At 57.2% G+C, this 136,396-nt stretch overlaps 10 protein-coding genes across 18 annotated transcripts in view; 6 read left to right on the forward strand and 4 right to left on the reverse strand.

The window, feature by feature from the left end:
• Positions 1-1,696: 1,696 nt before the first annotated feature.
• CD276 (CD276 molecule) lies at positions 1,697-14,431 on the forward strand. 3 transcript variants are annotated; one of them, XM_036389881.1, is made up of 8 exons: positions 1,697-1,730; positions 6,108-6,225; positions 7,288-7,638; positions 8,753-9,049; positions 10,532-10,672; positions 11,939-11,980; positions 12,807-12,842; positions 13,474-14,431. In XM_036389881.1, the coding sequence occupies exons 2-8, from the start codon at positions 6,177-6,179 to the stop codon at positions 13,494-13,496; spliced, it is 939 nt and encodes a 312-aa protein (XP_036245774.1). In that variant the 5' UTR covers positions 1,697-1,730; positions 6,108-6,176; the 3' UTR covers positions 13,497-14,431. The 3 variants fall into 3 exon arrangements, 1 of the variants encoding a protein (XP_036245774.1); XR_008508605.1 differs by lacking the exon at positions 1,697-1,730 and having other exon boundaries at positions 5,709-6,225; positions 13,474-13,559; positions 13,594-14,431; XR_004980912.2 differs by lacking the exon at positions 1,697-1,730 and having other exon boundaries at positions 5,711-6,225; positions 10,537-10,672.
• A 2,151-nt stretch (positions 14,432-16,582) lies between these two features.
• Positions 16,583-23,967, reverse strand: INSYN1 (inhibitory synaptic factor 1). Its single transcript, XM_036389882.2, has 4 exons — positions 23,854-23,967; positions 22,310-22,483; positions 21,392-21,891; positions 16,583-17,336 (listed from the first exon to the last, which is right to left on the reverse strand). Exons 3-4 carry the CDS (start codon positions 21,602-21,604, stop codon positions 16,701-16,703), a joined length of 849 nt encoding a protein of 282 aa, XP_036245775.1. The 5' UTR covers positions 21,605-21,891; positions 22,310-22,483; positions 23,854-23,967; the 3' UTR covers positions 16,583-16,700.
• Positions 23,968-28,184: 4,217 nt separating this feature from the next.
• Positions 28,185-40,996, forward strand: LOXL1 (lysyl oxidase like 1). Of its 2 annotated transcripts, none has more exons than XM_054516284.1 (7): positions 28,185-29,082; positions 29,257-29,679; positions 34,115-34,223; positions 36,115-36,252; positions 37,209-37,365; positions 38,393-38,488; positions 39,879-39,998. In XM_054516284.1, the coding sequence occupies exons 1-7, from the start codon at positions 28,542-28,544 to the stop codon at positions 39,996-39,998; spliced, it is 1,584 nt and encodes a 527-aa protein (XP_054372259.1). In that variant the 5' UTR covers positions 28,185-28,541. The 2 variants fall into 2 exon arrangements, with proteins under 2 accessions (XP_054372259.1, XP_036245670.2); XM_036389777.2 differs by lacking the exon at positions 28,185-29,082 and adding an exon at positions 40,873-40,996 and having other exon boundaries at positions 29,337-29,679; positions 39,879-39,994.
• A 1-nt stretch (position 40,997) lies between these two features.
• LOC118690741 (zona pellucida sperm-binding protein 3-like) lies at positions 40,998-48,772 on the reverse strand. Its single transcript, XM_036389680.2, has 9 exons — positions 47,888-48,772; positions 46,287-46,405; positions 44,884-44,987; positions 44,165-44,342; positions 43,013-43,133; positions 42,818-42,909; positions 42,589-42,704; positions 42,181-42,264; positions 40,998-42,024 (listed from the first exon to the last, which is right to left on the reverse strand). The coding sequence occupies exons 1-9, from the start codon at positions 48,272-48,274 to the stop codon at positions 41,915-41,917; spliced, it is 1,311 nt and encodes a 436-aa protein (XP_036245573.1). The 5' UTR covers positions 48,275-48,772; the 3' UTR covers positions 40,998-41,914.
• Positions 48,773-52,334: 3,562 nt separating this feature from the next.
• On the forward strand, positions 52,335-58,793 carry PML (PML nuclear body scaffold). 6 transcript variants are annotated; one of them, XM_036389875.2, is made up of 7 exons: positions 52,335-52,367; positions 53,799-54,376; positions 55,804-56,381; positions 56,874-56,911; positions 57,172-57,264; positions 57,415-57,607; positions 58,235-58,793. In XM_036389875.2, exons 2-7 carry the CDS (start codon positions 53,799-53,801, stop codon positions 58,321-58,323), a joined length of 1,569 nt encoding a protein of 522 aa, XP_036245768.1. In that variant the 5' UTR covers positions 52,335-52,367; the 3' UTR covers positions 58,324-58,793. The 6 variants fall into 6 exon arrangements, 5 of the variants coding, with proteins under 5 accessions (XP_036245768.1, XP_036245766.1, XP_036245770.1 ...); XM_036389873.2 differs by lacking the exon at positions 52,335-52,367 and adding an exon at positions 52,705-53,240; XM_036389877.2 differs by lacking the exon at positions 52,335-52,367 and adding an exon at positions 52,705-53,240 and having other exon boundaries at positions 57,518-57,607.
• A 2,472-nt stretch (positions 58,794-61,265) lies between these two features.
• ISLR2 (immunoglobulin superfamily containing leucine rich repeat 2) lies at positions 61,266-65,310 on the forward strand. The gene is made up of 2 exons (XM_036389556.2): positions 61,266-61,445; positions 62,094-65,310. Exon 2 carries the CDS (start codon positions 62,100-62,102, stop codon positions 64,194-64,196), a length of 2,097 nt encoding a protein of 698 aa, XP_036245449.1. The 5' UTR covers positions 61,266-61,445; positions 62,094-62,099; the 3' UTR covers positions 64,197-65,310.
• A 2,799-nt stretch (positions 65,311-68,109) lies between these two features.
• Positions 68,110-71,691, forward strand: LOC118690681 (immunoglobulin superfamily containing leucine-rich repeat protein). The gene is made up of 2 exons (XM_036389554.2): positions 68,110-68,551; positions 69,463-71,691. Exons 1-2 carry the CDS (start codon positions 68,396-68,398, stop codon positions 70,714-70,716), a joined length of 1,410 nt encoding a protein of 469 aa, XP_036245447.2. The 5' UTR covers positions 68,110-68,395; the 3' UTR covers positions 70,717-71,691.
• Positions 71,692-73,162: 1,471 nt separating this feature from the next.
• Positions 73,163-104,953, reverse strand: STRA6 (signaling receptor and transporter of retinol STRA6). Its single transcript, XM_036389717.1, has 18 exons — positions 104,809-104,953; positions 89,077-89,227; positions 88,256-88,334; positions 87,239-87,324; positions 86,570-86,724; positions 85,965-86,131; positions 84,902-85,024; positions 84,056-84,123; positions 83,882-83,958; positions 83,208-83,269; positions 82,031-82,211; positions 80,029-80,104; positions 78,946-79,079; positions 78,067-78,184; positions 77,344-77,445; positions 76,166-76,329; positions 75,327-75,464; positions 73,163-73,927 (listed from the first exon to the last, which is right to left on the reverse strand). Exons 2-18 carry the CDS (start codon positions 89,196-89,198, stop codon positions 73,749-73,751), a joined length of 2,031 nt encoding a protein of 676 aa, XP_036245610.1. The 5' UTR covers positions 89,199-89,227; positions 104,809-104,953; the 3' UTR covers positions 73,163-73,748.
• Positions 104,954-129,009: 24,056 nt separating this feature from the next.
• Positions 129,010-135,128, forward strand: CCDC33 (coiled-coil domain containing 33). The gene is made up of 7 exons (XM_054516285.1): positions 129,010-129,194; positions 129,524-129,612; positions 129,697-130,004; positions 130,346-130,416; positions 130,707-130,790; positions 131,425-131,508; positions 134,979-135,128. The coding sequence occupies exons 1-3, from the start codon at positions 129,038-129,040 to the stop codon at positions 129,835-129,837; spliced, it is 387 nt and encodes a 128-aa protein (XP_054372260.1). The 5' UTR covers positions 129,010-129,037; the 3' UTR covers positions 129,838-130,004; positions 130,346-130,416; positions 130,707-130,790; positions 131,425-131,508; positions 134,979-135,128.
• Positions 132,456-136,396, reverse strand: part of LOC118691008 (cholesterol side-chain cleavage enzyme, mitochondrial) — a 9,119-nt gene continuing 5,178 nt past the window's right edge. Inside the window, exons 5-9 of the mRNA XM_036390046.1 lie at positions 135,968-136,128; positions 135,130-135,296; positions 134,922-135,000; positions 133,692-133,883; positions 132,456-132,578 (exon numbers count right to left, since the gene is read on the reverse strand). Coding sequence (XP_036245939.1) covers positions 132,456-132,578; positions 133,692-133,883; positions 134,922-135,000; positions 135,130-135,296; positions 135,968-136,128 — 722 coding nt within the window. The remainder of the gene's footprint in view (positions 132,579-133,691; positions 133,884-134,921; positions 135,001-135,129; positions 135,297-135,967; positions 136,129-136,396) is intronic.

Consider the following 136,396-nt stretch of genomic DNA (forward strand, 5'->3'; position numbering starts at 1 on the left):
TGCCTGGTTCCATGCAGCTCATCCTGAATCTGAGATCCCCAAAGTCCTGAATTTTAGATCCCCAAAATCCTGAATTTTAGATCTCCAAAATCCCAAATTTGAGATTTCAAAAAGCCCTGGTTCCGTACACCACATCTTGACTTTGAGTTCTCCAAAGTCCTGCATCTCATCCTGAATTTCAGATCTCCAGAATCCCTGGTTCTGTGCACCTCATCCCAAATCTGAGCTCTCCAAAATCCCTGGTTCCGTGCACCTCATCCTGACTTTGAGATTTCCAAAATCCTGAATCTGAGCTCTCCAAAATCCCTGGTTCCATGTATCTCATCCCAAACCTGAGATCTCCAAAATCCCGAATCTGAGATCTCCAAAATCCCCGGTTCCGTGTATCTCATCCCAAATCTGAGATCACCAAAATCCCTCATTCCGTGCAGCCCATCCTGACTTTGAGATCTCCTCATCCCGAATCTGAGATCTCCAAAATCTTGACTTTGAGATCTCCAAAATCTCTGGTTCCATGCACCTCATCCTGAATCTGAGATCACCAAAATCCCCATTCCATGCACCTCATCATGAATCTGGGATCTCTAAAATCCCGAATTTGAGATCTCCAAAATCTCTGGTTGTGTGCACCTCATCCTGACTTTTAGATTTCCAAAATCCCTGGTTCTGTGTATCTCATCCCAAATTTCAGATCCCCAAAATCCCCAGTTCCATGTACCTCATCCTGACTTTGAGATCTCAAAATCCCAGGCACCCCAATCCCCAGCTCACTGCTCCCCAATCCCCATTCCCGACTCCCCATTCCCCTGGCTCCGTGTCCCTCACCCGGCTCCCCAATCCCCTGGCTCCCCAGTCCCCATTCCCAGCTCCCCAATCCCCATTCCCGGCTCCCCAATCCCCTGGCTCCCCAATCCCCTGGCTCCCCAATCCCCATTCCCGGCTCCCCAATCCCCTGGCTCTGTGTCCCATTCCCGGCTCCCCAATCCCCTGGCTCTGTGTCCCATTCCCGGCTCCCCAATCCCCTGGCTCTGTGTCCCATTCCCGGCTCCCCAATCCCCTGGCTCCGTGTCCCATTCCCGGCTCCCTAATCCCCATTCCTGGCTCCCCAATCCCCTGGCTCCGTGTCCTGCTCCAGGCTCCCCATTCCCCTGGCTCCGTGTCCCGCTCCAGGCTCCCCAATCCCCATTCCCGGCTCCCCAATCCCCTGGCTCCGTGTCCCATTCCCGGCTCCCCATTCCCCTGGCTCCGTGTCCCTCTCCCGGCTCCCCAATCCCCATTCCCGGCTCCCCATTCCCCTGGCTCCGTGTCCCATTCCCGGCTCCCCATTCCCCTGGCTCCGTGTCCCATTCCCGGCTCCCCATTCCCCTGGCTCCGTGTCCCGCTCCAGGCTCCCCAATCCCCATTCCCGGCTCCCCAATCCCCTGGCTCCGTGTCCCATTCCCGGCTCCCCATTCCCCTGGCTCCGTGTCCCTCTCCCGGCTCCCCAATCCCCATTCCCGGCTCCCCATTCCCCTGGCTCCGTGTCCCATTCCCGGCTCCCCATTCCCCTGGCTCCGTGTCCCATTCCCGGCTCCCCATTCCCCTGGCTCCGTGTCCCATTCCCGGCTCCCCATTCCCCTGGCTCCGTGTCCCGCTCCAGGCTCCTCCCGCCCGTTCCCGGCAGGAAGCGCTCCCAGCCAATCGTGCCGGGGCCGCCGCCCGCCGCCCGCGCTGCCTCCGCCGCGGGCCCGGTGAGTGCGGGGGCTCCGGGGGGCTCGGGGGCTCCGGGTGCGGCCGCAGCGGGGCCGGCCCAGCCCGGGGGAGCTGCGGGGCCGCCCCGCTCCGCTGCCCCTCCCGCGGGCCGCGCTCCGCTCGGGCGGGGTTCCGGGCGGGCGGGGGGAGAAAGGAGGGAGGGAAGGAGGGAGGGAGGAATGAATGGGGCTCCCCCGGGGGGTTCGGGGAGCCCCGCGGGGGTTGGGGGGCTGCGGGGGTCCCCCCGGTCCCCGGGGCGCAGGCAGGGGTGGGTGGCACCCCGGGATGCTCGGGAATCCCACTGGAAGCGCCCTATTGGGTACGCGGGGCTGAAGGCGGCCCGCGGTGCCGGGAGGAAGCGCTGGTTCCCTTTTTCCCCGCCGAGACAAGGGAGAGCCCGCCCAGCCTTCCTCCGGCCCACTGGGGCATCCCGACTCGCAATCCCTTCCTCCCGGCCAGGATCACCCCGAGTCCCTGTCCCTTCCTCCCGGCCAGGATCACCCCGAATCCCTGTCCCTTCCTCCCGGCCAGGATCACCCCGAGTCCCTGTCCCTTCCTCCCGGCCAGGATCACCCCGAGTCCCTGTCCCTTCCTCCCGGCCAGGATCACCCCGAATCCCTGTCCCTTCCTCCCGGCCAGGATCACCCCGAGTCCCTGTCCCTTCCTTCTGCCAAGTATCGCACCCAAAATCTTCATCTCTTCCTCCTTCCCAGTATCACCCCAAATCCCTTCCTCCTTCCCAGTATTGCACCCCAAATCCGTGTCCCTTCCTTCTGTCAAGTATTGCACCCCAAATTCTCATCCCTTCCTCCTCCCAGTATCACCCCAAATCCCTTCCTCCTTCCCAGTATTGTACCCCAAATCTTTGTCCCTTCCTTCTGTCACATATTGCACCCCAAATCCTCATCTCTTTCTCCTTCCCAGTATTGCACCCCAAATCCCTTCTACCTCCCAGTATCACCCCAAATCCTCATCCCTTCCTCCTGCCAGGTGTCACCCTGAATCCTCGTCCCTTCCTAGCCCCAAACACCCCACCCTGAACCCCTGATGGGATTTGGGAGCTGTGTCCCATCTTTCCACACCCCATCCCCACAGAGTCCCACGTGAGGCGTTGCTGCTGCACGCCCACAACTTGAGCAGGACCTAAAAATAGTCCTGAGCAGAGCCTAGCTCTTGGCTCGAGGAGAGGGACAGAGGGGGGGCTGACCCAGGCACCCCAAAAATTACATTTTTATTTAGTTTATTACTTCTAAAATGATCTTTCTTTAGTTCACTTAAGGAGAGAAGTCTTTCTTGTTGATGTTATGGAGAATTTTTTTGTGAGTTCTCTCATGGTTCTTTTACAAATAGCATCTGCCTGGGGAAATTTATTACCTGAAAATTTATTATTTGTTATCCTGAAGCCCCTATTATTTCCTACAAGCCTTCCCACATCTTGTTTATGGGTTGTGCTCACTTATGGGGTATTGTTTTAAAGATGAGCTGTTTAAAGGTAAAAGTTCTCATTATCTATCTCTAAAATGATCTTCATCTCTGGGAACAGAGATCTGTTTCTTTTCCTTCCTGGGGGCACAGGGTCTCATCACTCTTTTCTTTTTCTCTGTTTAAACTTCTGCTTACTTTAATTTGGAGGCCTTTTCTCAATATTAATTTGAACCCTTCATCTCCCTATAGTTTCATGTGTTATAGGGAAAAAGAGTATTTTTCCATAGCTTACAAGAGGATTTTAACCCTTAAATTAAGGCATCTCCTCATTCCTCCCATCTGGGACTTCTTTTTCATCCATGTCTTCAAGTTGTTCTTTTACATCTTGTTCCTTTCTCTCACTCGAGTGAGGATTGAAGCACTGAAAGGGTTAACAGCTTCCTTGGGGCTTGCAAATGGTCAGTGGGAGGCAAGGACTTTTCCCTGGACCCGGGGGATAATTTGGGATTACAAAAAACCAGGGAACGGGTGAGGTGTGGTTCTGGGGGATTGAATTATCCCTGGGCTTTCTGGAGGGAAGTTTTGTGGGATTCCTTCTATCCCCACTTGAGGTCTTGGGGGTCCCACACCAGGCTTGGGGAAACTGAGTCACAGCACGGTGGTGGCAGCAGGAGGGTTGGGGACACGGGTGTCACCTTCCTGTGACCCCCTGAGCCAGCCTGGCAGAACTGTAGGGAAGAGAGGATTTGTTCAATGTCCCCAGGAAAAGGGAAGGGTTCCAAGGGGGATGAGTTGGGGTTTCCCTCTCCCCCCATCGCCTTTTCCCTCCTTCCTGGCTCCCTGGGATGGGTTTGGTTGGGAAAAGTTTGGGACAGGGGGTGGGAAAAATCCTGAATTGTTCGTTTTGCCTCATGCTCAGGAGGGAAGGAGAGGGGAAGCATTCTTAGGGCTCTTGGTGTAGAAATGGGCCTCAGTTTCCCCTTGTGCCTCAGTTCCCCTCCTTTTACCTCAGTTTCCTTATTCCCTGTGCCTCAGTTTCCCCCATTCCCTGTGCACCAGTTTCCCCTTGAGCCTCAGTTTCCTCTTTTGTCTCAGTTTCTTCCATTCCCTGTGCCTCAATTTCCTCCATTCCCCGTGTCTGTTTCCCCCCTTGTGCCTCAGTTTCCCCCATTCCCTGTGCCCCACTTTTCCCCTTGTGCCTCAGTTTCCCCCATTCCCTATGCCCCAGTTTCCCCCTGTGCCCGTTTCCCACTTGTGTGTCAGTTTCCCCATTCCCTGTGCCTCAGTTTCCCCCATACCTCAGTTTCCTCTTTGTGCCCCAGTTTCCCCCATTCCCTGGACCTTTTTCCCCTCTTTCTGCCTCAGTTTCTCCGTGGGAGCCACAGGGGTGGCAGTGCCATGACCCCACGGAGGGGGGGGGGGGGGTGCCAATGCCAGGGGCTCTGGGCAGGGACCCTGGAATGGGCTGGGACAGGGAGGGGACATGGAGGGGACACAAAGAGACCATGGGATGGGACAGAGAGGGGATGGAGTGGGACCCTGGGATGGGATGGCACAGGGAGGGGACAGGGACAGGACGCAGCGGGGACGCTGGGATGGGCTGGTACAGGGACAGGGTACAGGGGGACCCTGGGATGGGATGGCACAGGGAGGGGACAGGGACAGGACGCAGCAGGGACACTGGGATGTGCTGGGACAGGGAACAGGATACAGGGGGACTCTGGGATGGGATGGGACAGGGAGGAGACACAGCGGGACCCTGGGATGAGCTGGCACAGGGAGGGACAGTGCCGTGACCCTACAGATGTGACAGTGCCGTGACCCTACAGATGTGGCAGTGCCGTGACCCCACAGGCACAGGACCCTACAGATCCCAGCGGGACCCTGGGATGGGCTGGCATGGCCCAGGGAGGGGACACAGTGGGACCCGGGGAGGGGACACAGTGGGACCCGGCAGGGGACAGGGAGGGCCCTGCAGTGGCGCCGCTGCCTGGAGCTGATTCGGGTCACGCTGCGGCTCCTCGGGAATCCAGCGGGGCCGGGCACTCTGCCCTCACCTTCCGTGCATCCAGCTCCGCTTTAACTCCCCTGCTCCGGGCACACATCCCGGAGCTTCTCCTGCCTCCCTTTGGGCAGGGATGAGCCTCGCTGCTGCCCCGGAGCTGCCGGGAATCCGCAGCCCTGTCCCTTGGAGCTGCTCCCGTTGGGCTTGGAGCGAAATCCCGGCCCCTGGGAGCTCCTCTTGGAGCACAGGGCTGGAGCGGCTGGCAATGCTGGGAAAGATGGGAAGGGAAGGGAAGGGAAGGGAAGGGAAGGGAAGGGAAGGGAAGGGAAGGGAAGGGAAGGGAAGGGAAGGGAAGGGAAGGGAAGGGAAGGGAAGGGAAGGGAAGGGAAGGGAAGGGAAGGGAAGGGGCTCACATGGCTTCCCTGGGGCACAGCTGGCTCCGTCAGTGCCAGGAATGCAGCAATGCCTCTGGCTGTGCCAGGCTGAAGCTGAACCCCTTCCTGGGGGTGGTGTCTGATGGGGTGGTGCTCCCCAGGAATGGCTGGTGTGGGATCCCCAGGATCCCTGGGAATGGCTGCAGTGCGATCCCTGGGAATGGCTGCCCTGTGATCCTGGGGAAGGGCTGCAGTGGGATCCCTGGGAATGCCGTGGGATCCCTGGGAATGGCTGGTGTGGGATCCCTGGGAATACCATGGGATCTCTGGGAATGCCATGAGATCCCTGGGAATGGCTGGTGTGGGATCCCTGGGAATACCATGGGATCCCTGGGAATACCATGGGATCCCTGGGAATGGCTGGTGTGGGATCCCTGGGAATACCATGGGATCCCTGGGAATGGCTGGTGTAGGATCCCTGGGAATGCCCTGGGATCCCCAGCCTGTTCCCTTCCCTTGCTCTGTCCCTCCATCCCAGCACCATCCCAGCCTTTCCTTGTGTTTTCCCTCAGCTCTGGGTTCCCAGAGAGGATCCTCCCCACCAGGATTCGCGCTCCTGCTTTCTCATCCTGGCCTTTCCCATGCCAAGAATGCCCTTCCCGCTGCTCATCCTGGCACTCGGCCTGGCAGGTGAGTGGGGCTGGTGGCACCACCCCGCAGGAGATGTCCCCAGTGCCCCCCATGTCCCGACAGAGCCGTGCCCTGAGCTGGCATCTCCCACTGGGTGTTTCTCCTGGATTTGTGCTCCATGGGGTGACAGCCTTGGGTGGCACCTCCTGGCAGGGGACAGCTCCTGGCAGGGGACAGCTCCTTCCCACCGGGGTCACTCAGTCCTGGCGGATCCCCCTTCCCAGGAGAGCAGTTGGCAGTGCCACCTCAGTTCCAGCCAGGCTGGCTCCTGGTGTTCATTGTTATCCCTTCCCTTGCCTTGTTATTGGGATGAGCTGGAATCCTGCCAGGGCACTGGGATGAGCTGGAATCGTGCTGTGCCACCCCAGCTGGCACCATGCTGGAGCACTGGTGCCACCTAGCGCTGCCAGCCTGGCCAGGGCTGGCTCCTCCTGGGGACTTGTGTCCCCAGCACTGCCACCAGCCGTCCCGTCCCTGTGGGGACAACCTGGGCTCTGTGCCCTTGAGCAGGTTTGGGTGCCCGTGGCTGCTCCTGGCTGCTCCTGGCAGCTGAAGGTGCCTCTGGTTTGTCTGGGATTATCCCCCTTCCACATCAGGGTGGTGTGGCCAGAGACAATCTTGAGATGCCACTTGTCCATGTGTCCCTCCCATGGGCATTGCTTGGGTGTTATCCATGTTTGGGTGCTCCTGGCAGCTGTAGGTGCCCCAATTTGATGCTGGATATGGGACTGTCCCTCTTCTAGCAAGGTGGCATAGCTGGGGACAGTCCTGAGATGCCACCTGCCCATGTGTCCCTCCCATGGGCATTGCTTGGATGTTATCCATGTTTTGGTGCTCCTGGCTTCTCCTGGCAGCTGTAGGTGCCCCAATTTGGTGCTGGATGTGGGACTGTCCCCCTTCCAGCAGGGTGGCATAGCTGGGGACAGTCCTGGGGACAGCCACCAGCCCACATGTCCCTCCCACGGGCAACCGTCAATTTTCTCAGCCACCATCCAGGTGCAGAATCCCACATCAGGAAGTTCTCCTGCAGCTGTCACAGCTTGTCCCCATCCCCTCCCGCAGGCGCCATGGAGATCCAGGTGCCGGAGGAGCCCGTGGTGGCCCTGTTTGGCCACGACGCCACCCTGCTGTGCTCCTTCTCTCCCGAGGCCAACTTCAGCGTGGCCGAGCTGAGCCTCATCTGGCAGCTGACGGACACCAAGCGCGTGGTGCACGAATTCTCCGGCGGCCAGGACCGGCTGCAGGACCAGGGCCGCGGCTACGCCAACCGCACGGCGCTCTTCTACGACCAGCTGCAGCGGGGCAACGTGTCCCTGCTGCTGCGCCGCGTGCGCATCGCCGACGAGGGCAGCTTCACCTGCTTCGTGCGCGTGCGCGACTACGACAGCGCCGCCGTCGCGCTGCAGGTGGCAGGTGAGAGCCCCTGGAGATGGGGAGTGGTGGCTGTGCTGCCCCAAAATGTTCCCTGGGCAGCGCAATCCGTGCCCTGCTGAGGCTCCTGGCTGCAGGACCACCTTGGCCAGCAGTGACCCTCAGCTGAGGATGGGTTTGGCAGCTGGAAGATCCCAATCCTGGCTGGTCCAGCTCCCCATCCCAATCCTCACTCTGGTGCCCCCTTGTCCCCAAAATGTTCCCTGGGCAGTGTGATCCGTGCCCTGCTGAGGCTCCTGGCTGAGGGGCTGCCTCAGCTGGCAGTGACCCTCAGCTGAGGATGGGTTTGGCAGCTGGAAGATCTCAATCCTGGCAGCTGCAAGATCCCATCCCAATCCTGGCTGGTCCAGCTCCCCATCCCAATCCTTACACCAGTCCCCCCCTTGTCCCCAAAATGTTCCCTGGGCAGTGTGATCCATGCCCTGCTGAGGCTCCTGGCTGAGGGGCTGCCTCAGCTGGCAGTGACCCTCAGCTGAGGATGGGTTTAGCCCCATCTCAGGGCTGGCCCAGCTCCCCATCCCAATCCTCTCTCCAATTCCTTCTTGTCCCCCACAGGTCCTCCCCAAAATGTTTCTGGGGGAGTGACAGAGAGGGGCCATTTTGGCCAGCCATCAGTGACCCTCAGCTGAGGATGGGTTTAGCAGCTGGAAGAGCCCATCCTGATGGGGCTGGCCAAGCTCCCCATCCCAATCCTCACTTCAGTCCCTCCTTGTCCCCAAAATATTCCCTGGGCAGTGTGATCTGTGCCCTGCTGAACTCCTCAGCTGAGGATGGCTTTGGCAGCTGGAAGATCCCAATCCTGACAGCCCCAAGTTCCCATCCCAATCCTGGTTGGGTAGGGATCCCCATCCCAATCCCTACTCTGGTCCCTGCCTGGCCCCCACAGCACCTCCCCAAAATGTTCCCTGGGCAGTGTGATCCATGCCCTGCCGAGGTTCCTGGCTGAAGGGCCACCTTGGCCAGCAGTGACCCTCAGCTGAGGATGGATTTGGCAGCTGGAAGATCCCAATCCTGGCAGCTGCAAATTCCCATCCCAATCCTGGCTGGCCCCACTCCTGTTCCCAGCCCTCACTGCTGTCCCCCCCTGTCCCCACAGCTCCCTACTCCAAGCCCAGCGTGCACCTGGAGCCCAGCAAGGACCTGAAGCCGGGCGACGTGGCGGAGGTGACGTGCCACGCGTCCCGCGGCTACCCCGAGGCCAGCGTGCTGTGGCAGGACAGCCGGGGTGCCAACCTGACTGCCAACGTCACCACGTGGCAGGTGGCCAACGAGGAGGGGCTCTTCGAGGTGCGCAGCGTCCTGCGCGTGCTGGTGGAGCCCAGCGTCACCTACTCGTGCCTGGTGCTCAACGCCGCGCTGCGCCAGCAGGGCCACGCCTCTGTCACCATCACGGGTGAGCCCGGGCTGGGGAGGGGACACTGCCACCCAGAGCCTGCCAGGAGGGGCTGACAAGGTGACCATAGTGGCACTGCCACACAGAGACAGCCAGGAGAGGTGGCATTGGCAGCCAAAGCCACCCAGGAGGGCTGGGGAGGTAGCACTGCCACCCAGAGCCAGCTAGGAGGGCCTGAGGAGGGGACACTGCCACCCAGAGCCAACCAGGAGAGGTGGCACTGCCACCCAAAGCCAGCCAGAAGGGGCTGGGGGAGGTGGCAGTGGCAGCCAAAGCCAGCCAGGAGGGGTGGGAGATGTGGCACTGCCACCCAGAGTCTGCCAGGAGGTCTGGGGGAGGTGGCACTGCCACCCAGAGCCAGCTTGGAGGGGCTGGGGGAGGTGGCACTGCCACCCAGAGCCACCCAGGAGGGCTGGGGGAGGTGACAGTGGTAGCCAAAGCCAGCTGAGAGAGTTGGGGGAGGTGGCAGTGCCATGCAAAGCCAGCTAGGAGGGGCTGGAGAGGTGACCATGGTGGCACTGCTGTGCAGAGCCTGCCAGGAGGAGCTGGGGGAGGTGGCAGTGGCACCCAGAGCTGCTGGAGGAGGTGGCACTGTCACCCAGAGCCAGCCAGGAAGCACTGGGGGAGGTGACACTGGCAGCCAGAGCCACTGGAGGAGGTGGCACTGTCACCCAGAGCCAGCCAGGAAGCACTGGGGGAGGTGACACTGGCACCCAAAGCCACTCAGGGGACAATGGGGCAGGTGGCCGTGGTGACAGTGTCACCCATAGGCACCCAGGAAGGCTGGGGGAGGTGACCATGGGGGCACCCAGCACGGCTGGGGAAGGTGACCGGGGGCCACCCAGGAGGGCTGGGTGAGGTGGCACTGCCACCCAAAGCCACCCAGAGCTTGGGAAGGGATTCCTGGCTGGGCTGGCATTCCCAGAGCACTGTGGCTGTCCCTGGATCCCAGGCCAGGTGGGACAGGGCTTGGAGCAGCCTGGGACAGTGGGAGGTGGCACTGCCATGGCAGGGGGTGGCAGCAGGTGACACTTAAGTCTTCCACGGGGACATTCCATGCCCCCAGGAAGCAGTTCCTGGGGCTGGGTTGTGATCCAGCCTGGATATGGGGTCACCCTGGATCATCCTGGATGTGGGATCACCCTCAAAGTTGGATCATCCTGGGTTTTGGGGCATCCTGGGTGTTGGATCACCCCAGATACGGGGTCATCCTGGATATGGGATCACCCCGGATGAGGGATCACCCTGGGTGTGGGATGATCCTGGATATGGGATCACCCTGGATACGGGATCACCCTGGATATGGGGTCACCCCAGATTGGGGATCACCCCGGGGGTGGGATCATCCTGGTTGTGGGATCACCCCGGATATGGGATCACCCCTGATGTGGGATCACCCCGGATGTGGGGTCACCCTGGGTATGGGGTCCCGCTGCCATTCCCGGGTGCTGATCCAGGCCCTTTTCCGTCCCTCCCCGCAAGGCCAGCCCCTGGCATTCCCGGCGGTGGCCCTGTGGGTGACAGTGGCCCTGGCCGTGTGCGTGGTGGCCCTGCTGGGTGTCCTGGCCTTCGTGTGCCACCAGAAGATCCGGGAGAGCTGCCGGGAGGACGAGGAGCGCGCAGGTGAATCCCGGGAAAGGCCGGGAGGGGACGGATGGCACCGGAGGGACACCAGGGGGTGGCACTGCCACGCGTGTCCCCTTTTCCCATGGCTGGGACACCTCTGATGCCTTCTCCCATTTCGGGTCATATTCCACAGTTTTATGGGGTGGTGTTTGCACCACAGGGGATTTGTTCCCAAAAAGCTCCCAGAATGGCTCTGCCACCCTCAGGAATGACCTTTTATCCATGGGTTTTGTCCATGGATTTTTTTTTTCCAGTTTCTATTGGGAATTGCCTTTTTTCCATGGTTTTTTTCCTATGAATTTTGCTCCCAGTTTCCCTCAGGAATTGCCTTTTCCCATGGTTTTTTCCATGGTTTTTGCTCCCTGTTTCTCTTGGGAATGATCTTTTCCCCATGTCTTTTTATCATGGATTTTGCTCCCAGTTTCTATTGGGAATGACCTTTTTTCCATGGGTTTGCCCCCAGTTTCCCTCAAGAATGACCTTTTTTCCATGGATTTTTTCTCCCTGTTTCTCTTGGGAATGCCTTTTTTCAATGTTTTTTTTTTAATGGATTTTGGAAAAAAATGCTCCAAGTTTCTATTAGGAATTACCTTTTTTCCATGGATTTGCTCCCAGTTTCTCTTGGAAATGACCTTTTTTCCATATTTTTTTTCCATGGATTTTGCTCCCAGTTTCCCTTGGGAATGCCTTTTTTTCATGGATTTTGCTCCCACTTTCTCTTGGGAATTACCTTTTTTCCATGTTTTTTTCCCATGGATTTTGCTCCCAGTTTCTCTTGGAAATGACATTTTTATCATGGATTTTTTCCATGGATTTGCTCCCCGTTTCTCTTGGGAAGACCTTTTTTCCATGGATTTTTTCATGGATTTACTCCCAGTTTCCCTTGGGAATGACCTTTTTCCCATGTTTTTTCCCCATGGGTTTTGCTCCCAGTTTCTCTTGGGAATTTCCTTTTTCCATGGGATTTTTCCACGGATTTTGCTCCCAGGAACAGCAGCAGGGGGTGGGAACTTCCTGGGGTCCTGGTGGGTGCTGGAGGGAGGGAAGAGCCTCCCAGTCTGGGGTATCCCAAATTTTGGGGGATCCAGGGATCCCTCTCCAGGTGGTTTTTAGCTGTGCCAAACCCATGGCTGTCCCTTGGAGCTGGGGCTTTTCCCGTTGGGATTTTTGGGAATGTGGTGGCCTGGAAAGGCCAGGATGCTCCAAGGGGCACCCCCAGAATCCCGGGAATGGGGTTCCCACCTCGGGATCCTTGTTTTCCAGGGCCAGAGGAGCGGGATGAGGAGGGGGAGGAGCCCAAGACAGGTGGGTGCCCCATCCTGGTTCGGGGTGGCCCCTTCCCTATTGATTTTCTGACACTCCTGATCCTGGATAAACCTCCCCATTCCCAAATAAAACCTCCCTATTCCTTAATAAACCTCCTCATTCCATAATAAAACCTTCCCATTCCTTAATAAACTTCCCAATACTTTAATAAAATCTCCCAACTCCCAAATCAAACCTCCCAATTCCTTAATAAAATGACAGAATTCCATAATAAAATCTCCCAGTTCCTTAATAAACCTCCCAACTCCTTAATAAAATCTCCCAATACCCAAATAAAACCTCTCCATTCCTTAAAAAAACCTTCAAAATCCCAAATAAAGCCTCTAAATTCCCAAATAAAACCTCCCAATTCCTTAATAAAATCTCCCCATTCCTTAATAAAATCTCCCAATTCCTGAATAAAATCTCCCATTTCCTTAATGAAAGGACAGAATTCTGTAATAAAACCTCCCAATTCCTTAATAAAATCTCACAATTCCCAAATAAAACCTCCCATTCTTTAATTAATGACAGAATTCCTTAATAAAATGTCAGAATTCCCAAATCAAACTTTCCAATTCCTTAATAAAATGTCAGAATTCCCAAATCAAACCTCCCAATTCCATAATTGCCCAGCATCCAGCAGCTCCATGATGTTCCTGGGGATTCCCTTTATCCATGGGCACAGGACCAAACCCTGGGAATTCTGTAGGGAAATTGGGAATGGGGTCGCTTTTGGGGTTTATCCCCCAAAAATGGGATTTTGGGGCCGTTTCCTTTAGGAATGGGATAGGATTGATAACAAGATGTTTTTCTCTTTTTCCAGCTCTGCAGCTGCTGGAAAACACTGAGAGCAGAGAGGGTGAGTGGATATTTCTGGCAAATCCGGGATAATTCCTATTTTCTCCCTAAAATCTGCATGGGAAACATTTGTCAGGTTTCAAGGGGTATTTCCCCCCCCCCCCTATTTTCGTTTTCTCATGGGTTTTCTATCAGCTTTTCCCAGATTATGGTTTTCCATTTCCCCATTTCCCAGTTTTTCATGGTTTTCCCCAGTTTTTCCCATTTTCTCCTGGCATCCAGTGGCTCCTGCATCCCTTCTTTTCCTGGGCACTCTGGATGGGGAAAAGCCTCCCCACACCCAACCCTGGAAGGAATTTGGGGGTTTTTTGGGGTTTCCATGGATTTTCTGGCATGATGGGAATTGCTGGGGTTGGAAAAGGATCCAGAGTTTTCCAAGCTGCGGCCCCAATAATCCATTAATCCATTAATGTATTAATTTATCAATTTATTTATTCATTTATCAATTCATTTATTTGTTGATTTATTGATTTGATAATCCATTAATCCATTAATCCATTATTTCATTACTCTATTGATTTATTAATTCATTAGTTCATTAATCTGTTGATTTATCAATCCCATCCCGGCAGTTCCCTTCCCCGTGCCGGCAGTTCCATGTTTTCCCTCTCAATTCCCTTTCCCCCGCCCAGGTCGGGAGCAGGAGATCGATTGACGGCAGCCCCGGCCCCGCCCGCCTGTCCCCGAGCCAGCGGCGACACCCCCGGGGCGGTGACACCTCCAGGCCGGTGACACCCCCGGGGCAGTGACACCCTCGGGCCGGTGACACCCCCGGGACAGCAACACCCCTGGGTCGGTGACACCCCCTCTGGGCAGTGACACCCCCGAGGTGGTGACACCTCCGAGCCAGCGACAACCCTGGGGTGGTGACACCCCCGGGGCAGTGACACCTCCAGGCCGGTGACACCCCTGGGCGGTGACACCCCCGAGGTGGTGACACTTCTGGGCGGTGACACCCCCGGGGTGTCCTGGAGGGTGGACCCGAAGCTGCCGCCTGCCCCACCCCATTCCCGTTCCCCGCCTCCCGTCCTTCCCGGGAAAGGCGGGGTGAGGATCTGCCCAGTGTCCCCGTGTCCCTCTGCGTGTCCATCCCAGGGGGACATTCCCCGTTCCCTACTCTGGTGCTGCCCCGGGCGCCTTTCCCTGCCCTTTACAAGCCCGGAGCCTCGGGAATGGTGGCTGGGGCGCGGGGGGCTCCAGGAGCCCCTTCCCCGCGCTCCTTTTCCCGCTCCCCGAGTCCCTCCGGACTCGTCCTGGCCTTAACCGCTGGATCCCGGAGGGGTTTGTCCCACCAGGAATGATCCCGGGGCGTTTTTGGGAAGGGGGCACCCGCTGGCCGGGTGAGGTCCTGCTGTGGGGACGCCTCTGGGGACATCCTGAGCTCGTCATTCCCGTGGGACTGGGGGCTCCGGGTGCGTCCCAGGGTCCCCCCAGCACTGTTGGGGACGTGGGGACACCCTGAGTGCTGCTGTCCCGGAGCACGGGAAGTCCCTGAGGGCTCCTTGGGTGGAGTCCTTTAAAATCCGGGATCTGGAGGGTTTCTCGTGCCTTGACAAATAAATTTGGGACCGTGTTGGTCGATCCCTCCCAGCTCCGTGTGCTCTACGGGGTTTGGCTGGGAACGGTGTAAGGGTTGGGATTCCCAGAGGAAAAAATTTCCAGGGCCTGTTGGAGCCCCATCATGAGGAGGAAAATCCCACAGGGATGCCTGAGCTGGCTCCTAAATTAAATCCCGCTGGCAAGATGGGGTGGGAATTCCTGGGGAATCCTTCCCCATAGTCTGGGAATTCCCAGGGGATCCTTCCCAAAGCCCTTCCTGAATCCCCTGTGGGGGATGGTTTTTGGTTGTCCTTCCCTGAGCTCAGCATCCTGATGGGAGAACATTCCCAAAATCCAGCCCGGGAGAAGCGTGCCGGCCTCAGGCTGGGATGGAGAGGGATAGATGGTGGCTCCATCCTGGGATTTGATATCCGGCCTGAATGAAAAGTGGCTCCGCCCCTTACAGCCACACCCATGTGGCCACGCCCTCAGATCCCCTCTTTGCCCACTCCTGGTGATCCCTGGAGCCCAGGAGCTTCCAAGGGCTGTGGGAAGCCCCCACAGGGCCATTGTGGCCAGCCGTGGGGCCATTGTGGCCAGCCGTGGGGCCATTGGGACCAGCTGTGGGGCCACTGGGACCAGCCGTGGGGCCATCGGGACCAGCTGTGGGGCCATTGGGACCAGCTGTGGGGCCAATGGGTCTGGCCTTGGGGACATCAGGGCCAGTGGGGTGGGGCTATCTTGGCTGGCCACAGGGCCATTGGGGACAACTGCGGTGCCATCAGGGCCAGCTGTGGGGCCATCGTGGCCAGCCATGGGGACATCGAGGCCAGCTGTGGGGCCATTGGGGACAGCCACCCTCCCGTAGACAACAGTGGCCCGCAAGGCTCTCCCGGCCGTGTCCTCGTCATGGTCCCTGTTCCCAGATCCTGCTGGTAGCTGGGGATGTGCCAAGCCCGGTCCCTGCCAGGACAGCGCTCCAGGCTCTGCCCACCCATGCCTGGTGTCCTGGAGGTGGCCGGGATAACAGAGCTCCCTGGGAGCACCGCGTCCATCCCCAGCATCGGGACAGAGTGTGGGATATTCCTGTGGGAACGCAGGATGGTCCCAGGCTGCTCCTCCCCAGCAGTCCCGAAAAATAAAATGTCAGATCCAGCAGCATTTGGGGGAAAAGCTCGTTTCACCCTGCTTGGACTGGGGTTGGATTGAGAGGCATTCTGCATATCCTGCAGTCCTGGCTCTGGGATGACACTGGGATGGATGATGGATGGATGGTCAGTCCCAGCTGCTCCCCTTGGATTTCTGCATTGATTTCCCACCCCAAAGCTGCTCGGCAATGCAGCTCTTCCCACCTGGATTGACCATCAGGAGCTGCGGTGGTGTTTTTGGCTCAAAAAAATCTTGGAAAAGCCTCGTGCCAGGAATGCTCTGGGATGGAAACGTGTCCCTGCGGGATGAGGCGCTGGCGGGAAGGACACGGGAACATTGTCCTGGGAACAGCTGCTGCTCCGACCCCTTTGGATACCTCGGAAAAACGCCCAGGGTGGATTTGGAGCTCTAGATTCCTTCGTTTCCAAGCAGGACCTGATTTCTTTCCCTGAAAAATCAGCATTTGGATGTGGAAAAGCAGAATTAGGGAGCTCAGGAAAAGCGGGACTTTTTTCAGACAGATGCAGGACTCGAGGTCAGGGATATTTCTGCCGGAAAAGTTGGGAATTCAGGGGGAAGGAGTTCCCAAAGACAGGTCCTCATTCCTGGGGGTTTTGGTGACCCCCTTGTTGTTCCTCTTGGAGTTGGGAATGATATTCCACTGAAATTCCAGTGACATCCTGGAGCCCTCCCAAATCCCCTCAGCCAGAAATGTCCGACCCCGCTGATTTTCCCTAAACCAAACAGGGATAACACATCCCAGAGAAGGGAAATTCCCCCTCCCTGATCCTGCCACCCCTCCAGCATTCCCACATTCCAATCTGTGCCCCATTCCTGCCCTCCAGAATGGAGGCTGGCCCCTCCTGGCACATCCGTGTCATGGTTGGAATTTCTCTGTGCTGGATGATTTATTGAGCTCCTTCGATCCAGTAAAAAAAAAATCATTTAAAATTCCCTGAGCCTGGAAAACCGTCAGGATATTGGAATATCAGGATATTGAGATACTGGGATACGGCGATATTGGGATATTTGTTGCCACCTTCTCACTCGGCGTTTATGAGGAGTACGGATTTATTGAAATATATATTTATATTTATATATAGATCTTTTCCAGCCCCTTTCCCAGGGATTTTCCCCCTCCCCCAAACCCTTTCCAAACCCGGATCCGGGCTCAGTTTTTGTTGGGAATTCTCTGCCTGGCTGGGACGTACGGCAGCAACGTCTGCGTGCTCTTATCGGCCACGGTCTGGGTGCTGCTGTTCCTCGTGGCCCTGCGGATCGGGATCACGCCTGGGTTCCTCGGAAGCTGCTCCCGAGGCCCCTTCCTGGCGGGATCGTCGGGAATGTCGGCACCGTCATCGGCGTCACCGTCGTCGTCGCAGCACAGGGCGTGGTAGAGCACCTTGTCACTGAAGCGGACGCGTTCCCGCGTCCCCGCCGGCCGCTGGGCCGGGATTTTGGGAACAGTGGCACTCCCAAAACATTCCTCGCTGGAGGAATCCGGGGTCCCCCCACCCCCACGGGGGCCATTGGCCACGGGGACCCCCCCGTTCATCAGCCGGGCCGGCGGCGGCCGCGGGGGCTCCGGGCAGTCGCCGGGGTCGGAGGGCGTGGAGGCGTCCAGGAAGGAGCAGAATTCCCAGCTGTCCGAGAGGACGTCGGAGGCGGCGAAGTCCAGCGGGCCCAGCTCAAGGCTGGCGCCGCCCCGGTCGCTGCTGGACGTGCTGCTGGCCGTGGCCGGAGTCCAAGCGTCCGGCTCCAGGTCCAGAGCGAAGTCCGACGTCAGGCGGTCAATCTGGGACACGACCTGCGGAGAGAGAGATGGACACGGGATGGATGGATGGATGGATGGATGGATGGATGGATGGATGGATGGATGGATGGATGGATGATGGATGGATGGATGGATCCATGGATGGATCCATGGATGGATCCATGGATGGATCCATGGATGGATCCATGGATGGATGAAGGATGGATGGATGATGGATGATGGATGGATCCATGGATGGATGAAGGATGGATGGATGGATGGATGGATGGATGGATGGATGGATGGATGGATGGATGGATGATGGATCCATGGATGGATGATGGATGGATGGATGGATGGATGGATGATGGATGGATGATGGATGGATGGATGGATGGATGGATGGATGGATGGATGGATGGATGGATGGATGATGGATGGATGATGGATGGATGGATGGATGGATGGATGGATGGATGGATGGATGGATGATGGATGGATGGATGGATGGATGGATGGATGGATGGATGGATGGATGGATGGATGGATGATGGATGGATGGATGATGGATGGATGGATGGATGGATGGATGGATGGATGGATGGATGGATGGATGGATGGATGGATGATGGATGATGGGTGGATGGATGGATGGATGATGGATGGATGGATGGATGGATGGATGGATGGATGGATGGATGGATGGATGGATGGATGGTCCCAACTCCTCCCCTTGGATTTCTGTGTTGTTTTCCCACCCCAAAACTTCCAGAGATAGTGGGATCCCTCCATCACTCAAGCTTTGGCTTTGAAGCTTGTTGGGAATATCCCCAGGGATGCCTGGAAATCAGGAAAACTCCTTTTTCCCTTTCCAGACCCCTTTCCCTTTTATTTTTTCTTCTTTTCTGGGAGAGGAAGGGCTAAACTTGCGAAAGAGAGTAAAAAAAGGTATTTTCTGACCTCTTTATTTTTGGGACAAGGAAAAATTGGGAAGGAGGCTGGGAATCTTTGGGAATATCCCGTTACCAAATGGTTCTGCTGGAACAGGATCCCCTCTGTTCCCAACAGGAATTTCAGCTCTGGGACAGGGCCAGCGTGTCCCTGTCACCTGAGGTCCCTTTCCAGTCTCACCGAAGGGACCGGGATCAAGCAGGGACAGCAGGAAGTGTATCCCAATCCCAATCCCAATCCAAATCAGCCATTATTGGTGCCACTCATGGCCATTGCCTTCCCAGTCCCGTCCCCATCCCGAGACTGGTGTGTCACTTGTCACTGTCCCCATCCCAACCCTGTCCCCATCCCAGTCCTGTCCCCATCCCAATCTTAATACCAGCCCCATCCCAGGACTGGTGTCACGGCTGTCCCCATTCCAGACACATCCCAATCCTGTCCCCATCCTGGGATTGATGTCAGTCACAGCTGTCCCCATCCCAATCCCAGTCCCGTCCCCATCCCAGGATTGGTGTCACTTTTGGCTGTCCCCATCACAGGATTAGTGTCACTCCGGGCTATTTTTAGGATCATTCCCTATTTTAAGCCAGGGGTTAAATCCCCCAGTGACACTCGGCTCCCGCGGGGGATTAACACGGAAAGAAGGATTTGGGATTTGCTCCCCCTCTTTTCCTCCCTCACCAAGGCTGGCAGAGCTTTTCCAGCTTGGAGGGGGAAAAATTCCCCCGATTTCCCAGGAATATCCCCAGGGATTCACCCCAAATGTCCTCCCCTGTTCATAGGGGGGAAAATCCTCTCCCAGTTCCCTGGGAACATCCCCAGGGATTCATCCTAAACCCAGTTTCCTACTTGTAGGGGACAAATTCCCAGGAAACCGGGAAGGATTCGTCCTCCACAAGCAGGGGAGGAGGTTTGGGATGAGGGATTTTGGGGGGAATTTTTCCCTTCAAGCACATGAGGGTGTTTGGGATGAATCCCTGGAGATATTCCCAGGGAATTGGTGGGATTTATCCCCCATGGAATCGCAGGGGATTTTTCCCCACATAAACAGGGGAGGAGGTTTGGGTTGAATCCCTGGGGATGTTCCCAAGGAACTGGGGGGAATTCCCAGGAGCTTCCCAATTCAATCCCATCTGGATGTTCCCACCCAGCTCAGGCAGATGTGGGACAGCTGGAGCCCCATCCTTGTTTTTATGGGATTTTGGGAATTTTGGCTGTAGGCCAAGCTGGGAGTTGGGATTGGTGGCTCCAGATCCTGGATTTTGGGCTGGGATCAGAAGGGTGGGATCCGGTGGGATCCAAGGGATGGGATCTGATGGGGTCAGAAGGTTGAGATATTGGGATCAAAGGGATGGGATCTGATGGGATCAAAGGGTTGGGATGTTGGGATCTGATGGGATTCAAGGGATGGGATCCAATGGGATCAAAAGAAGGGATCTGATGGGATCCTAGGGATGGGATCTGATAGGATCAATGGTTTGAGATCCAGTGAGATCAAACTATGGGATTTGGTGGGATCCAATGGGATCAAAGGGATGGGATCTGATGGGATCAAGGGTTTGAATTCCAATGGGATCAAAGGATGGGATCTGATGGCCCCTCCATCACCACAGGGATTTGGGAAGAGGATTTGGAAGTCAATCCAAGGCCAGGATGGAGAGATCCAGGCCTGGATCCCACCAAAACTGTGCCCAAAATCCCCCCAAAACTTCTCCCAAAATCTCCCCAAAACTGCTCCTAAAATCCCACAAACCCAGCTCCCAAATCCCCCAAAACACTGCTCCCCAAAATCCCCAAAGCTATTTCCAAAATCCCCCAAATCCAGCTCCCAAAATTCCCCAAAACACTGCTCCTAAATAATTCCCAACCCTCTCCCCAAGCCGTTATTTTTGGGATAACAATCCCTGGACCTTCCAGAGCATTCCCAGTTAATCCCCTATTGATCTCAGCATTATTAGGGGATTTATTCCCAAGGAGAATCACCATCAGGATTTTTCCAGGGAAAAGGCTGGGAGGGAACCCCTTTGATCCCATTCCTGAGATTCCAGACGGGATGGGCCCTTCCCATGGGAATTTTTGGGGGATTTGAACTGGATTTTTCCATCCAAGGATTTTAATCATCGTTTTCCCCAGCACAGAACGCCCGGGAATGATTCTGGATGCAAAGGGATGGGAAGGAAGGAGGGAGACTGGGAAAATCAGGATGTCACAAGTTCAGGACATTTTGGTGGCCCTGAGTGGGCCCAATCCATGATCCCACCTTGGCTCAGAGCCACCAGCCAGGGACATTCCAAAGGTTCCATGGTGGCTCCATGGGGACACCCCAATGCCACAACTGCCAGGACACTTTGGTGGCCCTGAGCAGAGATGGACACTGGGATGGACATTCCCAAATCCTCCATGGGGACACCCCAATGTCACAAATCCAGGACACTTTGGTGGCCCTGAGGGGACCTCAATCCGCCTCACCTTGTAGCCACCAATGAGGAACGCCTGAAATTCCTCCTCTCTTTTGGAAATTCACCTCAGGGACATCCACATTTCCTCTTCTCTGACACTCAAATTTCCTCCTCTCTTCTGGAAATCCAGCCCAGGGAGATCCGAATTTCCTCCTTTTTTTTGGAAATTCTCCTCAGGAACTCCCGAATTTCCTCCTCTCTGACACAAATTTCCTCCTCTCTTATGGGAATTCAGCCCAGGGAGATACGAATTTCTTCCTTTTTATGGAAATTCACTTCAGGAGCTCCCAAATTTCCTCCCTCTTTTTGGAAATCCACCTCAGGGTCTCCAAATTTCCTCCTCTCTTTTGGAAATCCAGCTCAGGGACACCCAAATTTCCTCCTCTTTTTTGGAAAGCCAGCCTAGAGACACCTGAATTTCCTCCTCCCTTTTGAAAATGCATCTCAGGGACTTCCAAATTTCCTCCTCTCTTTTGGAAATCCAGCTCAGGGAGATCCGAATTTCCTCCTGTCTTTTGGAGAGGGACACCCGAATTTCCTCCTGTCTTTTGGAGAGGGACTCCCGAATTTCCTTCTTTTTTTTGGAAATCCACCTCAGGGAAATCCCCCCCGCCGCTGCCCCATCCCGAGCCAGGAACGGCCAAACACGCTCCAACCCCTTCCCTTTTCATGCTCAGCGTTATCCCGGGATTTCCCCACCTCGCGGAGCTCCTTGGCCACCTCCTTGAGCTCCCGCAGGATGCCCTCGAGCTGCCCGATCACCATCCTCATGCGGCCGCGGATGCGCTCCCGCTCTCCCTCGCCCTCGCTAGGGCCGCTGCCGGTGCCGGTGCCGGTGTTGGCGCTGCCGGTGCCGGTGCCGGGGCCGGGCCGCTCCGTGCGCTGCGCATCCCGGCGGCTCCGCGAGTCCATCGTTCCCTAGGCGGCCGGGCCGGTGTCCATGCCGCTGCTCCCCGCCCGGCCCGGCCCGGGCAGCTCTCACCATCTTAACGCCGCCGCTCACGGCTGCACCATGCGGGGACACTCCGCTGGTGGCCCTGCGGTGACACCGCCGGTGGCAGCCGGAGCAGGAGGAGGAGGAGGAGGAGGAGAGGATGGGGTTTGCCGGGAAGCGGAATTCCAGCGGGAAAGGGAGGTGCGGTGTCGCCGACGAGGGGTGGCGGGTCCGGTGTTGGCTGCGGGGGTGTCCGGCTGTCCTCCTGCGGGGACAGAGGGACAAGGGCCGGGAAGATCCTTGGGAAGGGCTCTGGCCGCTCCTTCCCCCAGTTTATGGGGGGAAGGATGGGGCCTGGGAATGTTGCTGGGAATGTCGCTGGAATGTCACCCCCCCTGTGGCCTCCCTCAGCGTCCCCCAGGCTGAGCCTGGGCACGGTGGGGCCTCCCGGGGATGGACACCCAGAGGGACAGGGGGACACGGACAGGGACAGGCAGGGGGACAGAGGGACACGCACAGGGAGAGGGGGACACACACAGGGAGAGGGGGACACCCGGAGGGACAGAGGGACACCTACAGGGACAGAGGGACACACAGGGACACCCACAGGGACAGAGGGACACGTAGGGACAGAGGGACACGGACAGGACACCCCGGGGGACACGGGGACGCTCCGCACTCACCGGCGCGCTCCGGCCGCTCCCGGGCTCCGCTCCGAGCTCTTCCCGCTCCTGTTTTCCCCTGGCTCCTTCCCTCGCTTCCTCCCCCTCCTCCTCCTCCTCCTCCTCCTCCTCGCCGCCGGCTCCCGCCTCCCTCAGGGCTTTTCCGCGGGGGCCGGGGCCGCTCTGCTCCGCTCGCTGTCGCGGGGGGGACACGTTACCGGCGGGGACAGCCCCACAGGGGGGTTGCAGCGGCCCCGGGGCCCCTCCCGGAGCCCTTCCCGCCGCCATCCCCCCCGTCCGGATCCCGGCCCCGCCCCGGCCGCGGCGGGGGGAGAACGCGCCGTGCCCCCGAGAGCCCCCCGGGAACCGGGAACGGCGCGGGGGGAGCGGGGCGGGGCGGGGGGAGCCGGTTCGGGGTGCGCACGGGGAGGGGGGAGCCGGTAGGGCCGCGTTTCCCTCGCCGGTACCGGCATCTCCCATCCTCGGTACCGGCATCTCCCATCCCCGGTACCGGCATCCCTTATTCCCTGCACCGGCATTCCCATTCCCGGTACCGGCATCCCTTATTCTCTGTACCGGCATCCCTTATTCTCTGTACCGGCACCCCCCATCCCCGGTACCGGCACCCCCAGCCCCGGTCCCCGCGTCCTCCGGGGCTCCGGGGATGGAGGGTGCCGGTATCCGCAGCTGCCAGCCCCGCTCTCCGAATCCTCCAGCCCCGGTTCCCGAATTCTCAATTCCCGGTTCCCGAATTCTCAATTCCCAGTTCCCAAATCCTCCAGCCCCGGTTCCTGAATTCTCCATTCCCGAATCCTCCATCCCCTATTCCCGAATCCTCCAGCCCCGCCGCTCTCATCCTCCATCCCCTCTTCCCGGATTCCCCATTCCCGCTCCCCACATCCCCTTGCGTCTGTCCCCGCCGCTCTCATCCTCCATTCCCCGAGCCTCCATCCCCAGTTCCTCCATCCCCGGAGCCTTCATTCCCTATTCCCGAATCCTCCGTCCCCGGAGCCTACATTCCCTATTCCCGGTTCCTCCATCCCCGGTTCCTCCATCCCCGGTTCCTCCATTCCCTATTCCCGAATCCTCCATCCCCGGTTCCTCCATCCCGGGAGCCTTCATTTCCTATTCCCGCCACCCTCCATCCCCGGTTCCTCCATCCCCGGTTCCTCCATCCCCTGTTCCCACATCTTCCATCCCCTATTCCTGAATCCTCCGTTCCTGGTTCCTCCATCCCCGGTTCCCGAATCCTCCGTCCCCGGTTCCTCCATCCCCGGTTCTCCATTCCCGGTTCCCGCTCCCTGCATCCTCCATCCCCAGATCCCGCATTCCCATTCCCCAATTCCCGAATCCCCTCTCCACGGTTCCCCTCTCCGGGACCCTCGGGACGCCCCGGCGGCGCTGCGGGCTCGGCAGGGCCGGGCTGTCCCCGTGCTCGGGGCGGGCGGAGCCTCCCCCGGTGCCCCCATCCCCGCTCCCGCTCCCCCGGGACGCACCGGAGCCTCCCCGCGGTCCCGCACGCCCGGACCCCCCGTGCCCCTCTCCCGGGGCTCCCCCGGACGCACCGGCGGCGCTGCGGGCTCAGGGCCGGGCTCTCCCCGGGCTCCGGGCGGGCGGAGCGGGCCCCGGGCAGGGCCATGAGCGGCGGAGGGCCCGGCCCGGCCCCGCTCCGGCCGCAGCCTCGCCGCGCTCCGCCCGGCCCCGCGCCGGCGCTGCTGTGTCACCGGAGGGGCCGGGCCTGCGCCGGGAAAACGGGAATTAAAGGCACCGGGAGCGGGAACGGAGCGGGAACGGGGCGGGAACGGAGAGAGGATGGAGAGGGGATGGAGAGGGGATGGAGAGAGGATGGAGTGGGGATGGAGCGGGGATGGAGAGGGAATGGAGCGGGGATGGAGAGGGGATGGAGTGGGAATAGGATCTCGGGAAACTGAGGCAGCACTGGGGACGTTCCTTTGGGATGTGTCTCCCTTTTCCTGCTTTTTCCTCCTTTCTTCGAAGATGCTCCCCCTGCCTCCTCTCTACGGGGATTTGGGGATGATGGTTTTTGTGGAATTCAGGAAAAACCCAGCTGGGATGGGGGAGAGCAATCCTAAGAAAGAGAAACATCCATGGATGGATGGATGGATGGATGGATGGATGATGGATGATGGATGGATGGATGGATGGATGGATGGATGGATGGATGGATGGATGATGGATGGATGGATGGATGATGGATGGATGGATGGATGGATGGATGATGGATGGATGGATGATGGATGGATGGATGGATGATGGATGGATGGATGATGGATGGATGGATGGATGGATGGATGGATGGATGGATGGATGGATGGATGGATGAATGGATGGATGATGGATGGATGGATGGATGGATGGATGGATGGATGGATGATGGATGGATGGATGATGGATGGATGGATGGATGGATGGATCCATGGATGGATGAAGGATGGATGGATGGATGGATGGATGGATGGATGGATGGATGATGGATGATGGATGGATGGATGGATGGATGGATGGATGGATGGATGGATGGATGATGGATGGATGGATGGATGGATGGATGGATGGATGGATGGATGAATGGATGGATGGATGGATGGATGGATGGATGGATGATGGATGGATGGATGGATCAATGGATGGATGAAGGATGGATGGATGGATGGATGGATGGATGGATGGATGGATGGAGTGGGATCCCAGCCTGGGAAGGATTCACTCCGAACCCAGAATCCATCTGGGAATATCCATCCAGGTCACAATAGGGCTCTGTCCCGGGACTTCAGGGATTTATAGGAATGGCCTTTCCCAAGGTGATGTCAGGCCTGGGAAGGGTTGGAATTCCCAGTGGGACTCTCCTTCTGTAATTCCCACCTTGTGACAATGGGGACATCCTAGGAAGTGAATTCCATGTTCTCATCCCAAAAACCCACAGGGATACCAGGACAGGGATTTGGGGGAATACCAGGACAGGGATTTATGGGAAGAACGGAAATGCAGATCCAGGGATAAAATCCATGGAATGGTTTTGGGAAGAGGAGATACCCCAGTGGGGGATCCAAAGGAATTCCGGCTGCTCCCAGATCCTGCTTTTTCCATCTCCCATCCCAAGGTGAATCCAGGGAATTTCAGTTCGGCCTCAGGGATAAAAATCCCTAAAAAATGGTTGGAGTGGGAGCACATCCCAAAAAATCCTTCCGGGGTCCAGGGAGAAAATCTGGCAAAAGCTCATCCTTGGAGAATCCAAGGATTCCTGTCTGGGTGGAGCTTTTCCCATGGGAATTCCATGGAAGACAATGGGAAGATGGGGATGATTCTATTCCCATTCCCTGATTTCCCTCCCTCACCCTCCTGCCTCGGTTTTTATTGTAATTCCTTGGAATTTTCCAAGGAAAAACTGGAAATTTGATCCCCAGAATAAATTCCTGCAGGGAATTTTCCTCCACATTTTTCCAGGCTCATCCAGGATTTACTGGGATCCCCCCCAGCTCTAATTCCCAAACCAATCCTGATTTTTCTCATTTTTTCCCATTCCCCTTCCTATTTTGATGGGAAGGTCAGTTCAGTTTCCCACCTTTTTCCCATTCCTGCTTTTCCTGGGATTTTAAATCTGGAATTACTTGGACCTGACTCTGCAGCTTCAGAAAATCCAGAGCTGCTCCTGATTTCCTCTGTCTGGGGTTGGGAATTCTGGGATGCTCTGGAATTCAGGATTTGGGAGCTTTGGGATGGGGCTCCAAAAAAAAAATCCCATCCTGGATCATTTTCCCACCCAATTTCCCAATTTTGGGGGGAAAATTCCATGGATTTGGAGTCCCTCTAAGCCCCGATTCCATCAGGAGGGAATTCCAGTCTTCCCAGAATATCCCGGTTTGGGAATGTCCCAGGAATTCATTCCCATTACCTGTGGGGGGAAAGGATGGGAATTCCCATGGGATCGGGATCTTCTGGAGCCCCTGGACAATGGGATTTGTTCTGTGCAGATGTTGGGCTGGACTCGGGGATTTGGGGTTTGAGATTTGGGGATGTGGAATTGGGGATCTGGAATTGGGGATTTGAGGATTTGGGATTTGGGGATTTGAGATTTGGATTTGGGATTTCAGACTGGGAATCTGGGATTGGGGATTTGGGGATTTGGGATTGGGGATTCAGGAAGTTGGGATTTGGGGTTTGGGGTTTGGGATTTCAGATTGGGGATTTAAGGATTTGAGGATTTGGGGATTTGGGATTTCAGATTTGGATTGGGGATTTGGGGTTTAGGGATTTGACACTGGGGATTTGGGAATCCTCTCCACCCCCTGGATCTGGGAATTTCTCCTGCCCCGGTGCTGGGATCAGAACCTTCCGGAGCCCCAGAACCTTCTGGAACGTGTGGAATTCCCGCTGGGAATGTCGGGACGGAGGCGATTCCCCAATTCCAGCCGGGAGTTTGGGATTCCCCGGTCCCGCTATCCCGAGAAATCCCGATCCCAAAAATTCCCGGGTTTTCCCGGGATTGGCTGCTCCAGCGCGGGCTGCTGGCGCCCCCTGGCGGCGGCGACACCGCCCGTGACACTGGAGGGATTTGGGATTTGGGATCCGGGATTTGGGATCCAGCGCTCGGAATATGGGATTTGGGATTTGGGGATTTGGGATCCGGGATTTGGGATCCAAGGTTCGGGGTTTGGGATTGGGGATCCAGGATTTGGGATACAAGATTTGGGGTTTGGGATCTGGAATCCAGGATTTGGGATCGGGGATTTTGGATCTGAGATTTGGGATCTGGGGTTTGGGATCCGGGATTTGGGGTTTGGGATCCAGGATTTGGGATACAAGATTTGGAGTTTGGGATTTGGGGTTTAGGATCTGGAATCCAGGATTTGGGATCAGGGGTTTGGGGATTGGGATTTGAGAATTGGGTATTTGGGATCCGGGATTTTGGGTTTGGGATTTGGGAATTGTCCCGGAGTTCCATCCCGCCCTGCTCCATCAACTCCAGGATTCCTAGAGGAGAAAAACCCTGGAATTTTTTGGGGATCCAGAGGGGATTGGGGTCCCACCAACCACGGGGTTTGGGGATTCCCTCCTCGAATCCCATTTTTTATTCAACATCCCCCAAAAAATAAGAATGAGTTTCCAGCCAAATTCCTGTTTAATTCCAGGCGTTCTCTGCCATAATTCAGGATTTAATATCCAGGGAGAAAACTCCAAGTGGCCCCGAAGAGGCAAAATTTGGGAGAAAATCCCATTTTTGGGCAGGGTTATCCTTTGGGAAGGGGCTTTTCCCGGGAAAATCGGGAAGTGGTGGGAATTGGGCAGGAAAAGGGATCCTTGAAGGGTTCAAAAAGCGGGGAAAAGGGAAATTCCACTTTTTTAATCCCAGCTGGATGCAATTCCCGCCCTCTCCCGGAGGGTAGGACCCGCTCTGGAGGCGCTTCCCGGGACTGAATCCCGAGGAATTCCACCCAAAATTCACTCCGGGAATCACTCCGCGGTTCAAAAAGTGGGGAAAAGTGAAAATTCCAAGTTTTTTTTTCCGCCTGGATGCACTTCCGGAGTGCGGGAACCGCTCTGGGAGCGAAGCCTTGGAGCGAATCCCGCGAATTCCAGCAGAATTCCTCCTGGAGGAGGAGGAGGGAGAGGGAGAGGGAGAGGGAGGAAGGCTCGGAAAAGGGGGGGAAGGAAAAAGAGGAGGAAAAGGGAGAGGAGGAGGACGAGGACGAGGACGAGGAAGGCTTGGGAAAAGAGGAGAAGGAGGAGAAGGAAAAAGAGGAGGGAGACGAGGGAGAGGGAGGAAGGTTTGGAAAAGGAGAAGGAGGAGGAGGGACAGGAGGAGGGGGAAAAAGAGGAGGAGGAGGCGGGGTCGGAGGAGGAGGAGAAGGGAGGAAGGCTTGGAAAAGGAGGAGAAGGAAAAGGAGGAGAAGGAGGAGGAGGAGGAAAAAGAGGAGGAGGAGAAGGAAAAGGAGGAGAAGGAGGAGGAGAGGAGAAGGAAGTGGAGGGAGGAAGGCTTGCAAAAGGAGGAGAAGGAAAAAGAGGAGAAAGAGAAGGAGAAGGAGAAGGAAGAAAAGGAGGAGGAAAAAAAGGAAAAAGAGGAGGAGAAGGAAAAAGAGGAGGAGGGAGAGGAGGAGGAGGAGGAGGAGGAGGCGCTGCCGGCCCCGCGCTCCCGGCGCGCTCCGAGCGGGACGGGCCCGAGCGGCGCTGCCCGGCCGGCGGTGCCAGCGGCGGTGCCAGCGGCGGTGCAGCCGCACGGGGCCATCCGGCGGCGATGGCGGCGGGGCTGTGGCGGCGCGGGGCGCTCTGGGCCGCGCTGCTGCTGCTGGCGGCGGCGCAGGAGCCGTGGCGGCAGCTGATCCAGTGGGAGAACAACGGGCGGCTCTACAGCCTGCTCAACAGCGGCGCCGAGTTCGTGCCCGCCGGGCAGGAGCGGCCCCCGGGCAGCCGCCTGTGGCTGGCGGGCACGGCGGGGACAGCGGGGACAGCGGGGACGGCCGGCAGCGTCCGCCGCCAGGCGCCCGCCTCGGGGACAGTGCGGGGACAAGCGCGACATCCCTTCGGGTTCGGCCAGGTGCCGCCCAACTGGCGGGACGGAGCGCTGGGCGACGGCGGCGCGGCGGGACAGCGGCGACAAGCGGCGCGCGGGCGGCAGGCGACAGCCTCGGGGGTGGCCGTGTCGTCGTTCGCCTTCGCCTCGGCGGGACAGCCGCCCTTTGTCGCCGCGGGGGTGGCGGGACAGCCGCCCTTTGTCGCCGCGGGGGTGGCACCGCACGGGGAGCGCCCCGAGGGTGTCCCCGCGTCGCGGAGCGCGGTGGCGGCGGGGACAGGGATGGGGACAGGGATGGGAACGGGGATGGGGACACCTATGGGGACAGGGATGGGAACCCCTATGGGGACAGGGATGGGGACAGGGATAGGGACAGGGATGGGGACCCCTATGGGGACAGGGATGGGAACCCCTATGGGGACGCCTATGGGGACAGGGATGGGGACAGGGATAGGGACAGGGATGGGGACAGGGATGGGAACGGGGATGGGAACAGGGATAGGGACAGGGATGGGGACAGGGACGGGGGCGGCGTTCCCGCTGCAGCCCCGCGCGCTTCCCGAGGATTTCGGGGAGGAGCCGCAGCCCTACGGAGCGGCGGGAGTGCCGCTGGATCGCCGCTACTCCCACAGCCTTTACCACGACGGCGGCCCCGAGGCGCAAACCGGGATGGGATCCATGGAAAATCTGGGATTTGGGGCGCAGTTCCCGCCCCACGAGGCGCAGCCGCCCTTCCGGGCGCCCGAATCCTTTGGGGTCGCTCATCCCGAGCCCTTCATTCCCGAAATTCCTCAGGCCGTGCCCGACAGCCAAGCCCGGCTCAGCGTGGGCAGCGTCTACAGGCCCAGCTTTGGGGCCAGAGGTGAGTTTGGGGTTTCCTTGGGGTTCCCTTGGGATGGGCGGACTTCCCGGGACTCGCCACAGGGAGTTTGGGAATGATGGGAACGGGGAGGGCAAGAGCAGGGCCCGCTCGGGGGGCTGGCCCGTATCCAGGCTCATCCCATAATTTTGGGATGAGGTTGTGTCCCAGGGCACCCCAAATTTGAGGGATGAGGTTGGGCTGTGTTCCAGGTAATCCCAAATTTGTGGGATGGGGCTGTGCCATTTTCCTGGTCATCCCATAATTTTGGGATAAGGCTGTGCTGTGTCCCAGGGCATCCCAAATTTGTGGGATGGGGTTGTGCTGTGTCCTAGGGCATTCCTGGGGCCTGTCCCAGGTAACTCCGTGCTGGATCCCATTTTTCCATGGGACATTTGGGATAGGACAGGGCTGGATCCTGGTTATCCCTGGGATGTTTGGGATGGGATGGGGCTGGATCCCGGTTATCCATGGGGTGTTTATCCCAGTTATCCATGGGATATTTGGGTTTTCCATGGGATGGGAAGGTCTGGATCCTGTGGATCCCATGGTTATCCCTGGGGTATTTGGAATGGGACAAGGCTGGATCCTGGTTATCCATGGGGTGTTTATCCCATTTTTCCATGGGATATTTGGGATGAGACAGGGCTGGATCCTGGTTATCCCAGCCAGGACACGCTCCATTCCCAGATTTTTGGGAATGACAGACAGATCCGTGCTCCTGTCACTCCAGGGTCACTCAGGGGTCACTCTCTCCCCATCCCGATAAAATCCCATGGATTTGGGCTGAGCTTTCCAAGAGTTTTCGAGCCCTCGGAGCCACTCCCAACCCATCCCTCGGGAATCCCATCCCAGCCTGACCCCGTGCCCTGCCCAGTCCCATCCCAGTTTTCTGGGAAAAGCCATCCCAGAGGATTTGGGGTGGTGGGAAGGGCCCAGCCCTGCCCTATACAAACAGAGGGGGGAATGCTGCAGGAAAAACTCGGGAATGGGGATTTTTGAGATTGCAGAGAAGCTGGGAATGGGGCACGAGGGGTGGATGATGGGAGGGATTTGGGAACACATTCAGGGAATGCCAGAATTCCCAAGGCTCTGGAGGGACACTCAAGGACAGCTGCCCTGCTGATGACCTGGCAAAAATTCCAGCCAAATTCCCTGGGAAGGATTCCAGCCAAATTCCCCGTTGGCAGCGTCCATGTCCTTCCAGGATCCTGCGAGTGGCTCCGCCAGGGAATTCTGGACACCCAAATTCCCGGAGCTTCCCCCTTTTCTTGGAGAAATTTCACGGGAATCCAGCTGATCCCCTCAAATTCCGGGTCACTCGTGGTGTTTTGGGAATGTTGTCACCTCCCTGTCACCTCCCGGGGATCCTAATTGGAGCAAACGATGGCTGGCGCCGGATCCGGTGTTAATTGTTAATTATTAATTATTAATGATTAATTCCACGGCCAAAGCTCCTCGGGAGCCTCCTAATCCCGGCCGGATCCGCCAGGAATGTTCGGCATTGCCGGCCCCCGGCCGGGGTTAATGAAGGAAGAATCCGATCCCGCTGGTTCCAGCGGGGAATTCTCGGGGTTCCTGGGGGACTGGGGGCCTGGGGAAATCTGGGAACAGGGGCTGGGAAAATTCCAGGCCTGATCCAGAGGTGGGAGGGACGGGAGCAGCTCCAGGGGGTGGGGAAGGGAAAGGGATCCAGACTCCAAAAGTTTTCCCCACCCAGATCCCAAACCCGATTCCATTTCCAGGGGGTTTCTTCATCCTGATCCCATCTCCAGGGATTCCTCATCCTGATCCCAACCCTGACCCCATCTCCAAAATCTTCCTGACCCCAATCCCAACACAGATCCCATCTCCAGGGGTTTCCTCATCCCAATCCCCACCTGGATCCCCTCTCCGGGAGCTTCCTGATCTCCAGTCCCATCTCCGGGGGGGTTCTCTCACCCTGATCCCAACCCAAATCCCATCTCCAAAATTTCCTGGCCCCAATCCCCACCCAAATCCCACTTCCTGGAGTTCCACACCCCAATCCTGATCCTGATCCCATCTCCAGGGGGTCCTCATCCCGATTCCAACCCTGATCCCATCCCCAGTGCTTTCCCAACCCCAATCCCATCTCCAGGAGGGTTTTTCCCCCTGACCCCATGGATTGGGTCCCCAGGGTTGGATTTGGAAGGAAAGAGGGATTTGGGAATTCCATGGGATGCTGCAGATTTGGGTTCCACCAAGTGGGAGTTTGGTGTCAGCCCCGGATGGGCCGGGAAGTGTCAGAATTCCCAGGAAAGTCTCCCTTTGGTGGGGTCAGATTTGGGATTGGGGTGGTTCTGGGGGCTGGGAATCGCAGGATTCTGTGGGGATGGAGGAGGGATTGGGATTGGGATTGGGATTGATAGAATTGGGATGGGATGGGATGAGATTGGAATTGAGATTGGGATTGCTGGGATGGGATTGGGACTGTGAATGGAATTGGAATTAGGATTGAGAATGGTATTGGGATGGGATTGATGGGATGGGAAGCTGGAATCCCCTTGGTCTCTCCGGCCATCCCCATTTCGACTCCTCCACTCCCAGCCTCCCCTGCTCCCACTTTTCCATGGGATTCTCCCTGTGGGATTTTCCCGCTGATCCCGTACACCTGCACAAACAGGGCCCATGATCCCGATTTTCCCCAGGAATGGACGGAATTCTCCTCTGGCAGCTCCCGGGATTGCTGAGGGGCCGGGTGGGAAAACCGAAAACCTTTTCCCAATGGGATTGTCCCGATCTGGGGGCCGATTTTCCTGGATTTTTGGGAAGCCTCAGCAAAAGCCCCCGGAATTTGGGGTGGGATGGGGACAATTCCAGAGGTGGGGATCCCGATATCCCATGAATTCCAGAGGTTTGACCCCAAGAAGGAGGAGTGAGATCCTATAAAAACAACGGGGCCATCGCAGGGCAGAATCCAGCGGGAAAGGGGAAAATCCAAATCCCATAAAACTCCCCGTTGGTCCCGGAGTCGGATTTCTCTCCAGAGCTTCCAAGAATTCCTTGGAATAAACAACAGCAGGGAGAGAAAAAAATTCTGAAAGGATGGAAAACTTTTCCTTGGCCGGCCCAGGGTGGTTTTCCATGGAGTTTTTTTGTTAGGAATTTTTTTAAGGGATGGGGGAGAAGTTTTTTCCGAGCTCTCCCCGTTGTTTTTGGGTCCCCCCGGGAATTACATCAGCGGGAATGGGGCAGGAAATGAGCTCCAAAGGAATGACGTGATCCCTCCTGGGAAGGCAGGCCCAGAAACAAGGAGGCATTGTTCTCCTTTCCAGGGAAAAACAGGGAAAAATGGGTGAAATGGGGAAAAATGGGGAAAACTGGGGAAAAACAGAGAAAAGTGGGGGGAAAACTGGGGAAAATGGGTGAAAATGGGGAAAAATGTGGAAAAAAATGGGGGGAAATGGGGAAAACTGGGGAAAACAGGGAAAATGGGGGAAAGAGGGAAAAAGGGGAAAACCAGGGCAAAATGGGGAAAACCAGAGGAAAATGGGGAAAAATGGGGATAAAAGGGGGAAAACAGTGATAAAATAGGGAGAAACAGAGAATAACAGGGAAAAAGGGGAAAAATGGGGTAAAAGAGGAAAAAAAACAGGAAAATGGGGGAAAAATGAGAGAGAACGGGAAAAAACAAGGAAAAATGGGGAAAACTGGGGGAAAAATGGGGGAAAATTGGGGGAAATGGGGAAAACCAGGGAAAAACATGACCCCAGTCCCTGTCCACAGGGATGTCCCCATGGTCATTCCCAGATCCCCAATGTGCCCAGGCCTTGCAGTGCTGTGTCCCCAATCCCAGGGGATGTCCCTGTGGTTCCTCAGGTCCCCCAGATCTGATCCTGGGTGTCCCCAATCCCTGTCCCCAATGATGAACCCATTTTCCCAGCAGGTGTCCCGGATCTGATCCCAGATCCCAAATGTCAGGGCCTCCAGGAGCTGCATCCCCTGGGGATGTCACCAGTCCCTGTCCCCCAGTTCCTGTTCCCAATCCTTGTCCTCAGTCCTTGATCCCAATCCCAATCCCGTTTTCCGGCAGATCTCCCAGACCTGGTCCTGGATTTCCCCCATCCCTGTTCCCAAAACCATTCCCATTTCCCAGCAGGTCTCCCTGATCTGATCCTGAATGTCCCCAATCCCTGTCCCCAGTCCCTGTTCCCAATCCTGATCTTGTTTTCCAGCATGTCTCAGATCTGATCCCAGATTTCCCCAATCCCTGTTCCCAATCCCAATCCTGTTTCCCGTCAGGTCTCAGATCTGATCCCAGATTTCCCCAATCCCAGATTTCCCCAGTCTTGATCCTGTTTCCCGACAGGTCTCCCGGACCTGGTCCCAGATGTCCCCAGTCCCTGTCCCCAGTCCCTGTTCCCCAATCACTGTCCCCAATCCCAGATTTCCCTGATCCCGATCCCGTTTCCCGCAGGTCTCCCGGACCTGGTCCCGGACCCCAATTACGTTCAGGCCTCCACGTATGTGCAGAGAGCTCACCTGTACTCGCTGCGCTGCGCCGCCGAGGAGCGCTGCCTGGCCAGGTGCGACACACGGACACACGGACACACGGACACACCGACACACGGACACAGGGACACACCGACACACCACACCGACACACCGACACACGGACACACGGACACACGGACACAGGGACACAGGGACACACCGACACACGGACACATGGACACACGGACACACGGACACAGGGACACAGGGACACACCGACACACGGACACATGGACACACGGACACATGGACACACGGACACACGGACACACGGACACACCAACACACCGACACACGGACACACCAACACACCGACACACTGACACACGGACACAGGGACACAGGGACACACGGACACACGGACACACGGACACACGGACACACCAACACACCGACACACGGACACACGGACACACGGACACGTGGACACACGGACACACGAACACACGGACACACGGACACATGGACACATGGACACATGGACAAACCGGCACACGGACATGCGGACACACCGACACACCGACACACGGACACACGGACACACCGACACACGGACACACGGACACCGGACACACAGACACTGGGGACACAGGACGTGGGAAACGGGAATACAGGGGGGATGGGAATATGGGATATGGGACATGGGGTATGGGATACGGGATATGGGACCTGGGATATAGGATGCGGGATATGGGATATGGGATATGGAACATGGGATACGGAATATGGGTACGGGACACAGGGGGAGACAGGAGAGACAGGATACGGGACATGGGATACGGGATATGTGATACGGGATATGGGATATGGGATACACGATACAGGATACGGGACACGGGATATGAGATATGGGATATGGGATACAGGATATGGCACATGGGATACGGGATATGGGATATGGGATACACGATACAGGATATGGGACACAGGATACGGGATATGGGATATGGGATACAGGATATGGGACATGGGATATGGGAATGGGAGGGATGGGATCCCGGGAATGCGGGATGGGATTCTGAGAATGGGAGAGAAAGGATTCCCGAGAATGCCAGAAAGGATTCTGGGAATGGCAGAGGGAGGATTCCCAGGAATGGGAGAGAAAGGATTCCTGGGAATGGGAGCGCTCTGGGGTTGGGGGATATGGGGAGAAAAGGGGGGAAGGAGGGGGGTGAAGGGGGGCTGGGGTGAGCGGGAAATGGGGAAACTTTGGGAAGGAAGGGATGGGGCGAGATGGGGGTGAAGGGAGGGGAGAGAGGGTCCTGGGATGAGGGAGAGATTGGGGACAGAGGGAATCCCTGGATGAGGGGGAGAGGGGGATGGAGGGGGAATCCCGGGATGAGGGGGAGAGGGAGATACCCCGGGGGAGAGAGGGTGAGGCTGGGGGTGGAGAAGGGGGAGGTGCTGATGAGGGAGAGGGAGGAGGAGGGACGGGGAAAATGGGAAAAAGGGGAAAAAGGGAAGAGGGAAGTGAAGGGTGGAGGGGAGGGAAGGGGAAAAGAAAAAGGGGAAAAAAGGGGTAAGAAAAAAGGGGGGAAAGGGAAAAAAAGGGGAAGAAAAAGGGGAAAAACGGAAGGGAAAATGGGAATGGAAAAGGGAAAAGAGAAAAGGGAAAAGGGAGAAAGGAAGGGAAGAGAAGGCAAAGGAAAGGAAAAGATGGAAAAGGAAAAGGAAAAGGAAAAGGAAAAGGAAAAGGAAAAGGAAAAGGAAAAGGAAAAGGAAAAGGAAAAGGAAAAGGAAAAGGAAAAGGAAAAGGAAAAGGAAAAGGAAAAGGAAAAGGCCCTGGGAAGAAGCCCAGAATTTCCTCCCTTTATCCCTTCCTTTCCACGGGAGGGCATTCCCTGCAGAAAGGGGAATTCCCCCTGAAGGGAGGGGCCAGGGCAGTGCCAGCAGTGCCACCACTGTCCCTGTCCCCGTCCCCAGCACGGCGTACGCGGCCGAGGCCACCGACTACGACGTGCGGGTGCTGCTGCGCTTCCCGCAGCGCGTCAAGAACCAGGGCACGGCCGACTTCCTGCCCAGCCAGCCCCGCCACCGCTGGCAGTGGCACAGCTGCCACCAGTGAGTGTCCCCAGCTGTCCCCAGCACCAGCACCCAGCACAGTGGCAGCTCCAAGGCCTTTGGTGGCGTTTCCCCATTGGGTGGCTTCGTTTTGGGGTCTCCCTTCAGCTCTTTGTCCCCAGTGCCACCATTCATGATGGTGGCAGTGGCACAGCTGCCACCACAGAGTGTCCCCAGGGCTCCCCAGCCTGTCCCCACGGTGTCCCCCTGGTGTCCCCAGGCACTACCACAGCACAGTGGAGTTCAGCCACTACGACCCTGGATGTCACCTGGTTGTCCCCTGCTGTCCCCCTATTATCCCCTGAGTGTCCCCTCACTGTCCCCTTGATTATTTCATTGCTTGTCCCCTGACTGTCCCCTGATTGTCCCAATTGTCCTCTTAATGTCCCCAACCTGTCCCCATGGTGTCCCCACGTCCCCAGGCACTACCACAGCATGGCGGAGTTCAGCCACTATGACCTGCTGGATGTCCCCTGATTGTCCCCTGATTGTCCCCAGATATTCCTTTGGTTGTCCCTGCCTCTCCCCATGACTGTCCCCTCCCTGTCCCCATGATTGCCCCATTGCCCTGATTGTCCTCTGAATGTCCCCACAGTGTCCCCCTGGTGTCCCCAGGCACTACCACAGCATGGCAGAGTTCAGCCACTATGACCTGCTGGATGTCCCCTGACTGTCCCCAGAGTGTCCCTTGATTATTCCTCTGAATGTCCCCTGGGTGCCCCCACTGTCCCCTGAGTGTCCCCTTGAATGTCCCCTGAATGTCCCCCCCCGATTTATCCCATAGCTTGTCCCCTGACTGTCCCCTGACTGTCTCCTGATTGTCCCCCTAGGTGTCCCCACTGTCCCCTGACTGTCCCCAGAGCGTCCCCAAAGTGTCCCCTGAGTGTCCGCAGCCTGTTCCCATGGTGTCCCCACGGTGCCCCCACAGTGTCCCCACGGTGTCCCCATGTCCCCAGGCACTACCACAGCATGGCGGAGTTCAGCCACTATGACCTGCTGGATGTCACCTCGGGCCGCCGGGTGGCCGAGGGACACAAGGCCAGCTTCTGCCTGGAGGACACCACCTGCGACTTCGGCCACCTCAAGCGCTACGCCTGCACCGCCCACACCCAGGTGACACCAGGGGACGATGGCCTTTGGCACCTCTGTCACTTTCGGTCCCTTTTCGTCCCTTTCATCTCCCGGTTTTCTCCCTTTTTTGGCCCTTTTGTCCCTTTCGGTCCCTTTTGTCCCCATTTGTGGCACTGTGCCTGCACTGCCCACACCCAGGTGACACCACGGGGACAGCACCCTTTGTCACTTCTGTCACTTTTTGCCCCTTTTGTCCCTTTTTTGTCCCATTTTCTCCATTTTTTTGTCCCTTTTGGTCCCTTTTGTCCCCATTTGTGGCACTGTGCCTGCACCGCCCAGACCCAGGTGAGAGGACAAAGGGGTTCCCTTCTCCCCCATTTTTCCCCATTTTTCCCCTTTTTTCCCCATTTTTAACCTTTATTCTCCTTTTTTTTTCCATTCTCCCCCCTTTTTTCCCATTTTTCCCCCTTTTTCCCCATTTTTCCCAATTTCCCCATTTCTCACCCCATTTCCCCCTGTGCAGGGGCTCAGCCCAGGCTGTTACAACACCCAAGGGTTCCCTTTTCTCCCTCATTTTTCCCCATTTCCCCCCATTTTTCATCTTTTTTCTCCCTTTTTTTCATTTTCCCATTTTTCTCCCTTTTCCCCCATTTTTGCCCAATTTCCCCATTTCTCACCCCGTTTCCCCCCCAGGGGCTCAGCCCAGACTGTTACAATACCTACAGGGTCCCTTTCCCACCCATTTTTCCCCTCCATTTCCTAATTTTTTCAACAGTTTTCTCCCTTTTTACATTTTTTCCTAATTTTTCCCTTTTTCCCCATTTCTCCCCATTTTTTGCCCAATTTCTTTATTTCTCACCCCATTTTCCCCCTGCAGGGGCTCAGCCTGGGCTGTTACGACACCCGAGGGTTCCCTTTTCTCCCTCATTTTTCCCCATTTTTTCCCCATTTTTTCCCCCATTTTTTCACCTTTTTTCTCCCTTTTTTTTTCATTTTTCCCATTTTTTCTCCCTTTTCCCCCCCATTTTTGCCCAATTTCCCCATTTCTCACCCCATTTTCTCCCTGCAGGGGCTCAGCCCAGGCTGTTACGACACCTACAACGCCGACATCGACTGCCAGTGGATCGACATCACCGACGTCCCTCCGGGGAACTACATCCTCAAGGTTGGGGACATCTGGGGACATCTGGGGACATTTCGGGCTGGAAAATCCCAATTCCAGCCCGGATCGGGTTTTTCCCACTCCTGGCAGTTTTTTCTAGGGTGATTTTCCTGCCTTTTTCCCTTTCCCTCTTGATTTTTTTGGGGATTTTTTGTTTATTTTTGCCCCCCCCCCCCCCCCCCCCCCCGATTTTCCTTTTCATTTTTGGGGATATTTTCTTTATTTTCTGATGGTTTTTTCCCTGATTTCCCCTTCCCTATTGATTTTTTGGGGTTTTTTTCACCCTGATTTTCCCATTTCCCTCTCTTTTTTCCCCTCTGTTTATTTTGCCTGTTCCTGGGTTATATTTTGAGTTTTCCCCCCCAAATTTCCCATTTCCTTATTGATTTTTTGGGGATTTTTTGGTTTGGTTTGGTTTGGTTTTTTTGGGTTTGTTTGTTTGTTTGTTTGTTTGTTTTGCCCTGATTTTCCCATTTCCTTCTTGATTTTGGGGAATTTTTTTTTTTTTTTTGGGGGGTTCCCCCCTCTGATTTTCCCTTTTCCCTTTTCATTTTTGGGATTTTTTGTTTATTTTCTGAGGGGGTTTTCCCCCTGATTTCCCTTTCCCTCTCGATTTTTTTGGGATTTTTCCCTTCTCTTTTCCCTCTTTTTGGATTTTTCCCTGTGATTTCCCCTTTTCCCTTTTCATTTTTGTGATTTTTTTTTTGTTTATTTTTTATGGGTTTTTCCCCCCTTATTTTACCTTTTCCCTGTTTATTCTTTGGATTTTTCTCCCTGATTTTTCCATTTCCCTGTTGGTTTTTGATATTTTTTCCCTTCTTTTTTTCCTGTTTATTTTTTGGTTTTTTTTCCTCTGATTTTCCCATTTCCCTGGTTATTTTGGGGATTTTTTCCTTTCTTTTTTCCTGTTTATTTTTTGGTTTTTTTTTCCCTTATTTTCCCATTTCCTTGGTTATTTTTAGGATTCCCTTCCCCTTGATTTTCCCATTTCTCTGGTTATTTTGGGATTTCCCCCCCTGTTTATTTTTCCTGTTTATTTTTTGGGATTTTCCCCCTATTTTCCCATTTCCCTGGTACTTTGGGGGATTTTCCCCCCTTCCCTTTTTCCTGGTTATATTTGGGATATTTTCTCCCCTGATTTTCCCATTTCCCTGGTTATTGTGGGGATTTTTTTCTTTCCTTTTCTCTGTTTTGGGATTTTTTTTTTAGTTTCCTTTTCCCTGTTATTTTTGGGATTTTTTCCCCTTCCCTTTCCCTATTTTGGGATATCCCCTAATTCTCCTTTTCCCTTTTGGGATTTCTTTCCCTTTCCCCCATTCCCGCTCGATTTTCCCTGTTTTTTTTTCCCTGCTGATTTCTGGGATCCTTTTCCCGGATTTTTTCCCCATCCCAGGTCCAGGTCAATCCCAAATATTTGGTGCTGGAGTCGGATTTCACCAACAACGTCGTGCGCTGCCACATCCACTACACCGGGCGCTTCGTGTCCGCCTCCAACTGCCGCATTTCCCAGTAAGGAATTCCTGAGCCCAAATAAAAACCATCCCAAAAAAAACCCCAAAAAGCCGAGCCCAAAAAAACCCAAATCAAAAAAACCCCGATCGCAAAAAATGCCCATCCCAAAAAGCCCCAATCCCAAAAAAAAAACCAATTCAAAAAAACCCCGTCCTGAAAAAAAACCCAATTTCAAAAACAACTCCATCCCAAAAAACCCCATCCCAAAAATCCCCACCCAAAAAACCCTCATCCAAAAAAACCCATCCCAAAAAATCCTCATCCCAAAAAAAATTCCCAATTCCAAAAAAACCCCATTGCAAAACAAAAAAAATCCCAAAAGCCCCCTGAGCCAAATAAAGCCCCATCCCAAAAAACTCCATCCCAAAAAAAACCCCAATCCCAAAAAACACCGATCCCAAAAAAAATCCATCCCAAAAAACACTGATCTCAAAAAAACCCTGACCCCAGAAAACCCTGATCCCAAAAATCCTCCATCCCAAACAAACCCAAATCACCAAAAAACTCCTATCCAAAAAAAATCCCAATCCCAAAAAATTCCATTCCCAAAAAAATCCCCATTTTTGGGGGATGGGGATTTTTTTTTTCCTTGGGGATCTTTTGGGATGGGTTTTTTTTTGGAATTGGGATTTTGCTCCTTTTCTTTGGAATTTGGGGTTTCAATTGGGAATTTCCTACTTTCCCATGGAATTTTATGGGATTTGCCCATTTGGGGTTGTTTTTTTCCCCCTTTCCCATGGAATTTTCTGGGATTTGGGGTAGGAATTAGGATTTTCCTCCTCCCCCATGGAATTTTATGGGATTTGCCCATTTGGGGTCGGGTTTTTTCCTACTTCCCCATGGAATTTTCTGGGATTTTCCCATTTTCCCTGCAGATCCTGACAGCAGCAGAACCCCAGGAGCATCACCCGTCCCCTTTCCTGGGAAGTTCCCGAGGTGGCTCCGCTGCGTTCCCAAAGTTCCCCCTTTTCCCAATAAAAAGCGGGGAAGCCACAAGAACTCTTGGGAATCGTTTTTATCCCGAATTTTCCCGGCATTCCCAGGGGAATTCAAGGCTGGAATCAAAGCAGGGACCCCCAAAATGCTCCATAAAATCCTCGTGATCCTACAAATCCTTGGGAATTTCTGGGAATGTCCCCAAGTGGGGGAAAGAAAGAGTTCTGGGAATTTTGGGGAGGGAAATCCCATAAATTTTTTTAGGGATTTTTTTCTCTTTTCCTGCTGGAGAGAGCAGAAGTTGGGATTTGGGAATTTTGGGCTGGGAATGGGGTTGGGAATGGAGACAGTGGGAATGGGAATGGGGACACTTGGATTGGGGACATTGGGATTGGGGACACTGGGAATGGGATTGGGGACATTGGGAGTGGGGACACTGGATTGAGGACATTGGGATGGGAATGGGGACTTTGGGAATGGGGACAGTGGGAATGGGATGGGGACATTGGGAATGGGAATGGGGACATTGGGAATGGGGACAGTGAGATTGAATGGGGACATTGGAAAGAGGGACACTGGGACTGGGGACAACCAGGATTGGGGACACTGGAATTGAGAACAATGGGATTTGGGACACTGGGACTGGGGACACTGGGATGGAAATGGGGACATTGGAATGGGAATGGGGACATTGGAATGGGAATGGGGACCCTGGGACAGAACTGGTCACTCTCCCCACCCCATTCCCGGGATTCCCTCCCAGAGTGACCCCTCGGACACCGCGGGTTGTGGGATTTATCGGGATTTCCATCAGTCCTTGTGGGATTTATTGGGAATTCTGTTGGTCCTTGTGGGATTTATCAAGACTTCCATCAGTCCTTGTGGGATTGCTTGGGATTTCCATCGGTCCTTGTGGGATTTATCGGGATTTCCATCGGTCCTTGTGGGATTTATCGGGATTTCCGTCGGTCATTCCGGGGTTCATGGGGAATTCCGGCGCCTGAGGCCGATGGCCAGCGCGGCTCCAGCCACGGCCACGCCGGCCACCGCACAGGCCAGCGCTGTCCCCAGGGCCAGCGGTGCCACCGCGCCTGCCAAGGGACACCGAGTGACACGGAGGGCAGCGGGGATTGTCACCGGGTGCCACCCGGTGTTACCGGTGTCACCCAGTGTCACCCAGTGTCATTGGTGTCACCTGGTGCACCCAGTGTAACCCGGTGTCACCCAGTGTCACCTCAGGGACTCACCCTGGTGGCCCTCAGGGCTCTGGCCATGCTGGGCACTCGAGAGCAGCACGGGACCGATGACAACGTCAGCTTCGGAGGTGGCACCTGGGGACAAGGGACAGTGAGGGACAGTGAGGGACAGTGAGAAGGGATCATCCCCTCTCCACAGTCCCCATGTCCCCCTGTCCCCATGTCCCGCTGCCCCCCTGTCTCCATGTCCCTCTGTCCCCATGTCCCACTGTCCCCCCGTCCCACTGTCCCCATGTCCCGCTGCCCCCCTGTCTCCATGTCCCTCTGTCCCCAAGTACCCATGTCCCCATGTCCCACTGTCCCCATGTCCCCCTGTCCCCATGCCCCCATGTCCCTGGTATCCCCAGTGTTCCCATGTCCCCACGCTGTCCCCACGCTGTCCCCACGCTGTCCCCTCACCGTCCCCGTCGTGTCTCCGGTAGCGGTGGCCGTTCCAGGGCTCCGCCGGCCTCCGGCCGCAGTTGCCCAGCTCACAGCAGCTGCAGATGTCCCTTGTCCCCTCCACGGGCGCCCAGCTGCGACAGGGAGGTGACACCGTCAGCCGATGCCACCATGGAGGCGCCACCAGGGAGGTGCCACCAGGGAGGTGCCACCAGGGAGGTGACACTAGAGAGGTGACACTACTCACGTGTTGCGCGCCTTGCTGAAGGAGCAGGCCTTGTTCAGCGCGTCCGGGCTCTGCTCGGCCGGTGTCACCTTCAGGTGACACGTGATGTAGATCTGTGCCAGAGGACACTGCTGGGGACACCGCGCGGCCACCGGGGTGGCGCTGGGGACAGCGGGGTGTCCCCGGGGTGTCCCCAGGGTGTCCCCAGGGCCTTACCAGGCTGCGGGGGTCGCCGGCGAAGCGGAAGGCGTCGATCTGGAAGCGCAGCACGTCCTGCCGCGGCCGGGGGGTGACAAAGGCCGAGCTGGTGGCATCGGAGCGCCCGTCCACCAGGCAGCTGTGGGGACAGCGGGGTCACACCCTGGGGACAGCGGGGACACAGCCATGGGGACAGCGGGGACACAGCCATGGGGACAGCGGGGTCACACCATGGGGACAGCGGGGGTCACACTCTGGGGACAGCGGGGACATAGCCGCAGGGACAGTGGGGTCACAGTCATGGGGACAGCGGGGTCACAGCCCTGGCTGGCACTGCAGCGTCCCCAAGTGTCCCCAGATCGGCTGGGGAAATGACGAGTGCTCAGCACCTCCTAGAGCTGAAAATGTCCCCAAAATGTCCCCAGCTCTCTCATTGAAGTCACCACCCCTTGTGTGTCCCCCAGACCCCAAATTGTCCCCAAAAGTCCCCAAACTCACCCATTGAAGGAGATGATGGAGCAGTGGGGAGGGACGAGGTGTCACTACCCCTGACTGTGTCCCTGACCCCAAAGTGTCCCCAGCTGTTCCCAACCCACCCATTGAAGTCAGTGATGGTGCAGTGAGGTGTCACCACCCCCGACCCTGTCCCTCACCCCAAATTGTCCCCAAATGTCCCCAAATTATCCCCGAACATCCCCAGACGTCCCCAAATGTCCCCAGCGCACTCATTGAAGTCGATGATGGCGTAGTGGGACGAGGAGAGCTCACCACGCCCCTGGGTGTCCCCCAGACCCCAAAGTGGCCCCAAATGTCCCCAAACATCCCCAGATGTCCTGAAACCATCCCCAGATGTCCTGAGACCATCCCCAGATGTCCCCAGGTGTCCCTGGCACACCCGTTGAAGTCGATGATGGCGTAGCAGGGCAGGATGAGCTGCCACCTTCCCCATAACCCCTAAGCGTCCCCTGATGTCCCCAAACCATCCCCAAATGTCCCCAGCTGTCCCCAGACGTCATCAAATGTCCCCAGCGCACCTGTTGAAGTTGATGATGGTGCAGTGGGACAAGGAGAGCTCATCACCCCCTGAGTGTCCCCCAGACCCCAAAGTGTCCCCAGACGCCCCCAAATGTCCCCAAACCATCCCCAGGTGTCCCCGGCAGCCCGGCGCACCCGTTGAAGTCGATGATGGCGTAGTGGGGCTCGGTGCCCGCGCCGGGGCCCAGCGTGGCCACGCAGGAGTCGATGAAGAGCCGCAGGGGGACGTGGCTGTGGGCGCCCACCTCGGCCTGGATGTTCAGCACGTCCCCCAGGCGGAACGCCGAGAGATCCCGCTCCGAGCTCCAGTCCTCTGGAAAACCCCACGGGATCAACCCCAAACTGAGCCCAAAATGAGAAATGGGATGGGAAAGGGGGAGTCCCGGGAGATCCTGCTCGGAGCACCAGTCCTATGGAGAACCCCATGGGAAAAGGGATGGGAAAGGGGGAATCCCAGGAAATCCTGTTTAGAGCTCCAGTCCTCTGGAAAACCCAATGGGATCAACCCCAAAGCGATCCCAAAGTGGGAAAGGGGTGGAAAAGGGGGAATCCCGAGAAATCCCACTTGGAGCTCCAGTCCTCTGGAAAACCCAATGGGAAAAGGGATGGGAAAGGGGGAACCCCGAGAAATCCTGCTCCGAGCTCCAGTCCTCTGGAAAACCCAACGGGATCAACCCCAAAAGGGGAAAAGGGGTGGGAAAGGGATGGAAAAGGGGGAAAAGGGGATGGAGAAATGGGGAAATGGGATGGAGAAATGGGGGAAAGGTTGGGAAAAGTGGGGATGGAGAAGGGAGAAAAGAGATGGAAAAGGGATGAGAAAGGAGGGGAAGTGTGGGAAGGCCCCGATCCCGCACCGTTCATGAGGCGCAGGGAGAACAGGAGCTTCTCCTGGGAGGCCAGAGCGGAGTTGAAGGGAGACCAGGTGGGACGGATGGAGCCGCTGGAGACGTTATCCCGCCTGGAAAAGGGAGTTGGAAATGGGAATGGGATCAGGAATGGGATCGGGAATGGGAATGGGGCCATTGGGAATGGGGAGCTCCTGGAGACGTTATCCCGCCTGGAAAAGGGAATGGGGTCAGGAATGGGATCAGGATGGGGACACTGGGATGGAATGGGGACACTGGGAATGGGGACGCTGGAGACGCTACCCCGCCTGGAAAAGGGAATGGGATCGGGAATGGGGTCACTGGGATGGAACGGGGACACTGGGAATTGGGAAACTGGGAAAGGACACTGGGACAAGAATGGGGAAATCGGGAAGGAAATGGAGAAATTGGAAATGGGGACACTGGGAATGAGGAGCCATGGGTGACGTTATCCCACCTGGAAAAGGGAATGGGATCAGGATGGGGACACTGGGATGGGAATGAAGCAGTGGCAATGGGAATGGGGATGCTGGGAATGGGGAAATTGGGAATGGGGACACTGGGAATGGGGAGCCGCTGGTGACGTTATCCCACCTGGAAAAGGGAATTGGAATTGTGATAAGGGAATGGGACATTGGAAATGGGGACAGTGGGTGGGAATAGGGACCCCAGAATGGGAATGGGAATGCCAGGAATGCAGGATGGGATCTGGGAGTCCCAGGAATGTGGGATGGGATGCTGGGGACACTGGGAACGGAGCTTGGACACCAGGATGGGAATGGGGACAATGGGAATGGGAATGGGGACGCTGGGACAGGAATGGGGACACTGGGAATGGGGAGCCATGACGTTATCCCACCTGGAAAAGGGAATTGGAAATGGGAATGGGGACACTGGGAATGGGACACTGGGAATCTGGGATGGGATCCCTGGATGGGAATGGTATTCCTGGGAATGCCGGGATGGGATCCCAGAATGGGAATGGGATTCCTAGGAATGCCAGGAAGGGATTCCAGGATGGGAATGGGATTCCTGGGAATGCCGGGAATCTGTGATGGGATCTGGGATGGGAATGGGATTCCCAGGAATGCTGGGATGGGATCCCAGGATGGGAATGGGAATCCTGGGAATGCTGGAAAGGGATTCCAGGATGTGAATGGGATTCCTGGGAATGCTGGTAAGGTGGGATGGGATCCAGGATGGGAATGGGATTCCTGGGAATGTCAGGAACACAGGATGGGATCCCAGGATGGGAATGGGATTGCTGGGAATGTCGGGAACATGGGATGGGATCCCAGGATGGGATTCCTGGGAATGCTGGGAAGGGATCCCAGGATGGGAATGGGATTCCCGGGAATGCCGGGAGCGCGGGAGGGAATGGGGACGGGCACCTGGGGTAGTGGCACTCGATGGGGATGACGGCCGGGTCGCTGCGCACGATGGCCGGGTTGCTGCCGGGGCTGGGATCGTAGCTCAGGAGCGTCCGGTAAATCAGGGAATCCGGAGTGACCTGGGAATGAACACCGGGAATTCCAGGGGGAAAGGGTTCCTCAATCCCGAGTGAGCAGGGAGTGGAAGGAATGAGGGAATCTGGGAATAAACACTGGGAATTCTGTGGGAAAAGTGTTCCTCAATCCAGAGTGAATGGGAAGTGGAAGAAATCAGGGAATCTGGGGTGATCTGGGAATGAAAACCAGGAATTCAGTGGGAAAAGGGAAGGCAGAAAATGCAGGAATTGAAAGAAATGAGGGAATCCAGAGTGATCTGGTAATAAAAACTGGGAATTTGGGGAAAAAGGGGTTCCTCAATCCTGAGTGAGCGGGAATTGGAAGGAATGAGGAAATCTGGGGTGACCTGGGAATGAAAACCGGGAATTCTGTGGGAAAAGGGAACCCAGAAAATGAGGGAATTGAAAGAAATGAGGGAATCTGGGAATAAAACCCAGGAATCCCATGGGTCTCCAATCAGGGGTGTCAGCAGGGTGAGTGGGAATTCCAAGGAATTGGGGAATTCGGGGTGATTTGAGAATAAAAGTGGGGAATTCTGTGGGAGAGGCCGCTCCTCATCCCAGCAGCACCACTGGGCTGACTGGGAATGCTGGGAGAATTCATGGAAATGGTGGAAAAGGGATGGAAAAGGGGGGAAATGGGGTGGAAGAGAGGGAAAAGGGATGGGAAACCACAGTTTCCACGGAGTTGAATTAAACCTGAGGGAAAAGAGACTTTTCCCAGAGGAATGGGAAAAGCTGCGGGAAAACCGCTCAAATTCCCAGGAAATCGCGGCTCCTCCTTCCCCTGGAATGATCCCGGATCCAGCCCCTGGATCTCCGTGAAACCGGGAACAGGCGCGGCCCCGGAGCCGCTCCCGGTGGGAATCCCGGGATGGGAACGGGACTCACCTGGATCTCCCCCGACACCTCCGGATCTCCTGGAGCCTCTCCCGGGTGGAATCCCAGGATCGGGGCGGGATCCCGGGATCGGGACAAGGACTCGGGAATCCGCACGATCCCGGGAGCCGCTCCCGGTGGGAATTCCGGGATCCCGACAGGACTCACCCGGATCTCTCCCGACACCGCGGGAGCCGCTCCAGGTGGGAATCCCGGGATACGAGCAGAATCCCGGGATGGGAACGGGACTCACCTGGATCCTCCCTAAATCTGGGATTTGCACGGACCCGGGAGCTACTCCCGGTGGGAATCCCGGGATGGGAACGGGACTCACCTGGATCTCCCCGACACCCCGGGATCTCCTGGAGCCTCTCCCGGGCGCGATCCCGGGATCGGGACAGGACTTACCTGGATCTCCCTAAAAACCTGGGATCCGGACAACCCCGGGAGCCGCTCCCGGTGGGAATCCCGGGATAGGAGCGGAATCCCGGGATGGGAACGGGACTCACCTGGATTTCCCTTAAATCTGGGATCCGGACAACCCCGGGAGCCGCTCCCGGTGGGAATATTCCGGTTGGGAGTGCCGGGATGAGAGGTGGGACTCACCTGGACGGTGCTGCCGCACTCGTGCAGGCCGGCGCTGAATGTGACGGTTTTCTGGGATGGATCCAGGCGGGAATGTTTGCAGGCGGCGGGGCCCAGGCTGAGCTCGGCGGCGCTGACCAAGCGGCCGTTCCCGAACAGGTCCCGGTGCACGATCACCACCAGCTGCGCCTCCTGGCACTGCACTTCCACCGGCACCTGCGCCCGGGAGCCCCACCGGGAATGGGAACCGGAATGGGAATGGGAATGGGGCTGCTCGTCCCCCCAGCCCCAGGCATTGGGATTGGGGTTGGGATTGGGATCGCTCCATGCCGGCTGCCAGGGCGGAGGCGCCGAGGCCGCGGGGGCCGCGCAGAGCAGCGCCAGGAGGAGGCGGATTTGGGAGCGCATCCCGGAAAATGCCCGCGATTCCCGGCGCGGAGCCCCAGCCCGGGTTTATATCCCGCTGGGAACGAGCCCAGCTCCCCCCCTTTGGAATTCCAAGGGCGCCCCTGAGCGCGCCCCCGTCATTTCCGAGGTGCGAGGGGTCGGGATGAGCGTTCCCGGAGGATTTTTGGGAATTGTTTATCCCGGCAGGAGCCGCGGAGCCGCGGGCACAGGGAATTGTTTGGGCTCCGCGCTGATAAGGAGCGAGCAGAGGCTCCGCTTTTCCCGGGATCCCGAATTCCAGGGATAACCCCAGAACTCCCGGAGCGCTGCTCTCCCCTCGGATGAGGAATTTGGGGATGGGGGGGGGGTGTTATCCCAAAAAAATGAGGCTCCGACCTCGCTCCCGGAGCTGGAATTTTGGGGTGTCCGGTGATCCAGACCCCTCTGGATGCACAAATCCCGAGGTTTTTTGGGATACAGCCTGGTTTATCCCCCTTTTCCCAAAAATCCTCACCCAAGGCTCCGGGATCCCAAATTCCAGTGAAAATCCCTCGTTCTATCCCCCCCCCCCCCCGCCAAAATTATGGGATTTGAGTTTGGATCATGGGGAATCACCAAGACCCCCAAAAATTCCTTCATTTTCCTCCCTCCCGACTCTTCCCATTCCATTGCATCCAAGGAAAGGAGAAAAACAGGGAAAACTCCCTGGAATAAATCCCATGGATTTTCCAGGCTCATTCCAAATTTTCCTTTTTTTTTTTTTTTTTTTTTTTTTTTTTTGGTGGGGTCATTTCATGCCCTTTATTATTCCAATCCCGGATTTTAATGGATTTTTTAATGGAATTCTTTTTTTTTTTTTTTCTTAACGGAATTTTTAATGGAATTTCTTTTAATGGAATTTTTAATGGAACTTTTTAATGGATTTTTTAAAACGGCGTTTTAATGGAATTTCTGTCCCTCCTCACCACTCCCCCCCCACCTCCCCTTTCCCAGTTTTCCATCAGCTCCATTCTTCCCAAAACCCAAAATCCCTCTCCCCCTTTTTCCTGGAAAAATCTCAGATTTGGGATTTCCTTTTTTTTCCAAAATCGGCCCCAAAGAGGAATTCCTGGCATTGATCCCAAAAGAATTCCAGGGGTTTTGGAGCTGGAACTGGCTCAGCATTCCCAAGAAATTTTCTGGATCAGCATCAACCCCTCAGCTGCTTCCAGGGGTTTTCTGCTCATCCCAAAATCCCCCAGTCCTGGGGATTTTTAGGAGTTTTGTTTTTTTTTATCCCTGTGTTTAAAATACTGCGGAAATTCCCGGAATTCCAGAGGCTGAGCTCCTGCGTCAGGGAGATATCGGGAATTCTGGGGCTGAGGGGGGAAAATCCTTGGATTCAAGGCTTCTCCTCACCCCAGGAAATTCCGGGATCCCTTTGGGATTTGGGGAAAAATCCCTCGGGATGGAGCCAGAGGGAGAAAAATCTGGGAATGGGGGTGGGTTCCATAGGGAAAAGGGGATTTCTGATTTCCTGGGAAAAAATGTGAGAAGGAGTTTTTGGGAATTCTCAAGAATCAAATCCAGGTTTTTTTCCCCATCCCATTTTCCCTAAAAACTGAGTTTTAATCCCAGGAATTCTGGGAGTTCTGGGAATTCCAAGGGTTTTCCCTCATCCCAGATTTCTTTGGGGTTTTCCCAGATTTTCCTGAGGTTTTCCCTCATTCCCAGCTCCAGGGTTGGGATTTGGGCTCTTCCCGAGTTTTTAGGATCAAAATCTCTCTGGATCCCAGGAAAACTGAGGGAAGATCAAAAAAAAAACCCAACCAAAAACCCCCAAGGAATGATCCCAAAAAACCCCCTGGATTGGGAAGGAATCCATGAGGATTTGGGGCCAGGAATTCTTTCCCAAATCCAAGGATTTGAATCACCCCAAATCCCAAATCTCCCTCAGAATTTCATCCCAAGGAATTCCAGCTGAGGTTGTCCCAGAATTCCCAGTTTTCCATGGCCAGGAATCCCAAATCCAAGGGGAGCAAATCCCGGCTCTTTCCTTTCCCACAAATCCCCAAATCCATGAAAAAACCCAAAATTCCCTCCAGAATTCCCAAATTTTTCCTTTCCCAGCCCCACAGAATCCCGGGATTCAGGGATGGCAGTGGGAAAACCCAAAAATCCCATTAAAAAAGAGGGGGAAAAAGCAGGAAAAGGGAATTTCAGAGCCGCTTTTGGGATTGGGGGAGGGAATTCTGAGCGCAGGAATTCCAAGGATTGTTTATCCTGGTGGGATCCAAGAATTCCAAACAATCCTTGGAGCAGGGATCGGAATTCCGGGGTTTGGAATTCCTGGGGGTGAAATTCCTGCCTCTCTCTCATCCCAAACTGGGATTTTAACCCAAAAAAAACGACCCCAGATTTGTTCCCATTCCCGGATTTTCCAGAATGTAAAAAATCCATGGAAAAATGGGGATTTGGGAAAAGCTTTTCCCCTTTTCCCAGAGGTTTTTCCTGGGAAAAATCCCTGCTGGGGAAGGAGGGGATCTGATTCCAGAGGGATTCCTGAGATTTTTGGGATCAGGGAGCTCCAAAGGTGGAAAAAATCAGGAAAAATCCCATCCCAGATCCCAAATTCCCTCCTGGAAAAAGGCTGATCCCAAATCCCAATGGGAATTCCAAGCTCTTCCCCCTTTTCCAAGGGCCAAAAATCCGGGAAAATTTGGAGTATTGGGATTTGGAATCCCAGAATTCGGATTTGGAATTCCAGGATTTTTCTGGAAAAAACTCGGGGATTTTGGGGATTTGGGATCTCAAAATTCCCATTTTTCCCAATTCCAAAGTGGGATTTGGGATCCTGGCATTCCCAATCCCAAAGTGGGATTTGGGATCCTAGCATTCCCATTTTTTCCCCAATGCCAAACTGGGATTCGGGATCCCAGAATTCCCATTTTTTTCCCAATCCCAAAGTGGGATTTGGGATCCCGGAATTCCCATTTTTCCCAATCCCAGATTTCCTTCTCCAGCCCCTCCAAATCCTTGGGAATTCCTTTGGGGTGGATTTCCTGGAATCTCCTGGGATTTCCTGGGAGTTTTTGGGCGTCCCTTTGGGATATTTGGGAATATTTGGGAATTCCCCCTGGAGCGAGGATTTCCCGCTCTGGATTGGGGTTTCCATGGAAATTCCCAGCTGGGAACAGGAGGATCCCATGGGATTTCCAGGAATTTTTGGGGTTGGGAATATGACACCAAATGGGGCAAATCCCAGGGAATTCCAGGATCCCAATCCCGACCCTTATGGGGTTTGGGGTCACCGGGGTCGGGGGGACACTCGAGGGTTTGGGGTCCCCTGGGGACAGAGTTTGGGGTGACCTGGGGCTGGTGACACTTGGGGGACGCCACAAAAGGGTTTGGGGTCACCGGGGGTGGTGGCACTCGAGGATTTGGGGTTCCCCGGGACTGGGGACGCTCCAGGGACACCAGGGCAGGATTTGGGGTCACTGGGGTCAGGGTGACACTTGAGGATTTGGGGTCACTTGGGTTGGGGACATTGAGGGGCACCGTGGAAGGGTTTGGGGTCACCCGAGGTGGTGGCACTGGAGGATTTGAGGTCACCTGGGGACAGAGTTTGGGGTCACCTGTGGTTGGTGGCACTTTAGGGACACCAGGGCAGGATGTGGGGTCACCGAGGATCAGGGTGGCACCCAAGGATTTGGGGTCACTTGGGTTGGTGACACTTTGGGACACCACAGAAGGGTTTGGGGTCACCTGGGTCGGTGACACTCGAGGATTTGGGGTGACCTGGGGACAAAGTTTGGGGTCACCTGGGCTTGGTGACATTCCAGGGACACCCGGACGGGCTTTGGGGTCAGCCGGGCTGAGGACTGATAAAATCTTCTGGGGTTTTATCGCCGCCACCTCGGGTGACAAATCCGAGCGGTGCCATCGCGGGGACAATGCCCCGGAGCTCCGGGATCCTCCCGCGCTCCCGGCCCCGCTCTGGCGACACTGGCGACACTCGGCGAGGTGGCGTTGTCGCCAGCGCGGGCTTGGGGACAGGAAAGAGGAGCGGCGGCGCTTCCTGGTGGCTCCGTCATGTGACGGCGCCGGGGCGGATCCGATCCCAAATCCCGGCCCGGTGAGCGCATCCCGTTCCGGGAACGCGGCGATTTGGGATCGGGGCGCCCCAGCCATAAAAGGGGGTGGCATTTTGTCCCCAAAATCCCCGCCCCGGCCTTGTGGCGGTGCCACCCCCTCCGTGTCGCGGGGTGGGAAGGGAAGGGTGGGGCGGGAATGGGGCCGGGAATGGGGCCGGGAACGGGGCCGGGAACGGGGTCGGGAACGGGGTCGGGAATGTCCCTCCCGGCCCGGCCCCACGCGCGGGACAATGGGAACGGAGCGGGCCCGGAGCGGCGGGGGCGGGGCTCGGTCACCGGAACGGCCCCCACGGCACCGGCAGCGCCTGCCCGGGGCCGGGATCCACATCCCGCTCCCTGAATCCCGCTCCCTGAATCCCGCTCCCTGAATTCCCATCCCGGTCCCTGAATCCCGCTCCCTGAATCCCCATCCCGGTCCCTAAATCCCGGTCCCACATCCCCATCCCGGTCCCATATCTCACATCCCCCATCCCGGTCCCACATCCCAATCTCTTTCCCAGAATCCCCATCCCAATCCCAAAACCCCCATTCCAGAATCCCTGTCCCAATCCCGCATCCCCCCCGGTCCCCGCACGCCCGGATTCCCCCGGCACCGCCCCACAGCTCCCGGTCTGCCTTCCGTCCCTCCCTCCGTCCCTCCGTCCGTCCCTCCCTCCGTCCCTCCGTCCGTCCCTCCGTCCGTCCCTCCCTCCCTCTCCCCGCCCTCTTCCCGCTCCTCCTCCCGCCGCTCCCGGCCCCGCCGCGACCCCGCAGGTACCGGGGGGGACACGGGGACAAACCGGGGGGGGACACGGGGACCAACCGGAGCCCCCCGAGGCACCAGCGGGCGGTTCCTGCCCGGGGAGAGGGCGCGGGTGCGTTTTTAGGGCGGGGTGGGAAGGGGGTCCCGGCTTTTTCTGGCCCCCCCAAATATTTACTGGGGGGACGGGGGGCGGGGTTTGTCCGCGCTGCCGAGCTGGGGGTGAGGAGTGGCGAGGGGACACCTCTGGGGACACATCTGGGGACACCTCTGGGGACACCTCTGGGGACAGGGCTGGTGCTGGGGACAGAGTTGCTGGGGTGTTTTGGGGTCGCTGCCGGAGAGGTTTTGGGGTCGTTGCCAAGAGGGTTTTGGGGTCACTGCCAAGAGGGTTTTGGGGTCGTTGCCAAGAGGGTTTTGGGGTCGTTGCCAGGGTGTTCCCGCTTTCCCTCTGTCCAAGCAGGAAGGATTGGTGGCCGCGGCGTCACCAAAACTGTTTTGCTTTCGTTTCCACTGGCGCTTGGGAAATCCCAAATTCCAGGAAGGCCGAGAGCTCGGGGAGGGTGGGGAGGAACCTGCGAGGGGCGGGAACAGCAGAACCCCGAGCGGGATTTACGGGGCCGAGCCCCAACTTCCTCCATCCCACGGGAGAATCCCGCATCTCCCTCCGCAGATGGAGACGGAACCGGAGCCAGAAGCGGAACCGGAGCCTCACGCAGAGCCGGGCCCCGCCGCGCCGGCCTCCCCTCCGTGCCAGGCGGCGGAGGGCGAGAACGAGGATGAGGAGGAAGAGGAAGATTTCCAGTTCCTTGGGTGCGACGGCTGCGGGCAGGACTCGGCGCAGCCGCGGCTGCTGCGCTGCCTGCACACGCTGTGCCCGGGCTGCCTGAGCGACACCAAGCAGTGCCCGCGCTGCCAGGCGGCCACGGGCGCTCCGGCCGTGGACAATCTGCTCTTCTGCAACCTGCGGAGCCGCCTGCAGCTCTGGCGGCAGATCCGCAGCTCGGGCGGGCCCGGCTGCAGCCGCTGCCGCGCCGAGGCGGCGCTGGTGTGGTGCTCGGACTGCGAGGAGTTCTTCTGCGCGCGGTGCCTGGAGGAGCACCAGTGGTGGCACAAGAAGAAGGCGCACAGGGTGCGCAGGGTGGAGGAGCTGCGGGCGGGCTCGGCGCGGCAGTTCCTGGAGGACACGCGCGGCTCCTGCAGCCTCTTCTGCTCCAGCGCCAGCCACCCCGAGGAGAGCCGCGTGTGCAGGTGGGAGCGCCCCCGAACCTCGGCCCGGCCACACCTGGGGCCGTGGGGCCAAATCGTGTCCCGGCCCCAAATCTTGTCCTGGCCCCAAACCTCGTCCTGTCCCCAAACCTCACACTGTCCTCACACCTTGGCCTGTCCCCAAGCATTGCCATGGCCCCAAATCTCATCCCATCCCCAAATCACATCCCATCCTCAAATTTCATCCCATCCCCAAATCTCATCCTGTGCCCAAATCTCACTGCATTCCCAAATGTCCCCCATCCCCAAATCTCATGATGTCCCCAAACCTCATCCCCTGCCCAAAAGTGTCATCCTTTCCCCAAAACTCATTCTGTCCCCAAATTCATTCTGTCCCCAAATCTCATCCTGTCCCCAAATCTCCTGTCCCCAAAGCTCTGCCATTGGGGTTTTATCCCCCATGTCTGGGGACTGATGGCAGTGACCCCACAGAGACCCCGGCTGTGCCAGGGGAGGTCCCGCGGGGATTTGGGGAAAGGCTCCAGAGGGGGCTGGACACGGTCTGGGCTGCCCTGGAATGGGCACTGACCACTGACCATCACCGACCATCACTGACCATCCCTGATCATCACTGACCATCACTGACCATCACTGACCACCACTGACCATCACCGACCATCACTGACCACCACTGACCACCACTGACCATCACTGACCATCACTGACCATCACCGACCATCACCGACCATCACTGACCATCACCGACCATCACTGACCACCACTGACCACCACTGACCATCACCGACCACCACTGACCATCCCTGACCATCACTGACCATCACTGACCACCACTGACCATCACCGACCATCACTGACCATCCCTGATCATCACTGACCACCACTGACCACCACTGACCACCACTGACCATCACCGACCACCACTGACCATGACTGACCATCACTGACCACCACTGATCATAACTGACCACCACTGACCATCACTGACCATCCCTGATCATCACTGACCATCACTGACCACCACTGACCATCCCTGATGATCCCTGGCCCCTGTCCATCCCTGCCCTCTGACCATCACTGACCACTGACCATCACTGACCATGGCTGACTGGTTTCCATCCCTGACCCCTGTCTATCCCTGACCCCTGACTGCTGACCATCATTGTCCATCCCGACCAGTGTCCATCCCTGACCCCTGTCCATCGCTGACCCCTGTCCATCACTGACCTGTGTCCATCGCTGACCCCTGTCCGTCGCTGACCCCTGTCCCTCCCTGACCCCTGTCCACCCCTGACCCCCATCCCTCGCTGTCCATCCCTGACCCGTGTCCATATCCCCCAAACCGGGAGCCAATCCCGGTATCCCGCAGCAGCTCCGGGCTGTACCCCCGCCCCCCCCGCGTGTCCCTGCTGCCACCCCTCCCTGACGCCACCCGTGTGTCGCCCTGCCAGCATCTACTGCCCTCGCTGCGAGCGGGCTCTGTGCTGTCCGTGCGCGCTGCTGGACACTCGCCACGCTCCCTTCCGCGACCTCCGCGCCGAGAGCCGCCGGCGCCAGGAGGAGCTGCGCTCTCTGCGCCGGGACCTGCGGCGGCTCCGCCGCTCCTTCGAGGCGGCGCTGGGGCGGCTGCGGGGCGAGGCGGCGCGGCGGGAGGAGCAGCGGGAGCGGCTGCGGGAGCGCGTCCGCGCCAGCGCCGAGCGGCTGCAGGAGCTGGTGCGGAGCGAGGCCGAGGAGCTGCGGGCGCTGCTGGAGGCGCGGCCGGAGCGCGGGCGGAGCGCGCTGGCGGAGGAGCTGCGCGGAGCCGAGGGCGCGCTGCTGCGGCTGGAGGCGGCCGAGAGGCTGGTGGAGAGGCTGGGGCGCTACGGCGGCGAGCAGGAGCTGATGGACATGCAGCCCTTCGTCAAGGCAGCGCTGCTGGAGCTGCGGCGGCTGCGGCCGCCCGAGCCCCCCGAGCTCCGAGAGCCGCCCGACTTCGCCGAGTGCCGGGCGCGGCTGCGGGCGCTGGTGGAGCGCGTCACGGGCCGGCCGGGTGAGCGCTGCGCCGGGCCGGGCCGGGGAGGGAGCTCTGGACTGGGCCGGCTGCAAAGCGCCCTCCGTGAGCAGGGACAGCGCTGGATCCTCCTTCTCCTCCTTCTCCTCCTTCTCCTTCTCCTCCTTCTCCTCCTTCCCCCTTTCCTCTTCCTCCTCCTTCTTCCCCTTCTTCTCCTTCTTCTCCTTTCTTCTCCTCCTCCTCCTTATTTTTCTTCATTTTTTCTTTTTCTTCTCCTCCTCCTCTCCCCCCTTTCCCTGCTCCAGCTCCTCATCCCCCAGAGCTGGGATTTGCTCTGTTGTTTTTGTGGAGCCCTGTGGGTGCCCCCCGATCCCAGTGGCTCTGGGGACGCTCATTCCCGGCTTCCCGGAGCCTCCCAAGCCCCTGAGGCCACCCCAATCTGGAGGGAAGGGGTTTGGAGCTGCCAGGCGGGATTTTCCTGGCTCTGGAGGCTCCAGCTCGGGGTCTCATCCCGGTTTTCTCTGTCCCCAGATGTCCCCGAGGTCGAGGTGGCCCTGGAGAACAACCTGGTGAGACATGGGGGTGCTCCTGCCCCATCCCAAACCTGCACCTCTCCTTTCCCTCCCCATCCCAGTATTCCAGGGTTTCCTCACCCACTAATTCCCACATCCCACCAGGCACTGCTCCATCCCTGGGGAATGGCACTGACCACAGGAGCAGCCCCCAGGCCCATCCCAAACCCTCCGTGCCTCAGTTTCCCCATTCCCGAGGGTGTTCCCGCCCCTCCACTGGGACCCAGGTCCATTCTAACTCCCTGCTCTTCCCGCAGGAAGAGGATCCAACCCATCCCAAACCCCGCAGCGTCTCCCCCAGCCTGGAGGAGATCCAAGTGGAGGAGGTGAGGTCCCTCCATCCCATCCAGGTGAGATCCACTGGCATCCCAATCCCACCCCAATCCCACCCCAATCCTGATCCCAACCCCAATCCCAATCCCAACCCCAGCCCAATGCCACCCCAATCCCAACTCCAATCCCACCCCAATGCCACCCCAATCCCAATCCCGCTTTTCCAGCCTCTCCCGCTCCCCTGCTGGAAGAAGCGGATGCTGCCCAGCATGGAGAGGGGCAGCCAGGTGTCTCCCAAAATCCTGAAGCTGGAATGTGACCACGAGCCAGGCCCCAGCCATTCCAAATCCCAGTGGGAATTCGAGACGGAGCCCGGCCCCTCCACGTCACGGCACAACTGCGTCCGTGCCGGTGACACAGGTGGGAATGTCACCGTCCCTGCTATCCCGCTTTTCCTCATCCCATGGGATCATTCCCGGCCTTTCTGCGCCCCCATTCCATGGGAATCTTGGCCAAGGATGGGAAGGATCCAGATCTGTGGGGTGAGGGATCCATGGGGTGAGGAATCTGTGGAATTCAGCATCCATGGAGTGAAGGATCCATGAGGTGAAGGATCCATGGGGTGAGGGATCCATGGGATGAAGGATCCATAGGGTGAAGGATCCATAGGGTGAAGGATCCATGGGATGAGGGGTCCATGGGATGAGGGGTCCATGGGATGAGGTATCCATGGAATTCAGCATCCATGGAGTGAAGGATCCATGAGGTGAAGTTTCCTTGTGTTCAGGACTCTGTGGGATGAGGGATCCATGGGATGAGGGATCATTGGGATGAGGGATCTGTAGGATGAAGGATCCATGGGATGAGGGATCTGTGGAATTCAGTATCCATGGAGTGAAGGATCCATGGGGTGGGGGATCCATGGAATTCAGGATCCACGTAGTCACCACCATTCCAGGGGTTGCCCCCATGCTCTGGTTGGTTCCTGGTGCAAAGCTCAGGAACGTTGATCCCGTGGGATCTGGAATTTTGGGATTTCCCTTGCAGAGGGCGGCAGCATCATCATCTGCAGCTCGGACGACAGCGACGAGGACACCGTGGTGGTGACGGTGACACCGGAGCCGCCTCCGTGCTGACATCCCACGGGATCCTCCAGCCTCATCCCACAATTCCTGGCCTCCCATTCCCAGATTTCTGCTTGGACTTTCCTCTTCTTGGCCAATCCCAAATTTATTCCTGGACTGAGCTCTGGTGTGCTGGAGTGGCCCCAAATCCCACCTGGATCTGCTGGGATCTCCCCTTCAAAGCTTTGAGGTTTCCTGGGAATGTTGTTTTCCTCTTAAATCCTGTCTGAGTTGATCCCAAAATAAAATTTGGGATGGGAGTTGGGATCCGTGCCGGTGGATCCCGTTCCCGAGTCCCCCCAAAGGTGGGGAGATGATCCCAGGGGTGGGATCCCCTCTGGGATTCCCCATCAGCACTTGGAGCAGGGAATTCCTTGGGATTGGAATTGGGATTGGTTTTGGGGTCGGTTTCCTGGTGTAATGAGGGTTTAAAATCCCAGTTTTTTTATGTCTCCCCTCAATAAAGCTGCTCTGGGATAAAATTCTGTCCCATGCGGGTGGCACTGGGTGGCAGTGGCGGGGCGCGGGCGGTGTCGCCGAGCGGCGCTGGCTGTGACAAGGCAGTGCCACCACCAGGTGTCCCCCTTGCACAGCCCGCGGGCTGGCGCTGCTCTGGGGACACGGGGACGCCGACCCTGGGACACTGACACGTGTGACACTGGTGACACTGACCCCGTGACACTGACCCCGTGACACTGGCCGTGTGACACTGACACGGTGACACTGGTGATACTGACACGTGTGACACTGATGCTGTGACACTCACATGTGTGGCACTGACATGGTGACACTGGTGACACCGACATGGTGACACTGACCCTGTGACACTGATACGGTGACCCTGTGACACCGACATGGTGATACTGGTGACTCTGACACGTGTGACACTGGCCCTGTGACACACATGTGACCTTGGTGACACTGGGGACACTGACAACTGTGACACTGTGACACTGACACGTGTGACATTGGCGACATTGACCCTGTGACACTGGGGACACCAACCCTGTGACACTGACACGGTGACCCTGTGACACAGATACGTGTGACACTGCTCCTGCGACAGTGACACGGTGACACGGTGACACTGTGACACGGTGACACTGGGGACACGGACACGGTGTCACTGCCATTGTCACACTGCCATTGGTCACGCGCCCACCCGGACCCCCCACGTGTCCCCCCAAAGGTCCCTCGGTCACCCCCGGGTGGTGGCACTGCTGGGCCGGGGGGGAGGGCAGGGAGGGGATGGGAGAGGGGACGGAAAAGAGGGAGAAGGGTGGGAAGGGAGCGACCCCAAAGGATCCAGGGCATGATTCCCAATCCCACAGCAGCAATCCCAAAGGATCCAGGGCATGATTCCCAATCCCACAGCAGCGATCCCAAAGGATCCAGGGCATGATTCCCAATCCCACAGCAGCGACCCCAAAGGATCAGGACATTATTCCTGACCCAGCAGCAGTCCTAAAGGATCAAGGACATTGTTCCCAATCCAGCAGAGATCCCAAAGGATCCAGGATGTTATTCCCACACTCCCGGGCTGTGGGATTGGGATGAGCTTTTCCCTGCCCTGATCCTGCCCCAAAGCTCATCCATCCCAAAAAATGGGGCTGGCACTTCCAGAAGGGCAGAACAGCTCCCAAAAACCCCAAATCCTGGAAAAATATGTCTAAAAATTCCACAAAAGTCCCACTGTCCCAAATTTCCCTTCCATACCAGGAAAATCCCATTTTCCAGGTGTTTTTAGGGCTTTGAATGGCTCTGCTGGGATGACATTGATGATCCCAATGGGATGTGATCAGTAATTCCTGGACCCATCAATAAATTCCCAAATGAACACTGAGGAAAAGGGACTGAGGACAGGGAGAGGGAGAAACAGGATAGGAAAATAATGGAATAAATCTGGTGTGGGGGTGGAAACGGATCTATGCCCTCCATGGATCCATGGATCCATCCATCCATCCATGGATCCACGCATCCATCATCCATCCATCCATCCATCCATCCATCCATCCATCCATCCATCCATCATCCATCCATCATCCATCCATCCATCCATCCATCCATCCATCCATCCATCATCCATCATCCATCCATCCATCCATCCATCCATCCATCCATCCATCCATCCATCCATCCATCCATCCATAATCCATCCATCCATCCATCCATCCATCCATCCATCCATCCATCCATCCATCCATCCATCCATCCATCCATTCCTGGGAACGGGCACTGTTGCCGGCAGGCACAGCTTGGGGCGGGGCCGCTCTCTGTCGCGACTCAGCCGTGTCGGCGACCCCGGTTGGAGCCGCTCGCCGCCCGCGTCCCCGCCGCGCCCCCCGGCCCTGGCCTCTCGCCCTCTCGCCGCGGGGCGGGGACGGCGGGAGCGGGCTCGGGAGCGGGAGGGGCGGGATCGATCCCTGCCCGGGTCGATGGTTCCCGCCCGGGGCTCGGGGCGCACCGCGCTCCCCGGCTCCCGCTTTTCCCCGGGGGAACGCTCCGGGGGCGGGATGCGGGAGCAGCGTCCCCCCCGCTCCCGTCCCCGTCCTCCCGACGGGCTCAAGGCGCGCTGAGCGCCCGCACGGGCCGGCATCGCCGCTGGAATTCCCGCGTGGATCGGGAATTGCGGCACGGGAGGCTCCCACCTGCTTTTCCTCCATCCTCCGAGGGATGAGCGGGCGGGACGGGGGGACCCGCGCCCCGACGGCATCGCCGCCGCTCCGGGGGAACCGCACAGCAGCGGCCGAGCGGCGGAGAACGCCCGCGGGCCGAATAGCACCGGCGGCTCCGCTTTTTGGGGGGGATATTTCTGTATTTTCGGGGGTACCGGCGGTGCGGGAGCGGCCGCGGGGGTGGGTGGGTGGGTGGGTGGGTGGTGGGCTGGGAGAAGGAAGGGGGTGGCGGGCGGGCGGGCGGAGGGGGAGGCTGGCAGAAATGCAAATCGCTGCCTCTCGCTGTGCCTCGGCAGCCCAGAGCCCGCACGGCCCCGCCGCCGCTCGCAGCTCAGCCCCGGCAGGCGCGGGGGCAGCGGGCGGGGTCCCCCCGGTCCCCCCGCCCCTCGTCCGGCTGGCAGGAGGAGGATGAGGAGCGCCGGGAAGGGCTGAGGGTGGCGGAGAGGCACCTAGGAGAGGGTGAGTGGCGGGGGACAGGGGGACAGGGGGACAGGAGAGGGGGAATAGGGCGGGGATGAAGTAGGGAGAGACGGGGGAGAGAGAGGGAGGGGAGAGCTGGAGGGAAGGGAGAGGAGAGGGAAGCGAAAGAAATAATTGGGGAAGGAGAGATGAAAGCAGAGGATAAAGAAAATGGAGGTTAATTAGTTGGTTATTGCGAGGTGGGGGTGAGTGGGGGAGGAAAAGCCTGATAGAGCCGGGAAAAAGAAAGTGAGAAGGGTGGGAAGGCTGGGAAAGGGGGAAGGAAAAACCTGATCGAGCGGAGAAATAGAGAGTGAGAAGGGTGGGAAGAACCGGCCAGGGGAGAGAGAAGGAAAAACCTGATTGAGCCGGGAAATAGAGAGTGAGAAGGGTGGGAAGAACCGTCCAGGGGAGAGAGAAGGAAAAACCTGACTGAGCCGAGAAATAGAGAGCGAGAAGGGTGGGAAGAGCCGACGGGAAGGGGAGGAAAGCGGGGGCGAGGGCGAGGAGGGGATGCGCGGGCGGCAGCGGGCGGCAGCCGGGGGGAGCCGGGCACAGACAATGGGGCGCGGCCCCGCCGCCTCCACCTCCCGCCGCCGGGCGGGGCCGGGGCGCGCTGGCGCTGAGCCCCGCGCTGTCCCCTGCCAGGGGGACATGGCCCCGCTGCTGGCGCTGCTGCTGGCGGCCCTGCTGGGCTCGGGCCGGGCGTGCCCGGAGCCCTGCGCTTGCGTGGACAAGTACGCGCACCAGTTCGCCGACTGCGCCTACAAGGAGCTGCAGGCCGTGCCCGCGGGGCTGCCCTCCAACGTGACCACGCTGAGCCTGTCGGCCAACAAGATCAGCTCGCTGCCCCGCGGCGCCTTCGCCGAGGTGACCCAGGTGAGCTCGCTGTGGCTGGCGCACAACGAGATCGCCACCATCGAGCCCGGCGCGCTGGCCGTGCTGGCGCAGCTCAAGAACCTGGACATCAGCCACAACCAGATCGTGGAGTTCCCCTGGCGGGACCTGCGCAACCTGAGCGCGCTGCAGCTGCTCAAGATGAACAACAACCGCATGGCGCTGGTGCCGCCCGACGCCTTCCGCACGCTCAAGGACCTGCGCTCCCTGCGCATCAACAACAACCGCTTCGCCACGCTGGCCGAGGGCATCTTCGACTCGCTGGGCTCGCTGTCGCACCTGCAGATCTACAACAACCCCTTCGAGTGCTCCTGCGCGCTGCAGTGGCTGAAGCGCTGGATGGAGAGCACGCTCATCTCCATCCCCGAGAAGGACTCCATCGCCTGCGCGCTGCCCGAGCGCCTGCGCGGCGTGCCGCTGGCCAAGCTGCCCGAGCTGCGCTGCGCCGCGCCCGCCGTCAGCATCACCCAGTGGCCCGAGCTGGACGCGGCCGGGCTGCCCGACGGGCTCACGCTGAGCCTGCACTGCGCCGCCAGCGGCTCGCCGCCGCCCGAGCTGCGCTGGAAGATCCGCACGGCCGGCCAGAGCCTGGAGCTGGGCGGGAGCGGCCCGGAGAGCGCGGCCAAGGAGGAGCCGCGGCCGGAGCCCGAGCGCTTCGTGGCGTTCAAGAACGGCACCTTGGTGATCCCGCACCTGAGCAAGCGCGAGGAGGGCACCTACACCTGCGTGGCCACCAACGAGGTGGGCAGCAACCACTCCTCGGTCAGCGTGGCGGTGGCGGGCCCGCAGAAATACCCGCCGGTGCCCGGGGGAGACCCGCTGGGCGGAAAGGGGCAGGCGGGCGACAAGAAACCCGGCACCGAGGCGGCCAGGAACAGCGTGCTGACCCCGGAGGAGAGGGGCAAAGCGCTGGGCCCCACCCGGCAGAGCCGGCCCGGCTCGGCGGCGGGGCCGGAGCCTGAGGGCCGGGGCCGGGTCCCGTTGGAGCCGCCAGGGCTGGAGAAGAAGTGCGGGGCCTCGGCGGGCGGCTCCAAGTACATCTCCAACCACGCCTTCAACCAGAGCGGCGACTTCAAGCGGCACAGCTTCGAGCTGGGCGTCATCGCCCTGGACGTGGCCGAGCGCGACGCCCGAGTGCAGCTGACACCCACCCAGCCCGGCGGGGGCCACCTGGGCGTGCTCTACCTGTGCCAGCAGGGCCGCCAGGGCCACGCCCTGCTGCAGTGGTCGCAGATCGAGGCCGGCGTGAACTCGTACTGGTTCCAGGGCCTGAGCCCCGGCACCAACTACTCGGTGTGCCTGAGCTCGCCGGGCGAGGAGTGCCGGGTGCAGGTGGTGTTCACCACCAAGAAGGAGATCCCGTCGCTCATCATCATCGTGGTGGTCAGCATCTTCCTGCTGCTGCTGGCCACGCTGCCGCTGCTGGGCGCCACGTGGTGCCACCTGCTCGCCAAGCTGCAGGCCAAGCCCTACAAGCTGATCATGAAGGCGCAGAACCCCGACCAGATGGAGAAGCGCATGGCCGCCGACTTCGACCCCCGCGCCTCCTACCTGGAGTCCGAGAAGAACTTCGGTCCCGGCGAGGCCGAGGCCGAGGAGGAGGAGGAAGAGGAGGAGGAGGAGGCGGGGGATGAAGAAGGAGCGCGGTGGCGGCGCGGGAGGGAGGGGGAAGGCGCGGCGGAGCTGGAGCGGGAGGAGAGCGTGGCCGCCAGCTCCATGGCGGAGTCGCAGTCCAAGGGCGGCGCCGAGGAGTTCGAGGTGCGCTCCGAGTACAGCGACAAGCTGCCGCTGGGCGCCGAGGCCGTCACCATCTCGCCGGAGATCAACGGCAACTACCGGCAGCGGCCCCGCTGAGCCCCCCGCATCCCCCTGCCCCCGCTCCCACCCCCCGCTCCGCCCGGGGAAAAACCTCCGGGAGCGAGCGGAGCCATCCCCGCCTCTCCTGCCCCTCCTCCTCCCCCCCTTCTCCTCTCGCCCGGTGCCCCCGGGATGAGCCTCCCACGATTTCGTTTCCATTTCGGGCACCGGCGGTGCTCGCTGCCGGCTCGGCGGCAGCAACGATTCCCTCTCCCCCGCCTCCCTCCGCCGCCCGCCAGCCCCGGGTTCGCTTTCCCCTCCGAGGAAAAAAAACGAAAAAACCCCGAGAAAACGGCTAAAAGCAAAAAAAGCCCGATAGCCCCAAATTCTCTTTGCTGGAATCGGTTCAGTCCCCGCCGCTTCTCGGTGCCCGGTGAGTCCCCTCTGCTCCCCGGTTCTCTCCTGCCGAGCCCGGAGCTGTCCCCGCCGCGCTCCGGCGCATCCCGAATTTCCCCGGCGGGTGCCGACATTCCCGGTCCCCGCCACTCCCGGTCCCCGCCACTCCCGGGTGGTTTTCCCGCTTCCCGACGGATCCCGGGGCTCCTCGGTCCCTGGCACTCCCGGGCGATGCTCCCCTCGCCCCGGTGTGTGCCGACATTCCCGGTCCCCGCCGCTCCCGGGCGGTTCTCTCCAGCCCCCGATGGATATTGGTGCTCCCCGGTCCCCACCATTCCCGTTCCCGGTGGGTCCCGGTTCTCCCCGGTCCCTGCTGCTCCCGTTCCTGGTGGGTCCCGGTTCTCCCCGGTCCCTGCTGCTCCCGTTCCCGGTGGGTCCCGTTCTCCCCGTTCAGCACCGGGCTCGCCGGGACAGCTCCGCGCCCCGAGGCGCCGGGGGCTCCCCGATCCCCGGTCCTCCATCCCCGACTCCCTGTTCCCGGATCTCCGGTCCCCAGTTCCCGGTTCCCGGCCCCGTCCCGTCCCCTCGGTGTGTTTTGGGTAGAGTAGCCTTGTAGCCAAGTGTGTGAGCCGCAGACGCGCCCCGAGCCCGGGCCGAGGTCGCCGCGGTGGCCACGGTGGGCGCCGGCCCCGCTGGCCCCGGTGCCGCGGAGAGCCGCGGGCGCCTTCTCTGCGCGCTTCTGTCCGTGACGAGTCAATAAAAGGGATTGAAAGTGGAGCCGCCTCCGTGCTTGGGGGGGGAAAAACCGGGATTTTGTCCCCAGGGCGGGGAGGGGACAGCCAGGAGGTGGCACCGCCACAGCCGCCTCCTTTTATGTGTTTTACACGTTTTTTAATATCGTAAAAACATCAATTCATTTTTTCCGGCCATAAAGCAGGCGCGGAAATCGCGTTTGCGTGAGAACGGAATCGCCCAAATCCATTAAATCTTCCCTATAAATTCACCCCGGAGAGGAAAAAAAAAAGGAATTCCATTTTCTCCCGGTGAGCATCGGAATCCGCTGGAGCAAGGAAACATCCCACGGATGTGTTTTCCATCGTTTTATGGATCATTTTCTGTCATTTTCCAGATCATTCTCTATCATCTTAATCATAATTTCTATCATTTTAATATAATTTGAGATATGCTTTCTATTCTTTTAGATATGTTTTTATCATTTTAGATATGATTTCTGTCATTTTAGATATCTTTTATTTATCATTTTATCTGTAGTATATTTAATTTTTGATGGAATTTCTACAATCTCCACCTGTTTTTTTTTTTTTTTTTTTTTTTTTTTTTTTTTTTTTTGTAAAAAACATTCCAAACCTCGCCTTTTTTGGCCTTTTTTCTCCCCAAACTCCTCTCCCTGATGGTGTCACCTCGATCCTTAGGGGGTCCCAGCACTCATCCCAAAATTCCCGCAGGATTTCTGCTCCCAATCCCATCCCACCAGTGAAATCCCCCCCCCGGCGATCCAACATTCCTTTCTCCAGGGCAAAAATTCCCCAAATCCCTCCCGAATCCCCCCACAAATTCCCCCAAAATCGCCCAAACCCCGAGAGTCCGAGGCTGCTCCAGGTGTTCGGATCTGCCTGGCAGAGCCTGGATATTCCCATCTTTGTTGACATTCCCATAATTGTTGCTATTCCCATAATTATTTGTGCATATTCCCGCGATTGTTGCCATTCCCATAATTAATTATGGATATTTCCATAATTGCTGACTTTCCCGTAATTGTGAATATTTCCATAATTGTGAACATTTCCATAATTGTGGATATTCCAATAATTGTTGATATTCCCATAATTGAGTGTCGTGCTTGGGAGTCACGGCAGGAATGGAAAAGAACAATCATTCCAGCTGCCTTTAATTAGGGAACTGTGGATTCCCAGGAATCCGGGATGGGGCCGGGATTTGCTGCTCTCCAGGAGGCCAGGAATAAATGGGCGGTGGGGATTTGCATTTTTCCTGGAAAAAATTCCTGCTGGGAATGGTCAAAGCATCCATGGAGTGCTCAGAATTCCCAAAAATCCTCTGGTTTTATCCCCACGGCTGGAATGAGTGGAGAATTCCAGCCCTGCAGTGGGAATTTCCCAGTTTGACCAGTTGGGAATGTCACAGTTTGACCAGTCGGGAATTCCCAGTTTGACCAGTCAGGAATTCCCAGTTTGACCAGTAGGGAATTCTTAGTTTGAGCAGTTGGAATGTCCCAGTTTGACCACTTGAGAATGTCCCATTATGACCAGTTGGGAATTCCCAGTTTGACCAGTCAGGAATGTCCCAGTCTGACCAGTTGGGAATGCCCCAGTTTGAGCAGTTGGGAATGCCCCAGTTTGACCAGTTTGGGATATCCCAGTTTCACCAGTTGGGAATTCCCAGTTTGACCAGTAGGGAATTCTTAGTTTGAGCAGTTGGGAATGTTCCAATTTCACCAGTTGGGAATGTCCCAGTTTGACCAGTTTGGGGTGAACAGGGACCGTTCTCATTCCCTTGTGGGATCTGGGGGATGAAATCCCTACAATCCAAATTTTCCAACCTTTTATTGGGAATTCTCCACAGGGACACGAGGAGGTGGCAGTGGGGACATCCCCAGGTGCCACCCCTGGTGTCATCCCTGGGTGCCATCCCCGAATTTGGGAATTTTCCCCTCCCTCCTGACCCAGCCCTGGCCCCACAACCCCTCTGTGGGGTCACCCTGCCACCCTGTGGCCCCACTCCCTGTCCCCAAACCCTGTCCCCAAACCCTGTCCCCACTTCCTGTCCCCAAAGCCTGACCCCAAACCTTGTTCTCACCTCCTGTTCTCAAAGCCTGACCCCAAAGCCTGACCCCAAACCCTGTCCCCACTCCCTGACCCCAAGCCCTGTCCCCACCCTGTGTCCCCAAAGCCTGACCCCAAACGCGGTTTTGGGGGATTGTGTGGGTCAAGGGTTTGGAAGGGATGAAATTTTGGGGGATTTGGGGGGGCAGAGGTGTGGGGTGGGTGGAGTTTTGGGGGATTTTGGGGAACTGGGGTGTGGGGTGATGGAGTCTTAGGAGATTTTGGGGGACAGGGAATTGTGGTACTGGGTTTTGTAGGATTTTAGGGGCAGGGATTTGGGGTAATGGGGTTTTAGGGGCTCTTGGGGGACAGGGATTTGGGGTGATGGGGTTGTAGGAGATTTTGGGGGCAAGGAATTGGGGTGACGGGGTTTGGGGGGATTTTGGGGGGGCAGGGAATTGGGGTGACAGGTTATTTTGGGGTACAGGGAATTGGGGTAATGGGGTTTTAGAGGATTTTGGGGACAGGGGTGTGGGAGGACGGGGTTTGGAGACATTTTGGGGTATAGGAAATTGGGGTAATGGGTTTTAGGTGATTTTGGGGTACAGGGAATCGGGTAATGGGTTTTTAGGGGATTTTGGGGGGGCAGGGATATGGGGTGACAGGGTTTTAGGGGACTTTGGGGGGCAGGGGTGTAGGGTGACAGGGTTTTTGGGGCATTTTGGCATTTTGGGGGACGGGGATTTGGGATAATGTTTTTTCAGAAGATTTTGAGTCTCACGGGTGTGTGCTAATGGGTTTTAGGGGATTTTGGAGGGCAGGGAATTGGGGGTGACGGTTTTTTAGGGGGTTTTGGGCTCAGGGGTGTGTGCTAACGGGTTTTAGGGTACTTTTGGGGTCCGCGGTGTGGGTTGATGTGGTTTGGCAGGATTTTGGGGGCCAGGGAATTGGGGTGACGGTTTTTTAGGGGATTTGGGGCTCAGGGTCGTGTGCTAACGGGTTTTAGGGGATTTTGGAGGAGCCGAGGACGGGCCCCGCGGGCGGGCGCGGGTCGGTGCCATGGAAAACAATCCGGGCCCGGGGGACGGGGAGGGGACGGGCCGGGAGGAGCAGCAGCAGCAGCAGCAGGAGGAGGAGGAGGAGGAGAAGCCGAGGAGGGCCCGGGAGCGGCGGGACCGAGTCCAGCGGAGCGGGGACACCGGGGCTCCACCGGCGGTGACGGGGCGGGGGCGCGGGCCCGGGGAGCGGGGCTGGAGCGGGGGAAAACCGGGAAAAAATCGGGAACAAACTCCGGGAAAGGAGGGAAGGAAGGAGGCAGGGCGGTTATTCACGGCTCTGGAATGCGCCGGGAGGCGGCGGGGGAGCCCCGGGGGGCTCTGGAAAAGGGGTGGGATGCAACCCGGAGCTCCAGGAGGGACAAAACTGCGGCACTGCTCTCCCCAGTTCATGGGAGATGGGGTCTGTCCCTCCCTGGGCACCCCAAAATGTCACCCGGAGCTCCCCCAGAGCCAGCGGGGCGCCTTTGGCACCCCTCAGATCCCGGTGGGGTTTATTCCCGAGAAATTCCCGCCGGGAATGGCAGGGCTGGGAACGGAGGGCAGGGGAATTTGCCTGCGAGGCTCAGACAAAGGGGTCTGGCTGCCAGCTGCTGGGAATTCCGAGCGGGAACGAACCTCTGGAGTGCCCTGGAAAAGTCACCGAGAGGGGAATGAGGAGTTAAGTCGGGAAAAATTCCCTTCCCAAGAATTCCAGCGGCCACGGGGACCCCACAGCCCCTGGCTGAGAGAAGGCGCCGGGTTTTTTCCATGACACGGTCTGCGAGCCCGCTGGAAATCCCGAAAATTCCGTGATTTATGGGAAGGCTGGTTGGGAAAGAGCTGCGGTGGCTCTGTTCCTCCTTAGCTCAGCGGGAGGAACCCGGAACCCCCCGGCCCTCGCTCCTCATCCCAAACAATGTTTCATCCCAAACCCGGAAAAGGTTTTCCAGAGGGGGAAGGACGAGCTCAAGGGGGAGCTCCCCTGCTCAGGCCGGGATTTAGGGAATCTCCCAAACCGCTTTTGCCAGCTGGAATTGTTTCCCATCCCGGCTTTTTGGCCGGGCTCATTCCCGTCTCTGTCCCCGGCAGGACGCAAGGATGAGGCCGCTGCTGGGCGTCCTGGTGCTGGTGACTCTGCTGTCCCCAGGCCTGGCCTGTCCCGCGCCGTGCTCCTGCTCCACCAAGAAGAACGGGCGGCTGCTGGCCGAGTGCGCCTACCGCGAGCTGCGGGACGTCCCGCGGGGCCTGTCCCCAAATGTCACCATCCTCACGCTCTCCGCCAACCGCCTGGGCCGCCTGGGCCGCGCCTCGCTGGCCGAGGTGCCCGAGCTGCAGTCGCTGTGGCTGGGCTACAACCACATCTCCTCGGTGGAGCCCGGCACCTTCGCGGCCCTGCCGCACCTCAAGAACCTGGACCTGAGCCACAACCGGCTGGCGGATTTCCCCTGGCAGGACCTGCGCAACCTCAGCGCACTGCAGATCCTCAAGCTCAGCAACAACCGTTTGGCCGCCGTGCCCCGCGGGGCCCTGGCCGGCCTGCGGGAGCTGCGCTCGCTCTGGCTCAACGACAACGAGCTGGCCACGCTGGCCCGCGGCACCTTCGAGGGGCTGCCGGCGCTGGCGCAGCTGCAGCTCTTTCACAACCCCTTCAACTGCTCCTGCAAGCTCTTCTGGCTCAAGGAGTGGGTGCACGACACCTCGGTGGTGCTCTCCAGGGCCGGCTCCACGCTGTGCGCCTCGCCGGCGCGGCTGCGGGGCCGGCCGGTCACCGACATCCCCGGCGCGCTCTGCGTGCCGCCCTCGGCCCAGCTCACCTACCTGTCCGGCCCGGCCGCGGCCGGCCCTCGGGACGGGCTGACGCTGACCCTGCACTGCAGCGTGGCCGGCAGCCCCCCGCCGGAGATCCGCTGGCAGATCCGCACGGCCAAACGCCGCGTGGACATCCACGGGCCCACGGTGGCGCGGGACGGCGGCGCCAAGGCCGGGCGGCAGCAGCGCTTCCTGGCCTTCAAGAACGGCACCATGGCCATCCCCGACTTCGGCAAGGAGGATGAGGGCACCTACACCTGCGTGGCGGTCAACGACGTGGGGACAAGGGACGTGTCTGTCAATGTGGCGCTGGCCGGCTCGGCCAACCCGGCCGAGGAGCTGCCCCGCGATGACCCCCAGGCCGGGCACCCCGGCGGGCACAGCTGCGCCAAGGGGGACGAGCTGGACCCCTCTGGCATGGGCGAGAAGTTGGTCATCGTCTACCGCGTGTCCGGCCAGGCCCGGAGCGGCGCGGGAGCCTGGGAATTCCACCTGGGAATTCTGCTGCTGGCTCTGGGGCCGCTGCTCTGGTGAAGGGCGAGCGGCACCTCGGGATTCCCGTTTTTTCCGTAGTTTTTCCTCTCGTAGTGCCTTTGCTGAGCTTCTGGCATCCGGGAGCGCTCCGGAGCCCGACGGGGCCACCACAGGGGTGGGTGCTCCAGCCCTTGCCGTTCCCATTCCTGGAGGAACTCAGGGAACGTGGGGCGGATCCAGCCTGGATCCAGCCGGGATCTGCCACCAATTCCCGGCTGTCCCCACTTCCCGCCTTTCTCCCTGCCCAGATCTGAAGCGGCCACAGGAGGTGACAGTGGTGACAATCCCGCCCCAGAGCCACCCATGGCTGCCACCGGGGAGGGATCCAAGGATAAAATCCCTGGAAATGGGGTCCTGGGGGACACAGATGGGACAGAAGATTGGGTTGGACCCACAGCCTTGGATCGGGAATAAATTCACTGGTTTTATCCCTGTAGGAACATTCCGAGCACCTCCAAGGCCTTGGAATGCTGCAGGAATCCCAAAAACCCCCTGACCCTCATCCCAAAAACCCATCTGGGCTGGACCCACCAGGCTTGAGCCAAAGATTCCCAAAGCATTCCCAGTGGGAATGGGGGAAAGATTGGGAACAGCAGAGAAACTGAGCTGCCTTGAAGCCATAAACATTCCCCGAGTGCTCCAGAATTCCCAGTGGGACAAATATTCCTTCTCTGGGTGTCCCGGGAAACCCTCGGGGGATTTTGGGGATGTCCATGGCCCCTGGACTGGGAAACAGCACCGGAATTCCCAGTGGGATCTGGGCACACCCTGCAGCCCCCAGGCCTTGTAACGCCCTGTAGGGACAGCAATAAATGCCTTTAATTAATGCCTTTAATTAATGCCTTTAATTAATGCCTTTAATTAAGAAATACCCATCATAAACACCTGTAATAAGGAAACAATTTTAATAAATACCTTGAATTAATAATTACTTTTTTATAAACACCTTGAATAAACTCCTTTTTTTTATCTAAACCAGCTGGGCTTCGCTTGGTCTGTGCATCCCAAAATCCCAAAATTCCCTGAGACGGCGGCTCCTGGGCTCCCCCAGATTGTCCCCAACCCTCCCGGATCAGGGGACACTTCTGTGATTCCCAGCTATCCCAAATCCTTCCCAGTGCTTGAGAATCCCCAAAACCTTCCCAGTTCTGGAGCATCCCAAGACTCCCAAATTTCCCTGTTCCCCGCACCCCAAACCTGGAAGGAACCCCCAAAAACCTGGGATATCCCAAAATCCCCCCCCTGCAGCTGCCTGGGAATGGAATTGACCCCAAAATCACAGCCTGGAGCTCTCCAGCACCAAAATTCCTTATCCAGAGGGATTTTAGGGAAAGGGCAGCCGAGGTCTCTGTGGGGAGCTCTTGGATTCCCACAAATTTTTCCCACTGTGGGATAAAAACCGTGACCCCAATGGAAGTTTTGGGTTCATTTCACGGGATCTGACTTTTAAACTCCATTTTATCCCTGGGAATAGTGGGACCCAGGATGATTCCCGAAATTCCAGCTGGGAAAGGGGGCACGATGCAGGTTTGGGGTTTCCAGACGAGCCGGGAAGAAACAGGAAGGGGAAGAAATTCCCAAATCCCGCCCAGGGCACTGCTGCTATCCCGAAAAACACACAAATTCCATTGATCTCCAGGGAGCCTTGGGTGGGGCTCTGGAAACTGATCCCAAAATTCAGCCCCGCCTGTAGCACGGAGCTGCCACAGATTTTAGGGATTTTTAAATGGATTTTAGAGATTTTTGGGATTTTAAAAAGATATTTTGGAGATATTTGGGATTTTTAAAGGGATTTTTAAAGGGATTTTCTAAAGGGGTTTTAGGCTGCCTTTGGAGCTGCCGGGATTGGGATGGGCTGGGGGGGAATCCTGGGAAAAGGGAGGGGATGCTCCAAGGAAACCCCAAAGCATGGGAATCACCCCCAGTGCCCCCAAACTGTCCTGAGGGTGCTGGGAACATTCCAGAGGGAGGGAATGGGGTCCCTGGGATCCTTCAGAGAGCAGCTCTGGCCACTTCCAAGGAAATCCCAGCATGATCCGGCATCTCCATGCGGGTGGGCTGAGAATTCCCAAGGGAATCTTGGAGTATTTGGGATCCACCAGGAGCCTGCTCATTCCAGCTCAAAAAGTCAGGAATTTCGGGATTTAAGAGCAGGAAGAGGTGATCCAGCACCACCTCATTCCCATCTCGATGGTGTTTTATCCCCAGAATTCCCCGTTCCCATTCCCACCCTTCCCAAAGCTTTGGGAACGTGAAGGGAGCGGTTTTCCCATAAAACCGCCCTAAAGCGGGATCACGGATCAGATCCCGACATTCCCGGCTGGAGCAGATCCCTGAAATCTCTGCTGGGCAAGGTCATCCCAACCATTCCCTGGATTTGGGGCTGGGGTGGTCCCAAATCCTGCTGGAAGGGGGAATATCCAAGGAAAACTGCACATCCCAGGAGTAGGAATGAGGTATCCATTTATTCTCCTTCCCCTGCACTTCCCAGCGAGGTTTTCCATGGATCCCAGCCCTGGAAAACCCCGAGATTGCCACAAAACCAGGAATGGAAGAGGACAGGGAGCAGGGTGGGATTTGATCCTTCAAAAATCAGGGAAAAAAACGTCCCGGGAGTGGATGTGGAGCCCAAATGGAGACAGGATCGGGAAGGGAGAAGCTGGGAATGGGAATTTTCTCCCACGTGGAGCTCCCAGGGTAATTCCTGGTGGTTGAGAATTCCTTTGGCCGGCTGGGGATCCCTCCGAGCTCCTCTTCCAGTTCCCTGGGAATTGTCCCATGCTGGAAAAGTGGCTGAGAACCAGGCTGGCTGCAGGAGTGAATCCCAAAATATTTTTGGGATGCTGGGAGCATTTTCCTTGGCTCAGCTCCATCCAGGCTGGGCTCAGAGATGTCGCCTCTGGAGCTCGGGAGTGGCTCGGCACAGATTTAGGGATAAACCCTCGGAGAGAGTCCGGAGGCTGGGAAAGGGCGTAGGAAGCATCCGAAACTGAGGGATGGGAGATGGAAGATGGGATGGGATTCCTGGGAACTCAGGGCCTGGGAACGCCGAGCTGGGCGCCGTTGGCTGCGGGATCGGCCAGCGCGGTTTTTCGGGAAGCGGTGAGCGAGGGGTTGTGCAGGAGCGTGTAGGCCACCCACCAGCGCGCCCGGATCCGCCGGCTCCGCGCTCTTCCCGGAGCCGGATGCTTGGGATGCATCAGCTGGAGGCCTGGAAGGAGACGGGAGCAGCAGTGAGAGGATTCAGATCCTGGAAAAGCGCCAGGAGAGCGGGAGAGGGGTCAGGATAAGGTGCAGAGGGATGGATTCCTGCTGGGAAAGGGGAGCTTGGGATGGAATTCCCGGAGGAGCTGTGGCCACCCCAGAATGCCCAAAGTGCCCAAGGAAAAGTTGGATGGGGTCTGGAGCAGGCTGGGATAGTGGGAAGTGTGCTGGGATGGGCTTTAAGGGCTCTTCCAACCCAAAGTGTTCCAAGATTCCCAGATTCTAGCCCCAGCCCCATTTTCCTGGAGCCACCAAGATCCCAGCACACCCCAAAGAGTCCCATCCCTACCCTGGAGCGGGATCAGCCCATGGATGGATGGATGGATGGATGGATGGATGGATGGATGGATGGATGGATGATGGATGGATGGATGGATGGATGGATGGATGGATGGATGGATGGATGGATGGATGATGGATGGATGGATGGATGGATGGATGGATGATGGATGGATGGATGGATGGATGGATGGATGGATGGATGATGGATGGATGGATGGATGGATGGATGGATGGATGGATGGATGATGGATGGATGATGGATGGATGGATGGATGGATGGATGGATGGATGGATGGATGATGGATGATGGATGGATGGATGGATGGATGGATGGATGGATGGATGATGGATGGATGGATGGATGGATGGATGGATGGATGGATGATGGATGGATGGATGGATGGATGGATGGATGGATGATGGATGGATGATGGATGGATGGATGGATGGATGGATGGATGGATGATGGATGGATGGATGGATGGATGGATGGATGGATGGATGGATGGATGATGGATGGATGGATGGATGGATGGATGGATGGATGGATGATGGATGGATGGATGGATCCATGGATGGATCCATGGATGGATGGATGATGGATGGATGGATGGATGGATGGATGGATGGATGGATGGATGATGGATGGATGGATGGATCCATGGATGGATCCATGGATGGATGGATGATGGATGGATGGATGGATGGATGGATGGATGGATGGATGGATGGATGATGGATGGATGGATGGATGGATGGATGGATGGATGGATGGATGGATGGATGGATGATGGATGGATGGATGATGGATGGATGGATGGATGGATGATGGATGGATGGATGGATGGATGGATGGATGGATGGATGGATGGATGATGGATGGATGGATGATGGATGGATGGATGGATCCATGGATCCATGGATGGATGGATGGATGGATGATGGATGGATGGAGGTGTCCCCACACCAACCAGAGGTGCCATCCACCATCCTTTCCCTTCCCCCTGATCCCCCCGGTGTCCCCAGGAATTTGCTGGAATTTTGCATTCATTTTGCATTCCCACCTTCCTCCAGCTGTGTGTCCCGGGGCGGTGCCGGCGGCTCCGGGCGGCCGGGCTGGAGCAGCAGGAAGCAGAAGGCCTTCAGCAGCGGGTGGCACTGGCTGACCTCCACCCTCAGGTAGTGGCAGTAGGTGCGGTACCCTGCGGGGACACCGCGCCCTCGCTGGGGACAGCACTCCCCATTCCCACCCTGGATCCCAGGGGTGGATCCAGCTCTGGTCCCCACAATCCCGGCAGGAAAAGCAGGGGCCATCCTGAGCTCCCCTGAGGTCTCCTCTCCTCTATCCCAGGAGATGAGGGGAAGCCCCACAGCTCATCCCATTTTTTGGGGGATAAATAGCAGGACCCAGCTGGTACCACCTGCTCCAGGTGTTCCATTCCCAATGCTCTGAGGCCACCCTCAATCCCAGCAGGAAAATCAGAGGAAGGCCCAAGGTCCCCTGAGGTCCCCCCTCCTTTACCCCGAGACCTGAGGTAACTGCTGGTGAAACTCCAAAGGTCTTCCCCATTTTCTGGGATCAAAGAGCAGGACCAAGCAGGAATCAGGAGAAGCCACCTGCTGCCATCATCCCATTTCCAAGCCACCCTCAATCCCACAGGAAAAATGTGGAGGTCCCTTCTTCTTTATCCCAGGACATGAGGTGACCACTGGGGAAGCTCCAATGTCACCACTCAGTTTTTTTGGGATAAAAAGCAGGAATCAGGAGAAGCTAACTGCTCTAGGTGTCCCACTCCCAACATTTGGGGCCACCCTCAATCCCAGCAGCTCCGGGCCCCCATCCCAACCCCCTGTGGTGGGACAAGGACCCCGCCGGTGGCACGGTGACCCCTCGCGGTCCCACCTGGGTCGAAGGTCTCCACGCCGCGGTGCAGCAGGCTGATGTCCAGCCGGCAGAAGTGGACGGCGTTGTAGAGGCCGGAGATGACCACGCGCCACACGGCGGCCATGGCGCCCACCAGGACGTTGGTGGGGAAGAGCAGGAAGGTGACGATGTACAGCACGCGCCTGCAGGGCACACAGACCCCCGGGATGGCCCTTCCCGGGAAAACTCCGGCCACCCCAAACCTCCCGGCCCTGCCTGCGTCCGGCCCAGGTGGCTCCATCCCACTGGGAGAAGCCAACACCCTGGAGAACCGTCAGGAGCTCCTTGTCTCCTTGGAGAGTGAGGAACCAGCCAAAATGAGGGGATGGGATTTTGGGATGGAGGCCACCAGCTCCAGGAGAGCCTCGCTGACCTGCCCAGGAGGACACCTGGGTCCCTCTGCCACCCCAGTCTCAGGTGGTGGCACCATCCGTGAGTGAGGGACATCTGCTGGTGGTTTGGGATGGACACCAGCCCCAGAAGAGCCTCTGTGCCCTGCCAGGGGGTGGCACAGGACACTTGGGTCCCTCTGTCACCATGGTCTCAGATGGTGTCACCACCTCAGAGTGAGGGACATCTGCTGGTGGCCTGGGATGGAAACCAGCTCCAGGAGAGCCTCGCTGCCACACCAGGAGGATACTCAGGCTCCTCTGTCACCCCGGTCTCTGGTGGGGACACCACAGGGGACTGAGGGACGTCTGCTGGTGGCTTGGGATGGACTCTGGGAGAGCCTCGCTGACCTGCCAGGAGGACACCTGGGTCCCTCTGCCACCCCGGTCTTGGGTGGTGACAACATGTGGGAGTGAGGGACAGCACCTGCCAGTTTGGGATGGACACCAGGAGGACATCTCTGCCCTGCCAGGGGGTGGCACAGGACACTTGTGTCCCTCTGTCACCTTGGTCACGGGTGGTGACACCATCCCTGAGTGGGGGACACCTGCCAGTGGTGACCGACCCCCCCGGCCAATCCTGAGGGATCTGGGCTTGGAAATGAGGCCAATGGAGCAGGGCCACCCTCGCCGGTGTCACCCCACCAAAATCCAGGCCAGAACATCTGGAAAAACCTCAGTGGGAGCCTGGAATTGCTGCCAACCCCCACCCTGGGGACAATCGGGAACATCTGGGGACGATGGGGGACGATGGCAGTGTCCGTGTACCTGTTGGTGATCTCCTTCTGCAGGGAATGCTGCTCCAGGAACTGGAAATGGGCCAGGAGATGCTGCACGAGCACGGCCACCACCAGGGTCAGCCAGAAGGGCCTGGAAGGGCGGGTTGGACACTGGGAATGCCCCAAAACGCCGGGAATGCCCCAAAACACCGGGAATGCCCCAAAATGCCGGGAATGCCCCAAAACACCGGGAATGTCCCAAGGCACCACCCCAGGCAGGAACCTCCAATGGTGTTGGAAAAACCCCACATGGAGCATCCCAAACCTATCCAGGACCATTCCTTGGGGTTTTCAACCCTTCGCAGGGACTCACCACATGTTCCAGATCATCCCAAAGAGCAGGATGGACACCGGGAATGTCCCAAAATACCGGGAATGTCCCAGAACACCGCCACGGGCCGAAGCTTCCAGTGGTGTTGGGAAAAGCCCAAATGGAGCATCCCAAATCCATCCAGGAACATTCCTTGGGGTTCCCAGCCCTTCCCAGCTCACCACATGTTCTGGATCATCCCAAAGAGCAGGATGGACACCAGGAGTGTCCCAAAACACTGGGAATGTCCCAAAACACCGGGAATGTCCCAAGGTACTGGGAATGTCCCAAGGCACCACCCCAGGCAGCAGAAACCCCCAGCAGTGTTGGAAAAACCCCACATGGAGCATCCCAAACCCATCCTGGGCCATTCCTTAGGGTTTCCAACCCTTCCCAGCTCACCACATGTTCCGGATGATCCCGAAGAGTGGGGAGCTGGTGCCGAGCTGGAGTGGGATCACCACCAGGAAGGTGAAGGCCACGAAGCAGAGGAAGAAAATCACCTGCTGGATCAGGAGACCTGGAATGGGAACACGGAGCGGGAATCTGGGATGGAACAACAGCTCTCATTCCCCAGATCCCTGCACAGGGCTTTCCCGACAATTCCATAAAAACCCCACCAGTTCCCAAAACCAAGCCAGCATTCCCAAGTGGTTGTCCCCACAATTCCTGAGGGTGAAGATTTTCCCTCTTTTTGGGGTTCCCATCCCCATTCCCAGGATGATCCAGGCTGGGATGGGGACAAGGAGCCCCCAGACTGCGCTGAGGACCAGAGCCTTCCACAGCTTTTCCCACCCAAATATTTGGGATCAAGCCAAACCCAGGCATCATCCCTCCCCTTCCTTCTCTTTGAATTCCCAATCCAATTTTTCCAATTATTTTTCCAGTTTTTTCCTGATTCCCAATCATCTGGTGTTCCCAAAACCCTCCAGATCCTGTTTGAGGAAAGGGAGCTAAAAACCCTTCTGGGAACTGCTGCTTAATCCTTAAGAAAATCAGGATGTCCACCCCATGATCCCAAAATTCCGTCACCAGGCATCATCCCACCCCTTCCCTCTCTTTGAATTCCCAACCCAATTTTTCTGATTTTTTTTACAGTTTTTCCAATTATTTTTCCAGTTTCTCCCAGTTCCCAACCATCCGGTGTTCCCAAAATCTGCCAGATTCCATTTGAGGAAAGGGGGTTAAAAACCCTCTTGAAAATGGGACAAAAATGGAGAATTGCTGCTTAATCCTTAGGAAAATCAGGATCCCCATCCCGTGATCCCAAAGTCCTGTTACCCAGGCAGGCGAAGGCCGCCTGGAAGCTGGAGAAGGCCATCCAGCAGACGAGGGATTCCCGGGAAGGCCGCAGGATGTGGGCCTTGGAAAACACGTCCAGCACGGCGCCCTGGTACAGCGCCCGCAGGTTGGACCTGGAGGGAAAACAGCCCGGGAATGGGGCCGGGGACATCGGGAATGGAGGCGGGGACATTGGGAATGGGAGCGGGAATATTGGGAATGGGGATATTGGGAATAGGAACATTGGGAATGAGTTTGGCAACACTGGGAATGGGGCCAGGGACATTGGGAATGGGGATGGGGGTATCAGGAATGGGAACATCGGGAATGGGGACAGGGACATCCGGAATGGGGCTGGGAACATTGGGAATGATGATGGAGACATTGGGAATGGGAACATCGGGAATGGGGGTAGGGACATCGGGAATGGGGGCAGGGAATACTGGGAATGGGAATATCAGGAATGGAGACGGAAACATTGGGAATGGAGCGAGGGTCATTGGGAATGGGGATGAGGACATTGGGAATGGGGATATTGGGTATGGGGATGGGAATATTGGGAATTGGGATGGGGACATCAGGAATGGGGACAGGGACATCGGGAACAGGCCTGGGAACATCAGGAATGGGGGCATTGGGAATGGGGCTGGGAATATTGGGAATGGGGATTGGAATATTGGGAATCGGGAATGGGAACATTAGGAATGATTATGGGAATATTGGGAATGGGGCCAGGGACATTGGGAATGAGCACGGGGACATCGGGAATGGGGATGGGGACATCGGGAATGGGAACATTGGGAAAGGGGACAGGGACATCGGGGATGGGCCTGGGAACATCGGGAATGGGGCTGGGAATATCAGGAATGGGAACATTGGGAATGATGATGGGAATACTGGGAATGGGGCCAGGGACTTTGGGAATGGCCGTGGGGACATCGGGAATGGGGATGGGGACATTGGGAGAGGGAATATTGGGAATGGGGCTGGGGGTATCAGGAATGGGGCTGGGGGTATCAGGAATAGAAACGTTGGGAATGGGAATCCTGGGGCTGGGAATGGCAGGAGCGGGGCCGGCCCCACCTGTGCATGCCCAGGCTGCGGAGCAGCATGGCGCAGGTGAGCAGGCAGCACAGCACCAGCGAGCAGATGTAGCACACTGCGGAAAAACGGGAAAAAACCCTGGATTTGGGGTTGGGAATAATTCCGGGAGCAGGATTTTGCTGGGAATTGTGCCTTGGGGATGGGGACAGAAACATTGGGATTCGCATTGTGCCTCAGTTTCCCCTTTTGCCACTCCCACTTTCAGCTCCCAAGGCAGGGTGGACAGGACAGAGCGAGGGAAAAGGGGAAGGGAAATCCAGGAAAATCCCTGGAGCGAGCTGGGATGGGGGTCTTGGGAAAGAGGATCTGTGGGAAAGAGGGAGGAGGGAAAAAATGGGATGAGAGAGGTTTGGGGATCCAGGAAAAGCCCCAGAAATCCTCCCTGGAGCTGGTGGGATCCCAAGGAAGGATCCCTGCTCTTCCTTTATCCCTGGAATTACCTGATCCCTGAAATTCCTTTATCCTGGGAATTCTCTCATCCTTGAAATTCCCTCAGCCCTGCTATGCCTTCATCTCTATTCCCTGATCCCTGAAGTTCCCTGATCCTTAGAATTCCTTGATCCCTGAAATTCCCTGATCCCTGAATTTCCCTGTTCCCTGAATTTCCCTGATCCCTGGAATTCCCTGATCCCTTTTCTTCCTTCTTCCCTGCGCTTCCCTCATCCCCCATCCAAGGATTTCCACTCTCCAGGGATCCAGGCCCATCTGTTCGCTTCCAGCACATTTCCAAGCCTGCAGCATCTGCTGCCAGCTCTTCCCTCTGGCTCTTCCCAATGGCTTTTCCCGGAGTCTCTTCCCGCCTTGGCACGTGCCAGCCTGGCACAGCCCCATCCCTGCCAGCTGCTCCCGAAATCCCGCTGGAATCCACCCAATCCCTGCCATCCACTCCCAAAATCCCCCTGGATTCGGCCCCATTCCATCCCCTGGGCCAGGAATCTTCCCCACATCCCCCTGGAATCCTCCACATCCCATCCTCCCAAAATCCTTCTGGAATCCTCCCAGTCCCAGGCTCCAGGTGGGGAATCCTCCCAAAATCCCCCTGGAATCCACCCAATCTCATCCTCTGGGCGGGGAATCTTCTGGAAATCCCCCTGGAATTCACCTCATCCCATCCTCCATGTGAGGAATCCTCCCAAAATCCCCCAGAATTTGCCCCATCCCATCCTTCAGGCGGGGAATCCTCCACAATCCCTCTGGAATCCTCCCTGTCCCATCCACTGGGCAGGGAATCTTCTGGAAATCCTTCTGGAATCTGCCCCATCCTGTTCTCTGGGCCAGGAATCCTCTGGAAATGCCCCTGGAATCCTCCCAGTCCCATCCTCCCAAAATCCCTCTGGAATCCACCCAATCTCATCCTCCAGATGAGGAATCTTCTGGAAATCCCTCTGGAATCCACCCAATCTCATCTTCCAGGTGAGGAATCCTCCCAAAATCCCCCTGGAATTCACCGCCTGGAATCCACCCCATGTCATCCTCCAGGCGGGGAATCCTCAGGAAATCCCTCTGGAACCCCCTCTGGAGCATTGATCCGGCTGGGATCGGGATTGGGATCGGTAGCGGGATCTGGATTGGGATCTGGATTGGGATTGGGATTTGGATTGGGATTTGGATTGGGATTGTAATCGTGATCGTGATCGGGATTGGGATCTGGATTGGGACTGGGATTGGGATTGGGATCAGGATTGGGATTGGGACTGGGATCATGATTGTGATTGTGATTGTGATCGGGATTGAGATAGTGATCAGGATTGGGATCTGGATCTGGATTGGGACTGGGATCAGGATCGTGATCGGGTTTGGGATCGTGATCTGGATTGTGACTGGGATTGTGATTGTGATCATGATCGGGATCGGTATTGGCATTGGGATTGGGATTGTGATCAGGATTGGGATCGTGATCGGGATTGGGATCTGGATTGTGACTGGGATTATGATCGTGATCATGATCATGATCGGGATCGGGATGGGGCTGTGGCTGCACCTTCCAGCGCCCACAGGAAGTGCCGGGCCGTGCGCAGCTCCTGCTCCAGGTCCCCGGGCACGGCCGCGCCCCGCGAGGGCACCAGCCCGAACTGCACCAGCAGCAGCACCACGTCCTTGGTCATCCCCGCCCGGACAATGCGCAGCGTGGGCACCACGGCCACCAGCAGCAGCACGGCCACCTGCGGGACACGGGGGACGCCTCAGCGCCCGCTCGGATCCCCCGGGATTTCGGGAGTTATGGCTCAGATCCCGCGAGATTTTGGGATTTAAAGCTCAGATCCTGAGGGACTTACAGCTCAAATCCCATGGGATTTCGTGATTCATGGTTGGATCCTGCAGGATTTCAGGACTTATGGCTTGGATCCCATGGGGTTTATGTCTCAGATCCCGCAGTATTTAGGGATTTATGGCATGGATCCCATGGGATTTCAGAGTTTACAGCTTGGATCCCACAGGATTTAGGAATTTACAGCTCAGATCTCACGGGATTTTGTGATTTATGGCTCGGATCCCACAGGATTTATGGCTCAATCCCACAGGATTTCTGGATTCACAGCTCGGATCACATGGGATTTTGGGATTTACAGCACGGGTCCCACAGGACTTCAGGATGCATGTCTCAGATCCCACAGGATTTAAGGATTTACAGCTCAAATCCCATGGGATTTAACACTAGGATCTCAGAGGATTTTGGGATTTATGGCTCGGATCATGTGGGATTTATGGTTCAAATCCTGTGGGATTTTGGGATTTACTGCTCAGCTCCAACAGAATTTCAGGATTTACAGCTGGGATCCCGCAGGATTTACAGCTCAAATCACACAGGATTTTGGGATTTACAGCTGGGATCCTGTGGGATTTAGGGCTCAAATCCCATGGGATTTTGGTTATTATGGCATGGATCCCACAGGATTTAGGAATTTACAGCCCAGATCCTGCAGGATTTATGGCATGGATCCCGCAGGATTTCAGGATGTATGGCTGGGATCCTGTGGGATTTAGGGATTTATGGATGGGATCCCACAGAATTCTGGGATCTAGGGCTTGGATCCCACAGGATTTAGCAATTTACAGCTGGGATCCTACAGGATTTTGGGATTTTTGTGAGTGTGGAATTCCAGAAGGAATTTTAATGCCATTCCTGGGTTACCCCCAGGATCCTCCAGGAATGTCACCTGGTAGACGGCAATGACGGCCACGGTGACGGACACCACCAGCTTCAGCGGGATCCGGAATCCTGGAGGGAAAATTGGGAATTTGGGGTGGTGGAGCAGGATCAGGGTGCACCCGGCAAAGGGAGCACCCTTTGGAATGGGATTTCCACAGGGAATTCCTGCTGGGATGCAGAGTCGGGAATGGATGGATGGGTCCATCCTGCTTTTCCATGGAAACTTGGGATATTCCCTGCCCCCTTCATGGATGGGAATGGCTCTGCATTCCCAGGATTTCACCCCCTCCATGCAGGACAATTCCCTTCCATGGATTTATGGGACCTCCATGAGGATCCCATCTTTCCCAGGACCCCTTTTCCATGGAGATGGGGACTCCATGGGTTTCCCATCATTCCCAGGTCTCTTTTCCATGGATTTATGGGGCCTCCATGGGTTTCCCATAATTCCATGGATTTATGGGGCCTCCATGGGTTTCTCATCACTCCCATCACTCCCAGGACCCCCTTTCCATGGATTTGTGGATCCCTGCCCCAAGCACGGCTGGATTTGGGCTCCAAGCCAGGCAGGCCAGGTTGGACAGGGCTTGGAGCAACCCAGGATCTTGGGAATGGCCTGGCTTATCCATAAATCCCAACCCCAACCGTTGCCAGATTCCATGGAATTTTCCAGGTGCTCACCTTCCTCAGGAATGTAGATGTAGGAGAGCAGGTAGGAGCGGATCCGGGAGCCGAGGCTCTCATCAATCTTGACGGAGCTGCGGGAGGTGGGAGAGGGTGACATTCCCATCCCATCTTGGGGAATGGGAATTGCTGGCAATGGGATTTGCCGGAAATGGGAATTTCCATCCTTACCTCCCTTTCTGGTCCCTCTTGGACAGCAGGGCCTTGAGGTACTTCCTGTAATAGCTTTTCCCGGAAATCTGGGCATAACGGATGGATTTGGGGTGGCAGAACTGCCCGGGCCACCCCCTCATCCCGGGCGTATCCCGAGAGGAATTCCCGAGCCCGGGCCAACATATGGAATGTGTGGTGTTGGTATGGAAAAGTGGGAATAAAGTGGGATTATGTTCCCAAACCCCTGTGGGATCCCTCGTTCCCCCATGAGGGGTCACCTCAGGCCTTTCCCTCTTTTCCCTCCTCTCTTCCCAACAAAGCTCCGAGCTCCGGGGATTATCCGGGAAAATGAGGAGAGCCTGGAGCCGGCCTGAACGGAGCCATTGATGGCGGGAGCCTCTTGTGTAAGGGATTTATCCCAAAGGAATTTCCTGACCCCGCTGCCGGTGTGGGGACAGCAATGGAGAACCGCCAGCGGGGGGGGGGGGGAACATGTGGAGATCCTGATCCCAATCCCAATCCCGATCCCAAACCCAGTCCCAGGATAGCAATGGAGAACCCCAGCAGCAGGGCCAGGAGGGGAATGCACGGAGATCCCGATCCCAATTCTAATCCCAAAACCAATCCCAGGAGAGCAACGGAGAACCCCCGGCAGCAGAGCTGGGAGGGCAATACACGGAGATCCCGGTGCTGATCCCAATCCCGATCCCAATCAGGTTCAATACCAATCATGATCCCGATCCCGACCCCAATCCCAATCAGACTCTCAATCCTGATCCTGATCTTGATCCCAATCCTGATCCTGTTCCCAGTTCTGGTCCTGATCCCAATCCCGATCCTGATCCCGAGTTCCCGTGTCCATACCCGCGGCTCGGGGCTGTCCCCGTTCCGGAGGCTGCGCAGGAGCTGCGCCGGGTACCAGAGGCTGAGCAGGGACAGGGACAGCAGCACGGGGACATGGGACAGCAGCGAGTACAGCTGGTGGATCTGCGCGGGGACACGGGGTCACTGCCACCACCCCAGGGTCACTGCCACCACCCTGGGGACACGGGGTCACTGCCACCACCCAGGGGACACCGCATCACTGCCACCGCCCCAGGGTCACTGCCACCGCCCTGGGGACACGGGGTCACTGCCACCACCCCAGGGTCACTGCCACTGCCTGGGAACGCCACCACTGCCCCAGGGTCACTGCCACCACCCTGGGGACACCGCATCACTGCCACCACCCAGGGGACACCGCATCACTGCCACCGCCCCAGGGTCACTGCCACCACCCTGGGGACACGGGGTCACTGCCACCGCCCAGGGGACACCGCATCACTGCCACCGCCCCAGGGTCACTGCCACCGCCCTGGGGACACGGGGTCACTGCCACCACCCCAGGGTCACTGCCACTGCCTGGGAACGCCACCACTGCCCCAGGGACACTGCCACCACCCTGGGGACACCACCACCACCACCCCCAGGGACAGAGGGCCACTGCCACCACCCTGGGGACACTGCCACTGCCCTGGGGACACTGCCACTACCCCCAGGGACAGTGCCACTACCCTGGGGACACAGACACGGGGTCACTGCCACCAGCCCAGCCAGGGGACACTGCAGGGACACCCTGGGGGCTGGCCAGGGAGCCACAGCACCTCAGGGCCACTCCAGGAAGCCACCTCAACTTTGGGCCACCTCGCTGTCCTTTTCCCGGCCTTGGGGCCACTCGAGGTGGTGACAAGGGAGCCACAACCCCTCAGTGCCACCACAGCAAGCTGTGCCACCTGAGGGCCACCCCAGGAGGTGACAAGGAAGCCCCATGGCACTTCAGGGCCACCCCAGCAAGCGGTGCCACCTCAGGGTCACTCAAGGAGGTGACAAGGGAGCCAAGACCCCTCAGAGCCACCCCGGGAAGCCACAGCCGCGCGGTGCCACCCACCTTGGGTGCCAGGGGACACTGCGCGCGGTGCCAGGCCTGCGCCCCGCAGTGTCCCCAGGCCAGCAGGGTCCCCGCGGCGTAGCCCAGGCGGTGCCGGGGGGCAGCGCAGGCCAGCAGGGGCAAGTAGAGCGCCGGGAAATAGAGCAGGGCCAGAACCTTCCAGAACTCTGCCACAGCGACAGCGCGGCATCAGCAGGGACACTGATGGCACCGGGGGGGGACACGCCACCCTGGGACACTGGCACCGCCCTGGGACACTGGCACCGCCCTGGGACACTGCTCTGGGACACTGGCACTGCCCTGGGACACTGCCACCACCCAGGGGACACAGGGTCACTGCCACCAGCCCAGCCAGCCCTTCCCAGGGATGGGGATTTGGGAACTCCGAGCCCTTCCCAGAGTGGGGATTTTGGAGATTCTGAGCTTTTTGTGGGGTGGGGATTTGGGAATTCTTCCCTGGCACTGAGGAGCCCTTCCCAGGTGGTGATTTGGGAATTCCGAGCCCTTTCCAGGTGGGGATTTTGGGAATTCCGAGCCCTTCCCAGGTGGGGATTTGGGAGCTCCGAGCCCTCCCGAGGCTGGGCTGAGGGCGCTCCGTGTCTCACCGCGGGCCGTGGGTGTCCCCGCGGGTGTCCCCGAGGGCGGCAGCAGCGGCAGCGGGTGCGGGTCCAGCAGCAGCCGGCAGAGCTCGGAGCAGAGCAGCGCCAGCACCGCCGCGGCCACGGCGCGGTGCCCGTCCTGCTCCAGCAGATTCCCGGGGCTGCAACGGTCGGGAATGCCCGGGGAGGGACAGCGGGAATTCTGAGCCCTTCCCAGGGAGCGATCTGGGGAATTCCGGGTCCTCCCCAAGGATGGGATTTTCAAATCTCCAAGGTCTTTCCAGGATGGGGATTTTTGAATTCTGAGCACTTTCCATGGAGGGGAATTTGGGAATTCCCACTCCTTCCCAGAGAGGGGACCAGCGGGGTTTGGGAATTCCGAGCCCTTTGCAGGGATGGGATTTGGGAATTCTGAGTTGTTTCCAGGGAGGGGACTTGGGAATTCCTAGTGCTTTCTAAGGAAGGATCAACAGGGTTTGGGAATTATGAGTCCTTTCCATGGAGGGGATTTTGGGAATTCTGAACCATTTCCAGGGTGGGATCAGCAGGATTTTGGGAATTCCAGGTCCTTTTCAGGGAGGGATTTAGGAATTCCCAGCCCTTTGCAGCAAGGGGATTTTGGGAATTCTGAGCCCTTTCTAGGGAGGGATCAGCAGGATTTTGGGAATTCCATACCTGAGCAATCCCGGGACGCCGTTCCAGCAGCTCAGGTGGAGCCGGCGGCGCTTGACCAGGAAGGACAAGGCCACGATCACGGCCAGCTGGAACGGGATGGAAATCCATGGAAAAGGGTCCTGGAGTGCTGGGAACCCCATGGAGATCCCATAAATCCATGGAAAAGGTCCTGGGAATGATGGGAGTGATGGGAACCCCATGGAAACCCTATAAATCTATGGAAAAGAGACCTGGGAATGATGGGAATGATGGGATCCTCATGGACACCCCATGAATCCATGGAAAAGGGTTCTGGGAATGATGGGAATCCCATGGAGACCCCATTTGCATGGGAAAGAGACCTGGGAATGATGGGAACCCCATGGAAGTCCCATAAATCCATGGAAAAAGGTCCTGGGAATGATGGGAATGATGGGATCCTCACGGAAATCCCATAAATCCATGGAAAGGGGGTCCTGGGAATGATGGGAATCCCATGGAGGCGGGAAAGAGACCTGGGAATGGTGGGAATGATGAGAATCCCATAAATCTACGGAAAAGGGGCCCTGGGAGTAGATTATGGGAGAATCCCATAAATCTACGGAAAAGGGGCCCTACAGATCTTTTCCATAAATCCATGGAAAGGGGGTCCTGGGAATGATGGGAATCCCATGGAGGCGGGAAAGAGACCTGGGAATGGTGGGAATGATGAGAATCCCATAAATCTACGGAAAAGGGGCCCTGGGAGTGGTGGGATCCTCATGGAAACCTTACAAATCCATGAGAAAGAGACCTGGGAATGATGGGAGTCCCATGGAAATCCCATAAACCCATGGAAAGGGGTTCCGGGAATTATTTGGGAGGAACTTTAGAGTTCTTGTCCCACAGGGAAACGAAATCCCACAAATCCGGGAATTCCGGGATGGTTTAGGCGGGAAAATCCATCCAAGATGAATGGGAATGGAACGTGGGCATGTGGGATTGGGATTTTTCCGGGAATTTTGGGGCGGGGATGGGGATTTTGGGGTGGATACTCACGGAAATGGGAGCCATGATGGTGTGGTACATGTGGGGGGAGATTGTGGGGTGGCATTCCGGGATGGCGTCGGGAAAAAGGCTGGAAAAATGGAAAAATCCCAGATTTGGGTGGATTTAAACCTAAAGGGCCAGAAAAATGATGGAAAAATGGGAGAAATCCTGGATTTTGGTGGGTTTAACCCTAAAGGGTTGGAAAAAAATGATGGGAAATGGGAAAATCCCAGTTTTGTGTGGGATTAATTCTAAAAGGGCTGGGAAAACTGGGAAAAACAATGGGAAAACGGGAAAAATCCCATATTTGGGTTTAGCCCTAAAAGGGCCAAGAAAATGATGGAAAAATGGGAAAATCACAGATTTGTGTGGGATTAATCCTAAAAGGGTTGGGAAAATGGGAAAAATTCCAGATTTTGATGGGAATAAATCTGGGAATGACAGGGACGGCCCCAAAAATTCCAGGGCCAAAAATCCAGGAATAAATCCGGGAATGACCAAAAATTCCAGGATTTTTAGAGGGTCCAAAACTCAGGGAATAGACACTTAGGGACATTTTGGGAATATTTTTGGGATATTTGGGGCCATTTGGGGGACATTCTGGGGACATTTTGGGGCCACTTTTGGGGACATTTTGGGGATGTTTTGGGGACTTTTGGGGGGACATTTTTGGGACAGTTTTGGGGACATTTTGGGGAATATTTTGGGGCTATTTTGGGGCCACTTTTAGTGAAATATTGGGGACATTCTGAGGACACTTTGGGGACATTTTGGGGACATTATTGGGGACACTTTTGGGGACATTCTGGGGACATTCTGGGGCCACTCACTCATCGTGGGGTGCAGACTCCGTGGATTCGTAGATGTACCAGTCGGATCCCAAATCCTCATCCAGGAAAATTCCCGGCTCCAGGGGGGAATCCCGAAATCCCACGGAGCCATTGGGGGCCATGGCTGCCCCTTCCCCCGGGATCCCCGCAGCTGAAAAAGCGGGAAAAACCCCGGGAAAAATGCTGGAAAAGTGGGAAAAACCCCAGGAAAGTGGGAAAAATAATGGGAAAGTGGGAAAAAAGCTGGGGAAAGAGGGGAAAATGTGGGGAAAAGAGGGAAAAACTCTGGGAAATGGGAAAATGATGAGAAAAGCGGGAAAAACGCCAGGAAAAGTGGGAAAAATGGGGAAAAGTGGGATAGGGACTGGAGAAGTGAGAAAAACGCTGGGAAAAGGGGGATGAGGGCTGGAAAAGTGGGAAAAAGGTGGAGAAAATTCCGAGAAAAGTGGGAAAAAAGCCGGGGAAAGCGGCTCCGATCCCAATTCCCAGCTGATCCTCGCTGTTCCCGCAGCCGGGGCGGGGCCGCTCCCGGGGCCGATCCCGAGGCTCTGGAGCCGATCCCGCCTTTGTTTGGGTTTTCTTGGGAATTCTCGGAGATGGAAAAGCGGCGCGAAGGTCGCGGGGGGGAGGGGCAGCGGCGCTGTCCCCAAAGTGCCACCAGCGGCGACATCGCCAGCCCGGGAACCGTCCCCAGAGCCACGCCGGGAATTCCGGACCCGCTTGGCCCCGGGAAAACCCCAAAAAGTCCCCAAATGCCACCTGAGGGGCCTGGGGACACCCCGGGAGCAGCTCCAGGGACAGCCCTGGAGACGCTGGGGACATTCCAGGGCCTGGGGACACCCCGGGAGCAGCGCGGGGATTTCCCTCCCCCGTGTCCCCAGGGGACAGCGGGAGCAGCCCCGGGCACATCCCAGGATTTGGGGACGCGGCTCGGGGATGTCCCCAGGGCCGCCAGGGGACAGCTGGGGCTGGCTCTGCTCCAGCGCTGCAATTCCCTCGGGATCGGGACGGAAAATTTGGGATTTGTGCCTCCCTTCCCAAAAATCCGCCGGGAATCAGAGCCCGCCCCCTCCGGGGTCCTTGTCAGGGTGATCCCAAATCCCAGTTTGGGATCCCAGCAATCCCAAATCCCATCCCAAACTCCATTCCCAAACTCCAAACCCCATCCCAAGGCCCATTCTCAAACCAATCCTAAATCCCAATTTGGGATGCCACAAATCCCAAATCCCAGTTTGGGATTGCAGCAATCCCAGATCCCATCCCAAATCCCATCCTGGGTTTGGGAGCTGGGAATGGGCTTTGGGAATTGGGAATGGGATGTGGGATTTGGGAATGGCATTTGGGTTTGGGAATGGGCTTTGGGATTTGGGAATGGGGTTTGGGATTTGTGGTTTGGGATTGGGGTTTGGGAGTTCCCGATTTTTTCAGCCTGATTCTCGATTTTCCCACACAGGGAAAGGCTCATTCCCGATTTCCAGGCAGGCTCATTCCTGATTTTTAGGGAAGGGCTCATTCCCGATTTTCTGGAAGGGCTCATTCCAAAATTTCCCTGATTTTCCGCCTCTGGCGCGCCCCGGGAATTGTCCCCCGCCATAGAATTGGATCCCTCAGCTCCTTCCTGATGCCAAAACCCCCAAAAAAGAGGCGGGAACGCCAAGATCCCAGCGGGATCCGCATTCCCGGCCCGGCCCTTCCCAGCTCCCGCGTTTTCCTTGGAATCCGATCCCGCCGCTCCTCCCGCGACCTTGGAGCGCTCCATGAAACTCCCGCCCATCCCCCACCCCCGGCTCCCGGGAACTTCGGGATCCGGGATAAAACCGGGAATGGGATCCTGGAGGGAATTCCCAGAACAAAACCGGGAAGGGGAAAAGAGGATCCAGGAGGGAATTCCCAGATCCTGGAATGAAAGTGGGAGTGGAAAAAGGGGATCCAGAATAAAACCAGGAATGGGAGAGGGATCCAGGAGAGAATTCCCAATTCCTGGAACTAAACCAGGAAGGGAAAAAAGGGATCCAGAATAAAACAGGAAAAGGAAAGGGGATCTGGAGGGAATTCCCAGATCCCAAAATAAACTGGGAATGGGATCCAGGAGGGAATTCCCAGAATAAAATTGGGAATGGAAAATTGATCCTTGAGGGAACTCCTGGAATAAAACTGGGAAGGGGAAAGGGGATCCAGGAGGGAATTCCCTGATCCCAATCCAGTTTTTAATCAAAATGATCCAAATTTCATTCCAGGGTTTTCCAGGGAATTCTTGGGCTGGGGGCGGGGGGGTTGGGATCATCAGGATTGCTCTTAATTCCCAATCCTGATCCCTGCAAATCCCAAAAGTGGGTTTAGGATCAGATCCCACCACCCCAGCACCCCCCAAGAGACCCCAAACTCGGCGATCCGGCCCCAAAACGATCCCAAAATCGCTGTGGGAACAAAGGGACGGAGCTCCCGAACCCTCGGAAGCCTCTCCAGTTGTTTTTTATTTTTTGGGAAAAGCCTCTGGAAAAGCAGCCCCAGAGCTCTCCAAACCCCACAGACATCCCAGAGACTGCACAGAGATTCCAGGACTATCCCAAGGGACTGAGGAGCTTTTTCCCAACCCCATTCCCAACCCCATTCCCAGCTCCGTTTCCAATCCTGTTCCCAACCCCATTTCTAACCCCATTCCCAATCCCACCCCAAAATCCCCCGTGTTCCCCCATTCCCAAAATCCCGGGAGCTGCCCCAGGTCTTCCCAACTCCATTCCCCACCCCATTCCCAATCCCATTTCCATTCCCAACCCCATTCTCAACCCCATCCCTGTTGTCCTTGATCCCATCCCAAAATTCCCCCAAAATCCCTCGTGTTCCCCCATTTCCAGAATCCTGGGAGCTGCTCCAGCTCTTCCCAGTCCCATTCCCAACCCATTCCCAGTTCTCCCCCAATCCCATGCCAAAATTCCCCCAAAATTCCTCCAGCTCCCCCATTCCTAGAGCCCCGGGAGCTGCTCCAGCTTTCCCCAATTCCACTCCCAACCCTATTCCCAACCCCATTCCAGACCCCATCCCTGTTCTCCTTTATCTCATCCCAAAATTCCCCCAAAATCCCCTGTGTTCCCCCATTCCCAAAATCCTGGGAGCTGCCCCAGGTCTTCCCAACCCCATTCCCAACCTCATCCCCAATCCTATTCCCAACCCTATTCCTGACCCCATTCCCAGTCCCATCCTCCCATTTTCCCCTGATTCCATCCCAAAATTTCCCCAAAATTCCTCCAGTTCCCCCATTCCCAGAATCGCAGGAGCTGCTCCAGCTTTTCCCAACCCCATTCCTGACCCCATTCCCATTCCTGGCCCCATTCCCGTTCTCCTTGATCCCATCCCCAAAGTCCCCCCAAATCCCGGCCGTTCCCCCATTCCCAGAATCCCAAATCCTGATCCTGGGGTCCCAGGGAAAGGGAAACCCGGGGGGTGAAATCCCTGCTTGGGGGTGGAATTTTGGGGGGATTTTTGGGAATTCCCACACCCCCCGGGCAGGGTTTGGGTCCTCTGAGGATGAAATCCCGGCCAGGGGGAAGAATTTGGGATTTTTTGGGAGATTTCTCTGATCCTGGAATGGCAGAGACCCCAGGCAAAGGGAAACCGGGGGTGAAATTCCTGCTGGGGGGTGGGATTTGGGATTTTCTGGGGGATTTTCCAGTTCCTGGAATGCCAGAACCCCCCGGGAAGAGAAAACCGGGATGAAAGCGCTGCTGGGGAGAGGAATTTGGGATTTTTGGGATTTTCCTCATCCTGGGATTCTGCAGCCCCCGGGAAAAAGGAACCGGGGGGGTTAAACCCCTGCAGGGGGGGCAGAATTTGGGATTTTTGGGAATTCCCGCTTCCCCAGGGTGGGATTTGGGTCCTCTGGGGGTTAAATCCCTGCTCGGGGCGCCGGGTGGGGGGGGGGTCAGAATTTGGGAATTTTTGGGGATTTTTGGCGATTCCAGCACCCCCCCCGGGCAGGATTTGATCCCGAAATTCCCACCCTGGAATTCTCAGCCGAGGCGGGAGAGGAAACAACCCCAACGCCACAAAAAGGGGGAGGGGAAAAGAGGGAAAAACCCCAAATCCGGGTTTACCTTCTCCTTCTCCCCTCGCTCCCTCCTTCCGGCGAGCCGGGCTTTGCTAAGCTCGGTCTAAAGGCCGGCCCGGCCCGGCCATGCAGCTCGGGACGCTCCGGAGGCTCCGGGAACTGCGGGAACTTTGGGATTTTGGGAAAACTTTGGGATCTTTATGCCCTCCATGGAGCCTTGGCCGGGGGCCACGCGCGGGGCTTTAGGGATTTAAACCCGGCCCAGCGGGGCTTGGGGCTGAGCTCTGAGGGGAGGAGGCGGCTCCGAGCCTTTCCCGGGATTTGGGAGTTGCTGGGATGGACGGGGAATGTCGGGAATGGGATGGGAGCTTTGGGATGAGGAGCGGCGGGAGCGGAGCGCGATCCTTTCCCCAAATCCCAGAAATTTCCTGGGGTTTTTCGGGAGTTTGGGGCTGAAGCCCCCTGGGATGGCGGGGGAACACAGGGGCTGGGGTGATCCCACAGGGATTGGGGTGGGAACATCCCTCGTTCCTACCGGGATCAAATCCAGGGGAAGCTGATCCCGATCCTTCCCCCTGAATCCCGAGGTTTTATTGGGGTTTCTTGGGAATTTGGGGCCGAACCCCCCTGGGATGGCGGGGGAACACAGGGGCTGGGGTGATCCCACAGGGATTGGGGTGGACAAAACTGAACCTGATTCTTTCGCCAGATCCCGAGGTTTTTTTGGGATCTGTTGGGAATTTTGGGGAAAACCTCCTTGGGATAGAGGGGGAAGGGCAGGGGGAGCTGATCCCGATCCTTTCCCCTAAATCCCGAGGTTTTATTGGGGTTTTCTGGGAATTTGGGGGCCAAAGCTCCTTGGGATGGAGGGGGAAGGGTAGGGGAATCTGAGCTCGATCCTTTCCCCTAAATCCCAAAATCCCAAGGTTTTATTAGGATTTCTTGGGAATTTGGGGGCCAAAGCTCCTTGGGGTGGAGGGGGAGCACAGGGATTGGGATGATCCCACAGGGATCGGGATGATCCTGCAGGGGTTGGGATGGGAACCTCCCTCATTCTTGGTGGGACGAAATCCAGGGAAAGCTGTCCCCAAATCCCACGGTTTTCTTAGGATTTCTTGGGAATTCAGGGATCCTTTCCCCAAATTCCCCAAACCCTACAGCTGGTTTTGGGATTTGGCCTCTCCTGGCACATCTGGGAAGGGAATTTGGGGAAAAACATCCCTGGGATGGAGGGGGGAATGCAGGGATTGTGATGATCCCATAGGGATTGGGAGGATCCCACAGGGATTGGGATGATCCCACAGGGATCGGGATGAGCCCACAAGGATCAGGATGCGCAAAGCCAAGCCCGATCCTTTCCCCAAATCCCAAATCTTGCCATTTTCTTGGGCTTTCTTGGGATTTTGGGAACACCAAACCCGGGGATCATCCCCAGGGATCCCACAGAGAACGTGGGAAAGGGACGGAAAAGATTTTGGGATGCCCAGAGGGCGGGAGCAGCCCCAAACCCATCCTCCGTCCCACAAATCCCGGAGCTCGGGGAAAAACCTCGGGAATGCGGACAAATCCCCACGTGACGCCAAATCCCGGCAAAATTCATCCGGGCGGAAAATCCCGTTGAATTTTTAGCCCAAGCCTCGTGACCCCGAGGGATCTTTGGGATTTGTTTTGCTTTTCCCACTTTTCCCAGGGTTGTTTTTAAAGGGAAAACGCCACTGGAGGATCCCAAAGGAGATTCCTGGGAAATGGGCAGAATTCTGAGTCCTCAGGGGTTTTCCTTAATCCCAAATGAAAATATTTTTGGGGAAATCCATCCCGATTCCTGCTGGGATCACCAAACCCCTCCAGATATCCTGGAAATGTTGGAACTCCAGGAATTCCAGGAGTTTGGGTTTTTTTCCTGGGAAAGGGCCTCAGATCTGGGGCTGCCAGGACGTTGAGGGTGGCCCTGGAAAAGCAGGAATGGGAAAAGCTGGAAAAGCATCCCAGATTATCCAGGGACACGTCCAGGGATGGGAATTCCAGGGAATTCCCTCAGGAGCTTCCAGCGATGGGGAATTCCCATTTTTCCAGTTTTATTCCAGAGCACTGGACAAGGATCCAGGGAATTCCAGCATCATCCATCTCACCCTCATCCCAATTCCATGGGATCCTCATCCCAATTTCCATGGAATCTTCATCCCAATTTTTGCCTCATCCTCATCCCAATTCCATGGAATTTTCATCCCAATTTCCGTGGGATCCTCATCCCAATTTCCATGGGATCCTCATCCCAAATTCTGCTTTATCCCAATTCCCACCTCATCCTCATCCTGAAGGACCAGGACATCCCAAGAGGCTTCCAGGGGAGGTGTGGAATTTATTTGGGAATTCCAGCCCAGGGATTTTGGGGGCCAAGAATTGGGGCTGGAATTTTGAGGTCAGGAATTTTGGGGTCAGAAAATTGGGGCTGGGATTTTGGGGCCGGAATTTTGGGGCTGGAATTCTGTCTCCTTGCAGGTGCCTGGGAATCCCCCAAAAATTCCAAAACTTCCCCTCCCCGGGGCCTCTGGCGCCATTTGATCCCAACCCTTTTTCCCCCGGGATAATCCTGTTGTTTCAGGCCTGGAATGTGGGATTTTCATGGAATGTGGAGCTGTCTGGGACAGGAGCCACCTGTGGGCCTGGCTTGCCTTTCATCCCAAAAAATGCGGGAACTTCATCCCAAAAAAATGTGGGAACGGGCTCTGGAGGAGGCTCCAGCATTCCCAAGAAACTCCGGAATTCCCGGGGGTGGGATGGGATGGGATGGATCCTGAATCCAGACATGGCTGATCCAGAATTTGGGAATCTCTCCCTGAATTCCCAGGATCTGGAATTTGGGAATCTCTCCCCTAATACAGATGTAGCTGATCCAGAATTTCCAGAGTCTTTCCCTGAATTTCCAGGATCTGGCTGATCCAGAATTTGAGAATGTCTCCCCAAATTCCCAGGATTTGGAGGATCCAGAATTTGGGAATCTCTCCCCAAATCCAGGCAGGGCTTGGGGGATCCAGAATTTGGGAATTCTCATTTGCAGCCTCAGGAATTCTGGTGGCTCCAAAGTCCCGGAGCCTCTAAATCCCAGGAATTCTGAATTCCGGTGCCGCATCTGTCGGTTCTGCGCTCCTGGCGGGAATTCCACTCCTGCTGATGGATGGGAAAAGCCTCGGCACCGGGATAATGATTTCCCCTCATTTCTCCAGAGCCTTTGGATGATGAATTCCCAGGAACTGGAGCCTTTGGATAACAAATTCCCAGGAATTGGAGCCTTTGGATAACAAATTCCCAGGCACGGAGCAGCTGCTGCCACAGATCCAGGATTATCCCATGGATCATTCCCAGTGGCAGGGAGGGAAAAAGAGGGGGAAAAAGGGGGAAAGGAGGGAAAAGGAGGAGGGAAAAAAGAGGGAATAAAAAGGGAAAATGGAAGGGGAAATGAAGGGAAAATGGGGGGGGAATAAAGAGGAAAAAAAGGTGGGGAAACAGGAGGGGGGAAAGAGGGGAAAAGAAAGGGAAAAGGAAGGAAAAAAGATCTGGGGAAAACAGGGGGAAAAGAGGGAGAAAAGAGGGAAAATGGCAGGAAAAAAGTGGGAAAAGGAGGGGGGGAATGGGAGAAAGAAGGAAAATGGAGTGGAAAAGAGGAGAAAAGGAAGGAAAGAGGAGAGAAAAAAATGGAAAATGGTGGGGAAAAGGAGGGGAAAAGGGGGAAAAATGGAAAATGGTGGGGGGAAAGTGAGGAAAAATTGGAAAAAAGAAGGGAAAAAAGAAGGGGAAAAGAGGAGGAAGACGAGGGGGAAAAATTGTGGATTTGGGATTTGTGGAGCTTACAGGGGTTGGAAAATGGGATCAAAGCCGCTCCCAGCTCTGTTCATGTCAGGGTTTGCCCCTCTGGATTTTCCATGGAAAAATTCCAACTCCTGGAGATTCCAGGGGTTTGGAAAATGGGACCTTCCTGGGACAAAAATCCCAGGGAAAAAGAGGAAAAAATTCCCCGGGAGCAGGATGGGAACGGGATGGCACAAAGCAGGAATCCACTTTTTTTTTTTTTTTTTCCCTAAAAACGAGGGGGGAAAGCATCCTTGGATGGAAAAGCTGGAAAATCTCCAGGTTTTCCATTGGCTTGCCTGGAAAAGCTCAAATTCCCAGGTTTAATTCCCACAATTTTCCGGCATCACGGCCCTGGAAGTGTCATGGGAGCAAAGGAAAAGTGGAACAGGAGGGGGAGGGAATGGGAGAATTCTGGGAAGAGAATTCTGGGTGGGAACAGCAGCGAATTCCATTATGGAACAGGTGGATTGGGAATCAACCTCGGAATTGGGAAGGAAAATGAATTTGGAGATTTGGAATCCTGAGGCCATTCCTGATGGATCTCCAGGGAAATTCTGGGAGTTGGGATGGGATAGAAGGAGGAGGGAACTGCTGGAAAAATGCTGGAATTGTTAATGAGCTCTGCTCCGGGGGGAAATTCCCTAAAAATCATAAGGATGAGACAAATAAATGGAATTTATCCAGCTCAGCCTGGATCCAAGGAAAAATCTTGGCTGGATCCAGGGAAAAATCCTGGCTGGATGCAAGGGAAAATCTGAGGGAAAATCCCGGCTGGATCCAAGTGATAATCCTGGCTGGATCCAAGTAAAAATCCCAGCTGGATCCAAGTGATAATCCTGGCTAGATCCAAGTAAAAATCCCAGCTGGATCCAAGGAAAAATCTCAGCAGGATGCAAAGAAAATGCAGCCTAGATCCAAGGGAAAATCCTGGCTGGATCCAAGGGAAAATCCTGGCTGGATCCAAGGAAAAATCCCAGCTGGATCCCAGGAAAAATCCTGAATTTCCGTCCTTGGATGTTTGTGCTGTTGGGCCAGTCCTGGCTGTGCTGAGGGCGTTTTCCAAGGATTTTTGGAATTTTCCAGCAGATCCAGAACATTCCAGGGTTCTCCCATCCCACCCCCAGCAGCTCTGAGGAATCTGAAATGGGAAACCTCGGAGACGATGGGAAAAGCATCCATGGAAAAGAGATGGATCCGGTTGGATTTTCCCTTTTCCCAGGATACAGCTGGATCCAGGAGTGGCATTTTTCCCATCCGGATGCTGTTCCCGATTTTCTGCCCCTGGAGCCAGGCTGGGATCTGTTCCCGGAATTAACGGGGGCAAAAATGAGAATTCCAGGATCTGATCCAGTTAATGGAGATCGGGAATGGAGATGGGATTGGGAATGGGGTAGATCCGTAGGGGTGGGATGAGGAATGGGATGGGATGGGATGGGATGGGGCAGATCCATAGGGATGGGGCTGTCACAGGATTTGCTGGGATGTCCCAAGGATCCATTGGAATTCAGTATCCCAGGCTCTGGGATATCCTTACAATTCTTTGGGATGTCCTGGCCATATTCCAGGGTATCCTGGCCCAATCCCAGGACATCCTGACCGTAATTTGGGATGTCCTGGCCATATTCCTGGATATCCTGGACAAATCCTGGGATATCCTGACCCATTTTTGGGATGCCCTAGCCGCATTCCAGGATTTCCCGGCCCAAGCCCGGGATGCTCCAGCCATTCCTCCTCCCATCCCATGCCGCCTGTTTAAATCCGTTATTCCCGTTATTCCGCTCCGGGCGTTTAGCGCCGTGAACGGAGCCTGGGGAGCCATCAGGCAGGAAAAGCATTCCCAGCCTCTCCATCTTCCTCCGGAATTTATGGAGTCTCGGGAGTGGGATAAAGCTGCCACGTTCCCAACAGCCGCTCGTAAATCACCGGCAGCAGGGAGGGCGCGGAGCAGCGGCTGCTCCCGGATCGCTCCTGGATTCATCCCAAATCGCTCCTGGATTCATCCCAAATCACTCCTGGATTTATCCAGGATTGCTCCTGAATTTATCTGGAATCTCTCCCAGATTTATCCTGGATTGTTCCTGGATCACTCTTGGATTTATCCCAAATTGCTCCTGGATCATTCCCAGATTTATGCAGAATCACTCCTGGATTTATCCCTGGTAGTTCCCAGATTTATCCCAGATCGCTCCTGGATTTATCCTGGATTGCTCCCAGATTTATCCAGGTCTGGGGGTCCCCTCCAAAGGGTCCTGGGGTTGTTCAGGGACCGGCAGCTCCTCCTGGAGCTTCCCAGATGGAATTGGAGCTGTGGGGGGAATGCTGATCCCAAAAATTCCAGGAGAACCCAAAAAGCAGTGGGGAAAACACAGCCAGGAGTGGGCAGGGAGCCATTCCCAGATATCCCAGAGCCATTCCTGGATATCCCAGGGCCATTCCTAGATATCCCAGGTCCATTCCCAAATGTCTCAGAGCCATTCCTGGATATCCCAGGTTTATTCCCTCATATCCCAGAGATGTGAGGCTGCCATTTCCAGATATCCCAGCAATTCCAGGCTGCCATTCCCAGATATCTCGGGAATTCTGGGCTGCCATTTCCGGATATCCCAGGGCCATTCCCAGATATCCCAGGGATGTGGAGCTACCATTCCTGGATATCCCAGGGCTATTCCTTTATATCACAGAGATGTGGGGCTGCCATTCCCAGATATCCCAGGAATTCCGGGCTGCCATTCCCAGATATCCCAGCAATTCCAGGCTGCTATTCCCAGATATCCCAGGGATGTGGAGCTGCCATTCCTGTATATCCAAGGAATTTTGGGCTGCTATTCCCAGATATCTCAGAGTCATTTCCAGATATCCCAGGAATTCCAGGCTTCCATTCCCAGATATCCCCAGATTTTCAGGCTGCTGTTCTGGGATATCCCAGCGATTCCGGACTGCCATTCCTGGATATCCCAGATGTGTGGGGCTGCCATTCCTGGACATCCAAGGAATTTTGGGCTGCCGTTCCCAGATGTCCCAGGAATTCCAGGCTGCCATTCCCGGATATCCCAGCAATTCCGGGCTGCCATTCCCAGCCGGCAGCGATTCCTTCCCGCAGCTCCGCTGGGGACCGGGAAGTGTTGATGGAAAAAACAAATTATTCCGGCTGCAGGCGCCGCTAATCAGCGCGCGCCGTGAATAATTAATGACCCTCGTTAATGAGGTGCTCAGGGCGGCCGGGAGTGAAGGCTCTGGGAATGCTCGGCGGGATCCAGGGATGCTCCAAACAATCCCGGATTTTGGAGCCGCCGCCTCGGGGACACCGGGAATGTCTTTTCCCTCCCCACCCCCACCAGGAACGAGCTGAGCTTAGCTGAGACCTGGAGCAGTCTGGGATATTTGGGAAGTGCCCATGGAACGGGATTGGAGCAGTCTGGGATATTTGGGAAGTGCCCATGGAACGGGATTGGAGCAGTCTGGGATATTTGGGAAGTGTCCATGGAACGGGATTGGAGCAGTCTGGGATATTTGGGAAGTGCCCATGGAACGGGATTGGAGCAGTTTGGGATATTTGGGAAGTGCCCATGGAATGGGATTGGAGCAGTTTGGGATATTTGGGAAGTGTCCATGGATATGGGATCGGAGCCATCTGGGATATTTGGGAAGTGTCCATGGAATGGGATCAGCTCTGGATTCCGTTCCCACCGAAATCCTTCCAGGATTTTTGGGATCAGAGCACGCAGGGACAGGGGGGATCCAGGCAGAGCAGCCCGGGTCTGATTCCTGTCCGGAATTCCGGCTCCCTGAGCAGAGAATCCCTCGGGATGGATTGGGATCATCCCGCTCGGGGAAGCTTTGGCTCCCTCGGTGTCACCTTCTGTCACAGCGCCTGTCCCCAGCGAGGAAAATCCCGGGTAAGAATCCCGGGAAAAGCGCTGATTCCAGCCTTTCTCCGGCTGTTGCCGGGCAGATTCCCGGATTTCCATCCCCGGGGGCTCCGGAGCTTTGGGCTCGCGATTCCAAAGGCTGGCAGGTTACGGAAGGGAACAGCCACCCCTGCGGCACTCGGGGACACGGGAGGGACACGGGGGGGACACGGGAGTGACACAGGAGTGACATGGGGGGGGGGAGGACAGAGCCACCCCTGGAGTGCTGGGAGGACACGGGGGGGACACGGGGGGGACACGGGGGGGACACAGATCTGGGGTTCAGGACAGAGCCACCCCTGGGAGTGACACCGAAGTGACACAGGAGGGTCACGGGAGGGACACGGGCCCAGGTTCAGGACAAAGCCACCCTGCGGTGCCGGGGGTGGCACCAAGTGACAGCGAGTGGCCCCGGGTGTCCCCGTGCGTGTCCCCGTGCGTGTCCCCGCGGGTGACAGCGGGGTCGGGCCGAGGCCGCGGCTCGGGCGGGATTTGCGGGCGCGGCTCTGGGGAGCCCGCGGGGCCGCAGCGGGGCTGGGGCCGCACGCACAGAGCGGCGATCCCGGCTTTATCCACGGATTCCAGATTTTTATCCATGAATCCCGGTTATTTATCGCTGAATTACCGCTTTTCATCCGGGAATTCCAGGGTTTTATCCCCCAGTTCCAGATTACATCCCTGAGTTTCAGCTTTATAACCCCCCCAATTCCAGTTTTTTATACCCAAATTCCAGCTTTTTATCCCTGAATTCCAACATTTTTTCTGGGAATTCCGGGGTTATATCCCCGAATCCCAGTTTTGTATACCCCAATCCCAGCTTTGTATCCAGGAATTCCAGCTTTTCATCCCTGAATCCCAGTTTTTTATCCCCCAATCCCAGTTTTTTATCCTTGAATGCCAGCTTTTCAACCCTCCAATTTCAGTTTTTCGTCCCTGAATTCCAGCTTTTTACCAAGGAATTGCAGGTTTTCATCCCCGAATCCCAGTTTTTTTATCCCCAATCCCGGTTTTTATCCAGGAATCCCAGTTTTTCAAGGCCCCAGTCCCGTTATTTCCAGGCCGAGTTCCCGTTTTTAACCCGTGCCGTGCCGGGCGGCGCTGCCGTGCCAGACGCGCTGTCTCGCACCCGCCGGGCCGTGAGCAGAGCGGGGGGGGCGCGGCAGCTGCCGGCAATTAACGAGTTCATTAATTAGTGCCGGTGGCTCCGCTCCCAGTCCCTGTCCCCAAGGGTGGCAGGGAGGGGACAGGAGGTGGCCCAGGGGATGGTGGCAGTGGCCAGATCCCCCTGGCTGGGCTCTGATCCCAATCCCTGTCCCCATGGATGGGGGGATGGCAGGGAAGGGACAGGAGGTGGCCAAGGGGTGGTGGCAGTGGCCAGATCCCCCTGGCTGGGCTCTGATCCCAGTCCCTGTCCCCGAGGGTGGCTGGGAGGGGGACAGGAGGTGGCGCAGGGGTGGTGGCACTCAGAGGTGGCCTAGGGGATGGTGGCAGTCAGCAGATGCTCCTGAAGGGCTCTGATCCCAGTCCCTGTCCCCATGGATGGCTGGGAGGGGACAGGAGGTGGCGCAGGGGTGGTGGCAGCTCAGAGGGACACTGGGGGGCATGCTGGGCTGGGCTGGGCATGCTGCTGTGTCCTCCCAGAGAGGGTGGCACCGCGGTGACATTGTCACATCCATCGGGGTCACAGGGCTCATGGAGAGGCCACAGTGACCAGGACATGCTGGGGACACTGTCCCTGCCCTGGTCCCCAAGCCACACTCTTGGGGAGTGTCAGTGTCCCAGAGACACTGTCCCCACTCTGTCCCCTCCCTGCAGGCTGTCACCGTTAACCAGGGGACAAGTTTGGGATGTGGGGAGGTGCTGGGGACACTGTCCCTCACTTGGTCTTGCTCTTGGGGACACTCTTGGGGATGTCTTGGGGGCCGTGCAGGTGTCCCCATTCTGTCCCCTCCCTGCAGGCTGTCACTGCCAACCAGGGGACAGGTTTGGGACAAGGGGAAATGCTGGGGACACTGTGCTCGATTTGTCCCTTCCCTCCAGGCCATCACCATTAACCAGGGGACAAGTTTGGGATGTGACAATCTGTTGAGGACATTGTCCCCAAATTGTCCCCTCCCTGCCAGCTGTCACCACGAACCAGGGGACACAAGGGACGGGGAGGAATTCCAGAATTCCCAATGTTGGAAATGCAAAACAGAGCCCGAGGATCCACAAGGCCGAGAGATGAAAGTGGTTGGAAATAAAATAAAATAAAATAAAATAAAATAAAATAAAATAAAATAAAATAAAATAAAATAAAATAAAATAAAATAAAATAAAATAAACTTGATAAAAAGGGCTTGATAAATAAAAAAGGGCTTGATAAATAAAAGGGGGTTGACAAATAAGATGAAAAAGGGTGGACAAATAAAAGAGGGATTGATAAATGGAAGGGGATTTGATAAATAAAATAAAAGAGGGGCTGATAAATAAAAGGAGATGATGAATTCAATAAAAGGGGTTGATAAATGAAAGAAAAGTGGAGTTGATAAATCAATAAAAGTGCTTGATAAATTAAATAAAAGGAGTTGATAAATTAAATAAAAAGGGGCTGATTAAATAAAAGGGGATGGTAAATTAAATAAAAGGGCCAATAAATTAAATAAAGTAAAATTTAAAAAAAAATAAAATAAAATAAAATAAAGTAAAATAAAATAAAACAAACTAAAATACCATAACTCAGCTGAGGAGGGGCTGCGGAGTGCGCGGGGCTGCAGCGGGAGCAGCTCGTGCATTATGCAGGAGCCGGGGGAGCCAATTAACGGTGAGGGCTTCGATCTCCGGTCCCAGCACCGGCCTGGGGCTGCTTTCCGTGGAAAAACGGGAAAAGCTGCTCCTTTTCCATGGAAAAGTGGGAAAGGCAGTTGCTTTTCCACGGAAAAGCGGGGTCAGGGCCTTCTTTTCCATGGAAAAATGGGAAAGCAACTCCTTTTCCATGGAAAAGTGGAAAATCCAGCTCCTTGTCCACAGAAAATGGGAAAGAAGCTCCTTTTCCATGGAAAAACAGGGAAAACAGCTCCTGTTCCATGGAAAAATAGGGAAAGAAGCTTCTTTTCCATGGAAAAATGGGGGAAAGCGGCTCCTTCTCCATTGAAAAGCGAGGCCAGGGCCTTCTTTTCCATGGAAAAACAGGAAAAGCTGCTCCATTTCCATGGAAAAGTGGGAAATCCAGCTTCTTTTCCATGGAAAACCAGGGCGAAACAGCTTCTCTTGCATGGAAAAATGGGGAAAGCAGCTCCCGTTCCATGGAAAAACAGGAAAAGAAGCTCCTTTTCCATGGAAAACCAGGGCAAAACAGCTCCTTTTTCATGGATAAATGGGGAAAGCAACTAATTTTCCATGGAAAAATGAGGTCAGGGCCTTCTTTTCCATGGAAAAATGGGGAAGCAACTCCTTTTCCATAGAAAAGTGGGAAAAGTTGGTCCCTTTCCATGGAAAAAATGGTGGGATGGATGGAAAAGGGGGAAAACAGCTCCTATTCCATGGAAAAATGAGGAAGGCAGCTCCTTTTCCATGGAAAAGTAGGAAACGCAGGAAAAGCAGCACCTTTTCCATGGAAAACAGGGAAAGTAGTTCCCTTTCCATAGAAAGGGGAAAACAGCTCCTATTCCATAGAAAAATGGGGAAAGCAATTCCTTTTCCATGGAGAAACAAGGTCAGGACATTCTTTTCCATAGAAAAGTTGGGAAAGCCCTCAGGATCACGTTTTCCAGGGCATCTCCCTGATCAGGATTTACCTTTTCCCAGGGACACAGGGTCAGGAAAAGGTGGGAATGTCATGGATGGATGGATGGATGGATGGATGGATGGATGGATGGATGGATGGATGGATGGATGGATGATGAATCCATGAATGGATGGATGATGGATGCATGGATGGGTGTGGGATACCTGGAGCAGTTCTGGCCGCTGGATTTTTCCCAGAATCCACCACTCCATGCCCTCAGTGCCCCCTCATTCCCGGGCCGTGCTCCAGCCCTGGCACCGTCCCCGTCCCTGCCCCGATCCTGCCGGGTCTCTCCAGCCATTCCAGCCTCCGTATCCTGAGCCATGGGATCGTTGCCACTCCATCACCGCGTTGCCATGGCAACTGGGTGTTTTTTCGGGATGAGGACAGGAGAGGGGCCTGTCTGTCACCATAGCAAGGGAGTCAGTAGCTCTGGGAGCACGCTCCAGGGAAAAATGGGATTTTATGGAAGTGGCAGCCACAGATCCCCCCCAAAATGTTCCCATCCCAAAAGGATGCGATCCCAGAGTCACAGGAAATTCCAGGGATTCAGGGAGGGAAAGGGAGCCTGGAAAAGTGGTGGGAGATCCCTGGGAGGATGGGACATGGAATGGGGATCTTCCTTTTGGGATATTCCAGGGTCCTGGAAGCCTCGGCCCTGCTCCTCACCCCTGGATATCCCAAACATCCGCCATTCCTGCCCCCAGGGGTTCCTAACCCTAACCCAAATCCCCCATTCCTGCTCCCAGGGGCACCACTGTCCCACAGATCCCCCATTCCCACCTCCAGGGGGTTTCTGGATATTCCCAAATCCCCCATTTCCATTTCCAGGGATTCCTGGACATTCCCAAAACTCTCATTCTCATTTCCAGGGGTTCCAGGACATTCCCAAATCCCCCATTTCCATTTGGACATTCCCAAATCCCCCATTTCCATTTCTGGGGATTCCTGGACATTCCTAAAACCCCCATTTCCATTTGGACATTCCCAAATCCCCCATTTCCATTTCCAGGGGTTCCAGGACATTCCCAAATCCCCCATTCCCAACCCCCCACTCCCGTTTCCAGGGGGTTTGGAGCCCCTCCCTCCCCCTCTCCCAAGGACTCAGGGATGACCTTGGAGCGGGACCCAGGCCCCAATTAAGGCAATTAGCGCAATTAGAGGCTCGGGGCCCTCCCCGGCTCCTTTCAGCGCCCACAAAGCTCCTCAAGGCCGCGGCACCGCGCAGCTGCTCCGGGGGCGGGGCCGCCCTGTCCTCTGTCCCCAACTGCCCTGTCCCCAACTGCCCTGTCCCTGTGTCCCCATGGCGGCCCTGTCCCCTGTCCCCATGGCGGCCCTGTCCCCAACTGCCCTGTCCCTTGTCCCCATCTGCCCTGTCCCCTGTCCCCATGGCGGCCCTGTCCCCATGGCAGCCCTGTCCCCCTGTCCCCAACTGCCCTGTCCCCCCACTGGCTGCCCTGTCCCCTGTCCCCCTGTCCCCATGGCTGCCCTGTCCCACCATGGTTGCAGTGTCCCCCCGTCCCCATGGCGGCCGTGTCCCCTGTCCCCAGCTGTGGTGTCCCCTGTGGTGTCCCCATGGTCCTCTGTCCCCACCTGCCCTGTCCCCCTGTCCCCGAGCTCCAGGGGAATGGAATAAAATAAAATAAAATATAGAATGTAAAGTGTAACGTAGAAAACGGAAAACAGAAAAGAGAAAACGTAATAGACTACAAAATAAAATACAAAACATAAAACATTAAAAATCGAGTAAAAATAAAATAAAATCAAGTAAAATAATATATAACATATAATATATATAAAATATAACATATATAAAATATAGAATATAAAATATAAAATGCGATAGAATACAACAAAATGAAATGAAATTAACTAAAGTAAAATATAAAATAAAACACAACTCAGGGCTCCCCAATGCCTCCTGAGCTGTGCCCCCCCTCAGCCTCCCGCTGGGATGAGGATGGAGCAGTGCAGGGCTGGAATATCAGGAGCACTGGGAAAAGTGGGATAAGGGCCCAGGAAATGGATCTGCCTGCAGGGATAATAGATCAGGATGGGTAAATCCTTATCTTTTATCTCTTATCACTCCTTATCAGCCCTTATCACGTTTTATAATCCCTTACCTTCAGCTATCATCTCTTATAATCCCTTATCACCCCTTATCATCCTTTATCACCCCTTATCATTACTTATCTTCCCTTATCATGCCTTATAACCTTTTATCACTTCTTATCATCCCTAATCACCCATTATAAAATCTCAGCATCCCTTAGAATCTCCTATCATTCCTTATCGTCCCTTATTGTCCCTTATCATCCCATAATGATAATGATGGAGAATCCATCCTGGAACATCCCCCATGGGAATGGGATGGAGAATCCATCCTGGAACATCAATGGGAATGGGATGGAGAATCCATCCTGGAACATCCTCATAGGAATGGGATGGAGAATCCATCCTGGAACATCCCCCGTGGGAATGGGATGGAGAATCCATCCTGGAATATCCCCCATGGAAATGGGATGGAGAATCCGTCCTGGAACATCCCCCGTGGGAATGGGATGGAGAATCCATCCTGGAACATCCCCATAGGAATGGGATGGAGAATCCGTCCTGGAACATCCCCCGTGGGAATGGGATGGAGAATCCATCCTGGAACATCCTCATAGGAATGGGATGGAGAATCCATCCTGGAACATCCCCCATGGGAATGGGATGGAGATTTCATCCCAGAGAATCCCAGGAAAAAACTCAGAATTTTCCCATTCCTCAGATCCTAAATCCAGAGCATCCCCATTCCTTGAACCCTAAATCCACAATGCTACCATCCTGTGGATCCTAAATCCTGGGAGTTCCCATTCCTCAGACCCTAAATCCAGAACATTCATTGACCCTAAATCCAGAGCGTTCCCATTCCTTGTACCCTAAATCCAGAGATTCCTTGGACCCTAAATCCAGAGCGTTCCCATTCCTTGACCCTAAATCCAGAGCGTTCCCATTCCAGGCCTGTGTCCCTATGGATGTCCCCACCGCATTGGTGACAACGCTTGGGGCTCCCCCAGTGGTTTTGGGGTTCCCAGGACGACCCCAAGCAGACAACGGAGACCCCGACAGGTCCCACCAGCCCCATTAAACTGTGGGGGAGCCATTTAACGAACCGAGCCAATTAACGAGGGATTAATTGATCCAGGTGGCCGGGACAGCACAGATAAAGGGTCCCCAAACACCCCATAATTAATGAGCCCCAAGCACCCCATAATTAATTAATGAGCCCCAAGCACCCCATAATTAACCCTGCCGATCCTAATGAGGCCCTCGTTAACATTCCAAGCCCTGGGCCTTTCCCTGTCCCCTCATCAATTCCAGGCTAATTAACCCCCAGAGCCTGGAACGGGATTTGGGATCAAGGGGATCGAAAATCCGGGAACAAATCCCGATTCCCCTGCAGCAGGGCTGCCCCGTTCCCAAAAGTCCACCATGACATCCCTGCTTTGACCCCAAAGAAAAACCCTGGAAGGGTCAGGGAGGAGCTGGGGGCTTGGGGTTTGGGATTTCATGTTTGGGGTTTGGGATCTGGGGCAGGTGGGGACAGGGATGGCCGGGATTGGCATGTGGGATTCCAGGCCATCCCTGGCACCTCGTTCAGGGAATAAATGGGAATTTTTGGGGGTTTTCCCTTCCAGAGGGTGTTATTCCTGGCGATATTTGGGATTTTTCAGTCCCCAGGCAGAGGGGACCAGGAGAGACGATGATCCCACAACATCCCCCAGCAATCCCCGAAAAACCTCACAGCCCCATTCTGCCGCTTTTCCTGGAACTGGGACAAACCCCACGGAATTAGGGCCGGGATTTGGTTACAAAAGCGGCTCCTTACAAAACAAACCCTCCCCTGATCCCTGATCCCAACAAAAATGAGGCCATCTGGGGGATTTTGACCCGCGGGGGCTCCAGCTGTTCCCAGATGTTCCCCCCAGGTGCAGAACCCCATTCCCGCCCTCCCCATCCCATAAACCCCGCCGGGACCCCAAGACAAATCCTTTTCCCGGCCAGAAGGGGAATTTCCATATCCATGGAGCCCTTCCCGCGGCACGCGAGCCCCGCTCCCGGCTTTGCCCGGCCTGGCCAGGCAGGAGTTAAGCCGCGCCTAGCTAGGCTGGGGGAAGGGAGGGCCGAGCATAAAGACAGAGGGCGGTTTTCCCTCCCGTCAGCTCTTTGGGGTTTTTTCTTTTTTTTTTTTTTTTTTTTGTCCCCGTTTCCATGAAAAGCTCCCACTCCCGCCTGTCACATCAATCGCGGCCCCGCGCTAATTGCAGGGGGGTGGCGATGTCACCGCGCCAGGGGACACGCGGCGACAGCCGGGGCGGGCACGGAGTAGCGGGAAGCAATGGGAGTTTTAAGGGGAATTTTTGGGGGGTTTTGCCTTCCCTGGGGGTGTCCGGGATGTGCTGGGATGAAGAGGTGGGGATAAACGGGAATTTAAACGGGAATTTTGGGGTTTTGCCTTCCTGGAGATAACTGGGATGTGCTGGCCGTGGGTTTTCCTTGAGGAATAAAACAGGAATTTTGGGGTTTTCCCATCCTGGGGGTGTCCAGGATGTGCTGGGATAGAGAGGTGAGGATAAACGGGAATTTAAATGGGAATTTTGGGGATGTGCTGGCTGTAGGTCCTTGGGATGTGCGGGGGTTTTGTCCTAGTTTAAGGCTGGAGAGGGGAAGGAGCTGCCAGAATTGGATTCATCCCCCATTCCCTGCCCCAATCCCAGATCTATCCCCCATTCCCTGCCCCAATCCCAGATCTATCCCCCATTCCCTGCTCCAGTCACAGATCCATCCCCTATTACCCACCCCAAATCCTGAATTCATCCCCCATTCCCTAAATTCTGAATTCCATCCCCCATTCCCTGCCCCAAGTCCCAAATCCACCCCCCGTTCCTTGTCCCAAATCCCGGCTCCATCCCCCATTCCCTGCCCCAAATCCCTGCCCCAGTCCTGGTGCCTGCTGTCCCTCCCTTCCCCCCAGACTGTCAGACAAAGCCACCAAGGGGCCTTGGGGACATTCCCGCTGCCACCCCAGCCCTGCCAATTTTGGGGACATTCCCACTGCCACCCCAGCCCTGCTGGGTGCAGCCCCAAGCGCTCCCGATCCCGGTTTTAATTTGATTTTTCCCAGATTTTAGTGGGGCCAAAGGAGCCTTGTGTGACCCCTGATCCCGGGCTTTGGGAACAAGGCCGGCCTTGTGCTGGGCCAGGATTTGGGGATTTGGAGATTTTGGGATTTCAGGACAGGCTGTTCCCCCTCCTGCTCATTAAGCAGCTGGGTGTTCATTAACCCCAGGGAGGAGCGGCTTCCCGGGCTCTTCCATTTGGGATTTCTCCATCCCAGGGAGCTCTGTGTGCCTCTGAGGCCTGGCAAAGTCACTCTGTTCCCATAAAATCCACCTGGAGGGAATGGGGCTGGGTGTGACCCCGCTGTGGGGCTGGGTGTGACCCCGCTGTGGGGCTGGGTGTGACCTCGTTGTAGGGCTGGGTGTGACCCTACAGGGGCTGGGTGTGACCATACAAGGATTGTGTGTGACCCTACATGGACTGGGTGTGACCCCACAAGCGGGAGGCGATCCCTTGGGATTTAGGGATCCGGACCCGCGTCCTGCCGGGAACATTTTAGGGGCGCTGAGCATCGCCCCCATCCCGAACCCGCGGTTTGAGCCTTCCTCCCGCCTCTTCCTCCTCCCGCGGCCCGGAGCTGCCCGAGGGAGGGAGCGAGGGAAGCAGAGGAGGAGGAGGGAGGGAGGGAGGGAGGGAAGGAGCAGCGACCTTCTCCTCCCCGCTCCTCAAGTGCCTCCGCGGCACCTTCAAACTCGCCGTTGCCGCGGCAACCGGAGCTCCGGGCCTCGCTTTTGTTCCCAAAACCGCGGAGGAGGGAGCGGGGCAGGGCCGGAGCAGCGTGAGCTCCGCTGGGGCCGCTCCAGCCCCGGCAGGGGCAGAGGAGATGGGGCAGAGCTCCATCCCCGGGAAGGGCAGAGCTCCATCCCCGGTGGGTCTGATCTCCATGCCCGGGAAGGGCAGAGCTCCATGCCCGGGAAGGGCAGAGCTCCATGCCCGGGGGCGGGGGGCAGAGCTCCATGCCCGGGGGGGGGACAGAGCTCCATCCCCGGGAAGGGCAGAGCTCCATGCCCGGGAAGGGCAAAGCTCCATCCCCGGTGGGTCTGATCTCCATCCCCGGGAAGGGCAGAGCTCCATGCCCGGGGGCGGGGGGCAGAGCTCCATCCCTGGCAAGGGCAGAGCTCCATCCCCCGGGGGGGCAGAGCTCAGGCCGGGGCCGGGGTCAGAGCTCGGGCCAGCCCCGGAGCACGGATCCAGCTGGTGGAGCACAGGTTGCTCCGTGCGCTGAATTTTGATGGCACTCCAGAGCAGAATTCCCTGGATCAACAGGGCCCCGGGAGGCCATAAATAAAATATCGTGGAAAAGAGGCCGGCAGGATTCCGGGTGGGCCGTGGGGCGCTGGATTCTCACCAAAATCAGCGCGGTTTTCCAGGAATTCTGGGCTGTTCCTGCACGGGAGGGACCCCCGGGTTTGGGTAGGCACCAGCACGGATTTGGGATTTGAGGTTTCAGGAAGGAAATCCCTGCCTGCTTCCCCCTGCCCCTGCACGGATTTTGGATTTGAGGTTTTGGGAAGGAAACCCCTGCCTGCTCCCCAATCCCCGCCGTTTCCCGGGGATGTTTTCCTAATTTAAACGTTTCGGGGGGGTTTGGAGGGATGAACACAAACACAGCCGCCGGGAATTTGTGGGATTGGCGGATCCCGCATCCCTGGCACTGCCGGGAGCCCGAGGAATGATTAATCCCGGCCATCTGGCCTGGCCGCCAGCCTCCTCCTCCTCCTCCTGCTCCTGCTTTTCCCCCTCCTCCTCCGCATCCCTGAGGGCTCTCCCCCACACGCCCTGCCTCAGTTTCCCCACCTGTAGGCCGCGCTTTGTTCCCGGCGGGATGAATTCCTCCTGCCTGGGGGGGAAATGTTGGAAAAGGCCGAGAGGAGGAGGAGGAGGAGGAGGAGGAGGGGGAGAGGGAGGGGGGAGCGCGGCTGCTCCACTTCCAGAGGTTAATGGCTTTCCCTGGGCTCGGGATAATGGGATTCCAGGATCCCGCGCGTCCTCTCGCCTGTCGCTTCCCATCAGGTCCGCGCTCGGCTTCACCTTCAGCAGGACACCCCCTCTGCCCGCCTTTGGTGGTTTTTTTTGGGATTCCGGGGGTTTAACCCTTCCCTGGCATCACGGAGAGCTGGAATTCCTGGCCAGGAGTTGGGGATTCTGCAGGGATCCACCTGTGGGAGCGCTGGGTGCTCTGCGCTCCTGGGGTGTTCCCGTGGCGCCCAAAGCCACTTTTCCACCAAAAGGGATGGATTTGGGCACCGTGGGCACGAAGCAAACCCGCGGGGATGCAGAGAGCCGCAGCCCAGCCGCCCTCCCAGCGCCAAGCTCCGGGAATTCGGGATGCATTTATTCCTGGGGTAAATTCATTTTTGGGGTCTTCCCCTTGAGGATTCTCCCGCTCAACCCCAGGGATTGCCCCCATCCAGCCCCGCCCGTGCCCAGGATCCCGGCGGGATGAAGGCGGCTCCTTCCCCCTCCTTCCTCCTCCTCCTCCTCCTCCCCCCGGTCCCTTTGTTGTGCCGCTCCAGGTGGCCGCGGGTGGCGGTGCCAAAACGTCCTCGCGGATCAGAGCACGGGCGGTGACATCGCCCACGGAGCCGCCATCTGTGCCCCGGCCGGCCCGGCGCTCCGCCAGACCCCGGGGGACAGCGGGAACGTCGCCGCCGCCGCGCCGGTGACAGGAGCCGGGCGGGCGACAAGCGGGGTCAAAGCCGCGCCGTGTCCCCGAGCGTGGCTTCCTGTCCCCTGCTGCGGCTGGAGCGGGGCCAGCTCCATCTCCCGGGCCAGCTCCATCTCCCGGGCCACCTCCAGGGCCGCGTGCGTGGGGATGAGGCCGGGAAAAGCCGCCGGAATTCGGGGGATTCAGGGAGGTTTCCCCCCTCAAAATTGGATTTCCCAAGGGCTGGGAAAGGACGGGAGCAGCCAGAGGGCGCCGAGCATTTTCCCAAGGATTCCTGGTGCCCAAACCCGGCTGTGTCCCTGCCAAAAATCCCTTGGAAAGCGCTGGCAAATTCCCGGTGCTGAGCCCACACTGCCCATGCTGGGGCGTGGAGCATCCCAACCCTATTTCCCAAGGCTGGACAAAGCACGGCCATGGATCTCTGTGACCCCATCCCAAAGCTGGAGCAGAGGGAGGCCCTGCTGCTTTTCCAGCCTCCCCGGGAAGCGGGAATGCGCTGCTGTGGAAAGGGATCTCATTCCCGGAGGAGCAGCGTCAGGAAGGAGCTGCTGTCAATAAATTCCCGGTGCTGGGATGGCGGTGGCAGGGCTGACCTTTGGAAAGCTCTCCCGAGGTGAGGCCCTGCTGGGGACAGGCCCATGGCATTCCCGACAAGCCGATGTCGTTCCCGATGATGGATTGCGGATCTGGGGATGGACACAATTCCTGCTGTTCTGTATGAGCTGGAATTCCAGCTTGGGAAGGGGTTTGAGGGGGGCAGATGGACAACGAGTGCCTTCCTGAGATCTGAGTCCCCCACAGATCCCAAATTCCCTCACAAATCCCAAATTCCCTTTTTTATTCTTAGAAATGGATGGATGGATGGATGGATGGATGGATGGATGGATGGATGGATGGATGGATGGATTGATGGATGGATGGATGGATGGATGGATGATGGATGGATCTATGGATGGATGATGGATGGATGGATGGATCTATGGATGGATCCATGGATCAATGGATGGATGGATCAGGGTTTCTGGGATGCAGACCCCCCCCTCCAGACCTGGATGACCATCCTGGCACAGAATTCCCAAACAATCTCGCAGGAATCTGGGATCTCCACTCCAACACCAGCACTGCCCCTCTGGCTGACACCGGGACAATCCCAAACCCACTGAGAGCTCCATGGAAAACCCCATCCCACCCTTCCTCTGCCTCCCATGGACACCGAGATCCCAACTGGGACATCCCAGGTGCCATCCCGGGAATGCCGAATCCTGCAGCTGGGAGCAACAGGGACAAGGACAAGGCTGGGACTCTCTGGAGCTGCCACCCCTCCCCAGCCCGGTCAGCGGGGTCGGATCCCACTTTCATCCCTTGGAAATGTTGTCCCAAGGCTCTGCAAAAAGCAGCACCACAAATCCGTGGCTTTTCTGGGAATTTCAGCACGTGCCGGTATTCCCAGGAAACCGCGGCGGGAGCCGGGAGCAGGGGAAAGGCCAGGCTGCTTAACCCCGGTGACAAATGTCCATCTGTCCCCGTCCCCAGGGACGGCCCCGCTGTTCCCGGGAATCGCGGTGGGATGTGCCGCCAGCCCCGATCGATCTCATTTCCACATCCCCAAATCCCCTCCGCCGGCAGAATTTGGGGATGGAGCGGCTCTGGAATGAGGAGGGAAAAGGGGGATTCGCGCGATGAATTATTCACGGCGCAGGGATTAATCCCGGCGCTTCCAGCTGGCGCTAAATTATCGCTCCTGGTCATGCGGGAAAACGCCTTTGGAATTCATCTCGCTGATTATTGTTTGGATCTGAGAGCTGCCAGGGGCTGTTTTTTTAGGATTTGTGGTTTTTTTCTCTCTTCTTCCTCAACCTCTCCAATTCCCCGCTCCGGCTTCCCGTAAGGGATGGAAGAGCTGGGAGTGGAGACGAAAACCAGGGAAGCAGATCCGGATAATTTATCTGGAGCGATGGAAATGAGGGAGGTAATTCCTGCTGAGCTGGGCCACGGCTCCCCACGCTCTGCCTGAGGCTCGGGATTGTCCAAGGGAAATCGGGGTTTTCCAAGGAAAGTCACAATTTTCCAAGAGAAGCCAGGATTCTTCCAAGGAAAGTCACGGTTTTCCAATGAAAAGTCCTGATTTTCCAAGGAAAGTCATGATTTTCCAAGGAACATCACAATTTTCCAGGGAAGGTCAGGATTTTCCCTGGATCGAGGGATTCCACAGTCCCCGGATCTAGAGAATCCCACAATCCCAGAACTGATGAATCCCACAATCCATGGATTTGAGGAGCACCAAAATCCCTGGATTTGAGGATCCCACAATCCCAGAATTGAGGAGTCCCACATTCCCTGCCTACCCCTGGATAGAGGAACCCCACAGTTCCTGCATCTCAGGATCCCACAATCCCTGCCCATCTCTGGATTTGAGGAACCCCACAATCCCAGAACTGACGAACCCCACAACCCCCGTGGGGTTTGTGAAAATCCCAGATCCCCCGCACCAGGACGAGCAAATCCCAGGAACGTTATCCCAGGCACACCCCTTGGAAAAGGCACCGAGACCCCAAATTTTTCCCTTTTCCATCCTTTCCCCCCTTTTCCCTCATCCCCCGCGCTCTCCCTCCGGAGAACAAAAGCCTTTGACATCTGCGGGAGACAAAGAAATCAAAGACTTGAGCAAAACGCTGCTGTTCGAGCGAATTAACGTCGGGAAACTCCACCTTTCCCAGGTTGGTTTTTTTTTTCCAGGTTTTTATTCCTAGGGGAAACAGCTCAATTCCTCCTCCGTCTTGCCGTTCATCTTTTTCCTTTATTTTTCTTTTTTTTTCCACCCCAAATCCGCCGTTTCACCCCCCAAAAAGCGGAGATAATTCCCAAGGGATGAATCCCGGGAATGCCGAGCCTGGAAAACACAGATCCCGAGGGGTTTGCTTCCATCCCAGATTTAATCACCAGCCGCGTTTTAGGCTCGGTTTAACCCGGCCCGACCTCGCTCAGCGCCCTTAATTTGGCACCTGCGACCTTTGGGGTGTCACCGACCTGGCAGCGTCACCCGGACGGGGGTTTGGGGACATCCAGAGCCCGGAAAAGCGGGGAAATCAGGGAAAAGCTGCTGATGGCGCTTAAACAGCTTTAATTTATGGGATTGCCGTGCTGAAAGCCCCGCTGGAGCCGCGGCTGGCGCCGATTGTCACTGATTGTCACCGCGCCAGGCTGGAGCTGTCACCGAGCCAGCCCGGCCACCGAACCCGCCCCGGGCCGGCCAAAAACCACCGGGATCGCCTTTGGTGCTCGTGGTTTCCGCCTGGCGTGAGCACCGAAATTGGGGGTTTTATCCCCAGATAAAGGGCGGGGGAAAGGTTTGGTTTAGAGAGTCCCAGAATTGGGGTTTTGTCCCCCAAAACAGGGGGGGACATGCTCAGGAAGGATTTGTGTGAGGTATCCAGAATTGGGGTTTTGTACCCAGGAAAGATTTGGTTTTGGGAATCCCAGAATTGGGGGTTTGTCCCCAAATCACAGCGGCAAAAGTTTTGGTTTTGGGAATGCCAGAACTGGGGTTTTGTCCCCAGAACAGGTTTGGTTTGGAAATCCCAGAAACAGGATTTTGTCCCCAGAACAGGTTTGGTTTGGAGATCCCAGAATTGGGATTTTATCCCCAAGACAGGTTTGCTTTGGGGATCCCAGAATTGGGGTTTTATCCCCAGAACAGCTTTGGTTTGGGGATCCCAGAATTGGGGTTTTATCCCCAGAACAGCTTTGGTTTGGGGATCCCAGAATTGGGTTTTGTCCCCAGAACAGCTTTGGTTTGGGGATCCCAGAACCCCGCACCGGTTTGGGTTGGAAGGGACCCTCAAGCCCCTCCAGTGCCACGCCGCCAGGGACAGCCACACCTCCCCTGTCCATCCGTCCATCCTCGGCCATCCCAGGGACCATCCCCGTTTCCCCGGGAATTTTCCCCGCACGGAACAATCCCTCCGTGCCGCCATTTCCACCCCGCCCGGTTTGATTGACAGCTGCCAATCAAGCCCTCGATGCCGGCGGCGGCGGGAGCGGGGATGTCTTTGTTAGGAGCGCTCGGTGCCGCTCCCGGGGGAGCGCTCGGGGCAGCGCTAATTGAATTAAGGCCCCGCCGGCCGCAGCTGCGCGGGCCCGGTAATTGCGGCGGGGCCCGGAGCGCCGCGCTCCGCACGGAACGGGCCCCGGGGGCCGCGGCGGCGGGGGCGGCACCGATACCGATGATGGAGTTAATGAGGCGGGCACAGGCGGGAGGCACCGAGCGGCTCCCGGAGCCATTCCCAGGCCTGCTCCCGGAGCCATTCCCAGGGCTGCTCCCGGAGCCATTCCCGGCCATTCTCGGAGCCATTCCCGGCCATTCTCGGAGCCATTCCCCGTCACTCCCGAAGCCCATCCCGGAGCCATTCCCGGGGCTGCTCCCGGAGCCATTCCCGGGCCCACTCCTGTCACTCCCGAACTCCCGAAGCCCATCCCGGAGCCATTCCCGGTCATTCCCGAAGCCCATCCCGGAGCCATTCCCGGTCATTCCCGAAGCCCATCCCAAAGCCATTCCCGGTCATTCCCGGAGCCATTCCCGGAGCGGTTCCCTGAGCTATTCCCGGTCATTCCTGGAGCGGCTGCCGAAGCGGTTCCTGGTCTCTCCCAGACCGATTCCTTCATTCCCGGAGCCATTCCCGGGGCTGATCCCGGAGCGGATCCCGATCATTCCCGGTCATTCCTGGAGCCTTTCCCGGCGCCATTCCCGACCATTCCCAGCCATTCCCGGGAATGGTCGGGAGCCGCTCTGGGATCAGCCCCGGGAATGGCTCCGGGAATGACGGAATGGGTCCGGGAGCGCCTCTCTATTGAGGCTAAGCCAGGCCTAGGCCCGGCTCAAAGCCCCCCAGGGCCCCTTGGCCGCTGGCCGGGCTGTCCCGGGATGGCTCCATGGGTGCCGTGCCAGGCTGGCCGCCCTGGGCACCCCCGGCCCGGCCCGCTCGCCCCGCGGGCAGCAGCGCTCGCTCCGTGCCGCCCTTATCCCATTAGGCTCCCGCTTCCCGGCCTAACCCGATTAGGCCGAGTCCATCAAAGCTGGGCCGGAGAGGGAAATGAGAGCCCGGGAAATCGAGTTAGCGCTGCCGGCAGCGTCTGGCACGGCTCTGGCACGGCCGGGGGGGCACCGCGGGGGCACCCGGGCTGGGGCACCCGGGAGAGACCCCTGGGGATGGGGAACTGCTCCTCCTCCTCTTCCTCCTCCTCCTTCTCCTCCTCACCTCGGACCCACAAAACCCCCGAACCCCAGAACCCCAAACCCACAGCTCCTCCCCGTCATGCCAGCAGCGTTTTGGGGACCTGGATTTTGGGGGACGGGCACATCAATCTCAGCCCCATCCTCACCTCAAACCCCCAAAACCCCTGAACCCCAAAACCCTGAACCCACAGCTCCTCCCTGGCACTCCTGGGGCATTTTGAGGACTTGGATTTTGGGGGGAAGGGGACATCAAGTTCAGCCTCATCCGAACCCAGAACTCCCAAATCCTTCCTGGTGCCAACCCCCAGCTCCTGGGGCATTTTGGGAACCCTGTCACTCCTGGGGCATTTTGGGAACCTGGATTTTGAGGTCCCTCATTCTGGACCCCAAATCCCTCCTTGTGCCGACCCCCAACTCCTCCCTGTCACTCCCAGCAGTGCCCCCTGGATTTTGGGGGCAAGGGCACATCAAGCTCAGCCCCTCTGAGCCCCAACCCCCCAGCTCCTCCCCATCACTCCCAGTGGGGCATTTTGGGAACCTGGATTTTGGGGTCCCTCACCCTGGACCCCAAAACTTTCCTGGGTCTGACCCCCAGCTCCTCCCTGCCACTCCAGCAGCGTTTTGGGGACCTGGATTTTGGGGGGAAGGGGACATCAAGCAGAGCCCCGTCCTCATCTCGCACCCCAAAACCCCCCAGCCCCAGAACCCCGAACCCACAGCTCCTCCCTGCCACTCCAGCAGCGTTCTGGGGACCTGGATTTTGGGGTCCCCCACCTTGGACCCCCAAACCTTCCTGCTGCCCACTCCCAGCTCCTCCTTGTCATTCCAGTGGCTTTTATTTATTTATTTGTTTGTTTGTTTGTTTGTTTATTTATTTATTTTTTAGCGTCTCCTTCATCCAAAATCCAGGTCCCCAAAATGCCACCAGAGCCATGGGGAGGAGCAACATCCCAGGAAATAATTTCCATGGGTATTTTCCCTTTTCCAGCCCAAATGCACCAACAGGAGCCCAGGAATATTTTCCATGGATATTTTCCCTTTTCCAACCCAGCTGCTCTTGGGATGAACATTTCCCCCCTTCCCCGGCCCCTTTTCCCATGTTTTTTTCCCTGTTTTTTCCATGGCTTTTCTCCTGTTTTTTTCCCTGTTTTCCTCCTGGTTTTTCCCTGGTTTTCCTCTGGTTTTCCCCCCGTTTTTCCCCCTGTTTTTTCCCTGTTTTTCCCAGTTCCCTCCCCTCCCGCCCGAAGCAGGAATTATTGTCACTCCGTCGCTGCCGCCTGGCAGAGCCATCTCCTGCCAGCGCCGGCCGTAATCGGGAGTGACACCCTGCTAATGGGGACACGCCACCCCCGGGTGGGGGACAGCGCGGGGACAGCTCCCGGTGATCACAGCCCGGGGACAGAGCAGGGACAGCTCCCGGGGATCACAGCCCGGGGACAGAGCGGGGACAGCTCCCGGGGACCACAGATTGGGGACACCCTGGGGATAGCCGAGGGATCACACCCCGGTCGCACCCTGGAGACACCTCGGGGACACCTCAGGGACACCTCGGGGACACCTCGGAGATACCTCAGGGACACCTCGGGGACACCTCGGGGACACCTCACGGGGATCACAGCCTGGGGACACCGCCGGGACATCCCGGGAACAGCCCGGGGGCACCCCGGGGACAGGTGGGGGGCAGCTCGGGGACACCCAGGGGACAGATTGGGGATACCTCAGGGGGATCACAGCTCAGGGACAGCTTGGGGACAGCTCGGGGACAGCTCCTCCTCAGGGACACCTCGGGCGCACCCAGGGGACAGCTCCCGGTGATCACAGCTCAGGGACAGCTCGGAGACACCTCGGGGACAGCTCGGGGACCACAGCTTGGGGGCAGAGCGGGGACAGTGCGGGCGCACCCCAAGGACACCCCGGGGACAGCTCCCAGTGGCCCCACCCCGAGAACAGCTCGGGGACAGCTCGGGGACAGCTCGGGGACACCCCGGGGACAGCCCGGGGACAGCTCGAGGACAGCTCGGGGACACCCCGGGGACAGCTCGGGGACAGCTCGGGGACAGCCCGGGGACAGCTCGGGGACACCCCGGGGACGCCGCGGGGATCACAGCGCTGTCACTTCTCCCCTCGCGGCCCCTCCTGATCAAGCCCCGCTCCCGGCGCTGCCCGCGGCTCCGGCAAAAATGACAGAAATGCTCTAAAATCATTAAAAATTAAATAAAAACGGGGAAATCGCGGCTCTGCTGCGCTCCCCGAGCCCCATTTGGGATTGTCCCCGAATCCTTTGTGCCCCCCAGTTCCAAATTCTCCCCTTTTTTTTCCTCGCCCTTGTTTTCCTGGGTTAAACCCTCGGGATTTGCTCCTTAATGGCTCCATTAAAAATGACAAAAATACAGTAAAAAAATTTAAACAAAATTAAAAATGGGAAATCGCTCCGCCGTTCCTGCTTTGGGATTTTCCCCCCCCAATCCTTTACCCTCCCTCGCCCCCCCCCCCGATCCCAAATTTCCCCTTTTATTCTGCCCGTGTTTTCCTGGGATAAATCCTCAGGATCTGCTCCTTAATGGCTTCATTGAAAATTTTAAAAATACACCAAACATTTTTAAAATAATTTAAAAAGGGGAAATAGCATCTCCCCGGTCCCATTTTGGGATTTCTCCCCCCAGTCCTTTCTCCCCCATCGATCCCAAATTCCCCCTTTTTCCCTGCCTGTGTTTCCTGGCCTCTCCAGGGATAAATCCTCAGGATCTGCTCCTTAATGGCTTCATTAAAACATAAAAAAAGGAATTTAAAATAATTTAAAAAGGGGAAATCGCAGCACCCCGATCCCATTTTGGGGTTATTCCCCCCAGTCCTTTCTCCCCATCCTCGATCCCAAATTCTCCTTTTTTCCCTGCCCCTGTTTTCCTGGGAATAAACCCTCGGGAACTGCTCCTTAATGACTTCATTAAAAAATAATTTAAAAAAATTAAAAACCCCTAAATATAAAATTTTAAAAGGGGGAAATTGCCCTCCCCCCCAATCCCATTTTGGGATTTTTCCTCCCAATCCTTTCCTCCCCCACCCCGATCCCAATTTCTCTCCTTTTTCCCTTCCCGTGTTTTCCCGGCCTCTCTGGGAATAAATCCTCAGGATCTGCTCCTTAATGGCTTCATTAAAACATGAAAAAAAACCCCTAAAAAAATATAAAAATAAAATTTAAAAAAGAGGGAAATCGCCCTCCTCGATCCCCATTTGGGATCTATCCCCCCAATCCTTCAACCCTCTCGATCCCAAATTTCCCTTTTTTCCCTGCCCGTGTTTTCCTGGGATAAATCCTCGGGATCCGCTCCTTAATGGCTTCATTAAAAAATAAATTAAAAAAAAAAAACACTAAAAAAACCCCCAAACCCCCCCAAAAAGAGGAAATCGCGACTCCCCGATCCCATTTCGGGATTTTCTCCCCCCAGTTCTTTCCCCCCACATCCCGAATTTCCCCTTTTTCCCTGCCCGCGTTTCGCGGCCTCTCCCGAGCCTCTCCCGATGAATAATTTACAGCAGCACTTAACGATCGCGGGGGCGGATTTTTTTCTGCAGCCTCTTCAAACATTTGTTCTCCTCCTCCTCCTCCTCCTCCTCCGAGCCTTCCTCCCCCTTCCCACCCCGCCTTGCCCCTGACCTGCCGGGATTTACGGCCCTGGGGCTGCCGGAGGGGGAAAAAAGGATTTTTTTGGGGGGGAAGTTAATTAATTTTTTTGGGGGGGTTGATTTTTTTTTTTTTGGGTGTTGAAATTTATTTATTTGTTGTTTTTTCCCTCCTGTCGCCGGTGTTTTGTTCCAAGCACGGCGGTAGATAAAAAGGAGAGGGGAGATGGGCGAAAAGCGCCGGAAATCGGCCCAAAAATCGGCCCCGGGGAGGGGGAGGGAAATGGGGAGGGGAGGGGAGAGGGGTGTGGAGGATGAAGGATGAGGATGAGGATAAAGATGAAGAGGAAGAGGAAGATGAGGATGGGGATGAAGATGGAGGATGAGGATGAAGATGAGGGTGAGGATGAAGATGAGGGTGGGGATAAAGATGAAGGAGGGTGAGGATGAAGATGAGGATTAGGGTGAGGATGAGGGTGAGGATGGGGATGAGGGTGAGGAGGAGGATGCAAATAAGGATGGGGATGAAGGTGAAGATGAGGATGAGGATGAAGATGACAAGGAAGGATGAGGATGAAGACGAAGAGGAAGATGAAGATGAGGATGGGGATGAGAATAAAGATGAAGATGGGGATGAAGATGGAGGTGGAGATGAGGGTGAGGATGAGGATGAGGATGAGGATGAGGATGAGGATGAGGATGAGGATGAGGATGAGGATGAGGATGAGGGGGGATGGAGCACGGGGAAGGTGCGGGAAGGGGAGAGGATTCCCGGAAGGGAGAAGGGAAGAGTGAGGAGGAGGAGGAGGAGGAGGAGGACGGAGCAGGAGAGAGGGAGGGAGAGGGTGAGGATGAAGGTGAGGATGAGGAGAATGAGGATGGGGATGAAGGTGAAGATGAGAATGAAGATGACGATGGAGGATGAGGATAAAGACGAAGAGGAAGATGAGGATGGGGATGAAGATGGGGACGAAGGTAAAGATGAGAATGAAGATGAGGATAAAGATGAAGATGGGGATGAGGATGAGGTTGAGGATGAAGAGGAAGATGAAGATGAGGATGAAGGGTGAAGATGAGGATGAAGGGTGAAGATGAGGATAAGGTTGAGGATGAGGATGAAGATGAGCATGAGGATGAAGGTGAGGATGGGGATGAAGATGAAGGAGGATGAGGATGAAAATGAGGATGAGGATGAAGACGAAGATGAAGTTGAAGGGTGAAGATGAAGGATAAGGATGAAGATGAGGAGGATGAAGATAAAGATGAGGATGAAGAGGAGGATGAAGACGAGGCTGATCTTCTAGCGCCATCTAGCGGCCAGGCGCGGCGGGAACGGCGCTTTGGGGTGGGGACGCAGCCCTGATTAATTAAAGGCTCCCGTTAATGAGCTGACGTCACGCAGGGGCCACAGCGAACCCCGAACCCACCCGCGGTGCCCCCGCTGGGCTGGGGGCGGGAAAAGCCCCCGGGACATTTGGGGACAAGGCTGGGACAGGGGGACAGCGGGGCTGGGAACGGCCCCGGAGCCGCGGCTCCGTCCCAGGAGGGATTCGGGGTGACCCCGGAACCCCGATCTGACCCCAGGAGGGATTCGGGGTGACCCTCTCCTCATGGGGCTGCCCCTTTTTTCTCTCCTTTCCTCTTTTTTCTTTCATTTTTTTTCCTTTCCTTTCTCTTTTTTCTCCTTTTCTCTTTTATTTCTTCTTAGTTCCTTTTTCCCCTTTTCTATTTTTTCTTTCCTTTTTCCCCTCTTTTTCCCCCCTTCTTTCCTTCCTTTTTTCCTTTTTTTTTCCCTTTCTTTCTCCTTTTCTTTTTTCTTTTTCCCCCTTTCCTCTTTTTTCTTTCATTTTTCCTTCCCTTTTTCCTTTCATTTTCCTTTTTTCCTTCCTTTTTTTCTCTCTCCTTTCCTTCCCTTTTTGTCTCCTTTCCTTTTCTCCTTTTTCCCCCTTTCCTCTTTTTTCTTCCCTTTCCCCCCTCTTTTCCCCCTTCTTTCCTTTCATTTCCATTTTCTCCCTCCCTTTTTTCTTTCTCCTTTCCTTTCATTTTTTCTCCTTTCCCTTTTTCCTTTTCCCCCCTTTTCCTCTTTTTTCCTTCATTTTATCCCTCCTTTTTTTTTTTCTTCTTTCCATTCCTTCCCTCTTTTTTCTTTTTTTTTTTCTCTTTTCCTTCTTTTTTTTTTCTCTTATTTCCTTTCATATCTTTTTTTTTTTTTTCCTCCTTTCCTTCCCCTTTTTCCCATTTTCCCTTTCATTTTCCCGACTTTCTTTGAGGCGAGCTCCCCCGGAGCCTTATCTCAGCCTCGCAGGCGGGACGGGGAGGATTCCAGCGCCTCTCAGATCCCACAGACCGCCGCTATCAGCAGCCCCAGCCCCGGGAACGCTCCCAATTAACCCCCGATCCAATTAACTCCGGCCTGGAGCCGCGATGAGCGAGTTCAGCCCGGGTTCCATCAGATAAACCCCAGGGCTGAGGGGCCAAACCGCCAAAATATTCAATTTTTATCCCCCCGGGAATTGGGAAAACGCCGGGATTTCAGGGGTAGGGGGGGAAAACAGCGCTTTCCCCACCGGATTTTGTGGTTTCCCCCTGTTTTTCCCGGATTTCCCCCCTGTTTCCCCCCATTTCTCCCTTTTCCCCATCTTTCCGCTATTTCCACTCATTTTCTCCCATTTCCCCCCATTCCTCCTCCATTTTTCCCTCATTTCCACATTAATTTATCTCCCACCCCCCCTCATTTCCCCCACATTCTCCCCCCATTTTCCCACATTCTGCCCGTATTTCCCCCCTCATTTCTCCCATTTTCCCCATTTCCCCATATTTCCCCCCATCTCCCTCACATTCTCCACCAATTTCTTCCTCATTTACCCCGTTTTCCACCCATTTTCCCCTCATTCCTCCCTCATTCATTCCACATTTTTCCCCCATTTTCCCCTCATTTCCCCCAATTCCCCCCTCATTCCCCCCCATTCCCCCCCTCATTCGTCCCACATTTATTCAACATTTTCCCCCATTTTCCACCCATTTCCCCCCTCATTCCTCCCACATTTCCCCCCCATTCCCTTCCCTCATTTCCCCTAATTTTCCCCCAATTTCCCCCTCATTCCTCTCTCGTTCATTCCACCTTTCTCCCCCATTTTCTCCATATTTTCCAACCCATTTCCTCCCAATTTCCTCCCATTTCCCCACATTTTCCCCTCATTCCTCCACCAATTTTCCCCCTCATTTTCCCACATTTCTTCGCCCATTTTCTCCCATTTCCCCCAGATTTCTCCCCATTTTATCTGTATTTTCCTCACATTCTCCCACATTTCTCCCCATTTTTCACCTTATTTTCCCCCCTAATTCCCCCCCCCCCTCATTCCATCCCCATTTTCCCAATTTTTCCCCCATTTCCCCTCAATTTTCCCCAGATTTCCCCCTTAATTTCCCCCCCACATTCTCCCCCAATTTCCCCCACATTTCCCCGGATTTCCCCACATTTCCCCCCCACTTTCCCCCATTTACCCCCTCATTTCTCCCCTCATTCCTTCCCCATTTTCCCCACATTTTTTCCCAATTTCCCCTTCATTTTTCCTCATTTCTGCCCCCAATTTTTCCCAGATTCCCCCCCGCCTCCATTTTCCCCGGAATTTCCCCATATTTACCCCCATTTTTCACACAATTCACACCCCCCCATTTCCCCCCTATTTTCCCACATTTCCCCCCATTTTCCTCTCAATTTTCCCCAGATTTCCTCCTTAATTTTCCCCCCACATTTTCCCAGATTTTCCACCCATTTTCTCCAAATTGCTCCCCCTTTTTTCCCCACATTTCCCCCCTACTTTTCCCAGATTTCCCCCCCATTTCCTCCCTACTTTTCCCAGATTTCCACCCCATTTCCCTCTCCATTTTCCCTGGATTTTCCCCATTTCTCCCCCATTTTTCCTCACATTCCCCCCCCCCCAATTTTTCCCAGATTTCTCCCCCATTTCCACCCTATTTTTCCCGGATTTTTCCCCCTTTTCCCCCATTTTTCCCCCCATTCCTGCCTGGCTGGGACCCTCTCTCCAGGGATTCCCGCCCCAAATCCCCGCTGGGATTTCCTGGCTCAGCGGGATAATCCCAGGATAATTCCGGGATAATCCCACGAGGCCCTAATTGCCCAATTGTTGGGAAGATGGGATAAGCTTCCATTTACATATCTGAGGAAAAAAGGGGGAAATGAGGATTAAAGGAGATCAGAGAGGGGGAAAAAATTCCATTTTTCCCTTTTTTTTCACCTGTCACAACGGCTCGTGAGGCCCTGGAGCATTTGGGATGTCTTCATTTGCTCAGATATTCCTGTGGGATCAGGGGTGGGATCGGAGGGAAATAGGGGAAAAATTTGGGAAAAATGGGGGGAAAGTGGGGGGAAAGGGAGGAAGAAAATCTGGGGAAAATGGGGGAGAAATGAGGAGGGAATCTGGGAAAAATAGGGGGAAATGTGGAAAAATAAGGGGGAAATGTGTGGGGAAATGGAGAAAAATGGGGGAAAATGTGACAAAAAAGGGAGGGACAATGTGGGGGAAATGTGAGAAAAAATGTGGAGGGAAATGGGGGGAAAATCTGGGAAAAATAAGGGGGAAATGTGGGAAAAATGTGTGGAAAAATCCTGGAAAAATAGGGAAGAAATGCAGAAAAATGTGGGGGTAATGTGAGGAAATATGGGAAAATAGGGGGAAAATGTGGAAAATGTGGAGAAAATCCCGGAAAAACAGGGGAAAGGTGGGAAAAATATGGGAAAAATGGGGGGAAAATCTGGGAAAAAAATGTGGGAAAATGTGGGAAACATTGCTTTCCCTCCCCTATCCCTAAAATATCCCCAAAATCTCCAGTTTCGGGGGCACTTTGGGGCCTTCTGGGGTGGCTTTGAGGTCGATTTCCCATCCCGCCTGCAGAGGGATCCACAGAAACCCCACGGAGCGATTTGTTAAACAAATATTAGGGGAAAAAACGAAAGAAAAAAGATAAATATTCGGAATGAGCAAATGTGGAAAGGAGCGGGAAGGGATGAAAGGATCCCAGAGCTTCAGAGGCTCGGGAAAGATCAGGGGAAAATGGAATAAATATTCAAAAGTGGAATTTCAAAGCTGCGTTCCCGGCCTTTCATCCCGGCCTCCCGCAGGAAGCGGCGGCGCCGAGAAATCCGAGGGGAATTTGGGGAAAAGATGGAGCGGAAAATGCCTGAAAAATCCCAAAAACTACGGGGAAATCATCCCCAAAGCGGGCTGGGGTGGGCAGGGATCGGGGTGGGGCTGGAATTTATCCTGGTGGGTTTGGGGTCACCTGGAATTCCCCAGTGTGGATTTTGGGGTCATCTGGAATTCCCTTGTACGCATTTTGGGATCCCTGGGGTGTCCCTGGAATTCATCCATGTGGATTTGGGGATCAACCCTGGAATTGCCCCTTGTGGATTTTGGGATCCCCAGGAGTTTCCCCATGTGGGTTTTGGGATCACCTGGGTGGTTTTTGGGATCCCCAGGGTGTCCCTGGAATTGCCCTGTGTGGATTTTGGGATCACCTGGAATTCCCTCATGCAGATTTTGGGATCACCTCTGGAATTCCCCCGTGTAGATTTTGGGATCACCCCTGGAACTGCCTTGTGTGGATTTTGGAATCCCCGGGGTGTCCCTGGAATGCATCCATATGGATTTTGGGATCACCTGGAATTGCCCCGGGTGGATTTCGGGATGACGCCTGGAATTCCCCGTGCGGATTTGGGATCCCGGTGGTGTTTTTCGGGATCCCCCGTGATTTGGGATCCCCGCGGGGCTGGGACCGGAGCCGTTCCGGGGCGGGGCTGCCCAGGGCCGGTTCCGCTCTGTTGTGGCAACGGCGCCGGGAGCCGCGCGGGCCCCGGGAACGGCGGGGAAAACATCCCGGGAAAACATCCCGGGAACGGCGGGGAAATCATCCCGGGAACGGCGGGGAAATCATCCCGGGAACGGCGGCTCCAGCTCCCGCTGCACTCCCAGCACCGCCCCGTGAGTGCCCGGGATCCCCGGGATTCCAAGGGTTCCTGGGAATTGTTTGGGAAGGGTGTGGGTTCGGGAATGGGAATGGGACACAGCGGGATCAGGGATGGGATTGGGAATGGGAATGGGAATGGGATTGGGACAGGGAATGGGAAGGGGAACAGGGATGGAATGGGAATGGGAATGGAACACAGTGGGATCAGGGACGGGAATGGGAATAGGATTGGGACAGGGAATGGGAACGGGGTTGGGACAGGGAATAGGAATGGGATTGGGGATGGGAAATGGGAATGGGACATGGTGGGATAAGGGATGGGAATGGGAATAGGATTGGGACAGGGAAGTGGAACGGGATTGGGACAGGGAATGGGGACAGGAATGGGAATGGGAAAGCTGGGATTGGGAATGGGAATTGGGATCGGGAATGGGACGCACTGGGATTGGGAAGGGGACAGGGTGGTATCAGGAATGGGACATGGCAGGATCGGGAATGGCAGAACAGGAACAGGACTGGGACGCCCTCACCCTCACCCTGCTCCCCGTGTCCCCCCCCGTGTCCCCGCTGTCCCCGCTGTCCCCGCTGTCCCCGCTGTCCCTGCCAGCCACGCCCCCCGGGATGTCCCTGCCAGCCCCGGGCCGGGCCCTGCCCGCGCAGGAGCCGCTCCGGAGGCACGGGAACATCCCGAGCCTGGAGCCCCCCTCGGAACGCCGGCCTGCCCCGGCTGTCCCTGGCCATTCCCAGGAGAGCACGGGACGCCCCCAGGAGCCGGTGAGTGACACGGTGGGGGGGACACACATGTGGGGGACAGAGATGTCCCCAGGGTGGCCTGGGAGGGGACAGCCCCGGGCTTGGCTGCTGTTCATCTTGGGAATGAAGCAATTCCTGGATTTCCCCATTCCCGGCAGATGTGGAGGAAGGACTGGAGCCTCTGGCTTCTCCTGCCCACCTTTCCCTGTCCCCAGGGTCCCCCAGGGCTGTCACCTCCCGCCAGGCCAGTGGCCAAGGCCATTCCCAAGGCACGTGGCTCCTCTGGCCAAGGTCCTGTGGCTGCCAGGATCCTTCCCAAGGGGATCCAGGATAATGCCTCAGGAATTCTTCCCCCTTCCCCAGCATCTCCAGCCACACATGAGGCAAAAAATCCAGGAGAATCTTTGGGAATGTTCATCCCTCTGTTGTTCTTCACCCCATCCCTCTGTTAAAGAGCTGGAAATCCTCAAAAAGCTCCGAGTTTGGGGGTCCCAGGTCCAACCCTACATCCCTGGGAGATTCCACAGGAGGTGGATGGGAAAAAAGGGAAAAGAGGGAGATGGGGAAGTAAAAGGAGAGGAGAAGGTTGGGAAGGACAGAAGGAAGGGTGGATGGATGGATGGATGATGGATGGATGGATCCATGGATCCATGGATGGATGGATCCATGGATGGATGGATGGATGGATCCATGGATGGATGGATGGATGGATGGATGGATGGATCCATGGATGGATGGATGGATGGATGGATGGATGGATGGATGGATGGATGGATGGTGCCAAGAGCAGGGGACAATCTGCGCATCTCTCAGCTCCCCCATGGTGTGTCTGATCCTCATCCTGAGCCATTCCCTGGGACCAGGGGGGTTGTCCCTCTCCGGGGTGACATCCCTTTCTGTCCAGCAGTGCCAGCCCTGCTCTGGTCCCCAGGGGGGTGGCAGCCACCGCCTGGCGCTGCAGAGGATGGCGGGGCACCTGCTGTCCCTGCGCCGCCGTGTCGCCAGCCTGGAGGCGGAGAACGGGCACCTGCGGCACAGCCTGGCCCGGCTGCGGGAGCCGGAGCAGCTCCGCGGCACCGACACCGACGTGCTGAGCCGGGACGAGCTGCTGGACAGGCTGGGTGCGTGCCGGGCACGGGCAGGGCACTGCCACCCTGCCTGGGTGACAGGGACATGGCGTGTCACCCTGGGGACGGGCAGGACATGCGGGGCACTGCCACCCTTGGTGGGGGACCAGGACAAGGCACATCATCCTGGGGACAGGCAGGACATGATGGCACTGCCACTCTGTGTGGGTGACCGGGGTGTGGTGTGTCACCCTGGGGCTGGGCAGGGCCACACTGGGCACTGCCACCCTGGGTGGGTGACAGGGCTGTCCCCACACCCACCCCGGGTGGTGACAGGGCTGTCCCCGCAGCTACCCCGGGTGGTGACAGGGCTGTCCCCGCAGCCACCCTGTCCCGCGAGCTGGCGGCGGGCGCGTTGGAGCTGCGGGCGCTGCGGGACCGGGTGCAGCGGCTGCAGAACGAGCTGATCCGGGTACGGCCCCGCGGGCACCGCGGGCACCCGGGGCTGCCCCGGGGCTCGGGGCCGTGCCCGGCACTCCCGGGGCTTCTCCCGCAGAAGAACGACCGCGAGAAGGAGCTGGTGCTGCTCCAGCGACGGCAGCAGCTGGCACTGAGGCGCTGCCAGGACAGGGCGGCCGAGGCCGGGGCGCTGCAGCAGGCGCTGCGGCAGCAGGACAAGGTGACACGGCCCGGGTGACAAGGACGGGTTTGGGGACACTGCCAGCCCCTCCCCGGCCCTGCACGGGCTGGGCACGGAGCCCTGGCGCGGCGCTGGGGACACGGGGACAGCCGTGTCCTGTGCCCAGGTGATCGAGGCCATGGAGCGGCTGCTGCTGCGGGACAGGAGCGCCGAGAGAGCCGCGGGTGCGTGCGGGGGGACAGCGACACTCGGGGGGTCCCCAACTGTCCCTGGGATGGCCCAGGGTGGGCAGGAGGGGACAGAGACACTCAGGGGTGTCCCCAACTGTCCCCGGGATGGTCCGGGGTGGGCAGGAGGGGACAGAGACACTCAGGGGTGTCCCCAACCCTCAGAGATGTCCCCAGCCCTCCCTGTCCCCCCCGTGGCAGGGTCTCCCTCATTCCCCAGCCCCCGGGCACGGCAGAAGCCGGGGCTCGCTGTCCCCCTGTCCCCGCCCGGGGAGGGACACGGGACAATGTCCCCGCTGTCCCCCCAGAGGCGCCACCTCACAGGTGCCACCCCGCAGGTGCCACCCTGGCGGCGCTGCTGGCCCAGAAGCGGCTGCGGGAGGAGCCGGCCCGACCCGCCCGGGCCGCGGTGAGAGCGGGAGGGGACACGGGGGTGGCACCGGGGACAGAGGGGACACAGGGGGGACACCGGGACAGAGGGGACACGGCCCGGGGGTGACACTGGAGACAGAGGGGACACGGGCGTGGCACTGGGGACAGAGGGGACACGGGTGTAGCACCGGGGACAGAGGGGACACGGGGGTGGCAGCGGGGACAGAGGGGACACGGCCCCGTGTGTGACAGCGGGGACAGCCGGACACGGCCCGGGGGTGGCAGCGGCGCGGGGCCGATCCCGACCCGGCGCTCCCGTGCCCGCAGCGGCTCCCGGGGCCCGGTGAGAAGCTGGAGCTGCTGGCGCGGCTGGAGCGGGAGCAGGGCCGGGCCCGGGCGCTGGAGAGGCAGGTGGGCACCGCGGGGAGGGTTTGGGGTCACCCAGGGTGGTTCGGGGTCACCCACAGGGGCTTGGGGTCACCCAGGGTGGTTTGGGGTCCACCTGGCGTGGTTTGGGGTCACCAAGGGTGGTTTAGGGTCACCCAGAGCGTTTTGGGTCATCCAGCGCGTTTTAGTGTTACCCAGTGTGGTTTTGGGGTCACCCAGTGTGTTTTAGGGTCATCTATCGTGTTTTGGGGTCACCCAGTGCGGTTGGGTCCCCCAGTGAGGTTTGGGTCCTGGGCGTTTTGGGTCACCCAGAGCGATTTGGGGGTCACTCAGCCTGTTTTGGGGTCCCAGAGCCCGTTTTGGGGTCACGTAGCCCGTTTTGGGGTCCCTCGGCCCGTTTTGGGATCCCCCATGGTGGTTTGGGATCCCCTGGCCTGTTTTGGGGTCCCCCATGGCGGTGTGGGGTCTCCGATGGCAGTTTGGGGTCCCCAGCCCATTTGGGGTCAGTCCCAGCCCGTTTTGGGGTCCCCAGCCCGTTGAGGGTCAGTCCCAGCCCATTTGGGGTCGGTCCCAGCCCGTTTGGGGTCAGTCCTGGCCCGTTTGGGGTCAGTCCCAGCCCGTTTGGGGTCGGTCCCAGCCCGTTTGGGGTCTGTCCCAGCTGCAGGAGGCCGCCCGGAGCTGGGCCCGGGGCCAGCAGGAGTTGGGGACGCGCCTGCGGGAGTGGGAGCACGGCCTGGGCCTGGTGAGCGGGGACAGGGGACACCGGGGACACCGGGGACCTACAGTGACCCTACAGTGACACCAGTGTACCCAGGGTCTCAGTCACTGCCAATGTCCCCATTGTCCCCAGCGTCCCTCTGCCCACCCCAGAGCCCTCCCCTAGGAGTGACCCCCAGTTTTCCCAGTGTATCCCGTGACCCCAATGACCCTCAGTGTCCCCAGTGTCCCCAATGACCCCAATGTCCCCAGTGTCCCTCAATGTCCCCAGTGTCCCAATGTCCTCACTGACCCCAATGTCCCCAGAGTCCCTTAGTGTCCCTAGTTTCCCTCAGGGTCCCCAGTGTCCCCAACGTCCCCAGTGACCCCAATGTCCCCAATGTCCCCAGTGACCCCAATGTCCCCAGTGTCCCTAGTTTCCCTCAGGGTCCCCAATGTCCCTTCTGACCCCGATGTCCCCAGTGTCCCCAATGTCCCCAATGTCCCCAGTGTCCCCACTGACCCCGGTGTCCCCGGTGTCCCCAGTGTCCCTCGGTGTCCCCCAGTGTTCCCGGTGTCCCCAGTGTCCCCGGTGTCCCCTGCCCACCCCAGAGGGGGCTGGTTCCCCCTATGGGTGCCCCCCTGTGCCCCCAGACCCTTCGGGACCTTTCCGAGCCCCCTCGGGTGCTGCCCCCCTGCCCTGACCCCGCGGGCGCCTTTCCCATGGAGCAGAGGCCAGGCAGAACATTCCAGAACATTCCAGAACATTCCAGAGGCTCCAGGACATTCCAGAGGCTCGGGGGAGCTCAGTGGGACCCCCGGCAGCCAGAAGGGATCCCCCACCCCCCCCAAATCCCCCTCCCCACGGCGCGGCCCCGCTTTGTCTGCCCCGCAAAGCGCAGCCTTGAGCCGAGGCCACGGCCCCGGGAGCGTCCCCACTGTCCCCAAACGCCACCGCGGGGGACGTGGAGGTGTCCCTGGGGTGTCCCCTCCTCAGGGCTGGCCCTCGAGGGGCCGCAGGGTCAGCTGGATGGGCCGGTCTGGGATCAGGATCAGGTCGAACTTGGTGCCGATCTCCACGGCCCGCATGGTCTCGATCTTGAAGTTCTCCAGGATCTGGGGTGGAGGGGACACGGCCATGGGGCTGGGGGGCTTTGGGGACACTGGAGCAAGGCCCAGGGTGACCTTCGGGGCCACTCTGAGCCGAGCCAAACCAGGATTCCATTGGATGGACCCTGTGGCCACCGCGCTGTCCCCTCCCATTGGGGACCCCCAGGACAGACTCCACAGCCACCGCACTGTCCCCTCCCATTGGGGACCCCCAGGACAGACTCCACAGCCACCGCGCTGTCCCCTTGTGTCGGGCGCTCCACAGGACAGACTCCATGACCACCGCGCTGACCCCTCATGTCAGGGACCCTGTGCGATGGACCCCATGGCCACCGCACTGTCCTCTCATGTTGGGGACCCCGTGGGACAGACCCCGCAGCCACCGTGCTGTCCCCTTGCATCAGAGACCCCACATGATGGACCCTGTGGCCACTGCGCTGTCCCCTGGCATTGGGGACCCCGCAGGATGGCCCCCACGGCCACCACGCTGTCCCCTCATATCAGGGACTCCACAGGGACGGACCTGGCATTGGGGACCCCTGTGGGGACAGACCCTGTGACCACTGCTCTGTCCCCTGGCAGTGAGGACCCCATAGGACAGACCCTGTGGCCACCGCATTGTCCTGTCACATCAGGGACCCTGTGTGACACACCCCACAGCCACTGCACTGTCCCCTCATGTTGGGGACCCTGCAGCCACTGTGCTGTCCCCTCATGCTGGGGACTCTGCAGGATGGACCCCACAGCCCCGGCGCTGTCCCCTGATGTCAGGGACCCCGTGTGACAGACCCCACAGCCACCACACTGTCCCTTCACCCATGGGGACAGAGCCCACGGCCACTGCATTGTCCCCTTGCGTCAGGGACTCTGCAGGACAGACCCCATGGCCACCACGCTGTCCCCTCACACTGGGGACCCTGCAGCATAGACACGGCGGCCACTGCGCTGTCCCCTTGCCCGCGGGGACGGAGCCTACGGCCACCTCATTGTCCCCTGGTGTTGGGGACTCTGCAGGATGGACCCCACAGCCCCGGCGCTGTCCCCTGATGTCAGGGACCCTGTGTGACAGACCCCACCACCGCAGCACTGTCCCCGGCGCTGGGGACAGGGGCCACTCACGTGCATGAGGAAGAGCTGCATCTCCAGCTCGGCGATGCGCCGGCCCAGGCACTGCCGGGGCCCGAAGCCGAAGCCGAGCCCCAGGAAGGGTTTGGGGCCGGCCTGCAGCCAGCGCTGCGGGAGGAAGCGCTCGGGCCGCGGGAACACGGCAGGGTCACGGCCCATGGCGTACAGCCCCACCTGCACCAGCGTCTGCGGAGCGGTGGGGACGGGGGCACCGTGTCACCGTGTCACCCTGTCACCATGTCACCCTGTCACCATGTCACCCTGTCACCATATCCTTGGTGTCCTTGTATCCTCATGTCCCTGTGTCTCCACACTGCTGCTTCCCCATGTCCCCATGTCCCCATGTCCCCCTGTTCTCATGTCCTCATGTCCCTGTGTCCTCGTGTCCTCATGTCCCCATGTTCCTACATCCCCATGTCCTTGTGTCCTTGTATCATGATGTCCTTATGTCCTCATGTCCTCGTTTCCCCGTGTCCTCATGTCTTCATGTCCCCATATTCCCATGTTCCCATGTCCCCATGTACCCGTGTCCTCATGTCCTTGTATCTCCATGTCCTCATGTCCTCGTGTCCCTGTGTCCTCGTGTCCTCATGTCCCCATGTTCCCATGTCCCCATGTTCCCATGTCCCCGTGTCCTCGTGTCCTTATGTCCCTGCTTCCCTACATCTCTGTGTCCCCTCATGTCCCCATGTCCTGCAGGGAGCAGGGGCATTGTGTCACCGTGTCACTGTGTCACTGCATCCCCATGTCCTCATGCCCCTGTGTCCTCATGCCCTCATGTCCTCATGTCCTTATGTCCCCATGTCCTCATGTCCTCATGTGCTCATGTTCCCATATCCCTGTGTCCTCATGTCCTTGAATCATCATGTCCTCATGTCCTCGTGTCCCCACATCCCTGTGTCCCCATGTCCCCATCTCCCCGTGTCCTCATCTCCCCATGTCCCATGTCCCCTCTGTCCCCATGTCCCCATCTCCCCGTGTCCTCATCTCCCCATGTCCCATGTCCCCTCTGTCCCCATGTCACCACCATACCTGTGTCCTCATGTCCCCATGTCCCCATGTCCCTATGTTCCCGTGTCCCCATGTTCCCGTGTCCCCATGTCCCTCTTGTCCCTGTTTCCCTGTGTCCCACTCTCCCCACATCCCCATGTCCCCCTCTCCCTCTGTCCCCCCTGTCCCCCTGTCCCCATGTCCCCATGTCCCGGTGTCCCGGTGTCCCCTCACCCCGGGCGGGATGCGGTAGTCCTGCAGGATGACCTCGTGCGTGGTGTACCTCTGCAGGGTCACGGCCACCGGGTGCAGCCTGCGCGACAGTGACACCGGGGCCTTGGGGACACTCGGGGGAGGAAGGGCGTGTCCTCCTCACCTGAGCTCCTCCTCCTCCTCACCTGTGCCCCACCTTCTCCTCACCTGAGCTCCTCCTCCTCCTCACCTGAGTGTCTCCTTGATGGCGGCCTTGAGCAGCCGTGTGGATTTCAGCATCTTCTCGCGGTCGCCGCCCGCCTCGCGTTTGGCTGCCAGGACCTCAGCCCGCAGCTGCTCCTGCACGCCCGGGGCCCGCGCCAGCTCCAGCATGGCCCACTGCAGGGTCATGGACGTCTGGGGGACACAGGGGACACAGCTGCCACGGCCTGCTCAGACCTGCCAGGACCTGCTCAGGGCTGCCAGGACCTGCTCCTGCTGGCCCAGAACTGCCAGGACCTGCTCAGAGCTGCCAGGATGTGCCCATCCCTGCCAGGACCTGCTCAGGGCTGCCAGGACCTTCTCCTGCTCAGCTTGGTGCTGCCCCACCCATCACCACCCAGGACCTTCTCCCTGCCCAATCCAGGACCTTCCCCCTGCCTGCCCCACCCATCACCACCCAGGACCTTCTTCCTGTCCCAACCAGCACCAACCAGGACCTTCTCCCTTCTTGTCCCAACACTGCCCAGAACCTTCTCCCTGCTCCATCCAGGACCTTCTCCCTGCCCCAACCAAGACTTTCTTCCTGCTCCACATAACACCAACCAGGACCTTCCCCTTGACCCAACCAGCACCAGGCGTGACCTTCTCCCTCCCTGCCCCACCCAGCCCCATCCAGGACCTTCTCCCTGCCCAATCCAGGACCTTCTCCCTGGCCCCTCCATCACCACCCAGGACCTTCTCCCTGTCCCATCCAGGACCTTCTCCCTGACCCACTCAACACCACCCACAACCTTCTCCCCGTCCAGTCCAGGACCTTCTCCCCGCCCCAGCCGGGCCCTTGTCCCTGTCCCGTCCCCAGGCCGCACCGTGTCCACCCCTCCTGCCATCATCTCGGTGACGCTGGCGCGGATGTCGTCCAGGGGCAGCTTGTCGCGCAGGATGAGGTTGCCCAGGATGCCCACGTGCTCCTGGCGGCTCTTGCGCCGCAGCCGCAGGTCCCGGTACACGTTCTGGATGCACTTGTCCGCTGAGGGGACACGGGGACACCGCGGGGACACCGCGGGGCAGGAGGGGACATCAGCGTCACCGCCCCGGGAGTGGCGCTGCAGTGAAACCCCCCGGAGGTGTCAGCGTGTGGGAAATGGATTTGTAGGAGATTTTAATATTAATGTGTAAATTTTGAGGTAAGAAATGTTGATTTAGGAATGTTCTGGAAGAGGATGGTAAAGAGAGAGGAGTTGGATTGGGAATGAGTTTTGGAGGGTGGGTTTGTGAGAAAGGTCGGGAATTTTGGA

Source organism: Molothrus ater, chromosome 13 (assembly GCF_012460135.2).
Source record: "Molothrus ater isolate BHLD 08-10-18 breed brown headed cowbird chromosome 13, BPBGC_Mater_1.1, whole genome shotgun sequence".
In the NCBI taxonomy this organism is placed as follows: Eukaryota; Metazoa; Chordata; class Aves; order Passeriformes; family Icteridae; genus Molothrus; species Molothrus ater.

Bases quoted from the DNA above. Each gene is read 5' to 3' on its own strand.
- PML (XM_036389875.2), top strand. From the start codon at position 53,799: ATGGAGACGGAACCGGAGCCAGAAGCGGAACCGGAGCCTCACGCAGAG. The intron at 56,382-56,873 runs GTGAGCGCTGCG...CTCTGTCCCCAG, and splicing joins GCGCGTCACGGGCCGGCCGG to ATGTCCCCGAGGTCGAGGTG. The intron at 57,265-57,414 runs GTGAGATCCACT...CCGCTTTTCCAG, and splicing joins GGTCCCTCCATCCCATCCAG to CCTCTCCCGCTCCCCTGCTG.
- LOXL1 (XM_054516284.1), top strand. From the start codon at position 28,542: ATGGCGGCGGGGCTGTGGCGGCGCGGGGCGCTCTGGGCCGCGCTGCTG. The intron at 34,224-36,114 runs GTGCGACACACG...CCCCGTCCCCAG, and splicing joins GAGGAGCGCTGCCTGGCCAG to CACGGCGTACGCGGCCGAGG. The intron at 38,489-39,878 runs GTTGGGGACATC...TCCCCATCCCAG, and splicing joins CGGGGAACTACATCCTCAAG to GTCCAGGTCAATCCCAAATA.
- ISLR2 (XM_036389556.2), top strand. From the start codon at position 62,100: ATGGCCCCGCTGCTGGCGCTGCTGCTGGCGGCCCTGCTGGGCTCGGGC.
- CD276 (XM_036389881.1), top strand. From the start codon at position 6,177: ATGCCAAGAATGCCCTTCCCGCTGCTCATCCTGGCACTCGGCCTGGCA. The intron at 10,673-11,938 runs GTGAATCCCGGG...CTTGTTTTCCAG, and splicing joins GGAGGACGAGGAGCGCGCAG to GGCCAGAGGAGCGGGATGAG. The intron at 11,981-12,806 runs GTGGGTGCCCCA...CTCTTTTTCCAG, and splicing joins GGGGGAGGAGCCCAAGACAG to CTCTGCAGCTGCTGGAAAAC.
- LOC118690681 (XM_036389554.2), top strand. From the start codon at position 68,396: ATGGAAAACAATCCGGGCCCGGGGGACGGGGAGGGGACGGGCCGGGAG. The intron at 68,552-69,462 runs GTGACGGGGCGG...TGTCCCCGGCAG, and splicing joins ACACCGGGGCTCCACCGGCG to GACGCAAGGATGAGGCCGCT.
- CCDC33 (XM_054516285.1), top strand. From the start codon at position 129,038: ATGGCGGGGCACCTGCTGTCCCTGCGCCGCCGTGTCGCCAGCCTGGAG. The intron at 129,195-129,523 runs GTGCGTGCCGGG...CTGTCCCCGCAG, and splicing joins CGAGCTGCTGGACAGGCTGG to CCACCCTGTCCCGCGAGCTG. The intron at 129,613-129,696 runs GTACGGCCCCGC...CTTCTCCCGCAG, and splicing joins TGCAGAACGAGCTGATCCGG to AAGAACGACCGCGAGAAGGA.
- STRA6 (XM_036389717.1), bottom strand. From the start codon at position 89,198: ATGGCCCCCAATGGCTCCGTGGGATTTCGGGATTCCCCCCTGGAGCCG. The intron at 87,325-88,255 runs GTGAGTATCCAC...ATCCCGTTCCAG, and splicing joins CCATCATGGCTCCCATTTCC to CTGGCCGTGATCGTGGCCTT. The intron at 73,928-75,326 runs GTGGGAATGCAA...GTCTCCTTCCAG, and splicing joins GGACACACAGCTGGAGGAAG to GCCTCCAGCTGATGCATCCC.
- LOC118690741 (XM_036389680.2), bottom strand. From the start codon at position 48,274: ATGCGCTCCCAAATCCGCCTCCTCCTGGCGCTGCTCTGCGCGGCCCCC. The intron at 46,406-47,887 runs GTGAGTCCCACC...GTTCATTCCCAG, and splicing joins AGTGCGGCAGCACCGTCCAG to GTCACTCCGGATTCCCTGAT. The intron at 42,025-42,180 runs GTGAGTCCCTGA...GTCCCTTGGCAG, and splicing joins GAGCCCTGAGGGCCACCAGG to GCGCGGTGGCACCGCTGGCC.
- INSYN1 (XM_036389882.2), bottom strand. From the start codon at position 21,604: ATGGACTCGCGGAGCCGCCGGGATGCGCAGCGCACGGAGCGGCCCGGC. The intron at 17,337-21,391 runs GTGGGGAAATCC...CTCTCTCCGCAG, and splicing joins TGGCCAAGGAGCTCCGCGAG to GTCGTGTCCCAGATTGACCG.